Source organism: Hyaena hyaena, unplaced genomic scaffold (assembly GCF_003009895.1).
Source record: "Hyaena hyaena isolate Hyena2069 unplaced genomic scaffold, ASM300989v1 scaffold_117, whole genome shotgun sequence".
Lineage (NCBI taxonomy): Eukaryota > Metazoa > Chordata > Mammalia > Carnivora > Hyaenidae > Hyaena > Hyaena hyaena.
This window is the reverse complement of record NW_024080749.1, coordinates 654,236-798,414: the sequence shown is the minus strand read 5'-3', so window position 1 is coordinate 798,414 and position 144,179 is coordinate 654,236. Positions and strand designations below refer to the sequence as shown.

General features: G+C 43.4%; 1 protein-coding gene across 1 annotated transcript; it reads right to left on the bottom strand.

Moving 5' to 3' along the window:
* Positions 1 to 58,711: 58,711 nt before the first annotated feature.
* ACSL3 (acyl-CoA synthetase long chain family member 3) lies at positions 58,712 to 130,679 on the bottom strand. The gene is made up of 16 exons (XM_039236841.1): positions 130,449 to 130,679; positions 107,487 to 107,545; positions 91,934 to 92,351; positions 82,220 to 82,397; positions 80,708 to 80,817; positions 79,296 to 79,430; positions 76,891 to 77,045; positions 75,437 to 75,560; positions 74,907 to 74,978; positions 73,063 to 73,202; positions 69,827 to 69,999; positions 68,170 to 68,244; positions 66,909 to 67,100; positions 65,270 to 65,384; positions 63,528 to 63,685; positions 58,712 to 61,786 (listed from the first exon to the last, which is right to left on the bottom strand). Exons 3-16 carry the CDS (start codon positions 92,309 to 92,311, stop codon positions 61,629 to 61,631), a joined length of 2,163 nt encoding a protein of 720 aa, XP_039092772.1. The 5' UTR covers positions 92,312 to 92,351; positions 107,487 to 107,545; positions 130,449 to 130,679; the 3' UTR covers positions 58,712 to 61,628.
* Positions 130,680 to 144,179: the final 13,500 nt, after the last annotated feature.

The following is a 144,179-nucleotide window of genomic DNA, read 5'->3' as shown; positions in this document are numbered from 1 at the left end:
TTCCTCTGTCTTCTACACGATAACCAACAAATAATTGAAGTCAGCATTCATCTCTTGCCCACCCCCACCAATGCTCTTCTTTCTCTTCTTAAACATACTCATAGTCTGATTGGGCCATAATGTAACTAGACACTAGAGAGAGAACAGGAAAAATGAAGTTCAAAGACAGAGATTGACTTGTTTTGGTTTGAGGTTTGGATGAGATCCAGCTTCCCAGTTCCATGATTCATTCTCAGGGAAGAAAGACACATGTCCTTGGAATGCTCAGGGAAAACAGTGGAATTCTGTCACTGCCTCAAAGGGCACTCAAGGAAGGACAGGTTGTAACTGTAGTCAGGTGATGCCTTTAGCTTCCCAGCACCTGACTGTAGTTTTTCTGCAGACCAATGCTACCTTCTTGGAGCCATGGAGACCTAATAGAAGCCTGTGTTTTACTCAAGAGACTAAGGGAACATAGAGATCATCAAATCCATCTCATTCTATTTGCAGACAAGAAAACTAAGGCCCAAAGAGAGGAAATGAATTAAACAGCTACCTAAAGGTATCTTCTCAGAGCTAGGTTTCCAATGTCATGGACTGGGTTCACTTCCATTCTCTGCAGTTACAATTTCAGGTGAAAATAGAATGGCTTCCCCTTCACCTGTTCCATGATACTTCACATCCTCGCCAAAGAACAGGTGCTCAAAACTAGAGCTAACAAATGCTTTAAGCGAGGTCTTCAACTCCAGGATATCATGTAGAGCCTATAGATAACGCAAGTTGTCATTATGTTCAAGGTCTCAGGTTGATATGTGGTTTCATGAATGTTGATTATGTTAATTTATAACATATTAAAATATGTATCAGTGCACCTGGGTGGCTCAGTGGGTTAAGGGTCCAACTCTTGATTTCAGTTCAGGTCATGATCTCGCAGTTCATGAGTTCAAGCCCCTCATAGGGCTCTGTGCTGACAGTACGTAACCTGCTTGGGATTCTCTACCCCCCCCGCCCCTCCCCCCTCATTAAATAAATAAATAAATATTTAAAAAATAAAAATAAGAAACCATCTATTAAATATGATATTTCTAAAAGATCATAAAGGAAACAACATGTGATTGACTTCCCTACATTCTTTCCTTCAAGCAAAGAAGAAAGAGAGAGACAAAAAAAACACCCTGAGAACTTTTAGAAGGCTCGATCTTGAGAAGGCTGTTCAAACATTGTTTTCTATTGCCTCACAATGTGAGCAATAGATATTTAGGACCCCTGCTCAGGATATCTTTTGCATAAGCTATTTAGTAAAATGTTTTGATGCCTGACAGGTAAATGATGTGTTTTTAAACTACATCCATATACAAGGCATCCATCACAGAGCTCAGAGCAAACAGTATTCTCATGGGTCAGCAATGAACCAAGGATAGTTTCTCCTGTCCTTTCACCCATGAAGCATCCATCGCTGGGGTGGGTGAGTGTGAGGGGGAAAATTTTAAAAAAGAACAAATGGAGCAAAGCAGGGCAGGAAGAGGGAACGCAGGAGAAAGGAACTCCACCAGGATTAAAAAAAAAAAAAAAGGAAACACATGAAAGAGTAATTAAAATGAACACACTGGAGATATGTGTATCAACATATATGTCTTTTTTTAATGTTTATTTATTATTGAGATACAAAGAGAGAGAGAGAATGAGCAGGGGAGGGGCAGAGAGAGGGGGAGACACAGAATCTGAAGCAGACTTCAGGCTCTGAGCTGTCAGCACAGAGCCCGACGCAGGGCTTAGACTCACAAACCGTGAGCCTGTGACCTGAGCCAAAGTCTGAGGCTTAACCTACTGAACCACACAGGCGCCCCTCAACATATATATGTCAAACATACAATATTGGGAAGTGAATAAATAAAGACATTTTTTAAATAGAAAGATATGTTAGACATTAAAAGCAAATTGCAGAAAGATACATAGAGTATATTATTTCACTAAAGTATAAAAGTATGCAAAACAAGTTGTTTGGGATGGATTCAAACATAATCGAGAAAGTGTAAAAAGTTGCGCAAGAGTGGTGATAATCCAGTCAAGCTGGTGGTTACTACCGGGAAGGAGAAAAGAGGAGAAAGACAGAAAAAGAGACTAGAAAAGAGCATGAGGGTAGCTTCTGTTGACTCTACGTGGTTCTGCTTTTTTTTTTTTTTAAAGTTTATTTATTTATTTTGAGAAAGACAGAGAGAGCATGAGCGGGGGAGGATCAGAGAGAGGATCCCAAGCAGACTCTGAGCTATCAGGTCGGAGCCCAAACCCACATAAATGGTTCTGCTTCTTAAGCTACATGGTGAATTTACATGTATTTGCCATATTTTTTTTAAATTTTGTATACCTAAAGTATTTCATAACCAAAAGAACTAATCCAAAGCATTGGATTACCTCTCCCACCATCACTTTCTTTCCTCTCCATCTCTCCTCTCTCTTTCTTACTATCTATTCAATACATAGCTTACATACATATATAATAGAGAAAGGAGAGAGAATAAGTAGGTAGAGAAGACAGGTGGTAGATGATAGACAGTTAAATAGACAAATGATAGATCAATAGATAGATAGATATGGATGGATAGGCTCATTATTCTATGCCAAGTACTCTTCATGAACTATATTTTATTTAATCCTTACAATGACGCATCTCACAGATGAGATAACTGAGGCACGGAGGCCCATCAGGCAGCAGACCCCCTTATCAAGCCCACAGGAATCGGTCCTAACACCTGCTGAGATCCTGCACTGTGATGCCACTTGAACTAATGGGGTCGGGGACATTCGAGGGTTCCAGTCCTTCCTCTAGAAATCCATAGAGAACAAAGATGGAGAAATTAAACAAGTAAATAAAAATCAATAGTAATAAAATAAAAAAGTAAATAGTAACGGGACAAAACAAGCTGTTCTTAGGGCAGACAGGGAAGCCGTCCCCCAGGACCCATCCTCCGTCCTCCTGATTTCTGGCCTCTGCTGAACGAGGTCCAGCCTTCTCCTTCATTGTCCCAAGGAAGAGACATGTTAAGGAAGAGACCATGTCTCTCCCAATGCACAAGTAACTGCAGAAGCGTCTCATTTGTCAACAGTTGTGTGCCACCAATCCTCTCTCCTGGTTAACTCACATCAGTTTACACTTCAGCTCCAAAATAGCAACGCTTTTTTGCATTTGCAAACCCAGAGTCTTGTGCACACTGATGAGGCAAGCTGAAGAGGTTTTCCTTGGGGACAAGCTGCTTTCTCAGTGCCAGAACAATTAATTTACTGCATTGGCCCAAGGCTCCGGATCAAACCCCATCATGGGCAGTGGGTCAGTAGGAAATCCCACCATCCTGGTACCTTTGCAACTATTTGTCTTTTTAAAAACCAGCAGTGACATATTAATACGAAATAAAATACACACTTGGAAAAAAACTTGATCTGAAACTGACATTCAAACAATACAGTAAAACCTGGTTTGCGAGCATAATTCGTTCCGGAAGCATGCTTGTAATCCAAAGTGTTTGTATACCAATGTGAATTTTCCCCATAAGAAATAATGGACACTCGGATGATTCGTTCCACAACACAAAAATATTCATGTAAAAATTATTACAATACTGTCATGTAACACAAAATAATAATGAAAATACAAAAATATAAAGAAAAAGAAACAAATTAATGTGCACTTACCTTTGAACACCTTCATGGCTGGTGTGAGGGAGACAAGAGAGAGGAGGGTTATTGTGTAGGACAACTTTCCCTATCACTAACAGAATCACTACTATCTATTGGCTTAATGGAATCTTTTTCTGCATGGGGGCCATTGTATACACTCACACAGATACTGACTACAGAACAGTATTAATAAACTCTTGTCATATACTATATTGAATGTAACTGGCAATAAGGAGCAGAGGAAAGGGTCTATATCAGCAAGCAGCCTGACCTCTGAAGTAAAGCATTCCTGAACTTAATTCTTGTCTGGAAAATCAAAGGACTGTCCACAGGTGCCTTGAAGTGACAAAAAAATACACTAGTGCCTGTTGTGGGCACCTTCTAATGTTCTGAAAAATCACTGATTTCTGCCAAACACCGTGGTCTGAGACCGAGCAGCCAAGCATGGGAGACAATGACCCACAATTCCACAGAGAGAGAGAGAGAGAGAGAAGAACCACGAATGATCAGCTCAGCGCTGTGATCATGTGATGTTCGGCGTCACATATTACTCATATTGCAAGATATCACTCATTCATCCAGTTAAAATTTATTAGAAATGTTTACTTGTCTTGTGGAACACTTGCAGAACAAGTTACTCTCAATGTAAGATTTTACTGTACTTAAAATTCATATTTGTGGAGACTTAACAGGCTTATTCTTATTTGAAAACGGCATGTGTAGGTTGTTTGGGATTAATACTTCAAAATACATGCCATTTAACCATCTGCTTTGTGTTTGCTTTTAGCATTGAAGTTGTGGTTAAATGATACATATTTTACATTTAAATATTTGGAAACATGGCCAAGATTCATTAAGAAAAGCAAACATTTAGCTCCCCATTTCCTCTGACTAATTTTTTAGAACACTTTTGTCTATGCCTTTCCTGGAGAACAACCATTTATCACACCAAAGACAGACGTGTTCATTTCAATGATTTCGATAACATAAGAAATGAAACTCATAGTGCCAGAATATAGGTGTCACAGGTGATCTCTGGGACACAGAAAAAGGAAGTCGCTCCCTGGCCCTGTATGGAAACGGCTGAGTTTGCTCATGCACATTTATTCCCCTGCAGGACTCTCAGAACGAGCTTTGCCTGTACTGCCAGGTTGGATGGATGGGACATTTCTATAAGCATCAAAATGTGTCTTTTCCTTGGGCATTTTTCTCCTCTTGCTTTGACTAAAGTCACAAATGCCATCAACTTGACTATTTGGGATTTAAGCAGTCCAATCTGCATGCTTAGTTGATGATTATCTGGCAAGTAAGGGCTTGTTGGTGCTCGCTGTGGCAAAGATAACTAGCTGTCCACCCAGGACTTCTGCTTCCCCTGCATTATACAAAGATTCTGTGGGGGAAATGGCTATCAACCCAGAATGATGTTCCCAGTCCCTTTAGATTAGGTGGTGTCAGGTCTCATCAACGGAACATGCGCAAAAAGATGAGTATAGATCTCCAATAACAGTGAGTAAGAAGCTGGTGTTGTCATCCACAAGGTGGAACGGAGCTGAATTCCTGAATCACTACATGGAAGGCAGGTGCCTAAAGCCACTTTGGACTTTATATGAGTGGGCAGTGACTTCTTTTGTGTTAAGCCACTGAAGTTTGGGAGTTTAGCTTTAAAACAACTCATATTTTTCCGGCGGCACCTGGGTGGCTCAGTCAGTTTGGCATCCAACTTCAGTTCAGGTCATGATCTGGTGGATCATGAGTTTGAGCCCTGTGTCTGGCTCTGTGCTAACAGCTTGGAGCCTGGAGCCTGCTTCACATTCTGTGTCTCTCTGCCCCTCCCTCACTCACATTGTCCCCCTCTTTCTCTCTCTCTCTCACTCTCTCTCTCTCTCTCAAAACTGGATGAATATTTAAAAAAAAAACTTTTTGTAAACAACTCGTATTATCACTAACAAGTGGATCAAGTGAGAAGCATCTCAAAACATAAAAATATATCCCAAGCCAGTAAATTTCCTAGACACTCAGTCTATGCTCTGCTCGTTCATTAAATGATGAGATCACAGATCCCAAGACTATGATGTCAGTGCCTCCTCGCCTAAGAAATAGCAAGGATCCAGCTCAGGTCACCCCTGGAGAACCCTGCAGAAGCCACTTTGGACAGCTCTTCTGAGTGGCCCAAGACCAAGTACCCAGAGAGTGTCAGAAGAACAGCCCCAAAATGATTTCTTCCTTTTCTTAAGTAAAATGAAGAATGTAAAGAATGTTAAGATACACAGATCATTCTGTTTTAAATTTCCAGAGGTCCTTTAAGCCTTCTGTTTCACAGAGGCTTAAATAATGAAAGGCTTAGATAAAAATGCCCTTTATAAAAAGGTTCCCCAGCTTTTTTACATCTGTGCTTTTCAATCTGTTCCATCAACTTAGTCAAACAGGTCACAATTAAGATCAGAAGGAAAAAAGTCAAAAAGCCATTGAATTCATTTGGCACATAACCCACTGAGGAAATGGCTACGTAAATACAGCCCTAGCTTAAAGCCTTCTGTTTGCTCAGCTGTGTTTATTTAAATTAAATATTAGCCCTAACTAGGTCCAATATTTACCATGGAACCTCCATTCTGCTCACCTGAATTTGGGGTTCTTCGTTACAGGGAAGTAGGACCAAGAAATGAAACGCTTATGATGTGCTTATTTTCACCTGAATTCAGGTCAGTTGCCACACATTTGTGCCATGAGTCCCAGAAACACTAGCCTTGGTGACTTGAAGCCTCAGCGTGCCTTGAAGCAAAGCCCAGTGCTTTCAAACTTTTGTTTTGTTAGTGCTGGAGCCCGTATTTCTCAAGAGAGCTTACATAGAACCCAAATAAACCAAGTAAGCAAATTGTGAGTTGCTGTAATTAAAGCTCCTCCACTCACGCACCCCCCTTTCTCTCTGACATCCCTGGGATTCCTCTGCCAAACGCTTGGGTTCCAAAAGTGCAATTCAACCCCTTCCTGTTACCAAGAAAGAAACTGAGGCACTGTCACATGGCCATGTCCACTTGGCAAGTTAATGGCTGGGTGAGGACTAGACACCGTCTTGACTCCCAGCTCAGTGCTCTTTCCATACCACGGGCAGCCGGTAACAGTGCTTCTTCTTTAAATATGGTCACACAATCTCTGTGTCTATGAATCTCCTGCCTAAATTGGGAGCATTTCCATAGACCCTCATCTTCTGGTTCTGAGGTTAAGTCATGCGAGCGCATCTGCCATAAACACCACTCACTCACGGGGGTGTCCACCAGGCCCTTGGAGGGAGAGCTCTCCACGTGAGGTGGCCCTAGTTTGCACACTCCACCACCCACTCCTCCCTTACCGTCTTCCTGTGACAGCGGCTCATGTGTGTCCCCCGGGAGCTTTCATCTGGTCCTACAAGCAAAGGACCTGTTTTTGGAGATGGAAGGGCCCCTGGGGATCACCCAGATTCTGCACCAGCTGCCTCACTTTGCAAATGAGAAAATGTACATCCTGGCACTTTAGGAACTGGAGAGTACGGCTGAAAGCTAAATAGCCATGTCTGTTCAGCTACTTGGACTAGAAAGGGGCTTCTGAATGTGAGGGTGATACATGCACCACTTCTGCTGGAATCACTTGGGGTGTTCAGTGACAATGTAGATTCCTGGACAGGGCATGAATCTGTGTTTTTACCAGTCATCCAGAGGAAGCTTCCACATATGCCACTGGTAGTGGAAAGAGGCTAATCGTTAATGACAAGTGGACTTGTGTTCACAGTCCAGCTCCTCAGTCTTCCAAGGGGTATGTTGGATGGAACCACTCAAGCCCCCTTGTCTCCCGCGGGAGTAGTGGGGGTAGTGGTGGGCAGACATCTATTGAAATACTGAGCTAGAAGAAGCTTCCATGCCTGCTAGGGGGTTTTCTGGCCCCTTCCCAAATACACTGACTCAGTCAGTTCAGACCTCTGGGACAAGTCCTTGCTGTAGCATGACGGGGACTCCCTCCTCCATCAACCCCACAGGGGGTGCCACCTTCATGACCTAAGAGTCACCTCCCAAAGGCCCCACTCCCTTTGGGGAGGTAGGATTTCAACATGTGAATTTGGGAGAGACACAAACATTCAATCTATTACAGAACCAAAGTCAGTGAAGGGGCCCCACTTGAAAGTGACCAACAGCTGGGGCTCCTGGATGGCTCATTCGGTTAAGTGACCACCTCTTGATTTTGACTCAGGTCATGATCTCATGGTTTGTGAGTTCAAGCCCTGCATCAGGCTCTGCACTATCAGCACAGAGCCTGCTTGGGATTCTCTCTCTCCCTCTCTCTCTGTTCCTCCCCTGCTTGTACTCTTTCTAAAAATCAATAAATAAAAGAAATAAATAGAATAAATAAAAGGAAGGAAGGAAGGAAGGGTGCATATCTGGGGAGTGGGGATGTGAAGCATGTTTGGTGGAGTGGGTGGGTCAAGATCATGGAGGTAGAGAGGCACTCTGAGGGGTGAGCAGGCACCCAGCCCCAGCAAGCCTCTGCTTCCTTATGTATAAAACAGAAAAAGCCATGGTGCTGTCAGGCGGAGTGATGGGGACAGAACACCTGGCGAACATCCCCATCAGTAGGTATTTCAACCTACAGGCAATGGAGGATCCATCGGAAGTTGAACTCCATGATGTCTTCTTGAAAACAAAACCATGGGAGCAAAAGTTTGAGTCAGTTGGTTGGAGAGTTGGGTCGTTTTTTGGTAATCTATTCATTTTATCTCTGGGGTTCTCCAAGTGTTGGTGCTGGTTGGGAATGGCAGTGGGGACCCTTTCTCCTCTTCCTCTGACAATATATAAGCCCAGAATTCCAATGGAATATAGCAACTCAAGGGCTCCACTGTCAGCTCACAGAGAGGGCGATGATTGAAGTGGCCCATGATGCAGGATATTCACACGGCAGTTCTGTGGACAAACTACCTCCTATCTGCAGGAGGCAAGCCAGTAGATCCCACACACCAATGGTTCACAAACTTTGTGTATCTAAACACAGTCAGGGGGAGGGGAACAATATTTTAAAAGGGAGACTCTCTGCCTATATCCCTGGATGCTCTGTTTTTCTTCCATCATTAAACAATTTAACATTTAACAATTGTTAAAAGCGCCCATGTGTTAAAATACAAAGAAGCTCAAACTTTAAGAAACACTGCCATATGCCGGGGACCTAGCAGAGTAACCAACACGTACAACATTGCATGTACAACAGAGCTAAAAGTCTGCCGGTGCAGTCACATGAATGAATTGGCTGAGAAAAATGAAACAATATTCTGGAGGGTCTTCTAAAAAACACATTCCCTTAAAGCAGTGGTTCTCACCCTGGGATGTATCTATGGAGCACTGGGGAGTTTATAGATGGACTTCAGAGGACCCAAGACTTCCCTGAAACTGAATGTAATTTTTTGTGCAGATGTATAGATCTTTCCAGGAAGGTTTCTCATTTTTCTCAGGTATATGACTGGTGGAGAGTAAGGACTGACCGACCCCCTAGAGGCTGAAGGTATCTAACTGTAAACCACTGTACATCTCCACCTGCGAAACCTCCCAGGAAACCTTTCCCTTGCTCTCTTGTACAATGAAAGAAGATATTCAAGGAGTTAAATCATTCGTGGGATCCTAGGTGTCTTTTATTTGTTGTTTGCGGGACCAAAGCTGAAGGGGGTTGAGAGACCATCGGAGTCCAGTTATCTCTTTTAACAGCTGAGAAACGGAAACCTCGCCCAAGGTCTCCCCACCTAGTAACTGGTAGAGCCTGGAGGGGCACCTGCGAGGTGTCACCACACCACCCACCCTTGTACTGCCCCTCCCCCACCGTCCACTCCCCCTTGCCCCTCCCTAACCGTTGAGATCATCCCTGTCAAAGCAAGTTTATCTCTGTTAAGATAATTTAGGTAGTATGAACACACCACCCAGCTGAATGAGATGTTTTCATTTATATGTAATTATTTTTTAATTTATTTTATTTAAACTGATTATCAAAATATTATCATCTTAACATGCAATCAGTATTCAAATTATTGAGGTATTTTATACATTTGTACTAAAAGGTTTGAATTCCTGTGTGTATTTGACACTTAAAACACATCCTCAATTTGGATGACCCACATTTCCAGGGTCAATAGCCATTGTGGCTATTGAGCCAATGTACTGAACAACATATGCCTAAAAAAAAGAGTGGGTGGGGGGAAAAAAGAAAGATACACACACACACACACACACACACACACACACACACACACACACACAAATGATATAAAACATATCTACACAGATACATTAAATATTTGAGGTAAGGGAACATAATTGGTAAAGAAACAAATGTAGGCATTAAATGGTCTCAAGCATTGTCTCAAGCATAGGCTAGTTCTTCAATTTGAATAATGCTCTTCCTCAGAATATTGCCTTTAAGCACTTAAAAATAGATACTGGTATCTCTTGTACTAAGTTATTATCTATAAGCTGTATCTAAATCTCCTCTTTTGTAGAGATTTTTAAAAATTTTATTTAAATCCAAATTAGTTAACATACAGTGTAATATTGGTTTCAGGAGTAGATTCAGTGATTCATCACTTCCACATAACACTCAGTGCTCATCCCAAGTGCCCTCCTTAATGCCCATCACCCGTTTAGTCCATCCCCCCACCCACTTCTCTTCCAACAACCCCCAGTCTGTTCTCTGTATTTAAGAATCTCTTATGATTTGCCTCCCTCTCTGTTTTTATCTTATTTTTCCTTCCCTTCCACTATATTCATCTGTTGCTTCTTAAATTCCACATATGAGTGAAATTATATGTAATCTGTCTTTTTCTGACTGACTTATTATTTTTCCTTTTTTTAATGTTTATTTATTTTTGAGAGAGAGAGAATCCAAAGCAGAGAGAGAATGAGCAGGGGAGGAGCAGAGAGAGAGGGAGACGGAATCCAAAGCAGGCTCCAGGCTCTAAGCTGTCAGCACAGAGCCGGATGCGGGGCTCAAACTTACTAATCGTGAGATCATGATTGGAGCTGAAGTAGGACACTTAACCGAATGAGCACCCAGGCACCCCTCTCTGACTGACTTATTTAACTTAGCACAATACATTCTAGTTCCATCCACGTTGTTGCAAATGGGAAAATTTCATTCTTTTTTTGGCTGAGTAATTATTAACAACAAAACTTCATTTTCCAAAGTGTCCCAATTTATTATTTTATTTTATTTTTTTATTTGAGAGAGAAAGAGAGAGAGAGAGCACCAGCAGGAGAGAGGGGCAGAGATGGGGGAACGGGAGAGAGAGAGAGAGAGAGGGAGGGAGAATCTTGAGCAGGCTCCATGCTCAGCAGAGTCCGACATGGGGCTTGATCTCACAACCCTGGAATCATGACATGAGCCCAAATCAAGAGTTGGACCCTCATGTGACTAAGCCTCCCAATGTAAACATTACATTCCTTGGTCTCCCAAAGCTTGAGGATCTGTTTACAATTCTCCCCATTCTCCCTCAGTGGGAAAAATTCACTTGTTTCTGATCCTTAACAATTCCTTTCAAGAAATTTAACAACTTCTTTGCACAGGGCTTGCAAACTGGCTATCCGCAGGCCAGACACTGCTCAGAAAGTATTCAGGGAAACTGGCACTTTTTAAAAATTATCATAAGTGGTTATTTGGCATTTTCAATTTCAGAAATTTCACCTGAAAACCTGGATTGGCAGGCTTCCCCTGAAAAGTTCCGCATCACTCAGACTCTATTTCCCCCTGACAGCAATTGCCTGGCCCAGGCTTTCGGCTTCGACACAACCCTGCCGTGTAGGCTTTTGAGTCTGCTCTCTCCACATTTATGTAAATTTATGTAATGTGCTATGTGTTGAATTGTGTCCCTCTGAAATCCATGTTTTGAAGGCCTGACCCCAGTACCTTAGAATATAAGCTTATTTGGAAATAGGACCATTATAAATATGATTAGTTAAGATACGGTCATTAGGGTGGGCCTCTAATCCAGCAAGACCGGTGTCCTCGTATAAAGGGGAATTTGGGGAACCCCTGGGTGGCTCAGTCGGTGATCATCTGACTTTAGCCCAGGTCATGATCTCACAGTTCGTGGGTTCGAGCCCTGCACCAGCCTCTGTGCTGACAGCTCGGGGCCTGGATTCTGTGTCTCCCTCTCTCTCTGTCCCCACTCACGCTCTCTTTCTGTCTCTCAAAAATAAATAAACATAAAAAAATTTTAACATTAAAAAAATAAAGTGGAATTGAGATAAAAATTTGGACATAGAGCCACACATAGGTGACTGCCATGTGGATACGAAGGCAGAGATTGGGGTGACGTGTCTACAGGCCCAGGAACAGCAGAATTCTCAGCGAAGCATCAGAAGCTGGGAAGAAACATGGAACAGCTTGTCCCTCGGAGCCTCCGAAGGAACCAGCCCCACTGACACCTGGTTCTGGCCTCCAGAGCTGGGCGACAACAAATGATCTGTCACGTCACTCAGTTTGTGATACTCAGTTTGGTGGCCCTAGTAAACTAATATATTCATGTAAATGTGCATAATCTATGATTCTCGGTTGGGGATAATTTTGACCCTGGAAGGGGAGACAGTTTGGGGGTGTCACAACCTGGGGGCAGGGACTCTACTCTCATCTAGTGGGAAGAATCCAGGGTGCTGGTAAATATCCAACAATGGGCCAGATCGTCCCCCACGACAGAATTATCTAGGCCCAAACATCAGCAGAGCCCAGGCTGAGAAACCCTGATAGTTAAATACCACAAAATAGCTTCCTGTGTGTGGGGCACTTGGTGTTTGCCTCCACTCGCTTCATCTTCCCCACATCCTGCAGGATATGACGCCATTATCCCCACTTTGCAGATGAGAAAACTGAGGCTGGCATAGAGATTCATGAACTTGCCTTCATTTGGACCCTAGACTTTTGGCTCTGAGCCCCCGTTTTCACCCTTACATGCAGATCAGCGAGGTGAAGCCCAGAACTAACGTTCCCTCTTTCCAGCCCATCATTTTATCCCCGGAAGCCTCTCTGAAAGTTCTCTCTTCGGTCTAGACACCCTGAAAATGCTCATTATAACCTCCTTTGTCATGCTGAGCCCAGCGTGTTCTGTCTGGCAAAAAAGGACTCGGGCTAAATGCAATCAAGATCCTCTCCTTCTGTGAAATTACCAGGCTATTCATGCAGCTCATCATGACGCTGGAAACAGCAGAAATGATTCCCAGGCTTTCAGCCTGATGCATCCCTTTTTTATTCAAATTCGTGTTCTAAATATTTGAGAAATGGCACAGTCAGCTGTCCGTGAATGTGGCCTTCAGCCCCCGGCTTCCCTCAGTAACCTAGGGCATCATGTCCTGGGTCACATTTATACATAAATAACAGCTGCGATGCAGGGTTCCCAAGGGCAGTCAGCAGAGACAACCTCTCAGAACGAGGAGGGGATCCCTTATTCCACTACCAGGCCCTCAAATCGGGGCTCTCCCACACTTCTCTCAGTGCTGCCAACCCCGCTCCATCAAGCAGGCAATAATAACACGAACACAAGTAAACTGTTTGCAGCCGTGCCTGGCACATAAGTTTTCAGGGTGACCTCGATCAGTTTTCTGATCTGTAAAATGGGAACAAATGTAATACCCGTTCTTCCAGCATCGGTATATTTTTATGAGGCGGAGGGGGAAACATGGATTCAAATTGGCAGCGTAGGGGTGCCTGGGTGGCTCCGTCAGTTGAGAGTCTGACTTCAGCCCAGCTCGTGACCTCATGGTTTGTGAGTTTGAGCCCTGTATCAGGCTGTGTGCTGTCAACATAGAGCTGGCTTCAGATCCTCTGTCCCTCTCTCTCTCTCAAAAATAAATAAACATTTTTTTTAAAATAGAAGCAAAATCGCTGTGTAACTTGCAAGTACTAAACAAATGTGAAAATGTCCCTGTCCTGGTTTTCTGCTGGGGATGGGAAGAAGCTCCCCATATAGGCATGAGCAGAAAATGCACTACCCAGCCCTCTCTCTCACCTCCCGGGTAAGTCCTGGGATTCACCAGACACACTTGCTTGCTCTCTCGCATCAACCCTTCTACCACCTGATTGGCCATGTCTTTTTCTACCTCTAACAGGATTTTGTCCGAGGGTCCTACTCTGTGACTGGGTACTGCTCAGAGCCATGTCTCACTACTCTGATGGATTTTTGTAACTGCATCTCAGTCAAATGTCACTGGCGCCCAGTTCTTTTTTTTTTTTTTTCCCTCTCCAAAAGCTCCATGCAAATGTACTTATTCTCCTCTGAACTTTCCATCCTCCATAAATCATTAGTTTCCTTCACCTGTAAATAATGTATTAACTCCCCAGTTACCCTGCTTCACACTCAGACCAGAGAAAGCCATTTCGGTCCCTTACAAAGATGGTTACTTCCCTCCAGCACTTTCTAAAAATGCCCCCCAGGGGCACCTGGGTGGCTTAGTTGGTTGAGCGCCAACCTCGGCTCAGGTCATGATTTCACAGTTCATGGGTTCGAGCCCCAAATCGGGCTCTGTGCAGACAACTCAGAGCCTGGAGCCTGCTTTGGATTGTGTGTTTCCCTCTCACTCTGCCCCTCCCCTGCTCATGCTCTGTTTCTCTCTCTGTCTCTCAAAAATAAATAAACATTTGAAATGCCCACCCCACCCCCCAGCAGACTGGCAACCTTAGATAGCCAGGCAGTCTCTTGACCCTACTTGATTTCAACACCTAAGTTTCCTGAAGATTAACTTCTGTGAGAAAACACTCCTGGGCGGTGGTTTGTGTGAGGCCCCAGACACCCCAGAAATGATGTACTATGAACCTGAATCCTGGACTTCCAAGGATTAAATAAAAAGACTCCACATGTTTTAGAAAACCACAGCTCTCCAAGTCCATGACCACCTGACCCCCTACTCATCTTGGTTCTAACTCAACTCCTGGTGAGGAGGAGATCGCTTCACAAGGCCCCCATTTGGAAAGGAAAACCATAGAACCTGGGACAGGAAAGTGCTTTCACAAAATACAAGGTGTGTTATTATTAACTTGAGTTGTTCATTCTGCCTTCTGGTTTGACCGCTCATGAGAAAGCCACACAAAGTATTTCCGATGCTTGGTGTATTGCCCGGCTTCTTCTGACAGGATTGGTCCAGGGCCCTGAGAGCCTCCTTGTGAGCTAGGACCATACATGGGACTGTACTGTGACCTTTTGCTTGTGCCAGAGCTGGGAACTCTGCAACAAGATGGCTGGAGGAGAGATGGAATTCCAGTCCATATCGGCCTACAGCTGGACTGGTTGGCATTCATCCAAATGTGCCGAAAATTTGTGGGAGGATCATTTTTTTAAAACACGTCTTGGAAATGCAGTCTATGTTATGGACTAATTGGGCAGCAAAGCAAAAACAAGTGTCTCTATTCCTGTGTCATTTCAACCAATGTACGGCGTGGCCTTTCCACTGGGGTTGGCTAGAATTTTTCTGTATAGGACTATTGGCTCTTCTTGCCCCCATTAACAAGAGAAACAATTGAAGCCTGAGAAACAGAACCGGGGAGCCCAGTGGACACATGTAGTCTTATCGGAGCGAAGAGATGTGTCCCCTCCTAGTGTGATCTGGAGAGGAAGGTGTCGGCACAGAACAACTCTTTAGTTCCATCAGAGAAAAGGTTATGCGAACACCAGCAAAGCTTGTTCCTGTTACCTGTTGCTGTGTAACAAACCATCCCAAACAGCAGCCTGTATGATAACCAGAACACACTGCTGTCTCTCAGGGTTGCATGGGCCCCACCGGGCAGTCCTGCGCTGCTCAAGGCTGGCATGGATGGGTTGTGCTGGGGACTCTTATGCAGTGAGCAGCTGGAATGTCATTGCCGTGATTTCTCCAAAAATGAAGCAACGCTACGAGTTTGCTCAGGCTTCCATGATAAAACACCACATGCTAGATGACTTAAACAACAGAAATTTACTTTCTCACAGTTCTGGAGAAAATAGAAGTCTGAGATCAAAGTGTGGACAGGTTCGGTCTCTTCTGAGGCCCCTCCCCTTGGCTTAGAGATGACCCTCTTCACCCTGTCTTTCCTCTGTGTATCTGTGGCTTAATCTCCTCAATCTAATCTCCTGTGGCCTAATGCCAATATGAGGATACCATATTGGGCCTACCTTATTGACCCCATTTTAACTTAATTACCTCGTTATAGGCCCTGTGTGTACATGATCACATTCTGAGGTAGTGGGGGCTGGGGATTCAGTGTATGAATTGGCGGGGGGTGGAGCGGAGGGGGACACAATTCAGTCCATAATAGTAACCAACTCTTGGTAAGGTTCTAAACAAAACAAACTAATATAATCTTCCTTCAATTTTCAAAGTAATTGTGAGCCCACAAAATGTATTGTATATTACTAAAACCGTGCCACCACCAACAAAAGCAACATTAAGTTTATGTGTAAAATTTGGGGCAACTTGGTGGTTCAGTGGGTTAAGCGTTGGACTCTTGATCTCAGCTCAGGTCATGATCTCATGATTTGTGAGACTGAGCCCTGTATCAGGCTCCGTGCTGATAGTGTAATGCCTGCTTGGGATTCTCTCTCTCTCTCCCTCTGTCTCTGCCCCTCCCCCAGTCTCAAAACAAACAAACAAACAAGCAAACAAGCATTTTTTTTTTTTTAGTTTAAATGTGAAATAGAGTTAAATTCTAGGCTCGGTTCATTAAAAATAAGTTTTACACCTGTATGGATATCCCATTGGGCATTTGGCAATTACAAAGGCTGAAAGACAGTTCATTTGTGCAGGACTCTTGGGTTTTGACACACTCAGGCACCACCAGGTCCCCTCTACGAAATGCCAGTAACACTGCTTCAATTATTGTGATGCTCAGGATGTCCCCTAGAGGCCAGAACTGGTTCCACTGAGGATGTTTGACTTAAAGGAATCCATGGATAGATCATAATCTAAACATTTCTCTTGTCAGTGAAAAATACCACCTCCAACATTTTATTTGCTTAGCAAGGTTTGTTACTAGCATTTCTAAAATTGAGGACAAACTATTATGGTGTTCGATACTTGAGCTTAACCGCAAGGCTCTGTGACATTACCCAGTGGAAATTACCCAAGTCAAAGGAAATCCCAAACAAAAGTTGTTTTGGTTTTAGGCTATTCCTCACTAGCCACAGCAATGATGCCATCAGTTGGTCTAATAAACAGTCCAAAGTTAATAACATGCAATAACAAAGTGGGAGTTTTCCCCTCCCCACTTTTATATTCTTGTTTAAAAAAAAAAGGACTAAATTTGCCACTGATCAAATGTTCTAGAAACGTTTCAAGGTTTGAAGGTTTATTTTGAATTTGAGGTGGTATGTGTACATACCATTGAAAAAGAATAAAGAACAATATAAAGAAAAAGTATCATTGTTTAATGAGTGGGAAGAGTGTGCCCAGAATCCCAGAGTCAGTGGGTGGTGAGGCCAGAGATGCAGCCCAGGTCTGTCTGATGCCAGAGCCCTGTTCCCCATCACCACTCAGTACGACTTGGATGGAACGTTTGGGAGAAGGACAAAAACAACTGTGGAATGTGCAGCATTTCTCCAACAAAGCAAGAGACTTTTGCTGACAGGTCAAGCATGTGGGACACTCCCTGAAAACCCTTCATAATCCATCACCTTTAGATTTTTATTTATCTTTGGACAAGACCCAAATGTCATGCAGACATTCGGTGTCTAAGTCGAGGGTAAAAAAGACATTCTAAAACATACATGCTTCAAGTAATTGGGCTGAACCTGAATTTTAGAAACTGTCTTAATGCTGAAATACATTATTGCTTTAATGGGTAGATTCTCAATGGCCTGAAAACTTGACATTATTATTCCAGGTGTGGCTATCCCCTTCTCCAACACATGTAAGAGTTTCTCTTTTGGGTCCTTTGAGACATGCCAAGGTAATTATACTTTTGCACAGCTGGAGACAAGACATGAGTAGGTATTGTCCATGGAGACCCAGCATGTTCCTGTTATCAGCATTCAGGAGCCTCTTCCACAGAGAGAAGAGAGATGGGAGCCAAAGCCTTAACGTCATTGTCTCTTTTTAATAGACTTTCCTTTGATTATAGCCACTGATTCTTTTTTTTTAATTTACACATATATATATATATTTTACAAATAGTTTATTGTCAAGTTGGTTTCCATATAACACCCAGTGCTCATCCCCACAAGTGCCCTCCTCCATGCCCATCACCCCCTTCCCTTCCCCCCACCCCCATCAGCCCTCAGTTTTTTCTCAGCACACTGATTCTTTTATAGCACAAGAGAAATTGTTTGTGGTCATGTCTATAGGTTGAAAAATAACAGACACCTTCTAAAATATGAGCTAGAATAATTTTGATATTTTCCATGGCCAGTGTGAATCATAGTGCATGTGATGACAATAATAGATCGATGCATATTTTTTTAATTAACGAATGGACGGTATGATGGATTAAAGCATGGAAAAACACTGAAAAAGTCAAAATGACCTGGAAGGGTGAATATGGTAACAGACATGATAAGAGTCCCATGGGGATGTCCTCTTCTGGGGGACAGACACAGGATTTTACTTTACCTAAGAAGACATTTAAAACCATGTGTTTTGAATAATCTTCTTAGACACAATCATTAAGTTAAGTCCTTGAATGATTCTCAAGGACTTCGTTCTGGCAAGAAGAGACATCGTTTATAATACGTTAGACACGTGTCACAGTGTTTTGTATTCTGTAATTTTGTCCTGAAATCCTAACAGTCCCCACTACAGACCCTGTCCCTGTAGGCTTGAGAAGGTTAGAACCATGTAGGATTAAGGAACAGACTCTTCCAATGGTGTGTAACCACCGCTATCAGAGACCCCACAGGTTTTCCTTGTGACTTGTGCCTATCCATAGGGCCACCACATACACATGTTACTCCATGTGGGTGACAAATCCATAGGAGTTCAGAAGAAATGGTTATCAAATAGCGTTGGATTTAACTAAGCCCTTTTTTTCTTCCACTTTCATCTTCTTTGAACACGTTCAGGGATGCCTTCCATGACTGCTGAGATCACGTGTGCATGGCTGATTCATCTAGGTCAACTACATGAGAAAAATACCCAAAAGGTACACAATTACAATGTAATCATTGTAGTCATAATGTATTCAAACTATTATGTTAATTTTACAACAGCTAAATGGAATTAGAACAGCGCAACTAATCTTCCTTTCAGGTCATTCCTATTATGCACCACCCCACTGACCATCTGGCAATTCATTTCAGGGAATTATTAAACATCATTTTATAGTCTGCCCTGAGACCAGCATGGGAATTTGGCAAAAATGGAAATATAATGATTCATTTGTGGGCCTAACATCCATACATTTCTAAGGCTTTTTTTTTTCTTTTTTGAGAGAGAGAGAGAGAGAAGAGAGACAGAGCACAAGCAAGGAAGTAGGGCAGAGCAAGGGAAGGAGAGAGAGAGTCTTATGCATGAGAGTCTTAAGCAGTCCATGCCGAGCATGGAGCCTGATGCGGGGATCAATCTCATGACCCTGGGATCATGACCTGAGACATTCAACCAACTGAGCCACCCAGGTGCCCCAGATTTCTAAGACTTCTAAAAATTATTCTTCCACTCAGCACACATTTACTCAGCTGCTATGATCCCTGCATGGGACAATAAATCAGACCTCAAAAGATGAATAATCCTTCATCTTTTCTTGAGGCATACACCTCAAGAAATACATCACTGAACCAAAGGAGAGAAAGTGTACAGTGACCTATAAAAGAATGCTGACTGTTCATTATGAGAGCCCCAGCAAATGTCACTATGAGCACTTACTTACAATGTACTTAGTCTAAACTGAGGTGTGCTACAAGACACCAGATTTCAAAGAACTTGATATATCTCCCTTATACGTTTTGTACTGTTACATGATACAATGATATTTTTTAGATAGGTTAAAGAAAATGTATTATTAAATTAACTCCACAGTTTTTCACCTTTTTTAACTAAGGCTACTGGGAAACTTTAATGATATATCTGGCTCAGGTTATATTTCCATTGGACTTCGCTGATATAATAGATGTGCTACAGGTGTGGGATGTATTGAAAGACAGTTGTGCACAGAGGAAAAGGCAACAGATTCTGCCGGGAAGAGATTTTGGAGTTTAATGTTGGTCTTTAAAGGATTACTTTAAAAAAGGTTTGAAGAGAAAACCAAAATGGAAGGAGTTTGGACAAAGTCACAGAGGCCTTAATGTATTTGGTGACTTTATGGAACAGTAAGTAGACCCCGGTGGGAGAAGAAGGGAAGCTGGTAACCAAAGACAAGGCTGGGAAGCATATGGAGGCCCACATAGGTAGGGTTTTGCTTGTCCTAACACAGAGTCCCGCTTGATCCATTGAACTAAGGAGCATTGGCAATGGTCTTTAGCAGGTAATCGACATAAAGAGGGCTTGCTTATTCTAGAAGCAGAGAGAAGAGGGTGAAGAGGGGAGAAACCAGGAGAAGAGAGAAAACCATACCAAGAACGATGAGACCTTGAGTAAGAGCATTGATGGTAAGAGCAGACATGAGTGAGACATGGTAGATAATCCTCAAAGCACCAAAGGATACAGGCACTTACCTTGAAGTCAGAAGGACAGACTTTACCCTCCAAGCTTCTTTTTATTTTCTATCTGCTAAATGCACTTATTCTCACTGTCGACCAATGAGATAGGATAAAATTTGTTGAGAATCATATTGCTTTTCAGACAGATTCTCTTGAATTTGTACCATCTCTACGTTCTTTAGAAGTTTCTTCTCATTCATCCTGAGTCCACAGAGGACTGAAACAGCAACTTCCTGCTCAGCCATTCCACATGGGGCACTTCCTCTTGAGACAGGCCCTCCTTTTTTCTCATGCCGTGCTACTGTTGCAAAAGACTAGTCTGCGTGGCCAGCCCTGGACTTGAATTGCTCTCCTTCCACTTTCCTTTTGCACAAAAGCCACTGAAATCTGTTCTATCATTCCTCTCTTGTTTACATAACAGCCACTTCAGTCTTCTGTCATGTTTCCCTTTTCCCTTGGGGAGAAAAATGTGACTCTCCCCAGGATTCATGAGAAAAGATGAGGAGTATAGTTCAATTAGCACTCATCAGACGCAAACATTGGAGTGTTCCAAATAAGTAGCGAGACATGAAGCTAGCAGAAAAGTTAGTAGAGGCTGAGATAGAAAGATGAAGGGCAATTACACAGCCATAGTTTAGCCTACTAAAGAGAGCTAGAAAGAGAAAGTGAAATACTTAATTTTACTGGGAAAGAAATGTCATTAAAAAGCACACACATGCGCACACAACCACACCCACACGACAGCCACTGGATATAGTTGTAAAAAGAAGAATCTTCATTTTTTTAATCAATATATGTCTTCGTTCTCAAGACTAAGGAATGATTGGTATTATTTTCAAATCTTCACAGCAGCTTTCTGAATGGAACTTATTAGAGAGTCACGTGTAACAAAACGTGAAACTGACTCATAAAGTGAAACATCGGATTTCCAGACATCCCAGTCTATGACTCAAGTAGCAAGACCACATGATCCACTCGCAAGAAAGTGTAGGGGATTCCATTCTGGAAAGTAAACACTCAAAAGTATTCTGTACTCAGCCAGGATATCCTGACCAGTCAGGATATCCCAAAATACTGGTGGGGGCTGGCAAGACGGAAGCTGTCTAAATCAATCAGTGTTCGTTGGTTGCAAGCAACAGAAACTAACTCTGGCTACATTAAGTAAAAAAAGACAAATACTGAAAGTCTACTGGATAACTCACAGAAATTAAGGAAAAGCAGAGAGATCTAGTTTCAGAAAAGCCAGGAATTGGGGAAGCTCCAGAGGACTAGGCAGCAGGAACCAAGGGACCATCTGTTCAGGGTGCTGACATCAGGATTCATCAGTTCAACCCATAATCCTCTGCATTACTCTATGTGATATCCACACGCTAGGGAAAGAGCTTTGTATCAGTGTAGCTTGAATCGCCCATTCACTTCTTGTCTGGGGAAGACAAGGTTCCTTGATTGGCAGTCATCCAAGCCTGAAGGCAAGAGAGAAAGTGTAGTTGAGTCCTCTGGAAGTCAGAAAAAGGGGTGCTGGGCACGCAAAAGCAGCAGGTGTCCTCTGCAGGGCCCATGGCCTTTACGCATGTTATCCACTATTCTTACCCACCCGCCCACACAGTCCACCTTCAACCCACTTCCTCCAGGAAGCCTTTTCTGGATTTACAATCCCTACTGACTTCTGAACATAAACAATACAACTCGTCATTCACATGATCATTCATTCAATGAGTATCTGAGCCTTTACTATGTGCCAGGTACCCCACTAATGAGTACCCTTTCTTCTTCTGACAGTCCTGTTTGTCTCCATGGTGGTTCAGGTACAATTGTTCATATTTGGGAACGCAGTTAAAATTGCAGAACATTTATTGGTCATTCATCAATCTTTGTTACTATGATAGGTATCAATCTTGGGCCAAATGCTACAATCTGGATACAAGCTCTAAAATTGTTTTAATAACCTATATACCCAAGTACTGATAAAACCAAAGAGCTTAGATATAATTACAAGATAGGTCAATTCTAAATGATACAATAGGAATCCTGAATTTATGCTTAATTTGTTGTTATTCATCCAGTCAATAAACAAATATCATGGAGTGTCTTTTTTGTATAGCACACTTTACTCAGCAGAGCTGATATCCAGCAGTACACACTGGTATACTTGTATCAGTTGTGAAAATAGTGAAAATCCCCATGCCAGCTGGTAAATAGCCACTGTTCTGAGCTTCTCAGTACCTATTTACCACGCCAGCCATCCCCTTGTTATGATCCCTCCTCCTGGACCTCATCTTACCACAGACCAGCAACCAAGGGTTAATCTTTGGCACCAGACCCTGCTCCAACCCTCAGGCCAGTGTCTGTTTTGATAGGTGCTCACGCCATCCCTGTTGATAAAATATTTCTAATATCACCTTGGTTCTAAGTACAATAGAAAGATGGGCAGCCCTTGTCTTTAAAGAATTTGCAGAGAGAGTACTACTAGCAATAAAAAGGAACACAGTAAATGAATCTTAAAAACGCTATGTTGAGGGACACCTGGGTGGTTCAGTTGGTTGATCGTCTGGCTCTTGGTTTAGGCTCAGGTCATGATCTTACAGTTCGTGGGATCAAGATTTGCGTTGGGGTCCATGCTGGGGGTGAAGCCAGCTTGGGATTCTCTCCCTTGCTCTCTGCCCCTCCCCTGTGCTCTCTCTTTCTCTCTCAAAATAAGTAGATAAACATTTTTTAAAAAATTGTGTTGAGCAAAGGAAGCCAGACAAAAAAGAATAAATATTGTATGATTCCGTTTATACAAAGCTCTAGGTCAGAAAAAAAATTAAGTATGATGATGTAAGTCAGAAGAGAAGTTCTCTGGGTGGAATGGAGGAGGAGGGTATGGTTAATGGCTTAAAATCTGTTTACTTTGTTTTATGTGAATTCTGCATCAAAAAGAGCTTAAAGTCCACTAAGAAAGATAACATTTCCAAAATTTCATTAAATACTTGTTAGAAATCTTAAGTCCCACAAGAAGCAAAGCTAGAACCTACACAGATGAGCATTACAACCATTTTCTCTTGGGTTGCACATTGCTGTCTAGATTTAAATCTTGTTCCGTGTGACCTGTTGGCAAGTTACTTAGGTCCCTCAGTTTTCTCAGCTGCAAAATGGGGGCAATAATAGTAACCATCTAGCGGTTGTTGTGAGAGTCAGAGGAGTTACCCCCTGAAAGCATTTAGGACGTTCGGCACATGGTGGGTACACAGTAAATGTTCACGATTGATAAGGTAATTCTTGGACTCCAGAGGAAGAGGTTGCATCCAGCTGGGAGAGGACTGAGGAAGAAGGGGCGCTGGGCTGAGATGTGAAGAATTGTTGATAACATGTAGCCACGGGGAGAAAAGAGGACATTGTGTGTGTGTGTGTGTGTGTGTGTGTGTGTGTGTACATGCGTGAGCGCCTAGGCTCATCCTTCCCCTCCAATCCAAGCATCCTCTGCAGTGTCACTTCCTGGCTTGAGGAACATCCCTTTGGCCATGTTACCACCCTTGCTACATGCTCTCTTGTACAGTACTTACTACACTTAATCAAAAAAGTAATCAACCAGTATTAGTACTTATTTCATACTTATCAATCTTCTCCAGTAGACTAGAAGCTACAGGTGGCCAAGAGGCTCACTTCTATATCCCGAGGCCCTAGCACAGAAACTTGCAGAAATTATTATTAGTAAATGAATAAATAATAAATACATCCTTTATTCTCTGTAAGTCAAGTTATAATTTTACTCCATTTCAGTCAATTCAGAGTATGTGCGTGGGAGGAACTGGTGGGCCAGGGATCCTCGGTGAGCTTCAGCTTTCTCCAGCTGAACCTTGCGCAAGTTAGTTACGTTCTTTGTACGCCAGTTTCCTCACACGTAGGCCAGAGTAGTAAGAGTTCATCTACGTAGATTTCTTGTCATTAACAAGGGAATGTTTGTAAAGCATTTTTTACTGTGCCTACTGCACAGTAAAGGCAGAAAAGGGTAGCGTCATTATCATTCCCTTTGCCCAACCTGGAGAGCTACATCACTCCACCCAAGATGCCGTTACGCCAAAAATATCAAAATGTATTCAAAAACTCCCAACTATACGCATCCTTCTGTCCTTCTTCTTAAATTCCTCCCCCAAACGCTGACTGGCAGAACGTGGAATAAGGTCTGATACACTTTGTCTTCATTGCACGCAGCTTGCCCAAGAATGTGTTGCAAAGAAATTTACTCCAATACCAACCATTTGGCCTCTTTCTCTTTTTCCAGCCCTAAGATCGTATTTTCTAATGTTTCCCAACAGTGAATTTGTTTTACAAAAGTACTTTAGAATGTATAGAAATCTCACACCGACTCTATCTCCTTTTATACTTACATCAACCTTATTATAGCATTTTTCAATATGAACTTAGAAAATGATCAATTGATGATATAATCTGTCCCAAGCCACACAGAGAGAGGCCAGGATTCCAAATACAAGCTTTCAGGCTCCGAACCTAACACTCACTAGCTTCCGGTCTAGAGATAGGTTTCTGGAAATTTCTACAGTAGGAGACTAATGATCTTTCTGAGTGTCTTTTGGTCTGAGTATGATGAGTCTCAGTGCCTCATTCTGTCAGACCCCCAGGTCTAAGCTCCAGGGAAATCAGATCATATTTGATAAGCACAGGATGAGGCTTCAAGATTTTAATTAGCCACTGGCCTAGTATGAATTTCCTGGAGTAACAGCTCAGCTGAATAAAGTCCATTCGCCAGGAAACAAACATCACTGGAGAAACTCCCACCTTAGAGAGGTGTGAAATAGTCCGTCACATTAGCAGAGAAAAATACAAGTCCTAAATGTGACAGACTCAGGGTGGACCAGCTTGGATGATTCGACCATCTGCTGGACTCTGCTTCCTTTGCTTTTTTCTGCATCAAATTATATTTGGCTTTAATGTGGTGACATCATTTTCTTTTTTTATCCTTTGTTAATTATCTCCTTGGGTCGAAAAAAGTATAAGAGCATGTTTTACAAAAATACATATTCAAGTGTAATGGTAAGAATTCTTTTTACTTTGGGGCACCTGGGTGGCTCAGTCAGTGAGGCATCTGACACTTCAGCTCAGGTCATGATATCACATGGGTTCGAGCCCCACATCAGGCTCTGTGCTGACAGTTCAGAGCCTCAAGCCTGCTTCGGATTCTGTGTCTTCGTCTCTCTGCCCTTCCCCTGCTCGACTCTCTCTCTCTCAAAAATAAATAAGCAGTAAACAAAAATTTTTAAGAGTTCTTTTTTCCTTTAAATAAAGATACTAAATTCTTCTGTGAGGAAATAAATGTGAAACCTAGCATTCTTCAAGGCGCGTATGACCACTCAATAAATGCCTAACTAACCTGGAATCTGCTGAAATTTCTTTCCAGCTGCTTTTTAGGGGTCTCACAACATGGTGCCATGTCTCCTGACCCCACCGTGGTACTACATATACCCACAATGCCGAGCTCTTTTGAAGCCCTAGTCCCTTGCCTATGGATTTCTTACACATCAAAATACCATCAAGTCGATTTCAAAGTCAAAACAACCAGACTACTTTTTACCACAAAGCCTGGAGAAATAAAACTGCAAACAACTCATTAGAAAGGTTGAGAAAAAGCCATCTTCAGGGCCATCCAAAATACTATATCACTATTTAACCTTTTCTCTGGAATACTTTCTCTCTAAATAATGCAAGAAAAAAATTAGTGGTCCTACGTATGATTACGTGTAAGGCCATCGGCTCAAATTTCACACAGGGCAACACTGAAAAGGTCCCTCTTGGAAAAGAAGGTGGGCCAGACTGATGCCTCCTCATTTGCATTTTCCCTCCCTGATCTGCCTGAGCAAATGCCATGATTTTCAAATGAAGTCTGTTTTTCTCCCCATATCTAAAATGTCTTTCTCTGCACCCTGGAAATGCTGACGTCAATTGCCTTACAAATCCAGGGGAAAAGAATGCCAGCTAATTGAAGTTGACAAGTCGGTAGCACTTCTAATAATGGTCTGCACAGAGCTTGTCAGCAGGGTGTCCGTTGCCATAGTTACGCATAAGGTAAGACAACAACTGGAGATCCAGAAATTAAAGTGTCACAGAATGGAGAGTGACTGCATATCACTTAGCTAAATGATCCCACATGGCACCTTAGCTGATTATTGGAGAGGGATCTATATTCCTTCAGGTGAAGCCAATGATCGAGTGAAACGGCCTCTGTGAGACTGAGTTTTCTCAGGGCTTTTTCTTCTCGATCCCAACAGACCAGTAAAATGATCCCCCAGTAATTCTTAAGAGCAAGCTTTCAACCTTTGCTTTTTGACCAGTTTAGAGAAGGAACGTCCCGATAATTGACCATGTGAATCACGTACTGTGTGATACCAGCTGCAGAGATGGTCAGAGAAAGAAGAGCAGAGTTAATAAGCGACTTGTCTTATCTGAGTGATGGCAGCGACCAAATTAATCTTCTCCCTTCAATGGTTGAATTCCAAAACAGTTGTGGAGGGAATCAAAGTGTATGTTTTCTTACCTAAGTATATTTTTTTACCAATTTAAACAAATCAAATTGATGGATTTGTTTAAACCATTTATACACGTAAATGTGTCCACAATTTAAAGATTCTTTAAACACAGTAGTGTTTACTGAGCCCCAATGCTGCCTTCCACTGAAGGAGAAAATGGAGTCACGAACAATTTACAGATTGGTCCAGCTCATTTGAGATGGCTCACAGAGTCATTGTCTGCTCCCTGGGGGCTTTTGTAAAGTAAATAGGCACAAGAATCAAATCTCTTTAGAGAAATGATGTTAATTCTTATACAGCAAGGAGAGAAGGAGTGAAAATCTTTTTAAACAAAAGGTTTATTTATGGGGTGCCTGGGTGGCTCAGTCTTTCAAGCATCCAACTCTTGGTTTTGGCTCAGGTCATGATCTTGAAGCTTGTGAGTTCAAGTCCTGCATCAGGCTCTGCGCTGACGGTGTGGAGCCTGCTTGGGATTCTCTCTCTGCCCCTCCCATGCTCTCGCTCTCTCTCTCAAAATAAACAAATAAACTTAAAAAATAAAAATTAGGGGCTCCTGGGTGGCTCAGTCGGTGAAGCGTCCCACTTCGGCTCAGGTCATGATCTCACAGTTCGTGGGTTCAAGGCCCGCGTCGGGCTCTGTGCTGACAGCTAGCTCAGAGCCTGGAGCCTGTTTCAGATTCTATATCTCCCTCTCTCTCTGACCCTCCCCTGCTCATGCTGTCTCTCTCTCAGAAATAAATAAAACATTAAAAAAAATTTTAATTAATAAAAATAAATAAATAAAAGTTAAAATTAAAAATAAAAAGACATATTGATTTAAGTAATCTCCATACCCAATGTGGGGCTCAAACTCACAACCCCAAGATCAAGAGTTGTATGTTCGGGGCGCCTGGGTGGCTTAGTCGGTTAAGCGTCCGACTTTCGCTTAGGTCATGATCTCGCGGTTTGTGGGTTCGAGCCCCGCATCGGGCTCTGTGCTGACTGCCAGCTCAGAGCCTGGAGCCTGTTTCAGTCTGTGACTCCCTCTCTCTCTGACCCTCCCCTGCTCACGTTGTCTCTCTCTCTCTCCTAGAAATAAATAAAAAACATTTAAAAAAAAAAAAAAGAGTTGTATGCTCTTCCAACTGAGCCAGCCAGGCACCCCAAAGTCTTAATGATAGATATAATGCTCTCCCTACATAAAACTAGACTGTGTCATTAAAAAGAAACACACACTTTCTGTGGTAGAATATTCTAGAAGGCAATGAAACACACTAGAAAGTTGGAGTATAGCGCTCGAATCAACATGTACAGTGCTACCCTAATCCCACTACAGTCTCCAACAGAAAGGGTCCCCACAAAAATTGCAATTTAGGAATATAAAAAAGATGGAAGGCCCACATTCCCCACAAAACCCTGCCCCAAAAATGTTTGGCAGAAAAAAAATCCCCTGGATTTGTCATTCTTTCCTATGTGATACCACCTTTTGGGGAGAAAAATGCACATTCACAAGCACACACATATCGAAACATGCACGATCTATTCAGAAGCATTCGTATACCACTGTGATTTGGGCCCCAGGATTTAGTGACTCCAATATTTTTGTTTCTGTGAATATTTCTCAGTTGCCTGGATAACCTGAAAGTTCCTAGCCTCCTTTCCCTAGTGGTTCGGTGTCAGAGAAAATAACGGAAAAGGAAATCAAAAGCTCTAATTGCATCAGCTGACACTGGAGGGGACAGCAGAGGATCACAGGCTAAGGCTGGCAGCCAGCCCCTTATCTCTCAGAGGAAAATTACCAGAACTCTCTGCAGAGGGCTAAGAGCGGCCGGTGGCCCGCCTGGCATTCTCTCCACCTGAGACCGAGCTGACAGAGCTTTATAAACAAGACAGTGGAGAGAAGCCAGGATTCTGCCCCACTCTCATCCCGGAAGCAGAGCACAACACATCTGACCAGGTGGTCTCCCCGAGGACATTGGACAGATGGGCTGACAGACTACCGGGCAAGGGCCCAGCAGATGCTTCCTAGAACAGCTGTCACACTGGAGGTCAACAGAAAGGCCTCGTGGCGTGGGTGGGCATTGGCTTGTTCATAACAGGGTTGTGGAAATGATCGTCCCTGGGAAACCTGGTGGCTTAGCCAGTTGCCCGACGACAGGAGACAGTGTTGAGGTGTTGTAATCCCTGGCCCACCTGCTCTAGAATCACAGACCTGCTGGGTGCCACAGGACTCCCATGATGAGAATCGAGGAAAAATAAAACTCAGCTGAAATAGTATACTCCGGGGACGCCTGCGGGGCTCAGTCGGTTGAGCGTCTGACTTCGGCTCAGATCATGATCTCACAGTTCCTGAGTTCGAGTCCCATGACCAGCTCTGTGTTGACAGTGCAGAGCCTGGAGCCTGCTTCAGAATCTGTGTCTCCCTCTCTCTCTGCCGCACCCTTCCCCCCGCCCCAGCTCGTTCTTTCTCTTTCTCACTCTCTCCTCTCGAAAACAAATAAATAAACTTAGAAGTAGTGTATTCCAGAGATCATAGAGATTTCAATTTATTGTCTGATGTTACATTAGTTATTAGCCTTACGCTAGTAAGGACCCTCAGACCCTACTATATTCTAGCTCTGAGCAGAGAAACTGGCTCATAAATGTGCTCAAAACATACTATTGAATAAATGAATAAATGAATGAATGAATGAATGAGACATTGTCTACTTTTCCACCATGACGAAATGAATCCTAATCATAAAAAAGCTGAATGGGTGTGTGTGTGTGTGTGTGTGTGTGTGTGTGTGTGTTAAGGCCTAGAGGAAAAAATATGATCTTTGTCTATCTTTGTCTACCTGTCACTAGTTAGGCCATGAACTTAGAAACTTATAACACGCCCTGATGAAAATGTTCTATTAATTGGAAATTTCTGAGTCTATCAACTCCATGAATAGGTCTTACGTTTGAATATTTTACTGTTTAATTCTTACCTTCCTTTTGTGGGTAGGACCCCGAGCCACCACTAGGAAAGGGCAAATATGACAAATGACACCAAGATCCACACTTTGGGGGGATAGAATCTTAAGGCACAGTGGAACGAGGGAAGCAGGCAATGATCAGCTACTAGTTGAAATAGAACCCATTTTTGTCCATATTCCAATTGCAGGAATTTTAAGTGCTTTGGGTCTATGGCCCTCAAAGGAGGGCAATTAGTGTGGTTATTCTAGAACTGAGAAGGGGAACCACTATCCGTCTTTAGTCCCTTCCTGAGCAGAATCTACTGCTCAGTACTACACTCAGTACTCAGAATCTACTCCCAGTACTACACTCAGTACTACTGGGAGTGGGGTACCTTCTACTCTCTCTCAGAGCTAAACCTAGTGGCACAGCTCCCTGGGAAGACCTTTGTCAATCCATGGGCAGCCCCACCCCATGCACTCTTGCCTCCATTGCGACTTTCTCTTCTTTATAACAATGTTCCAAAAATACCTTGTCCAGACTATATCCACACATAAAAGGCAAAGGGACACAGAGCGAAAGATTCACCAGCTAAACCTGCTTCCCGGTTGAGGCAGATGGTCCCCTTTCACCCACAAGGGTGGTCACTTGGTCCTCCCACTAGAGAAGCCAGCACATTTCCATATGGCTACTGAGCTCAGCCAAGGCACAGGACGCTTAGTTCTCAGGCAAAATGAGTCGTCAGTGGAAGACAATTAAACCCTAGCTCTTGGATTGGGAGCAATGGAAGGCTGAAGGGCCCCAAAGGCCCTTTGTGTTGCTAAGGTTATGTATTCCCGCAGTCTTCATCGGAACAGGCTGAAAGGGGAGGTTCCTAAGTGCTGGGAGGGAGTATGGAAAAAAATAATAAACAGAATGGAGAGACAGCTGGAGTGTGGATGCCGGAGCTCCTTCTGAACTTTGTACAGGGAGACCTCACATGTTCTTCTCTCTTCTCTCAGAAGCGGGGACAGATGGACGTTGCCCTTCCGCACAGCCAGACTGGGACTCCAGCTTGCTTCTTGGAAATCCATGGAGATTTTTCTCTCTGGTCCTGAACCTGATACACTAATAAAGAGAGAGAGCCTTGTTTTCCCTTCCCTTCTGTCTCAATTATCACTCTCTACACTTGAAGTTCGTCTAATTCCCTCCCTCCCTGTTTTTCATAGCTTTGCTTAGCCCTCCATCCCATTAGCAGCAAAGATGAGGAAAGAATTTTCAGGAGGGAATAAAGTATAACTTTCTCATCACAAAAATAAGCCTTTGGTGTTTATCCTTAGGTCTTATCTTAAATAACATACATGTTTTTACTCACTCAATAAGTATTAAATACCGACTTTGTACCCAGCCCTGTGTGGCAGATATCAAGGTGGACAGAGCACCGATCCTCCTATCTTTGAGATCCCAGTGTTATAATAATTTGTTTATGTGCCTTTATGTTTTCATACAGATAGGAGCAAGGCATTGTGGGATTAAGTGGAATCAACTTCTAATTGTCCCTAGACTGTCGAGGAAATTTTCCTTGAAGGGGTGACTTTTGCCTTGGCTCTTTAGGGATGAATAGTAATTCTCTATGAAGTCACAAAAAGAAAGAGCTTATGAGGCTAAAGTAAAATCATCTTAAAACAAGAGATGAAAAATAATTTGTGTATTCCAGAGACTGCTTTCAGTGGTGGTACAAGAAATGAGACCTCTATTCAGAGGTTTGGACATTATCTCATGGAAATTAGGGAAATTAGTTTTTAGGTTACAAGGCAGCTTGATCAAATTTGCATCTTAAGAAAAGATCCCTCTTGGGGGCCCAGGTAAGCATCTGAATTCGGCTCAGGTCATGATCTAGTGGGTTTCTGAGTTCGAGCCCACATCAGGCTCTCTGCTGTCAGTGCTCTGCTTCAGATCATCTGTTCCCATCTTTCTCTGCCCTACCCAATCTCAAAAGTAAATAAACATTAAAAATAGGTTTGTTTGTTTTTTTAAAAAAAGATCCCTCTCTTAGGGCACCTGGGTGGCTCAGTCGGTTAAGCATCTGACTCCAGCTCAGGTCATGATCTCACAGTTTGTGAGTTCGAGCCCCATGTGGGGCTCTGGGCTGACAGTTCAGAGCCTGGAGCCTATTTTGATTCTGTGTCTCCCTCTCTCTCTCTGCCCTTCCATACTCTCTCTTTCTCTCTGTCTCAAAAATAAACATTAAGAAAAAATTTTTAAAGCACTTTGCTGAGAGAGGGAAAACCAAAGCTCCTCAAATGAGGCTCTCAGAGCTAAAGGAAATCCCAAAAGAGTCACGACTGAGATAAGTATTTCTCCACCTCTGTTCTTTCCCCTTAAAAGGACGTGGGGCAAGGTCAAGTTATTAAGGGAGCAGGTAGAAAGAGAAGCAAACAGTGGGGACAATGACTGACAAGAGAGCAGTATAAAAGGTCAGCCAGGAAGATTGTAAGGAGCAGGAGACGGGGGGCAGGCACCCAGAGGAAGTGGTTTTGTGAGGCTCGCTAAGAGTAACAAAAGCTTCTGGGAAAACTGAGGACTCCATGGGAAGGTGAGTGACCCAGAACTCATCATATGTGCTTCTTGAGATCGGAAGATGTCTACGGACTATAAGTTTTTAAATCGGAGCCCTTGAAGATAAACAAGGCTACAAACTCTTGAAATCTTCACTTTAGTCAAAATACAGCCTGATTCTTTTGAGGGCCACCTCGTCATGGCTTCAAGTCTCCTTTGCTCTCCCAGACTTCAAAGCGCGGATGTCAGGTCTCCAAACAGGCCAGTCTACTTTCGAAGATCTGAAGAAAAAGCAAGAGCAGGAAGAGATGGAACACACGGGCGGTGTGTTGCCGTGGGAGTTATTTGTGGAAGACATGGGGCTGTGCAGTTCTCCTGGATCACCTGTGAAAGCCAAAATGATCACACCCAGTGCAAGAGGCTGACGTGCCCTCCACCGGCCAAACAGGTGGCCCTTGAGCTTGCTGCAGGAACAGGATTGAAAAGAAAAGAGTTTTCCAAAGTCATTCCATCTCAGACCCTGGGGTCGATGTCATAGCCAATGGGAGAAAGCTAGTTGGCAATGACGCTTTCTTTACTCTGAGTTTTCTATTTTATTTTATATGGGAAATGCTCTTTAATCTTACAACAAAGAGATTTCTTTTTAATCTTTTGAAAATCCTTTAAATTAATATTTGAGCCAAAGGGCCAGAAATAGAAACATGCCATGTTCGAGAAATGATCACGGATTTGTCTTGTATTATCTTGTCTTGTTTTCTTTTGTTGGTTTTGGTTTTGTGTTCCCCTCCCCCCTTTTCAGGAGAAAAGAATCTCTTTTCAGGCGACTTTGATTTGCAATCTGTTTAGTAAAAGATGAAAGCAGCCCACTTCTATACAGATGAAGCTGAGAGAAGCTTCCTTTCCTCCAGGAAGAGTGTGTCGTCGCTCTGTGAACACAGGCTTAGCAGACCCAAATATCAAAGGGAGGGGGTAATTGATGTCATAATTTACACCTCTTCATATTGTCTGCTATGAACCAATTTCGAAATTAGAGATATTCTTAATTCATTGTCTTTCAACCTTTACACTAAAATCAACACATGACCATTACACTAGTACAGTGTTCTGCATCTGTCATTATATTTCTTTTATAAAGTGGGTTTTACACTTCTGTACACTATGTCCAATCTCATCAAACTGAATCCATGTAATTTTTTGTTTATCAAGAAAGCTATTAGAAAATAATAGTTACTATGAAAAAGAAAAGAAAAGAGTGGGGTATGGGTCTCAGGCCACCTCACCACACCCTTAGACACCCAAGGAGGAAGGGGACAGAAAGGTCTTGGCACAGGAGAATGAATGGGCACCCTCACCACTCCACGGGGGCCCTAGCATGCTCTTCAGGGCCCGTTAGGCAGGTTGAGCTGCCTGTGCACAAATAAACCTCCAAATGTCTCAAATCAAATCACTAAAAAGCAATCACACCATTCTATTGAAACCACAGCATTTGCTCCTAAATTCTAACTTCTGCACTACGACAAAATGGCGTCATCTTGTTTTCAATGTAAAGGCTACAATCTTCAGTGGCTTATTGGAGACGTTGGTGTCCAAGGGAGAAAGCTGAATGACAAAGACCCAGACATATAATGGGGTAGGGGTTCTTCCCCAGGAACCACTCTCCACACAGAACCTTCAAAGTAACATCTAAAGCTTCCCGGGAGTCTCGGGAAGTCTTTCCACCAGCTGCAACCAGACTTTAGTCCAGTCCGTGCCTGTCCTGAGAGCACCAGCTCCTCATCTGTCCAACATCCAAAGGAACATCTGGAACCTTCACCATTTTCCAGGTTCAACAAGCTGAGAAGGCTTCCAACCTTTTCAGGTATTAAAAGATCATATCTTAACATTTTCAAAATGCTTCTATATGAATGTCATTGTACATTTCCTAGTTTCATTTTTAAAGCTAAATGGTAGAAAGCAATGGGCTCAAAGGTACTCTTCAGAGGTATATTTACTGGAGCACCTGGGTGGCTCAGTTGGTTAAGTATCTGACTTTAGCTCAGGTCATAATCTTGCAGTTCACCAGTTTGAGCCCCATGTCAGGCTCTGTGTTGACAGCGTGGAGCCTGAAGCCTGCTTCAGATTCTGTGTCTCCCTCTCTCTCTGCCCCTCCCCCCACTCATTTCTCTCTCTCTCTCTCTCTCTGTCTCTCAAAAATAAATTAAAACATTTTTTTTAAAAAGATACATATTTACTAACTAGAAGAACATCTACGTAGATCAAGAAAGCAAACATATCTGTAAGATGCAGTATTCATGAGTCTGGTGCCTGGTACACAGACTGATCTACTGTTTCCTCACAGGGATTAGAAGTTCCCAGGACCATAAGTTCCAATCTCTGCTCAAAACATGCTATGCCGGTCTGGGCATCCAGCAGCTCAATCACATTACACCGAAGCCCTGGGGAGCCTGACACTGTGATGGGCACATTGTCCCTCCTCCAGGAAACACTCACCCCCAATTTCAAAACACCACTGGACTCAAATGGCCATCTGGCTGGAAACAGTCCTGGGCTCTATTTTAAACCCCCAAGGCTCATCACTACCTAAGATAGTCTTAAAATCTTTAAAATATCTTGGAATTCCCAAGCCGTAACCGTCAGCAAGCTTGGTGTTATTTATATTTCTATCGGAGTGTAACACCATTCTCTAATTTCCCTCTTCCCCTCTGTCGCGGACATGGCACCCAGGAGACACTGCCGTTGGTGGGTGGTATCTGCAGTGGCTTCTGCAATTTTCTGTCTATAATGTTCTCCCCGCCCTCTCTCTTTCACCTCTCCCTGACACCTCTCCTTTCCACCTGCCCTCCGAGTCTTTGGAACCACAGTGCCTTCTCTGTGTTCTCGTTTCCCCCACTTTGCCATTCTTCCAGGCCCTGGGTCTGCTGATAGCACCATAACCACGGCGCACAGGATCTTGCATTCAGGATCAAAGGATTCTGACCCATACATAATTCTAGAGATTTTTCTCCCTGTGTAATTTCCAACAACAGTGCAAGCTTCTTAGTAATAAGAGATAAATAACCCAAACTGTAGAACCAGACAGAGCTGAGCTCAATACATTGCTTTCTCCGTGTTATCACACTTGCTTATTTTCAAAAGTATTTGTGGAGCAATCTCTACACATCATACCTTGTTTTAAGCAGTGAAGGGGCAATGCAGATTCACTCGGAATCTTCTGGAAGTTTCTAGTGGAATTGAGGAGGCAGATCTACCAAAGAATCTTACAAATAATTATTGAAAGTTGCAATAAATAGCGGTTCAGGTCATGATCTCACGGTTGGTGGGTTCAAGCCCCACATCAGGCTTTGTGCTGACAGCTCAGAGCCTGGAGCCTACTTCGGAGTCTGTCTCCCTCTCTCTCTCTCTCTCTCTCTCTCTGCCCTTCCCCCACTTGCACTCTGCCTCCATCTCAAAAATTAACTAAATGTTAAAAAAATTTTAAAAAGCAACATTCATGTCCAAAATCCATATTAAAAAAAATACAACCCAAAAAGAAAATAAGAGGCAACTGGAATTCTCTTACGCTGCAGGTGGGTGTGTAGATTTGCACAATCACTTTGGAAAAACGTGTGGCAATCCTTCAAAAGGCTAAACCGCATATATCCTGTGACCTACTGCTGAGCACACACCCAAGGATGCTGGTGTCCACCAAAGGAATGTTGGAGGCAGCTCCGGGCAGAATGGGCCCAAACAGAGGACCTCCTAAATGCCCACCCACCATAGAGTGGATAAATAAATTCTGGAATATTGTTAGAATAGAACACTAGGACTTAAGAAAAAGAACAGGCTGATGATACACACAACATGGGTAAATCTCGCAGATGTAATGTTGAGTCAAATAAATTAAACAGAAAAGAGAATATACTGTGTGATCTCATGCACATGAGGTTGAAAAACAAGGAAAGCTAATCGGTGGTGACAGAGGTCAGAACAGAGGCTCCCAGGCGGCGCTGGGACTGAGAGCCTCACCCAGGAGCTTTGCTGGGGGCCACACGCACACAGGGGTAACAACTCTTCACACTGCACAGCAAAGATGTGTGCAATTCCATGCAAGTAAAGGGCCCCTCAGCCCTTCGAAGTGAGGAGCATGAATCTGGTGGCCGAAAGGGACAGGTGGGATCAGAGACAGAGCAGGGAGTCTAGGACCGAGAACTGTGACCCCAACACTTAGGGCTGGGGGCGCGGGGTGGATGGGGGGACCCAGGAAGGAGAGCGAGTGGGAAACACAACAGGTAGCAGAGCAAGCAATATGGGGGGCGGGGGGGAGAGTGCGGAGACCAGATGAAGGTAGTTCCTAATGACTTTCACTAAAGAGGGATGACCACAGGGCGAGAGGGGAGAACCCTCCAGCCCCGCAAGTGGGTGTAACCTTCGCAGCAAAGTCAGGTCTCCTGGGGTTAGAGGTTATGCGGGAGATCTAAAACCGGCTGGAGAAGCACCTAGTCTCCACTGAGCGCGCTCAGTAGCCAGGGCGAGCTGGGGCCTCTTCCCAGGCCATTCAGAAATAGCCACCCAAGGCCCAGTTTCCGCCTGGCCTGGTTGCGCCCGTGACCCAGACAAGGGGGCGGGGAGGGGGGTATCCTCAGGGGCACCGGGAAAACACAGGCAAGAAAGGAGCTGAGTGGAGCGAAAGGAATACTGAAAATGCCTACGGTTAAATGAAATGACGGAGTTTTCAACGTACCATCCCCATAGCAAAGAATTGCAGGGGCGCCTGGGTGGCTCAGTCAGTTAAACATCCGACTTTGGCTCAGGTCATGATCTCACACTTCGTGGGTTCGAGCTCCGTGTCAGACTCGGTGCTGACAGCTCAGAGCCTGGAGCCTGCTTCAGGTTTTGTGTGTGTCTCTCTGTCCCTCCTGTGCTCATGCTCGCTCTCGCTCTCTCTCTCTCTCATTAAAAAAAAAACATTAAAATAAACATTAAAAAAAAAAAGCAGGTTTTCAGGGCCAATGGCATACTTGGCACTGTGTTGCAGAGGAGTTAGCTGAGGCGCAGGTTTCAGTAATGAATGCATCCGAGGGACAGGGCTTCTGTGCAAGATTTCCTACTCTTGACGTCTCCAGTGAAAATTACAGGTTTATTATTATTTTTTTTAATCTATGGGGGGGGGGTCCTGGGGGACTCAGTTGGCTGAGCCTCTAACTTCGGCTCGGGTCATGATCTCACAGTTCGTGGGTTTGAGCCCCGCGTGGGGGTCTGTGCTGACAGCTCAGAGCCTGGAGCCTGCTTCACATTCTGTGTCTCCCTCTCTCTCTCTGCCTTCCCCCACTCTTGCTGTCTCTCAAAAATGAATAAATGTTCAAGAAAAATTTTAATAAAAAATCTATTTAAGTTTATTTTCGGACCATTCCTCCTCGTTTGGTGTTTATTGGCACACCTTCCTCTTCCTCCATGTTGCACTGTAAGCTCGCTGCGGACAGAAACCAGGCCCGTTCCTCTTGTCTGTGCTCCCCCCGCCCCCCCCCCCCCCCCCCCCCGCTAAGGCCACCTGGACAGTCACCAGCACGGAGGCAGCCAGCCACGCGGGCCCCAGCAGCGCCTCTGTGGCGGGACGCCCCCTGGCGGGGACACCGNCGCTGCGGACAGAAACCAGGCCCGTTCCTCTTGTCTGTGCCCCCCCCCCCCCCCCCCCCCCGGGCCCGGTGGCTAAGGCCACCTGGACAGTCACCAGCACGGAGGCAGCCAGCCACGCGGGCCCCAGCAGCGCCTCTGTGGCGGGACGCCCCCTGGCGGGGACACCGCCTTGCAGACATCCGGGCACACCGTCTGGAGCCTGAGGCATGGCTGCCCCTCCCAGAGAAGTAAAAATAAAGTGTTTAAAATTCAAGGAGACCTCTCAGCAAAGCAGAGACTGGGTGAAGACAGCCCTCGAGGCGATATAAATTGCAGACAGCGAAGGATGGAGACGGAGCGCCGAAGGAGAGAGAGACAAGGTCGCCTTGCCCTTGGGTCTCATTAGTGGAAATAAAACTTACAGGAAAGTAACATCTTTGAAAGACGCTTGGACGTTTCCTGGGTGATCGTGAAAGGGCTGATGGCAGTGTGAGGTTTTCAGTATACACAGAGCCCTCCCACAGAGCAACTGGAATGGCAATTAGGACGATGTGGGGTCATGGGGCTTTCTTCCCTTCTTTAGCTGCTAATTAAGAAATCTGCTACATGTCAGGGGCGTGATGCTATTGATGGTGATGACTATTGACACTGGTGTAGGCTCTGGGCTGAATCTTTAACTGGGTTTCCTGAGGTGATTAAACTAGACGTGAGCTGAGAGAATGGTCACGTGTTTCATGACAGGGCCTTTATGTGGGTGCACTGAAGACATCGTTGAGCAAGAGAAATAAAGGCTTTTACCCCCTTGCATTTCTCGCTCCTTCCCCGCCAAACAGTCACCATTTGAGGTCAGCAGTCTTCACGTACAGATGGGTATTCTTGGTAAGGCGGGCAGGAGTCACAGAGCCAGGCTACCGGTGGACCCACCGCCTTGACTGTCACGATCGTGTCAGAAGTTCCTAAAGCGCAGTGTAGCAAAGATGTTTTGAGAATACAAATTCAGAGTCCAGCAGTTTTGGCTTGATGCCTCACTTTGCCCTGACCAGCCTCACTTGAGCTTCTTAACCCCCTCTGAGCCTCAGTTTTACTCATCTGTACAATGGCAATAATGACTATACCTACCTCGTGGTTGTTTTAAGAATTAAAAGAGATAAGGCACGGGAAAGGCTTAGTATGGGTCTAGTTCCTGATAAGTGCGAACGGAAATAATATGCTTTTTACTATTCTCTGAGAAGCCCCTATAATTTCACCCGTTTCTTTACAGAGTATAAACCACTTTGCAGTCATTACACCATCCGTGGAGGAAAAAAGGGGGGATCTCTGCTTATGGAGGAAACCACAGATGAGATGGCCATATGTTCAGATTTCTACCTTCAAGGTTAGAAGACAGCTCTTTGATGGAGGTTAGTTAGGATTTCACAGGGTCCCTTTCAGGCCCTACACAGAACACACTCTCTAAATATTGCACACCATCGTATGTTTGTAGTTCCAAAGTAAACCAAGATCTTTGAAGAGTGGTCCTCCATCAGCCTTGTTCTTTCTACTGCTAATGGAGAAGAATTCTTTGGCTCGGTGCTGGTGTGTTGCCATAAATATAGACACAGCAGACACAGGACGATTAAGGAACACCCTCCATGCTGAGTGGCATTTCCAAAGCTCGCATAATGATTAATGAAAATGGGATGGAGCTGCGGTGACCATTCATGGGGAAACTCTTGGCTCTTCCCATCCCTGATGAATGGAGTTATCCAGCTGTGCTTACTGGGGACACTCTGAAGGGTACGATAGGAGAGATGGACATTTCTTTGACGCAGATAGTTAGACTTCAAAAGAGAGAAGGCTTGAAGTCACATCGCTTCAGGTGAATGACAGATGCACAACATATATAAACACTTCGGTAAGCAGAGTCCCAATGACTGGTTCTGACCTAGGCACTGGCGTCATTTCACAGAGAATCATGGACCAAAGCACAAGTACTGCTGGATGCCTGGTGTTCATGGCCAAGTGGAAGAATAAAAAAGAGGAAGGCAAAAGGTTGCCACATGCTCAACAGAAGTCACCTTAAAACAAAAGGCCCAGGGGTGCCAGGGTGGCTCAGTCAGTTCAGCTTCCAACTTCGGCTCAGGTCATGATCTCGAGGTTCACAAGTTCAAGTCCCACGTCAGGCTCTGTGCTGACAGCTCAGAGCGTGGAGCCTACTTCATATTCTGTGTCTCCCTCTCTCTCTGCCCCTCCTCTGCTTGCACTCTGTCTCTGTCTGTCTCTCTCTCAAAACTAAATATTAAAAAAAATTAAAAACAAAAAGCCCAAAATTCATTTTTTTCCAGTATATAACTGCTCTCATGTTATCATCTTCATTTAGAAACCAATTCATTGATTTAAAAAAAAAAAAAAGGAGAAGTCCTGATCACTAAGTATTAGAACCTCTTCCCTGGCTGAGACCTACAGCCCCTTCATTTCTATTAATATTGAGCAAATAATTCCCAAAGGGCAATGTGGAATCCAGGGCTGGTCAGAATCACCTGAGGAACATTTACAAATCACAGATGCTATGCGATTACACCATATGGACTGGTCTAGAAGTCTAGGGCTGGGCCCATTGATTTAAGCACCTGTGGTGATTGTGATGAGTGACTAACTTTGAGAACCCCTGGAATAGGCCATTTCCATGCCCAGCTTTACAGAATCTGCATCTGAACACCATCTCCTCATGAATGACCCTCCTCATTATCCACCATATTGGGAAGCTCGCCCAGCACGCTCCAAGAAGAAAATGTAACACCAACAGCCAGTCGCTTCTACTTATCCAGGGTGCTTCCTGCCCCTCTGCTGCAAAAAGTCCCTTCCAACAATCAACAAAACTAAAAGTCAACATACAGAATGGGAAGATGACATATCTGATAGTTAGTATCCAAAACATATAAAGAACTTAGAAACTCAACACCCAAAACCAAAGAATCCAACGAAAAAATAGGTAGAAGGCATGAATAGACATTTTTCCAAAGAAGACATTCAGATGGCCAACAGACACATGAAAAGATGCTGATCACTCATCACCAGGGAAATGCAAATCAAACCTACAGTGAGACATCATCTCACACCTGTCAGACTGGCTAAAATCAACAACACAAGAAACAACAGGTGTTGTTGAGGATGAAAGGCACTGTTGGTGGGAATGCAAACTGGTGCAGTCACTCTGGAACACAGTATGGAGGTTCCTTAAAAAGTTAAAAATAGAACCACCCTACCCCCCAGCAATTGCAGTACTAGGTATTTACCCAAAAAATACAAAAATACTAACTCAAAGGGACACAAGAACCCTAACGTTTATAGCAGCATTAACTACAACAGGCAAAGTATGGAAACAGTCCAAGTGTCCATGAATGGATAGAGAAGATGTGAAGATGTGGTACACACACACACACACACAAACACACACACACACACAGAAGATTACTGAGCCATAAAAAAGAATAAAATCTTGTCATTTGCAATGATGTGGATAGAGCTAACAGTATTATGCTAAGTGAAATAAGTCAGTCAGAGAAAGACAAATGCCAAATGATTTCACTCATATGTGGAATTTAAGAAATGAGCAAAGAGACAAAAAAAGAGAGAGAAACCAAGAAATAGACTCTTAAGTATAGAGAACAAAGTGGTGGTTACCAGAAGGGAAGTGGAGGAGTGGGATGGGCTTAAATAGGTGATGGGGCAGGGCACCTGGGTGGCTCAGTTGGTTAAGCAGCTGACTCTTGACTTCGAATCAGGTAATGATCACATGGTTCATGAGACTGAGCCCCATGTTAGGTTCTGTGCTCACAGCAAAGAGCCTGCTTGGGACTCTCTCTCTCTCCCTCTCTCTCTGCCCCTCCCCCCTTTCTCTCAAAATAAACATTTTTAAAAATAAAAAAATAGATGATGGAGATTAAGGAGTGCTCTTGTTGTGATGAGCACCGGGAAACGGGCGGAAGTGTTGAATCACTATATTGTACACATGAAACTAACATTACACTGTATGTTAACTAACTAGAATTTAAATAAAAACTTTTTTAAAAAAGTCCTTTCCAAAGTCCTATCACCTGCCGCTCAAACTGTCTTTTACCGTAAGCTGTATCTGAACATCCCCCCTCTCAAAGTGGAATCCAATTATCCTTTCTCACGCTAAACATTTTTCCTGTTGAGAGTCCTATAAGTGCGACGTGATTTGTCCTCTGAACATAGTGGCTAAATGTCCAGAAAAAGAATCACTCCCATAGGTGTTCAGTAAAATTCCTAATGAGCCCATGATGTCCTGCTTTAAAAGAAAAAAACAAAAAGCAAAAACAAATAGAGAGTGCTATGTTTCAACTCTGTGTGTGTGTACGTGCGTGCGTACATGTGTGTGTGTGTGCGTGTGTGTTTGTGTGTGTTGTAGGAGAGGAGAGATTTTGAGTTCAATTTAAGCAAAGCAATAAATTAATCTTTTATTCCAACAGGGGAAAAACAATCTGACCTTGTATCATCTGGAAGCTGGGGGAAAAGACAAGCTTCTCTTTTATCGTTTTGGAAAGATGCCAGGGGTGGGGAGAGAGGAGGCAGAGAGGTGAGGAGGGTGGAGGGGCAGTTTTTCTTTTTTAATCGCAGTTTTTAAAAGGGTATACCATGCATTGTCATGCCTAAACCTCCAGAAATCATCTTTTTTTTTTTTTGTGGAAGAGGGGGGAATCCTGTAATCTCCAGTCTGTCTGTGGGGAAGACAGATGTCATAGAAACAATGACCATGTGCCTAAAACAAGACGCGGTGAAAATGATATATAACTGTTGCCATGACTCCAAAAGGAGATGTTGGTCTCTATACGGAGGCTTTTCTCAAACATCAGGAACTTTCCGCTAGCTGACATGCCCGTGCCCACTCTGCCCCAGTTACTCTCTGTTATTCTACCCGAGCTTTAAAGTCAAATTCTCCAGAAGCTTTTTATCCCCTCTGTTGGGAGCCATCTTTCTTCTCGTCAGTGTTAGCTCTTCAGACCTTGAGCCACGGCTCTCGACACAGCGGTGGGACTGGAGGCATTTTGGGGACAAGTGAGAGGGAGGTACTGCTGGCATCTAGCAGGTAGAGGCCAGGGGTGCTGCTCAACATCTTGCGGCATACAGGGTGACCCCCACAAAAACAGGATTACCCAGCCGCACACATCTGTAGCGCTAAGGTTGAGAAACCACGTTTGGCAGTGATTTGCACGCTGGCTCAGCAGCAGCGGTCGACACAATTGATGTCCCTCCTCCTTGCCTTCCAGGACACTATACTCCCCAAGGTTCCTCCAACCTCAGGTCTGTTCTCTCGTTCCTGCTCATCTCCCCAACTTCTAGATGTAGTGTGTGCCCAGGCAAGGTCCAATCCCTGCCCTTCAATATCTATAGATCCACAGGCGCCCTCTCCTGAATTTATATCTCTGCCTGAACCCCTTCCCTGAATGCCATTGGACACCTCCACTTGGACATCACGATGGGCATCCCAAACTCAGCAAATCCAGAACTGAGTTCCTCATCTTTCCCCAAAACACCTGCTCTCCCAGCTCATCTCTGTTAAAGCCCAGTTGCTCAAGGAAGTAACCGTGCCGTCCTCCTTGACACCTCTGTCTCTGAACACTCATCCAACCGACCATCAAATCCCGTTGACTCAAAATATATCCGCATGTGACCACTTCTCTCCACGTCCACTGCTGTCACGCTGATGGCCTAAGCTACCATCATCTCTCGCCTGGAACATCACACACCAGTTTCATCATTGGTCTCCCTGCTACCCCTTCTAGTCTCTTCTCCATAGAGGAGCCAGAGTGATCGTTTCACAATGTAAGTCAAAGCATGTAACCTCTGGACTTGGAATTCCCCAATGGCTCCTACCCATCCCAGGGTGGAAGTCAAAGCTCTTATACTATCTTACAAGGTTTTATAAAACCCATCTGCCTCCAAAGCCTCTCTTCTACCCCAACAGTGTGTCTGTAGTTCACATTCTACCACTCTCCCCCCTTCCCTCTGCATCCACACTGGCTTCTTGCTCTTCCTTGAGTCTGCCAGACGCATCCCCCACTCCGGCCCTTCCCCTTTGCTGTGCCCTCTGCCTACAACGACCTTCCCCCAAGATCCCCATAACTTGCCCCATCAACCGTTCGGGTCTTACTGAAATGTCACCTTCTCAGAGAAGACTTTCATGCCCACACAGTTTTACATCGCAGACCACCCCTCCCCCCGCATCTCCATGTATTGGTTTTAATATTTTTTTCCACAGTGTGCAGTGTGTATCACCGTCTGGCATGCTGTTTATTTTTCTTAGCTAATTTGTTATCTGATCCTCCCAACAGGATGCAAGCTGGCTGGCTAAGGGCTGGCATTTTTTTTTCATCGCGGTCTCCACGCGTGCAGGTTAAGTGCGATCCCAAGTAAATGCCCAAAGGGATGAACAAGCGAATCCCTGGCTCATCATAGAGATTCTCTAGCAAAGAGGGTGCCTTGCACCCCCCATCCCCCGCACAATGTCGGGCTCTCGCCTCCTTTTTCTTCCCCCTGACACCCTTGTATAGACCAGGCACCGGACGAGGAGCTTTTGTACAAATTAAATGAAATTGCTAATTTCATTTATTAGCAACTCAAGCTATTTTTAATCAAATTTTCAGTCTGAACGCTTAAAATGTCAAAAGGCATCTTCGCCACGATGAAGGCTCCCCTCCCGCCTTCCTAACCGGGTTTCCAATCCACCCAGAGTCTGGCAGAGGCTGCAAATGGCGAAGGACAGGCTGCGGGCAGGCTTTCTGCACCATCTTGTGGACAGTCTGGGAACTGCACCTACTGAAAGCTCCCTGTGTCGCCGGTGTGGGAACCGCTTGTGTTTACCTGTCTCCTCCCAGCCCAAAGAGAGACTGTTTCTCCATTCCTCCCCAGTCCTGGACTTGCCAAACTCTTTTTGGCTGGAAGGGCCTCAGGTTGGTGATTCTCACTCTTTTTTCAGGAAAAAAAAAAAAAAAAGAATTTCCTTGTGGCCCAAAAAGGAGAGAATTGAAGGCTGCTTGGAGTTTTGACGCCTCCCAAATTGTTGCTTAGTTAACAGCTTCATCTGAATCAAGTCCCTCTGTCTGGAAACACTGTGGGTAATATCAGTCACTACTGCCCAAAGTGACTGTCCTACGAGGCCGGGATCTCAGTGGCATTTTGGGAGTCTGTCTCACCTTTGGCTCCCAAAATTCAACTGTTGTGAGTTCTAACATGTGCTTGTTATTCAGGTTTTAGATATAAATAGTCCTGAGTGAGGTAACAGCTTGATTTCTAATCATACCAACCTAAATTAATGGTAGCCAACCTACAAACAGGTGTTGAAAGGTTGGGGCAGAAAAGAAAGGCTATTTGCCTCCCAGAAGTAAAGTCTAAAGACAGACAGCAAGGAGCAAAGTTTGTGACAAAGAAAAGCAACATGGCCTCTAAATTCAACTTCACACGCTTTCCATTTGCCTCCCGTTCAGCCTGCCTACGCACCCCATGATCTCACTACTTCCACTCTGTGTATTTGGGGTTAGAGAGAGGCAAGGGACAGACCAATCTTCACTGGTGAAGATTCTACATTAAAATAATCTATAAAGCAATTCAATTACTCTCAAAAAATTTTTTAATTTATTTTTAATTTTTTAAATTTATTTATTTATTTTGAGAGAGCGAGAGAGAGTATGAGAGCCTGAGCAGGGGAGGGACAAAGAGAATCCCAAGCAGGCTTCACACTGGCAGCACAGAGAGTGCTGGGGGGCTCGATCTCACAAACCCTGAGATCATGACCTGAGCTGAGATCAAAGGTAGGATGCTTAACCCAATGAGCCACCCAGGTGCCCCAGAACCCTGAACAATATTAACAACAGCCATCCATCGAGTCTGTCTGGGAAAAGAGAGCAGACAGAAGACAATGGTTTGAATGAAATCAGCACATGAATTGTTTGAAAGGAGCTCGCACTTCTGAGGTCTATAAAGGTTCTTGAATCACTTTGCCCAAGATTAGGATTGTTTTGTTTTTCTGACATCAATAAGGAAATGAAAGAAAGAGTGTAGGATTTTAAGTACATTTAGACTATAGGCCAGCATACCTGAATTACCATCAAAAGGAGAAAGGAAGAGATTAGACATTATTAAGAGCCTATTTATGGAAAGCACTATCGAGGCCATTACAGACACATTCATCTAAGTTAATAACTCCCTTCAGCAGCCAGCTCTTTGACCTTGAGCTAGTCACTTAACCTCTCTGAACCTAAGTCTTCTCATCTGTAAAATGACGCTGACGCTGTGAAAAACAGTTTGATGGTTCCTCAAAAAGTTAAATATAAAATCATCATAGGAACCAGCAATTCCAGCTCTGGGAATGCACACAAAAGTGGTGAAAGCAAGAACTCGAACAGATATTTGTACACCAATGTGCAAAGCGGCATTATTCACCGTAACAGACACGGGGAAACGACCTTAATACGTATCAAGAGACAACTGAATAAACAAAACGGGGTATAAACATACAATGGATTAGTATTCAGCCTTAAAAGGGAGTGGAATTCTGATACAAGCTACAACATGGTAAACCTTGAAAGCGTGATGCTAAGTGAAATAAAGCAGACACAGAAGGGCAAATATATATGATCCCATTTAAATGAGGAACTTAGAGCAGGCAAATTCAATGCATTGAGACAAAACATGGAAGAGAGGTTGCTAGGAGCTGGGGGAGGGGAAATGGGAAGTTCATGTTCAACAGGGACAGAGTTTAGTTTGGGAAGATGCAAGACTTCCCGAAAACGGGTGGTGGTGATGGTGGCTCATTGTGAACGCGCTTAGGGCCATGAACTGCACGCTTAAACACGGTTAACATGGTAAGTTTGATGTTATGTGTATTTTACCACAATAACAGACAGAAAAGGCGCCGAGCTACTATTCAAAGCTGAGACTTTCTTAGCCCCCAAATCGATGTCTTTTCTCCCGTGCTGTCTCATTCTAAATGTGCTGAATGGTGGTTAAGTTTTGCTTTATGCAAAAGGTGGGAATAGATGTTGTAAATCAACTGGGTCGTTTCATCGGTCCCTGAAGCACAAAGAGGAAACATATTGCAGTGACTTTTCCCAAGTTTGAAATATTAGGTCCAGCTTTCCTCCTGAGCCGAATCCATCCTGGACCAGCTGTCTCCCCCTAGGGGTGGGAGGTGGGAGGACAGGGCAGGCAGTTTCTCTTCCTCTATAGTATTGAGAAAGTCTCCATGATGTACTTTAAAACTATTTACGATGGAGAAGAATGACTTTTTTCCTCCAATTTTAATTAAGAATGGAACATTCCAAGACCAAGAAAACGTCATGCATTAGATGATGAGTAAGCCGGACACCGTGGGAATGACAGTTGCAGGACACAGCTCTTTGCCAAAAACATGACCTATGGGATTTAAGGACCGTGTCACGCTGCTCCGCTTGATGCTCTTTCTTTGGATGAGGTTAAACCACCAATTTAGTTTTCTTTTTTTTGCAGAAAATTGTCCCAAGTAAGACAGGGTATGTAGAGGGGCTACACTTGCCCACAGCCATGTGGAAGGAGGGAAAGGTGCCCCCTCACTCGGAAAACCCTGGAACTTACGGAGGAAATAATGTAGTCTCCTCAGTGAACCAAAAAAAAAGCAAGAGATAAAGAGATAATTTAGATGCTTTTACCTAGAAGGAAAATAAGCCAAGAGGACTATGACTTTGAAGACACGTTACAGAATATGAATCTCTGGGGCGCCTGGGTGGCTCAGTTGGTTGAGCGTCTGACTTCAGCTCAGGTCATGATCTCTCAGCTGTCAGCACAAGCCCCACACTGGGCTCTGTGCTGACAGCTGGGAACCTGGAGCCTGCTACGGATTCTGTGTCTCCCTCTCTCTCTGCCCCTCCCCTGCTCACGCTCTCTCTCTAAATAAAGATTTAAAATTTTTTTTTAAAAGAATATGAATCTTTCCACATAGGGCACTGACTATATTTTCTTATCACTTTCAGATCCTGCAAGAGAGCAGAGTCAAGACTACAAATATGAAAGGCCATAATCTGTAAGAAATTAGACTAGTAAGAACAGATAGAAATGTGAAACAGGAAGAAAAGTGGTGGGCTTCCATGTTAATGCCAACTTGATTGATACACATGTATTGAGCACATACCACACAAAAGATACTAGGTTAGTCTCCAGGAAATAAAGAATCAGAACTGGTCCCTTCCCCCATTCTTTGTTTGTTTGTTTGTTTGTTTATTTATTTTGAGACAGGGAGAGAGAGAGAGAGAGATGCAGAGAGTGGGGGAGAGAGAGACAATTCTCTCCAGCAGGCTCCATACTGTCAGCACAGAGCTCCATGTGGAGCCTGAACTCATGAACTATGAGATCATGATCTGAGCCAAAACTAAGAGCCAGATGCCTAACCAACTGAGCCACCCAGGCAATCCTCCCCATTCTAGATGATAATCCAGTTTTACATTTTTAGAAATGTAGTCCTATAAGTAGAAAACTATCCTGATTTGAATAGTTAATTAAATAATGAGTAGAGAAAGTAGAAATTCCCATCTCAATGGAGGATTGAATATGTGTGTTTAATGCCTCTCTCTCCTGAGTTCTCATTAAAATGGTAGAATTTTAGGGGCACCTGGGCGGCTCAGTAGGCTGAACATCCAGCTTTAGCTCAGGTCATGATCTCACGGCTTGGGAGTTTGAGCCCTGCATCGGACTCTGTGCTGACAGCTCAGAGCCTGGAGCCTGCTTTGGATTCTGTGTCTCATTCTCTCTCTGGCCCTCCCCTGTGCGTGCTCTCTCTCTCTCTCTCTCTCTCTCTCTCTCTGTCTCTCTCTGTGTCTCAAAAATAAGTAAACATTTTTTTTTAATTTAGAAAAAAGAGAAATTTAAAGAATATAAGCCCACAACAGTAAAGAAAATAAAAGAAAGGTTATTGTTGAGATGAAGTCAACCAATGTCTGGAAGACAGAAGCTGGATGGAGGGCTGTTAAAATGAAAATCAAAGGAAATCCCAACCGAGAGTCTGTGTGGAGTACGTTCCAGGAAAAAAGCCAAACCCTCTGATGAGGTTTAGAAATCAGACACAACAGGGATGACAAGGTGGTGAAACGAAGGTGTGTACAAGAAGCAGCTGGCCTGCCCACTGCACTCACTCACAGCATTGCCCCCACCTTCCTCATACCCCAACCTGATTAGAGGGGACTCCTCAAATCAAATCAAATGGCGCCACTGGAAACATCTGCATCCTGGCATTTAGGATGCCCTCAATCCTGAAGAGGCACACCCCTCCAGTTGATGGGTCCTACCCACATATAGGTCCTTGTTATTGCCTCACACTCCAATCTGAATGGACACAAGATGACATTTCAGGATAAAGACAACCTTTTAAAAGCTTTTTGTAAATTTTTAAGTAATCTCTACACCTAATGTGGGGCTCAAACCCATATCCCAAAATCAAGAGTCACATGCTCCACCAACTATGCCGGCCAGGTCCCCCTGGAGACCATTTTTTAAATGACTCCAACCAATATAAAGAAAAATTGGGATATAGACAAGAACTCAAAAAAAACAACTCTAATTAGCAACTGTACCCATAAAACAAAAATAGGATGCTATATAAAGAAAGAAGGAAATCATAGACCAAAACAAGAGCCTTTGAAACCTTGTAAATTCTTAACAAACAGAAATTTCATGACAAGGGTTTGGGAAATAAAAATCTATATAACTTCCCAAAAGTCAGGTCCCAAACTCAAGAGATTGAAAAAAAAAGAGAGAAAGAGAAGTGATAGAAAAGATAAGAGACCTAGAAGACAAATCCATGGATCTAGTATCAGCTAATAGGACTTTTAGAAAAAGAGAAATGGGAAGGGAAGAAATTGTCAAAGAAGGAAGACAAGCCAGTGAGAAGTCAGAGGTGGGAACGAGGGTTCAGGTAGAGAGGAGAGAAGTCACAATGGAGGAGGGTTTTCAAGTCAACTTTGGAAGATGTGTAGGATTCTGACCAATGGGGAGAAGCAAGCCTCTCAGTACAGAGTCCAGACCAGAAGAGGGCCATGGAAACTGCATAGATTCAGGTCCAACGACCGTTTCTCTACCATGGACATCTTCCAGACACAGATCTAAGTCCCTCTAGGTGGTACATGATGGAACCCCCACAAGTAGCACTCCCCTCTTACGTATGACCAGGAAACTAAGCCCGGAAGAGAGAAGCCATATATCATACAGCTGATGGTGCTGGGGCAGAATTCATTCACAGTGTCCTTGGTGCCCAAATCCATCACTAATTCATCCCACTGGGGCTGAAGGTCCTCACAAAGAGAGGGAGGAACCTGGCAAGCCATCACTAGACCATCCCCATAAGATGAGGTACATGTGCCCTGACACCTCACCAGCACCCCCTCAATAGCAGACGTGGCAAACCACTCCAGTGCCAATGAAACCTGAAAAAGGACAATTCTCTTGAGTCAGGAGAAGCCATGGAAGCAACCCCACCCACCACCATTGCCCCGAAGGGGAGATGGTCAGGGTGGGGAGGTCTGGGTTAACTGTGGGTCCAGGGAAGGTGCCAGGAGTAGCTCAGGGCATGCCAGCTCTCTTTTCCTCCCCCAGAATCTCCCCCATCGAGATGAAAAGGCCTCATAGAGAGGCCAGGGAGAGTGGACGGTAATCCCGCTGGGGCTATGGCTGAGGTCCGTGTTCCCATAGAAGCCCCCATATTGGAGGCTGTGGGTGAAGCTGTCAGGGGAGTGGAATGTCTGAGGGTCCCCTGGAGGAGCCAACCTGAGAAGCCACCTGCTTACAAGAACCAACATCCAAGCCCTGAGCACATGTCAGACACCCCAGCTGGAGCTAACAGAGGAAGAAGGCCCAGAGGGTGTCCACAATGAAAATTCTACTCCCTCCCCAGGAAATTGCTTAAAAGTCCAGAACAGAGGGCAGGAGGGGTCAAGAGAAGCCCCAAGAGTGATTTTAAATGGACACGAGTCACCTTTGGGGGTGTAAAAGAAATGTTCTAGAACTGGTTGCTGGTGATGGTTGCCCAATTCTATGAATTTACTGAAAATCATTGAATTACACACCTAAAATCAGTGAACTGCCTGGTATATAAATGATAACTCCATACAGCCGCTTTACAAAAAGAAAAAGGAAGTGTTGGGTGGAAAATGTGGTCTTAATTTTCAGACAAAAAGGGGAATAGAAATGAATGGAATGACTTACATGTCAGGAACAGGACACCTTGGTTGCCTACTCTAAGCCAAAGTTAACTCTGGTCAAGGAACATAGCAATCTTCCTGTTTGCACATATCCAGTGTGCTCATCATATAAAGCACCTGGTACAGAGCCAGGCACACAGGAAGCCATCAGTTGACTGTCCAGAGCAGAGGGTCAGTGCTATGCTTGGACTCCTGGCCAATCTCAGAGAGGCAAGGATGGGAGACCCAGTGAGCGTCAGGGGTCAGTAAGGTACTGGGGCAGGGATAGTTATAGCCAGGCAGGTTGGGTAGTTATAGACAGTCAACAAGTCAGGACCCACAGAACAGCTCATAAAGACCCTGCAGCCACAAATCAGGAGAGTCTGGAGTCTAGGATTCCGATCGGAATCCACAAACCAGTTTGCAATGTGCCTCAGACGCGTTCCTAACGCACGTCTATCACTCATGTAACCAGTGTAAGCCTCAGCCTCCTCATCTTAGAGCAGGGTGACTAAGGACACCCATTTTTGTGGCGCTGTCATGGGGATTAGTGGAGGTAACGTGTGCACCCTGCTTGGCAAATTCTCAGTGTTAACTGTTATAATAGGTATTTTTTCAGAACTCACAAGCATGAGAATCGTGTCTTACAGAACATGAATTCTCAAGAGGCGTTTCTAATAAAAATTGATGTCATGTTTCTGTACCTTTAAAGCAAAAAAAATTAAAGAGGAAGGACTTGGAGGGTAAGAGGAGACCCATCAGAAAATTCAAAAAAGTGATTTGGGGCACCTGGGTGGCTCGGTCGGTTGGGTGTCCGACTTTGGCTCAGGTCATGGTCTTGTGGTTTGTGAGTTTGAGCCCCACGTCAGGCTCTGTGCTGACAGCTCAGAGCCTGGAGCCTGCTTCAGACTCTCTCTCTCTCTCTCTCTCTCTCTCTCTCTCTGCTCTTCCCCTGCTCATGCTCTGTCTCTCTCTCCTTCAAAAATAAACATTAAAAAAATTTTTTAAAGCAATTCCTGTTCTCAATATTGCAATCCCAAAACCATCTTTTTCTTCCCATATCCATAGTCAATTTTGACATCCAAGGCGCATTAGTGACCAGTGATCGTGGGTGTCTTGCTGCGGTGAGTCTGTGTCCATCGCCTCCTCTACCCGTGAACGTAGCATGTCCTGATTCGCCAGATTCCCAGGGTTCGTTAGGAGAAAGGCTCTACTGTTGTGCCACTTTGGGAAGACAGGAAGCCGCGGGGCTGGGGAATGTCAGCATACGCGGTGCACGGCATCACAGGGCTGGTGATTCACAGAAGGGGAATGGGTGGCAGATCATTGTCACAGACAAGCATCAATTATCCCCACACAGCTTCCTGTAAATGCCGCGGAGGAGGGAGGTAAGATTCACAAAGGCAAGGCTGCCTTTAGGCTCCCCACCGAACGCCTGCATGTCTGTTTGATTAATAGAACTGTATTCATTTTCACTCATTATTAGCATGTCCCTGGGAAAGGATGGAGCAAAATAATTTCACAAGTGACTCAAAAGGCATATGAAATTATTATTTATAAACAGGGAGAAAAGGGAGGGATCGAGGGAGGGAATGTGTGACCAAAAACCCAACAGGCCATATTGCACACCGTCTTTCTCCCTGTTCCCCGCATTCTAACCTGGATTAAAGGCTAATTAATGGAAATGATACTATAGCAAGCACTTACTCAGACTCTCTTAGAAGAAAGAATATTATGTTAGACTTGTGGAATATAAGATTTGCTGAAGCCCCTGTGACCTTGGGGATTTGAATCTACCCCAGGAGTCCAGGTAGATACATTCAAAACAAAAGAACAATTGGATAGCTTGCAGAACTTCTAAGGTTTGCTCCAGCCGGTCCACTATTCTGGAGCGGTCCTATACATGAGTTTTCACTTACGCCCAAAATTGTTACTAAGGGCTCTTTGTGGTCATACTGATTCTATTGGTAAACATTGGAGTAACCTAGATGCCCAGTAATGAAAGAATGATTAAATACTGTGATTAATACAACCATGCTATGGAAAACTACATAGCCATTAAAGAGATTGATTTATTAGTTTGGTCAATTTCTGCATACTGACATAGGAAGATACCCAATGTGTACTCTCAATGAAAAAAGGCGAGTTACAGAATAGATACCATGGTCCAATTATGTCGTGTGTTGGTTTGCTAGGGCCGTTACAACACGTATCACACGCTGGGAAGCTTACACAACAAAAATCAGTTTTGTCCCGATTCTGGAGGCTGGAGGGCTGAGATTAATACATTGGCGGCAGCGTTTTCTCCTTCTGCTTGTCTTGTCATGGTCTTCCTTGTGTGTCTCTGTCCCAATCCCCTTCTTACAAGGGCGACTAATCTGTATGGGGTTAGTGCCCACTTTAAGGACCTTGCTTTCATTGAATTACATCTTTAAAAGCCCTTTCTCCAAATACCAGTCTCTAAGGTACTGAGGACAGTTTGGGGCTTCTGTGCATGAATTGTGGCAGGTGTAACTCAGCCTATAACAAGCTCTCTAAAAACTGTGTATAAGAAGGATTTTCATTTTTAGTCTGTATTTCTGAATTGCTAGAAATTTTATAACGAGCATCCATTCACTAATTATGTTAACTAAACAATTCTTTAAAACCTATGATATCAGGGGCGCCTGGGTGGCTCAGTCGGGTAAACGTCTGACTTCAGCTCAGGTCATGATCTCACAGTCTGTGCGTTTGAGCCCCTGTCTGTGCTGACAGCTCAGAGCCTGAAGCCTGCTTCAGATTTTGTGTCTCCCTCTCTCTCTGGCCCTCCCCGCCTCACGCTCTGTCTCTTTCTATCTCTGAAAAATGAATAAACGTTAAAAAAAAAACTTATGATATCAATCTTTAGGAGTGAAATTACTTCCACGTACAAGTTTTGTTTTGTTTTTTAAGGTGTATTCCCAATAGGGAAAGAGCCGCAGGCTACATCTACATTGGTGCAACCCTCTCATAGGGGCTGGTCACTGGCCTTGAAGCAGAGAAGGGGGATGGCAGTCGCAACACCCAATGGCAAGAACCAGAATCAAAATCATCCAAAAACAAAACAAAAAGGCAAAGATAAACTAAACAACTTTCAGGAAAAAAGAAATCAGAGAGAAGGGCGGGTCTGGGTGGCTTAGTGGGTCATGGTTCATGAGTTCAAGCCCCACGTCAGGCTCTGTGCTGACAGTGTGGAGCCTGCTTCGGATTCTCTCTCCCTCCTTTTCACTGCTTCTCCCCTGCTTGCTCTGTCTCTCTCAAATTAAATAAAAATAACTTTAAAAAAAGATGAGAGGAAAGCACCTCTCCGAATTTTCCATTTCTCAAGAAAGCTGTTTTAAAAGATTAGTCAATTATCTACACTTTCTTTTAAATGAGTGGTCTGAAAAAATATATGCCATCTGATCAGATACTGATTAAGTTCTACCTTAAAAAGAAGAAACATCTATTATATATACATAAAATGTTTGAAAAGAGCTGTATGGAGGCAAAAGTTCCACATAAAAAGGAAAATTCCAATTGAGTATTGAAGCAGTCACCAAGAGGATTGAAAACATGGAAATAAAGATGTACAAAACAGGGAAGGAAACACTTTTAATGCAAGAAGACAGGGAGGTGTTCAAATATCGCCTTATAAACAGAACAAAATTAATAAGCAAGAGTATAATTTGAAGAATGCTTCCCAAAAAATTGGTTATGAGAATTGGGTCCCCCTCAACCTCCCCAACAAAACCATATTTTGAAGCCTTAACTCCTCGTACGTCAGGATGGGACTTTACTTGAAGGGAGGGTTTTTGCAGATGATCAGGTTAAGATAAGGTCACTAAGGTGGGTCCGAATCTGACCGTGTCCTTATGGACAGGGGACATTTGGACCCACAGATGCACACAGAAGGAGAACAGTGTGAAGACATGGGGAAAATGGCATGTGCAGGACTGGAAAGATGAATCTATTCACCACGGAAGGCCAAACATTGTGGCAAGCCCCCGGTGGTGGGAGAGAGGCAAGGAAGAATTCTCTGACAGGTTTCAGAAGGAACATGGCCAAGCCAACACACCTTGTCTTCAGATCTCTGGCCTCGAGACCTGGGAAGGAACAGATTTCTCTTGTGGTAAGTCACCTACTTTGTGGAATTCTGTGACAGCTGCCCTAGGAAACAGATACGCTGATATAAATACAAGAATTAAAAAAAAGTTTCTGGTTTTTACCAAAACATGAGACAATTTCAAGACATGTTTTCCTTAAAATTATTAATTTGGAGGGCTCCCAGGTGGCTCAGTTGGTTGAGTATCCAACTTTTTGATTTTGGCTCAGGTCATGTAATCCCAGGGTCATGGGATGGAGCCCTGAGTCAGGCTTCGTGCTGAGCGTGGAGCCTGCTTGGGGTCTCTCTCTCTCTTTCCCTCTGCCCCTCTCCCCAACTCTCTCTCTCTCTCTCAAATTAAAAAAAAAAAATATATATATATATATATACACACACACACACACATATATGGGCACCTCAGTGGCTCAGTTGGTTAAGCATCTGACTCTCGATTTCACCTCAGGTCATGATCTCACAATCATGGGATCGAGCCCCACGTCAGGCTCAGTGCTGACAGTGCAGAGACTGCTTGGGATTTTCTCTCTCTCTCTCAAAATAAACTTAAAAATAATTACGATAAAAAGCTTTAAACATTATTGACTTTTCAGGGATAAGAAAAATAAAGGTTTAAGCTATCCTCACAAATTTGGATTTTTACGAGAGTAGTAATGCCATTGTAAAACAAATTAGTAAAGAAAAGCATAAGGAGAAAAATAGGTCAACTGCAATTGCACAACCACATTTCTTTCCAGACTTTTCTTTATGCAGTAGACATACCACACAAATGCATGCACGTGCACAGGCACGCACACACACACACACACACAATTTTCACCTGAAAAGCCTCTCAATTTTGATTCCAACTTTCTTCCCCCAAATAATTCATAATATGAATCAATCCTCATGATATAAGAAGTTGCCCATATGATCAATCAAATGGGTGTTCTATGATATTTAGAGCTATTTAGACATCAGGGCATTTGGGTGTTTCCAATTGATGGTTACTATGACCAACTTCACAGTAAAGGTCTTTGTCCAACCCAGTCTGGGTGCCGCTCCCTAGATGCCCACCAGACCGCCTGTTAAAGCCTCTGCTGATCTCCTCAGTCCTCCAGTCTTCGTTTCAGACACTGAGTCCTTCTGAGGGCTGACAACTTTCGGAATATGGCCATGAAAGTAAACACAGTGTAAGGGCATTGAAACTCTAGGCTTTTATAAATAAAATTTGGAAGCTGGTGCATCAAATGATTTGGGCAACACAGTGGCAGGTTTTTCATTCCTGTGTTGATGAAGACGATGGAACTTTGCAGTATCACAGAGCAAATATTTCACAGCGGTGTTCTTCTAATGGTTCTAAACAGTTCTTCTACCATGTTTTTTCCCCGGTGGGAAGTTGGGGTCAGGGATGGGAGAAGGTACCTATACACACCCCTCCCTATAAGCCCCTACTCTTGGCTCGCACTTAAAAATTCTTATCTTAACAGGACTCTGGTCATTCAGAAAAACTAAAGCGAATGATTTTAAAACTCATGCTTCATAGGAAAGCACAAACACTTTTGAAAGAAAAAGTCTGTGATTTTAAAATATCGAGATGTAAGCCACCTAAGTCAAAGTTGTCTAGGGTCCTCAATAATTTAGTCAGTAATTTCTTCCAGATTGGAAAGAACTGCTGGCTTAACATGTGGAAAGCCATACAGGTACAAAATCCTCTGGCTGTAAAACACAGATAGTCCTTGGGGACTGCCCCTCCCTTACCCAACATGGGAGTATTCATACAAGTTAAAAAAAAATGTGATTAAGTGGGAAAATATTTAGCTATAATGCATCTTTTAGTCAACATGAAAGCATTTATGCTGGAGAAACTCCACAAATGTAGGAAATCGTAGGACAATCTTCACTTGTGGCTTGCCTTTGAGTAAACTGGAAAGCTCACACTGAGATTTCTCTGAAGAAACCCTGCGAGGGCAGACAGTGTGGTAAACTTGCAATTCCTCCCTCTCTTACCAGAGGACACAGTCTAGAGAGAAAATCTTAAAAAGCACTCACTGCAGAAAACCTTTTAGTATCAAAAGACTCCTGGACAGAAACCCTATTTCTATAATCCACTCAGAAAAAGCTTCAATCGGGGGCCCCATATTATTGCGTAACCTAGAACTCACGCAGGAGGGTAACTTTTCTCCACAAAGAACTGAGGATTAATGTAACAAGGCATCACCGAATGTAAAGTTGCTTCTGAATGAACCCCATCAAGTCAACAGTATTCAAAGGTATCCGTAAACAAGGATGCTCATGGGGGGGTTGCTGGATTGTGTTTTGAGAAGGCTGAACTAACGAAATGCATGCATCATTAGATGCACATATTCACATTGTGGTTATAATCTTGTTAACATTTTAATTCACTCAAGAGAAGTTACTGAGTGCCCACTGGGGACCACGGACCCTTATTAAGACCTTGTGGCTAGAGGGGATTTCCAAACACATGTGCCCTTGGAGTGTACATGCTTGTAAGTAGGTGGCTTAGAACCAGAGACAAGTTCTGGTTTTGGTTTTGTTTGGGGGTTGGGTGGGGGGCAGCCAGGCTGATAACCCATTACTTAAGTCAGGCTGTATATATGTACATAATCTGCTTTTATATGGTATATCAGAAGAATCTTTCCATGACAATATGGACCTGCCTTATCCTAAAATTATAGGTGTTAGTGTGGTAGAAGTGTTAAGGTACTAATGTTTAAAATAACAATCTGAGTTAATGACAGAGTAATGAAGCACAATTGTATCTAAGTTGATGCAAAAACCCACTGGAGCTGCTAGATCGTTTTTGTTACAGTTGTAGGATTCTATACAACCACCTGCTTTTACAGAAGTGCTAAATTAGTGCAAAGGTCCACATACCCAGTTGTCAGAAACAAAACATCAAGTGGCTGCTGAAGACAGGGAGAAGTTGGTCTTGGAAACATCATGGCAGGATGGAATTCTTCCACAATTACAGGATTAAAGGTTGGCATAAAACCTCGATTTATGGCTGCCATGTTGCTTTTAATCCCCACCCCAACCCGCCAATTTGATCATCTCTAATTCAACACATTATGCTACGTGAATATTCTAAGTGTAGAAAACATTTTTATCAGCACAGCATCTGCGTAGTCAAAACCAATATGGAAAGGAGGCATCCGGAAGGGTGAGAGAAGGGGAGAACAGAACACTACAGGAAATAAAGGGGATTAAGAGAATTTATAAAACTAAAAAATTCCTGGGGCGTCTGAGGGGCTCGGTCGGCTAAGCGTCTGACTTCGGCTCAGGTCATGATCTCGCAGTTTGTGGGTTCGAGCCCCACGTTGGGCTCTGTGGTGACAGCTCAGAGCCTGGAGCCTGCTTCGGACTCTGTGTCTCCCCCTCTCGCTCCCCCTCTTCCACTCACACGCTCTCAGAAGTAAACATTAAAAAAATTTGTTTTTAATTCCCTTCAAATGGATTGGCTAGGCCAAGAAAGAAAATTCCCCAAACTCCTTTTTCAACAAGTATGTCACGAATGTCAATTAACGTTTGACTTTATTATAGGTTTTTCAAATAAAACAAAATATTGAGTTTTCAGATCAGAAACTTTTTACATTATCTTTATTCTCCAAACTTGGTATCAAGTTACAAATGAATAGTCTGTACCATGAGGCCATGTTGCTTCTTTATGATGTACACTTCCCCAGGCGGCAAACAGTAATAACCAAGAATACAGAGAAAATGAACTCGCAGTGAATAACCAACTGTTAAGTATAAAGGACGCATTACATTTCAGTGTCCAGTATGTACACACTTAAAGTGGATCCCCTTTAAAACGTCACAGATGTACCTAATTCTCTTACAAAAGAAACAATTCACACAGATTTTTAAGTTTTAAAGTTGTATCACAGGGAATAACTGCTTAAAAACTGTAAAATTTATGATTTTACCAGCAAAAAAGTCATTCCAGGATAATCTATTTTTAAACATGGCTGAAAAAGCTTTAGAGAACACCATGGGTATCAGAGCCATTATTTAAAAACAAAGCAGTTCTTATAAAGTAGAGGCCACTTTATTTTGTTGTCAGTAAAAAAATTTTTAATAAAGTTGAGGCTAAAAAAATCTCAACAAGGGAGGTGGAGGAGGAGCGCAGTTAGCCACTAATCTGCCCTCTATTACCCACTCGACTTACTGTAACAGGAAAGGCTGAAGAATTCTGACGTAACTTCTTTCCAGAAAACAAGTTCTTTGGAATCATTCTTTTAGGACCTATAGTCCATTTTCAGATGTATTGGAGTTAGTAGCTTATTTTGCAATTCTTCAAAGTTTTTCTTCCCAGGCATCTCTTGACTCAGCCGGCATTTTTTTATAATAAAATTACCGTTTTTTGGTTTCTAAACCAATCGTTTTTTTGAAACGGTAATATCAAAATATATCATTTTAAAAATATATCAAAGAGTATTTTGTTTCAAAGTGGATTAAGCTCAATTTCACACTGTGCTGTGGCATTTGACATCTGGCATTTGAGATTTTAGGACAAAGGAATTATAAAAAATAAGAAAAATGGAAGTACATGCAAATTAAACCAGCCTTCATCAATGCTTCTGAAAAGAAGCGACTTTTATTCAGAATCAGTGGTAAGCTGCATACTCCTCAGAAGCTGTTTCAAGTCACAATTATATCGCTCTCTCCATTGAAGCACTGAACCTTTTTTTCCAAATACAACTTCTCAAAAGCCATTTGAGAGCAGTTATACTAAAGATCAAGCATCAGAAACAGATTCTCCACCCGCCCAGACTTAATTTTTAGATTGCAACATCCTGATATGTTCCGTTTCATTTCTTTCATAGTTTAACGTCTTGGCAATTTCCCCAGATTTTATGAAAATTTAAACCATGACAAGGAGAAACGCACTCCAAACATAAAATAGACACAAATACAAGAAAAGTTCAAAACAGAACGCCGTATTGCAGTATCTCTGAATATGACGCATATGTGACGTGAAAGCGAGCTACAGGGCCCTGGGTCTCAACACTCCCCCTCCCCTACAGAGGTCTACATTGTTAACTTTCCCTTTTTTTTTTCTTTTTTGTCTTTTGATGCCTAAAGTAACTGAGAAACAAGAAAATAACCAATATGATGTAAAAAACACAGTACCTTTATTTTTAAGTCTTGACTTGAACACCTCTTCCTTCGTTGGTGCAATATTACTCTTGATAACGCTCAAGCAACAACAAGCAAGCAACACACACAAAGACTATGTATTCACACAAGCAGTGTTTCTGGAATCATAAATAACTCCTATGGCAACATAAAAACCTACAAATTAAATTGTAAGTCACCTCGGTATAAATTAAATTCTCATGTATCTTAGTAAGAATGCCAGTATCAGAAGCATTCTACATGTTTTCATTTTCTGTTTCACAGAAAGGGTAAGGTGCTTTTTTGATAAGCTGCCAACAGACACTGAGACACACACACACAACCAGTGCAAACAATTAAGAGGGAAAAAGTCTTCATTTTGAATTGAGACAGGATTACACATCTTGACTAAAAGTACAGGAGTGGCTAGAATAATTCTCCAAGATTGATGTGTTATAAATATAGACAACTCAGTGTACGTATGGTCGATGAAATAGATTTCTATGCTTTGTGTTTTAAATTCCACTCCAACTTTTACCATTGCTTCCAACTCTTAAAAAAAAAAAAAAGCTTAGATATTTTCCTATCTTCCAAGCCACCTAGAAGATCCTGAACATTCTGAAGGTGAGCAACTGGGGACTAATTATCCATTGGGCTACACCTGCCGTGTGTTTGTCTTCACTACCGAGCCTAACATCCTAGCGCTAGTTTGTGTCATGCAGCACCAACCAAACTTCTTTGTTTCCCTAATAAAAAATAAATATATAAAGAAGACGCTGTCAGGCATATATTCACAATGTCTCAATTTCTTAAAACATAAGTGTGGGTATATTTATTTCTCTCAAATGCATACAAGACAATAATTACACAGCAACAGATCTTTTGTTCAACAATGATTTGATTCAATAAGCGTCTGAATTTACATAATTTCACATCCATACCCTTGCATTTTTTAAATACTGTAAGTAAAAAAAGCCCCCCAAATAGCCAATTCTTATATTTCCTATTTATCCCTCTATACATCCAAACTTTAAAAAGTTACAAACTCAAACATTATACAGAACATATAAATCATGTTTAAAAACTTGAGGTTTTAAAATCACCGTTCCCCAAAATGATTCCAAAAGTCCTCATGCTGACAAGGGCAGTCCCAGGTGGGAAGGTAAGCTGGAAAAAGGGGGAAGAAAGAAGAGACAGACACCAGTTTGCTGTCTTAATGTTTTACTAATCCTGTCAGTAAAAATGGCGACGTCATGAGAAGTAACAGTTTAGGTTTTAATATGAAGAACGGGGTTTGCCTCACAGCTGGAGACATGCACTTCAAGTATTTTCCTGTTTGATCCGAGCTCCCTGGAGCAGCCCAGGCTCAAAGAGAAGAGCTACTTTCTTCCATACATTCGCTCAATGTCCGCCTGGTAATGTGTTTTAAGCTCTTTGCGTTTCAGCTTGAAGGCATCTGTCACCAGACCAGTTTCGGGGGTCCACGGTTCAGGGCTCAAACGAATTTTTACTGGAATTTCAAATTTTTCTAGACTCGCTGAGTGGGGGAAAAAGAAAAGAACAAAACAAAACATAAATGCAAAGGGATGAAAAATGTACAATTATAATTCTTAGCTAACAGTTGAACTTCCCCAGTCTTTGGGCATCCGGCAACATACACAAAACCAACATCTCCGAATCTCACCTACAATAATCCATCCCTCCCTCAAAAACGCTAGAAGTAAAAACAAACAGACAAAACATAGGTATGTATGAGAATTATAATAGAAAAAGTTATTTTAAAAAATCCATCTGACCACCAACAGAATGAGTTAGATTCGGTTAAGATATCGGCATATAGGGCGCCTGGGTGGCTCAGCGAGTTACCATCAGATTTCAGCTCAGGTCATGAGCTCACAACTCACAATCAGGAGATGGAGCCCTACATCAAAAAGAGGGAAAAAAAAATTGTTATCTTTTCAAAATTAAAACTCTTGTACTTCAAAGGATCCCATCAAAAAAAGGAAAACACAGGGACGTGTGGGTAGCTCAGCCCTTTAAGCGTCCTACTCTTGATTTCAGCTCAGGTCACGATTTCAGAGTTCACAGGATCGAGCCCCACGTTGGGATTCTGTCTCCCTCTCTGCCCCTCCTCCACCTGTTCTCTTTCTCACACACACAAAATAATGTTCAAAAAGTAGAAACAACCCACAGAATAGGAAAAAAATATTTACAAACTGCTGACTGGATAAAGGCCTTGTGTCTGGAGTATATAAAGAACCTGTACAACTCCATGATAAAAAGGCAATCCCACTTAAAAAGTGGGCAAAGGCTCTGAACAGACATTTCTCTAGAGAAGAGATACAATAGCTAATAAATACAAGAAAGGATTCTCAACATCACTAGCCACCAGGAAAATATAAAGCAAACCCACAAGACACCATACTTCACACCCACTCGGATGGCTAGAATCCAAGGGATGAACAGTGGCCAACAAGTACTGCGAGGCCGCGGGGAAACGGGAACCCAGCGCTGGCGGGAATGCTGAGGATGTCACCATTTTAGAAAATGGTTTGGGAAATCTCTGGGAAGAAATATTCGGTAAACAGTCTGGCACTTCCTCCAAAGGTTCAACACAAAGTCAACACGGGCCCAGCAACCGCACTCCTAAGTACCTTCCCAAGGGAAGGGTGCGTGTCACACAAAACCTGTATCTGAATGTTCAGAGCAGCATTATTCACCAACCCAAAGCAGAACCACCCAGACGTCCCAGGCTCAGTGGAGCCTGCCACCCCCCCCCCCCGCCCCGCCCCGCCACACAGAGACTACAGGGCCCGTTCAAACACACACACAGAGTACAGGGCCCATACACACACACACACACACACACACACAGTACAGGGCCCATACACACACACAGTACAGGGCGCGCGCGTGCTCTCTCTCGCGCTCTCTCTCTCTACTGGGCCCATCCGCATAAGCAATTCCCAGGACAGTAACAGCGCAGAAAACGCAAGAGAGTCTTGGGACAGTTCAGGGTGGCCAAGAAACAGCTGAGGGAAGTAGGGCAAGAAGCTGCAGAGACCAGGACCTTCCGATTCGCGCACGTCAGCCGCGGGAGCAGGTGACAGGGGCGTCCCGTGGACACGCCGGGATGCGGGCCTCACCAGCGTGGGCCTCCATCCAACAGCAGGGCAACACCAGGAAATGGCGTCACACGAGCCGTGGGATTCAACAGCGTAAGGAAATTCAAGCGCTCTCGCCTCTGAGTCCTTAGAGTCGGTCTAACACTCACTCACCTGAAACAGCAGCTTCGGAAAGCACCTTGAGCACCTCGTTCTCCATCTCACAGCTGTTGCACAGCTCCTCCCACGTCCCCTGGAGCCCCTTCTTCCGGGCGAGTTCCGTCAGTTCCTTCTGATTTGGCACGACAAATCCGATGACGTAGGAATGGTAACTGCGATACAGGAAGGACAACGCGGCTAAGGAACCGAGCTTACCAAGGTCACGGACGCTGCTGTAATCAACCCGGGACCGCGTGAAAGGACACATGCTAAGCGTACTTGGTACTTGCACAATTATTCTACGCGACGGCCACCGCTAGTGCCTGACCCATCTTGGGCTCCAGTGCTCGGGCAGAGCTCGCTGTTAACACGCCCTAATCTGAGGCTTCATGACAAATTTCAGACATGTGCGACTAGTTATCAATAGTTCCACACATACATCTTTTTCAAAAAATTACAAATATTAGAAAATTCTTTTAAAAAATTAACAATTCACATCAACTGGCTAAACAAAAACAAAAGCTAATGTAAATTAGAAGATACATCTAAAGATGGGGCTGGGGGGTGCTCAGTCAGGTAAGTGTCCGACTTCAGCTCAGGTCATGACCTCACAGTCTGTGAGTTCGAGCCCCACGTTGGGCTCTGTGCCGTCAGCTCAGAGCCTGGAGCTGCTTCAGATTCTGTGTCTCCCTCTCTGCCCCTCTCCCACTCGTGCTTGCTCACTCTCTCTCTCTTTCAAAAATAAACATTTAAAAAAAAAAGTGTCTAAGAAAATTTGGCAGCAAATGAAAGTAATGTGGTTATATTTTTTTATTTTGTTGCCATGAGAATTTGGTGACTGAGCCTGAGGTGGCCCACCCACGGCGGTACGCAAGGGCAGGCAGCGCCAGGGGAGGGTGGTCTGGTTACTAGCACACGTGTGAAACCCAGAACTGCAGTATCTAAAGAAAACACCCTTTAACAGCTAATTAAAGGGCAGAGTCATTTATAGTTCGGTGCAGTGCATCTTCAAAGTCCCTAAAGTTTCTAAGTTGGCTTTGACAGATTCTATTTTTTCATACTCTCTATTTTATCAACTGCAGTGGTGAGGTTCCTAGGCCGCCCGCAAAGCAGCTGACCGTGAACACCGGAGAATAAGCATCCCACAGAACACCGCGGTGCCAGGCTCGGATTCCTGCACATTTCGCAAAATTACATTTCCTGGGGGTTTTTTACTTTAAACTCTCCTCCCCAGCTGCCTCTATTATCATTACAGACTAGAAATGCTATGTGTGAGGCCACAACCTAACGTCGCTTAAGGCGGAGCCCTGGGCCCGGCCCGGGCGCCAAGCAGGCCCGAGGCTGGAGCAGGAGAGCCGGCGCTGAGCCGAGTCCGGCTTGCTGACTCGGCCTCCCCAGCCCCCGTCTCCCCTGCGCTCCGCCCTGGCCTGGCTCTGGGCAGGCTCCCGGTGCCGGGCACAGGCAGCTGGGGCGCCGGGGCAGCGGGAAGGAGGGCGCGGTTCTCTTCAGCTCCCTCCCACCCAGGACACCGCAGGGCCACGTACAGCAGGAAAGAGGGACACAGAGGCAGGCAGCGGGAGAGCACAAGGGAGGGCTGAGGGTCTAGATTAGGCCAGAAGAGGCCTTTCCCAGAGACGACAGAGAAGGAGGAAGAGTTCTTAGTATAATTTGACCAAGAAGATTCGTCTAGGAAGGAAATGCCAAAAGCGCACAAAACATTTTAAGTGAAAGCAGCGGCAGGAGTCCCACCTTCTTACCTGTTCGCATACGCACAGATATTATCTATGAGTGACAGGTTCTTCAGAGCTGCCTCTACTTTCCCAAGAGAAACATACTCTCCTGCCTGGAGTTTCACAAGGTCCTTTTTACGATCTGGGGAGGGGGCACAGGGCAGACAGGAACACCGTTCATACAGACGAACGCCGGCCCTTCCCAGTCATCTGCTATTTGTTCAGGTCATTACAATAGTTACGCTAAAAGTGAAAGTACACAGTAAAACGAGACCCTAATTTCTGTACTATTAAATAAATTCTTTAGGGGCGCCTGGGTGGCTTAGTTGGTTGAGCGTCCGACTTTCGCATAGGTCATGATCTCGCGGTTCGTGGGTTCAAGCCCCGCATCGGGCTCTGTGCTGACTGCCAGCTTGGAGCCTGGAGCCTGTTTCAGTCTGTGACTCCCTCTCTCTCTGACCCTCCCCTGCTCACGCTGTCTCTCTCCCCCTCTCTCTCCTAGAAATAAATAAAATATTAAAAAAAAGAAATTAAATTCTTTCAAAAAAGAAAATTAGCTTCTGAATAAGGGACCCCTGTCATCAGGGCTTCTGGTTTGTTCTGCCAAACAGCTATGCGCCCGGGACACATTAGCAGCAGGAAGGTAAAGAACGCTCAGCGCCAGCTGCAAGCCCACATGCTACCCGCAGGGCAGCATGAGGCGGGACCACATCACATCAGGACGTATGGCCTCTCCTCTCTGCTGATTTGCAAAGGTTCCTACAAGTGAGGCCTGAGCGCAGTCCTGAGGGAAGTCCGCGGAGTCACCAATGGAAGGGCACTGGTGATGAACAGACACGTGTCCGCTGGAATCACTGCGGCACAGAGGGGAGGTCACCGGGGGTGGAGGGCGACCTGCGGCCCCGCTAACGGAGGCACACTCAACTCAGCGCCCAGGGGGCGACACGGCCCGGCGAGGTCAGTGCTGGAATCACAGTACGTGAGAGGCTGCGCTGAAGGAGGGACTTCAACGTCAACAGAGAGGAATTTCTTGCAACAGGGCGACAGAAGGTGCAGGCCTCGCCACGGGAAGAGGGCGGGGAACGAGAGAAGGGCCCTGAAGCACGTCGCACAGGGCACGCCAGCGGGACATGGGGAAGGCACGGGGACCGGACTCAAGAGTTTCGTCTCCTCCCAGGGTTCTGGGTGGCATGACCAGGACAGAAAGGCGATGAACTGAGGAGAAGAATGTAAGAGGGATGGGGAGGAGCTGTGTTTTGCCCCGTGGGTCAATCCTCGATCTGCCAGGCCTTCCTTATTCTCACACCACGACCCGGGTCCAACAGGAGAGAGCCCAGTGCAATAACCTCTCGACAGCAAACAATGCACGAAGCTAAATACTTCCTGCTAAGAATTTGATTCTTTGACGGTTATCTAACAATTAAAAACACCACTGCTACTGAACAGATTTTGAGACCTTCTAAAATGTCAAGCCTTAAACCTTCTACACAGTCCCTGTTAAAAAATTTTATTCCAGGAATGAGACAACAGACCACAGCAACACTGAAGAAAGATACATTCTCATATTACTGAACAGCTTCCCCAAATATGCAGTTATCTCTTTTGTGAAACTATTTCGGAAACATCTACTATCGGGGAAAAAAAAACAAACCATTAGACGGCTCACCAATAATCTTTAAACAGCCATCAGGGTCAAACTCCCCAACATCCCCGGTACAGAGCCACCTCTGTCCATTTTCATCTTCAAAAAAATCAGCTTTTGTTTTTGCTTCATTTTTGTAGTATCCCATTGTCACATTTTGGCCACCAATAAGAATTTCACCCCTGGGGTGTGGTTTATCGGTATTAAAGTATCCACCTAAAAAACACAAATTATTTAGAATTAATTCAACATTTTTATCCGTATATACATCATGTGAAAATCTGAAACTATTAGTTTCTATGTAGCAACATCTGATTTTAATCCAATGAGAGCTTCCCAAAGGAAGTAAGGCAGACAGTAGAAATGAGCAAAACCCATTAACATAAAATGAGGTACAAATTTTCAATTGCTGAACCATAAGCACTTAGACATTTAAAACTGATATTCTGAGGAAAATAATTATACTCAAAAATCCAACACTTGCGGCATTAAATAACTACCTAGACTACACGGGTAAACTCCTTTAGGGATTCTGTAGAGCATCTCATATATCTGATGAAAGTACTAAATCATGTATTTAATAAAACACAGCTCTGTATATAAAATCAAATTACACTATATTTGAAAGATTTATGCCTAACAGATGATTTCAGAATGATTCCAAGTTTAAATTTATTGAACATTTTCATAATTCTGCTAAAAAAATAAGTGGAATATGACATTAAACCCTCAGAATCTTTATGTCAAAAAAGAAAAGTGCACCTAACCCAATCAGTGATAATGTATACACACTGACTGGAACAAATAAAATTTTTAAAAAGTGATTAGTACTTAAATGGCATGAACAACAGGTTTTTATGAAATTACAGTAAAAATTTCCTTCTGATGATTCTAGATTGACATCCTCGGGGAAAAGAAAAGAAAAAAAATGTAAAAATCTTCCATTTCCCAGATTACATTTCATGGTTTTGCTTCTACACAATAAATTTATGATCATTCTAATCTATTGACATTATTCATTTAGCAGATTTCAAGTTTTTGCCATGCTTATTTGCATTTATGTAGTAAGACAATATCCAAAATGAAAACAATTCTATTTCTTCAGAATCATCCCTGAAACAAGCAAAATAAATGCATTTACATGGTTCCAGATAAAGCAGTTCTATCACAAAGACACAAGCACTCGTGGATAATTTTGTATTCTAATATAAGGAAGAAAATGAAGCACGACTCTCATTTTAAGGTCTGACTTTACACCAGTTGATGCTCTGTGGGGAGTATTTACCTTCCTCCCAGTTCTTCAGTTTGATTTCACAGCAAACTAATGGTGCTCCCACCCGGCCGGTGTTGTAGTCCCACACTAAGATGCAAACGAAAACAAGTATTTGATTATAGTGGCTAATAAACGGTCTCACTTTTCTAAATTACCAAAAGCGATGATTTATCCCAAAGCTCTGACATCCCCAGAGAATTTTTAAAAGCAGGAGTCCCAAACTGGTAAAGCACAAGCCATGTGGCCCACACAGAGTTCTGTGGTTTGACTCTGAATTGGTCACTGACATCTGAAAACCAAGACACTACACAGAAGCGTGGAATCTCCAGGAGAAACAGGGTCCACATTCCCGGCAGCAACAAGTGGGGTCTGTGAGACGGCCACGCCTGCTCTGGGTCCCCCAGACCCCTCCCTTACACCCACCGTGTATCTTCTCACCTCGGGGCTCACTCCGCTCACGGCAGTGGCTGACAGCTTCTTGAGTCTAGGGCCCCGATCTTACAAGGATGATGGCTCACAATGGTTTAAACCTATTCTTTCTTATTAGACCTGACGGCTTTGTAGCACAAATAACCTCTCCTACCTTCTCCCTCCCATCCACCACTATTTCACAGAGAGCCTCTCTGACACCAGCGTATGCTATCACCTGTTTAAATTCATGCAGGGAGAGTCCAGAGACCAGGCTGGAGATTAAGGGTAACTCACAAGGATCTGGGAAAAGCATACACTACTACTGTGAATTACTGCTGTGTTATGTTTCCTCTTCAGGGACATTCAAATATCACACATAAAAGGCTTATCATTAATACTTTATAGGTTGTTTTATTTATAACAAATTGTAACTGATTAATCACATTCAATGTGAATCTTAAAAACAGAAGATGTAAGGATGCTCAGAAGAAAGGAAGCAGAAGTACAAGTATTTAAGTTGCCTGTTTATTTCCTGCAAAACAAGACTGAGAAGTAGCTTCCAGAATACAGAAAAGATCACTGAAAACAGAAAACTACAGAAGTAATGCAAGATAAACCTGACATAGGAATGGACCACTGAAACACCTCAGCCAAATAAGGGGAAATGATCAGTAAAGAGCTTGAGTATCTATCAGTACCTAGAAAATACAAAGCATCTTTTCCTAGCAGTGACAAGCAAAATAATGATCCTCCATAAAAGGGACAGAGGCACCTGGGAGCCACCTGGATAGTGGACTGCCTCCTCGACCATGTCACCGTTACATGGAAATTACCCTGGAATTGATCTTCTCATATCCTGGAAATTATATCTTCCTGAACTGAATCTAGTTTCTCACAGACCACTCCCATAAACCACTTCTGAGTTCAAGCTTTTATAATATACACACCTAAACAACTACACAAAACATGCTTATTTTCCTACACAGAAGAATTTATTCGCTGATGTAAGAAAATAAATGTCTCCAAACAGCCAATGCTTGGTACTACAACTTCTTTTCCAGAACACTAAGTAGCTTCTAAACGACACATCGTAGTCTAACAGGAAAAACTCCTTTAATTACTGACTATTGGATGTACCTGATACAGCCTAAATACGGTATCCATAGTCGCCATTATCCTGCACACGAATAACTTAACCGCTCTCCTACCCACCGCAGGAAACGACACCACCACACGGTGCGGTGTGGACGCCACCAACCTTCCGTGATCGTCCCGGCCCCGGAGGACTCCGTGAGCCCGTAGCCCTGCCCGACGGGACAGCAGAAACATATGTTCATGAACCGCTGTGTGGCTGCAGAAAGTGGGGCACCTCCACACAGCAGAAGCCGGATGTTCCCGCCCAGCAGGCCGCGTACTTTTCGGAAAATAAACCTTCAAAAAAAGAAAAAAAAAATTAGAAAATCACAAGATTTCAAAGCTGAATGGGATTTTCCAAAGTAGTCTCCCAATTTTGATATGTGAGATTTTGAGAGTCAGGCTCACCTAAGGCCAAAAAGCCTGTTCGAGAGATTCTCTGGCCCACTATTTAATTGTTGTAAGTTCAACCAAGTAAAGAACATAATGGTTTTTTTTTTTCTCTTAAGAACTTTTCAAGTAATATGTGAATTCAAAATTGTCAGGTGTATAGTGACGGCAAATCCTTGCTTACGGCCAGAGCAATTTAGTTTTATATTATGTAATACACATTAATACTGAATAATCCTGTTGTATCTTAACACAATGCTTTTAATTTAGCATTAATGTTTATTTTTGACAGACAGAGACAGCATGAGTGGGGGAGGGGCAGAAACAGGGAGACACAGAATCTGAAGCAGGCTCCATGTTCTGAGTTGTCAGCACAGAGCCTGACACAGGGCTTGAACACATGAACTGTGAGCCGAGGTTGGTTGCTTAACCGACTGAGCCACCAAGATGCCCCTTAATCCAGCATTAAAAGCAAATTATTTTGGGGGCACCTCGGAGGCTCAATCAGTTAAGTGTCTGACTTCAGTTCAGGTCATGATGTTGTAGTTCATGAGTTCGAGCCCCACTTCAAGCTCTGTGTGCCTCAGCTTAGAGCCTAAAGAAGCCTCCTTTGGATTTTGTGTCTTCCTTTCTCTGCCCCTCCCCTACTTGCACTCTCTCTCAAAAACAAATAAACATTAAAAACAAATTTTTTTAAGCAAATTATTTTTTTTACCTTACTTTTTCAGAAATGTGTTCATATTTGTATAACCTAACTCTTTTTAAAAATTTCGCTGGATTCTAGAGTGTCTATTGTTGTAAAATGTCTGCTAAATTAATGGGGCACCTGGGAGGCTCAGTCAGTTGAGTGTCCAACTCCTGATCTCGGTTCAGGTCACGATGGCTAAAGCCACAGGTAGGGTTCCAGGCTCCATGCTGAGCATGGAGTCGGCCTAACATTCTTTCTCGCTCCCCCTCTCTGACCTTCTCCTCCAATTGCATATTCTCTCTCAAATGAATGAATGAATGAAAAATAAAATGTCTGCTAAATTAAAAAGAAAATAATTCAAATATCTAATTAAAATATTTCTGAAAATACACTAATAAAAAGATTACTTGCTAACCTTTATCAAAAAGATAATAAGGGTTGTTTTTCCTTCTCCCCAATATAACTCTGGAAAAGGTGAAAACCAAGCAGCAGTTATTTTAAAAATTATTAACAGGGGCACCTGGGTAGCTCAGTTGGTTAAGCGTCCGACTTCAGATCAGGTCATGATCTCACAGTTGGTGGGTTCAAGCCCCGCATCAGGCTCTGTGCTGACAGCTCAGAGCCTGGAGCCTGCTTGGATTCTGTGTCTCATTCTCTCTCTCCCCCACCCCTGCTCACACTCTGACTCTTAAAAATAAACATTAAGGGGCGCCTGGGTGGCTCAGTCGGTTAAGCGTACAACTTTGGCTCAGGTCACGATCTCACGGTTCGTGGATTTGAGCCCTGCATCGGACTCTGTGCTGACAGCTCAGAGCCTGGAGCCTGCTTCAGATTCTGTGTCTCTGTCTCTCTCTGACCCTCTTCTTCTAATGCGGTCTCTCTCTCAAAGAAATAAAAAACATTAAAAAAATTTTTTAAAAACATTAAAAAATATATAATGTTATTTTAATATTAACATTAACATTATTAACATCATTATATTACATTAATATATGTTAACAGACTTTGGACGCCTGGGTGACTCAGTCAGTTGAGCGTCTGACTTTGGCTCAGGTCATGATCTCACAGTTTGTGGGTTCAAGCCCCACATTGGGCTCTGTGCTGACATGACAGCTGGTAGCCCGGAGCCTGCTTCGGATTCTGTGTCTCCCTCTCTCTCTGCCCCTCCCTGGCTCATGCTCTGCCTCTCCCTCTCCTTCAAATACAAACAAACATTTTAAATGAATGAATGAATGAATGAATGAATGAATGAAAAAAATTGCCAGGTATTTAAAAAATATATTAACAGGTTTTACAAAGTAGGTTATATATCTCACTAAGAAGAAAACTAAAATAAGGCAGAAAAAAACCCAAATTTTTAAATAACATGGAGCATCTGAAAACTCTATTAATATTCTCATAAAAAAATAAATTAAATGTTGGGGGGCACCTGGGTGGCTCAGTTAGTTAAACATCTGACTCAACTGCAGCTCAGGTCATAATCCTGGGCTGTGGTATCAAGCCCCACATCAGACTCCACTCTGAGTGTGGGGCCTGCTTAAGGACTCTCCGTTTAAACTCTCCCTGTCTGCACTCTCTCCCCAAAATATAAAACTAAGAAATAAATTTTAAAAAATTAAATGTCACCCTTTGTTTTCTAATTTCTAAATTATTTTACAATTAAATCTACTAACTCTATTAGCACTACAAAAGCAAATAATAACAGGTTGGTGATAAAACCTGTCATTTCACACTTTAAACACAAAACATTTACTCATATTTACTCATGTTATTTATTATTTTATATTTATATTGAAATAAATTTAAAAGCAAAGAGAAACAATCAACTAAAATCACATAACACGTCAACAGAAAATAAAAGCACATATTTTTTGAGAGCGAGAGAGAATGGAGAAGAGGACGAGAGAGATGGACAGAGACAGAGGGGAGAAGCAGAGCGAGACTCCCAAGCAGGCTCCACACCCAGTGCAGAGCTGGACACAGGGTTCGATCTCCTGAACCAAGAGAGATTATGACCTGAGCTGAATTCAAGAGTCAGATGTGAAACTGACTGAGCCTCCCAGGTGCCTCAGAAGCACAGCATTAAATACAGTAAAACTGTACATGAAACATTTTTTCAAATAATATTGCAATCTTTTTTAATTGCTTTATATTCTTATGCAGGATGGATTTTTAGAGTCCCTTTGACGTTTTAAAACAAATTTCTTATAACTATCTCAATGAACTGGGCTCATAATTTGAACAAAAATGGCAAGTTATCAAACAGAGGGAGTGTCACTTACCTGTCACACAGAGGGGTGCCATGCCCTTTTGAAATCTGCTCCATTTTGTAATTATAGGCCAGAATAAACAGATTGCGCTGGAAACTACTCATTTCATTCACTTTATTCATGACATTTTTGTAGATCCGATCCATGATTTCCTAGATAGATAAAAATGAGCTAATACAATCAATAATGCTATCAGCTTACATATTATATCTTAACAACAGATAAATATTTCTATCAGTGCTGAGGCATTTAAAAAATATATTCTAAGAGGAACAAACTGTTAAAATACAGCCACAACTAGTTTAAAACTGAGGTTTCTGTAAAAATAATTTTTCATAGCACAAATATATCTAGATACTCACAGGAGTAGTTGAAAGAAAGAAAAGTCTTAGGGTAGTAATGTTATCAATTTTTTTTATATTGCTTCACTCACAAGATAAGCAACTATCTTATTTATTTTGTCTTATTTATTTTGGAAAAAGCTCACTAAATAAATGAACAATTATATTAAATAGCTTTTAAAATTCTCATACCTTATCTTATAAAAATACAGCCACACTTTGCTCACAAAAGGACCATAGGGTTGGGGCACCTGGGTGGCTCAGTTGGTTAAGTGTCCGACTTCAAGTCATAATCTCACAGTCCCTGAGTCTGAGCCCCACATCGGGCTCTGTGCTGACAGCTCAGAGGCTGGGGCCTCCTTCAGATTCTGTGTCTCCCCCTCTATGCCCCTCCCTCACTTGCACTTTCTCTTTGTATCTCAAAAATAAGTAAACGTTAAAAAAGGTTTAAATAAATAAATAAAGGACCATAGGGTTATTTGGTTTGCTGATGATGGTTTTTTGTTTTTTTTTTTTTAAGTTTATTTATTAGAGAGAGCACGAGGGAGAGGCAGAAAAGAGGGAGAGAGAATCCCAAGCAGGCTCTGTACTGTCATTGCAGAGCCTGACACAGGGCTCAATCCCACAAACTGTGAGATCATGACCTGAGCCAAAACCAAGAGTCGGGCGCTTACTTGACTGAGCCCGCACCCAGGCGCCCTGGTTGATAGTCTTTTCATGCTGCACACAGGAAATTTTCCTTCTCTGCACTGCATTTTGCTCACCAGGCCTGTTACTAGGCAGTATACTGTAATGACTGGAAATGGTTTTTCCTCTACAATTTTAAATTATATTTAATTTTATATGAACTAACACATGAACTGAAAATAAAATACTACACCAAGGAAACTCCTCACCTACAGAAACTATCAAACTTCTGGTCATGTATACTTGTGGTAACCACGTTAACTATGCTTGCTGGGAGCACTCAGGTATCTGGAACAATTCCCAACACTTTGAAACAAAATCAGAAGCCACATCAAGCTTACACTGAGGAGACAGAAAATCCATTGCTAGCCCATTTCTACTCCTCTAACGCCCAGGCCCCTCCCCAGGACACAAAGCACTTCCCAGGTAATTCAAAGTTGCACCAACTTCTCTGTCACTTCTTCTAGTGACTAGTCCTGACTTCCTGGGGGTTCAGGAGGCAATGACACAGGAGGGAGGGGTGTCAAACCGTCCCCCCCCCCCAAATCTCCCCCTGGGCTTCCGGTTTCTACTCATAGCAAACATTATCGTAAAAATGACCCGAGTAGGAAGCTTATTTAGGGAAAGGAGCTGATAATATCATAGGGAAGCTGAAACTAAGTTGAGTGTTTAGTAAATTTAAAAAATAAATGCTAAAGGAAGAGTGAATAAATCCTGTAGTGCATACGGCAATAAATAATCAAGAAGTAAAAACCCCACGTAACTACCCCGCCAACCGGATCTCTCCCACTTGTTCAGGGCTCACACTGATACGTGGTACATTCTTACCGGAACAGCTGCCATGAGCGTTGGTTTCAACATGGTTGTATCCCCTTTGCTTCCTTTCTTTATTTTCGAAGACTACGGAAAGAAAAAATGATCTATATAAAGTGATCCTTACAGTGGAATTCTCAGACCAAAAAGAAGATTATAAATTCACCATTTTAATTCACTTACTATAAAAAGAACTTAAAAGGCAAGTGATCAAATGATTAACTGTCACCTTTGTGACATACCGTCACACGGACGGGGGAAAATGTGTTTAAAAAACTTTTTCAGGGGCGCCTGGGTGGCTTAGTCGGTTAAGCGTCCGACTTTTGCTTAGGTCATGATCTCGCGGTTCGTGGGTTCGAGCCCCGCGTCGGGCTCTGTGCTGACTGCCAGCTCAGACTCTGGAGCCTGTTTCAGTCTGTGACTCCCTCTCTCTCTGACCCCCCTGTTCGCTCTCTCTCTCTCTCTCCTAGAAATAAATAAAACATTTAAAAAAAAAAAAAAAAAAAAAACTTTTTCATATCTGAAGTCCCGGACATTTCATTTACCTGATCTGCTAAAGTCTGTGGTGAAGAGTAGCCAATGCGGCATCCGTGAGAAAGACACACGAGCTCGGCACTTAATTCTAACACATGGGCCAGCGGCAGATACCCAATGTAAACATCTTCTTCTCTAAAAGCAAAGGGGATATAAAAGCAACTGTCAAGTGCTGTCTCTGCTAGAAGTAACTGCAAAAGGGAGCCCACGTGGGGAGAAAAGGTGAGAGAAGGAGAGAAGGAGAGAGGGAGAGGGAGGGAGAGAGACAGAGAGAGAGAGAGAGAAAGAGGGTGTGTATGTACACGTGTGGGGGAGGAGCTGCAGACACACACTGGGGGTGTGCGGGGTGTGCAGGAAGGGAGAACCACAGCTCAGACTAAAACCCAGGAGGCAGACAGTGAGGAAGTGGCCCCGTCTCTGGTCCCACTCAAAGGCACTCACTAAGGATTTCTACTGCAGGAGCAACATGCTAAGAGAGAAGAAATGGAGGCTGGGGGCCAAAAGAAGAGTTCTCTTAAAGGGCAGAGGAAATCATCCACAAAGGAAATGGTGTTTAAAATGGTGGGCTCCCCAACAGAAGAGTTCAAACAGAATCCACCACTCTTGGCCAGGAGTTTTACAAAAGAAATTCCTGTTTTGAGAGTTATTTAAGAAGTAATAAATTGTACCATACATAAGAAAATGTATACTATGTGTATCTATTTCATGAACTACGGCCACCCCCAAAAATATGAAGAACAAACGTCTAAGACTAACCCAGGAAACTTGCTCTTAATTCTTTCTGAAAGTTATCCATTCATAAGAGAAATCTCTCTGTCCATCCCTAAATTCAATCCCGCAGTAACCGGCATGTGTGAGGGTAATTTCTGTGCATAAGGGCATCAAAAATATCCAGCCACCACCAGCACACCAGATCGGTCATTTTCATACCCACTCCATTACAGGCCCTCACGGTCCCATCTGGTCTCCTCGCCGGTCCCTTCCCACGGCACGCCCACCCCGCCTGCCACTGCTGGAATTGTTCTTACAGAGAAAAATCAGAGACTGAATAGAGCTCCATAAATATTTAGTGGAACCTATGAAGTGGTCTGTTCACCTGAATCATACATGTTTAGGTATAAAAATGACACTAGTGGCAATACTATCAACTGATTAAAGTAATTTAAAGTAAGGGATTTAAGTTAGTTAAAATTTACACTTTTAAAGTGAAAAGTAAATATTAGCAATGATATTGTACATAAAACTGTATTTGAAACCTCACAACTGTAACTATTTTGTGACTAACTTAAATGTGCTGCCTTTTGTTTTTGCTTGTTTGTTGTTGTTGTTACTGTTGTTGGTTTTTGAAGGAAATGCCAACTGTGAAAAGGCCCTGGGAGACTGACCTGGCCATATACTACTAAATGACACAGTTAACAATGGATACAAATAACAGACCACTTCGTATGCATTTACCAGGACTCACCCCAGCCTTGGGATCCTTTCCGCCATCCCAGTTATCCCAGCAATAATATTACTGTGGGAGATCATGACTCCCTTCGGCAATCCTGTGGATCCACTCGTGTACATGATTACTGCGATATCTGAGGGCGCTGGTTTGCTATGAGGTTTGTTTTCTGCATTGGGGGAAAAAAAAACACAAACACATCTGAGAAATTTAGCCACATTACCAATTTCTTCCATCATCAGGTTTTTGAACTCAATTCAACAACTACTGTATTCATTCAGGTCAGCAATACAGATCGAGTCCCTGCACATAAAGGAAACATAGAATATACGGAGATAAATAAACCATAAATCTATAATGTAATAAGAGTTATGAAGAAAAATAAAGCAAGACTAGGTATGGTGATAGTAGAAGCAATTTAGATGGAGGAGTCAAGAAACACTTTCCTGTCAAGTTGGTATTTTAGTAAAGACTTGAATACAGTGAGAAGGCGGCCGTGGCAACCCTGGGACCGGGAGAAGAATGCTTCAAGTGGAAAATAAGCAAGAGCACAGGCCCTGAGGCAGCAATGTGATTGGCAGATGTAAAGACAGAGCAAAAGGAAAAAGAGCAGGAAAGAAAGGCGAAGTTGCAGCTGGAACCATATCATGCAAAGCCTTGAAGGCCACACTTAAGACTCTGGATTTCACTGCGGGGTAGAAAGCAATGTTGTTTTGAACAAGGGTTTGTCATCACCTGTGACAAGGGTCGCTTTGGCTGCTACCCGGCTACCTAACTTAAGAAAGGGAAGAAAGGTGGCAGGGACACAAATGCCAGAAATTCAAGTAAGAAATAAGGGTGGCTGCTAAAAATGTCCTCTGCTCTACATGGTGAGGCTGCCTTGGCTACAGTCCGAGTCCTGGATTAAAAGGCTGTGTCCTCCTTGGGCAGAAGCCTAAGGTCAGCAGCCACCATCCCACAGGTGACACAGCAGAAAGGCAAAGTAAGTGGGTCATGGGTGGCACTGCCCGAATTAATCCTGGCACTCCTCCACATGGGGATCCCTTGGGTCAGCAAGGGAAAAGGATTTTAAACGTGTTACCCAGTGAACCCCGTCTCTCCGACACGCACAGATGTATCCCATGACAATCGTCTTCACCCCGGTCCTTCCTCCCTAGCCCGTCACTCAGCCCTTCATCCCAGGGACCCTCCGCCGCCACGTCCTACGAACTGCTCTGAGGGGGCCCTCCTGCAACCCCGGTGTCGCCGGACTCCTGCAGACGACTCCACCTCACTGGCGCGCTCCTTTCACTTGGCTCCCGGGAACCACACAGTACGTTTCCTTCCCTCCTCTCTGACTAACCTCAGTCGCTTTCAGAGGCACCATTCTCCGTGGGCGACCTCACCTGCTTCCACAGCCATAATGAAAACCTAAGTGCGCATCTAGCTTTTGAATCTCTTAACTCCAAACTTTACTCAGGAGTATATGCCCACCCCCCCACCCCCCCAGATCTACAGCGAGGGATGCCTGGATGGCTCAGTCAGTTAAGCATCCAACTTTGGCTCAAGTCATAATCTCGTGGTTGGTGAGTTTGAGCCCCGCATCAGACTCTGTGCTGACAGCCCAGAGCCTGGAACTTGCTTCAGATTCTGTGTCTCCCTCTTTCTCTGCTCCTCCCCTGCTCTCTCTCTCTCTTCTCTGCTCCTCCCTTGCTCTCTCTCTCTCCCAAAAATTAATAAGCATTTAAAAAAAGATCTACACTGATGTCCCACTAGCACTGAGAGTTCCATATGCCCAACACTAATGTCAGCACAGCCCTGTTCCCGTCCCAGAGCTTGAGTGCTCCCAGCTCAAGAAGTACCGTGTTTCCAACTGTAAAGCAAATCCAGTCCCTGCACCCTAGCCGCTTCTGTGGAATTCCTAAATCCCCACACTCTTTCTAGCACTTTATCTGAGTGGAACTTCCAGTGTCACCATGCCCATGTGGTCCAGCTGGGGGGTAAAAAGACGTTCCCTCTGGAAGAGGCAGAGTCAGAGCTGGGGCGGGGGGGGGGGGATCGGGGAGGTCCAGCCATCTGCTCATACTTACACACATAATTTGTACACACATATGACTAGCTTGATGGCACTACTTACAAAACTAACTTCAAACCACTCAAAACTACCAGAAAAAACCAACAGGAAACTTGTATAACATAGAAGTATTTTCAAGTAATTTCACATAAAAACTACTTTCAGAATACTAACAAATTAATCTGTGTGTTCTTCCTGAAACCTTTCTTTAAAGGGCAGATGAAAGTAGATCCAGAGTGGCCGTACTCCCCGAAGTGATGGTCTAGGAAGTGGGTTTGTCCCCAACCTAACCTCAGCGTCGGGACAACTCTGGGGAACACGGTCCCTGCAGAATCACAGGAAGGACCCGGAAGTGAGCCGTACCTGCTGCGCTCGCCTTGGCCCCCAGGGCCTGCACTGCGGCCATGGTGTGCACGATGACACCCTTGGGGAACTCGGACCAGGTGGGAGGCTTCCCGTCCACGGTGATGATGTGCCGCAGGCGTGGGACTAAGGAGACGATATCCTGGAAAAACAAGCGTGCCTCACGGTGTTCACTGTGCATCAGCAAATGGCTTACAGCCAGTCCGGGACACAAGAAAAGCAGTTTACTGCAATCCCAGAATTATTCGTTTCTTGTCTCCAAAACAGGGTGAGGGGGTGCACTGGTATGAATACGTATTCACTTCCTTCAGATGGAGAAGTACCGGTCTGAAATTTAAATTGCTAATTTATAGCATTAGATTTCCTGTGTGTACTGGTTCCTGATCAACAAAGTCACTTCCTTACAAAACAGGCGTGTAAACACAGGCCGCCCAAAAACAGAGCGGCCACAGCCCCGTAGGTTTTCAAGAGACAAACAAAGATGGGGGGGATTCACTTAAAAACTTGCAGATAAAAAATGGGGGGTGGGGGGACGCCTGGGTGGCTCAGTCGGTGGAGCATCTGACTTTGGCACAGGTCATGATCTCACGGTTCATGAGTTTGGGCCCCGCATCAGATCCTCTGTCCCCTTCTCTCTCTGCCCCTTCCCTACTGGTTCTCATTCTCGTTCTCTCTCTCTCTCAAAATAAATAAATTTTTTTTTTTTTTAACTGCACAGGGGCGCCTGGGTGGCTCAGTTGGTTAAGTTTCTGATTCTTGATACCGGCTCAGGTCATGATCCTGGGGTCAGAAGACCGAGCCCCACACTGGACTCTACGCTGACAGAGTGGAGGCTGCTTGGCATCCTCCCTCCCCTCTCTTTCTGCCCCTATCCTTCTCCTGTCCTGGGGAGTGCGCTCTCTGTCTCTCTCTCAAAATAAATAAATACACCTTTAAAAAAAAAAAAAAAGGCAGATATTACGTTTCACAGGAAGTCATCTAGGGACTTAAACCCCTTCTCCTATAGTTTCATTAAGTCTCCTTTTTCCTTGAAAAAATTCTAAAACCTCATAATGACCCAATGCTTCCAAAAAATAAATAAATGAGTTGCCAGTTTAGAAACAACCCTTCAAAATTATGAATTTATTGAAAATAGACTAGAACACAAGTGAACACAATAAAAGTTATGATCCCTTCCCCCTTAGACAAGGACGTATGTATTATATTACCAATCAAGCTATTACCTCTCTGCACTACTTATACATAAATACAGGCAAAACCTACTTTTTCTTCTCCAAAAGGAAAGGAATAAAGTATGATAGTCCTAAAAGTTTACAAAGATACTCAGGATTTTAATGATCATAAAAGCATCAGTATTAGTGCCCAAGACAGTGAAAATTCTCAAATATTGGACAGTTATAAAATAACCACAGAACTCACCTTCAACTTTGTTTGCAAGAGTTCTTTACTGGTAATGATGTTGGTCACCTCTGTTTCATTTAAACCATGAACAATAGCCGGCCCGCCTAGAGTAGCATACAATGTAACAACTATAGGGAGAAGAAGGGCAAGTCAAGTGTTTGAATGTTTCAAGAACTAAATATAAAGTCTCTAAAGTAGTCAAATCACAATGGTATACTGAACCTAAATTTAAGAATCTATGACTTTTTGTTACATGGATAAATGCTATCCATGTAACATGCTATACTTTCCCAAATTATTTCAACATACTAATAAATATTATGACCACTCATCCTTTCCTACCTAATGGCCCCCCAATATTTCCAATGTTTTATAACAAAAGAATATGGGGGGCACCTGGATGCCTCAGTTGGTTGAGCGTCAGACTTCAGCTTAGGTCATGATCTCAAGGTTCACGAGTTCAAACCCTGTGTCGGGCGCTGTGCTGACAGCTCAGAGCCTGGAGCCTGCTTTGGATTCTGTGTCTCCCTCTCTCTCACTGCCCTTCCCCTGCTCACTCACTCTAAAAAAATAAACACTAAAAAAATTTTTAATTTTTTTAAGTTTTGTTTCACCTACGGATGCTGCTCTGGGATGCCACAATGGAAGGAATTCTATCTGACTCCTAAAATGTCAAAGCCTTAGTTAACTACCTGGTACAGAAAATAAGAAAAAAGAAAATATACCAGTAAGATGACGCACTGAGCACCAGGCTGAAGGTGTGATGTGTTAACATGAACAACTGGCAGGAAGGACTGCTTACTCTAAAGTAGAAAACTAAAGAAGAACATTCTAGAAATGGTGACGTTTCCTAACGACCCTGTGGACTTTTATTTGCTTTCTGCCTAACTGACAGAAGCTAGACTTAAAGTGACTTGAAGAGATAATTATTGTAAAGCTTCTCAAAAGAAGCATACTGTGAACCCACACCTATGAAAGCAAAGGGATAGGTCAGTTTTTACAGTAACAGTGGAAGCATTTACAGCAGGAAGCCTGGTAATAGCGTCTTCTCTGTTTCATCTGAAAGGTAAGACAATGTCCAGACTCAACGTCACATTTTGGCACCAAGGCCTGTGAGCTAAGCTTCCAGGACCACATCACAGGCTGGGGCCTCAGGGCTGCCACTTAAATTACAATATAAAAAACTCCTTATCAATGAACTTGGCACCTGGGATCAAATATTGACGTCAACAGTCACCGCTGACAGAAGTGGCATGACAAAGTGACACCCGCTTCACAAGAGAGCTCCTGAGAGGACCGGCCGAGCCTTCTGGTCCCCTTACCACGCTGGCCCCACAACTGTTCCACACTTCCTTTTCCAAAAGTAGACCCACAACTCTAAGTTGTAACAGAATTCTCCCTGATGAGACCAAGGTGAAAACTAACCTCAGAATTTTACTTTCTTAACAATGAAACATTAGTAATAAACACTATCCTCTCTCCCACAGTAACTCAAGTCTGCTCTTCCAGAAGATCAGAAAGCCTACGTACGCTGAAAATTATACATAAAGCACGCCTGCGCGGCAATCATCCATTCGGCCCTGGTTTCGCAGAAGATGGCGATGTTGGTCTTTGGCTTCTGACCCAGTATCTGTAAGCCATTTCCAAAATTAAGAGCTCTAAGGAAGACGTCTTCATAGGAGAGCCAGTTATAGTGTCCGAGAATAACCTGATAAACAAAAAACATACAAATACCTTTTAATATAACCAAAATAATGTGTTCTAGAAAGAAGCCAAGATTTGTTCTAAGTTTTATGACAAACCAGAGTTATATCTGCATGTAACTTAACTGTTTTTTTTTTTAAATAAAAGAGAGTTTCGAGTGAAAAAAACCTATTTTGAAAATTAGCTATGTTGTGACATTTTCTTTGACAAACTGCACGCCAAATCTTTTAACGTAATGGGGGGGGAGGGTATTTTTAAAAATCCTCCGAGGTAGATAGGATTTTAAAGATCAACTTTTTGACCAAAGGATCCGACTTAAACAATGTAGGTGTTAGCTTAAAATTTAGCCTAGTCTCAAGTACCAAGGATACCAACATTTTACTTTCCGTCTATTTATGAATTCCCAGATTTGAATATCAAATCGTACAATATGATTCACAAACTGAAACTAGACAGGCCCAAGATAACAGACATATTTATGGCTGTTCAATTAACTGCTCTATCCCGTATCTAACTCAGCGTAAGAAAAGTAAACAAGTCTCTATTTAAACAACCAGGATTAATTACATTATTCATTTAAGCCTTAAGTACCAACTGATATCACTGGGCTTTCAACGTTTTATGTGTGCTCCCCATAAGTGCAGGTAACATTAAGTCGACATTAGCAATAATCCTCTTTCAGAACTGGCTAACATTTTTCTTTAGGAATTTTCTCCAACTTTTATCAGACCACAAATCCCCAATTACATATCAACTGGATAAAAAGTTCCTCACACTACAAATATATACATATAGTTCCCAAACACAGCTGTCTCACTAATATATCTTTCACACACCTTAAAACCATCTAACCACATTCATTTTTAAAAATGCATGCATTTAAGAGAGTTTCAGAAATAAGAGGTTGGGCGAAGATATAAAAATGGGGGGAAGGTAAATACTGCCCTCTAGTGTCCTCTTCCATAATGGATTAAGAAATAAATTTTTATTTTTATGGTTAAGGCAACTGCATTTAAAATATTTAACGTGAGCGGTCCCAAACTCTCACCTTGCTCTGCACCCCCATGAAATGCTCAGCACAGGGAGCTCCATGACTTCAAAAGGAGCTCTGTGGGGGTGAGAAGACAGATGAGAACTCGGCCAAAATGTGCACAAACTGGCTTACAATTATTAAGAATTTTACACTCCAAAGATAAGCATGAGCTACCTCTTAGATTCTAGAAGCTAAATGATGAGCTTTGTAAGTTTCAGAGAATGTGTATGTTCTGAAAGGTTATGATCTGTATAATCCAAATACTTAAATCCATGTAATGGGGCCACCATGTGGCAAAGAAATCAAATCACGAATCTCACTGAAGCGTAACCAAACTGAATTCCACTAAATTCTTTAAACTGCTGAATCTTCTACCTTTCCCATAAAGATTACATTTAAAGGTCGCTACCCACCCTGCAATTTTGCCTTTTACTGGAAAAAAATTCCAATTCTAACTCTGTCCCTATAGTTAGCTCAAACCTGAGATTAAACTCGTTTATTCCCTGCCCATCCTGAAGAACGGCCAACCTCCCTCTATGCGGGACCACAGACCGCACCACCCAGCAATCCTATCTGCTTCCCGGCTGTGCTCACCCCCAAGCCCTCCGAAACGGCTGCCTGAAACCTTCTTCCGCCCAAGTGTCCTCCGCACCCCCCTCCCACCCGCCTCCACTTGCAGGTGATGACACATCTCACGGTCACGGAGAAATCAGGCATGCGCAGGAACACCCTCGCCCTGCTGCCAGCGAGCTGAACAGCCCACATACATCTGTGTCCTCGATCTCTGCAGTCTTGTGGTATTACAGTGATTGAAGCGTCCCTAACAAACCCAAACTTACAAAGACTTTTACTCTGAGGCGCTTCCCAAATTTCTGTCTCCAATCTTAACCACCTCTACTTGCATCTCCAAGTCCGAAAACCTTACCCTGGCCTACACAGCCCTACGGGACCTAGCCATTGCCAGTGTCTCTGTGCTCACAGCAAACCCTCTTCCCCTAACTCACTACTTCCTGTAAATGCTTGGTCCTTTCTGTCCTTCAAACAGGCCGGCCCCAGGCAGGAGCTAAGATAAAGCAAGATGGGTGCCGCAAGCACAAGATTCAGAGAGGCCGTCGTTCTCAGGGTTTGAATACCTTCTTCAATTTTGCACCCCAACTGCCACAGCCAACAGACGTCACTCCAGTGTTAGAGCCAGCGAGTGCGCTGCCCCATCCCTCGCTGCAGAGCTGGCTCTTCTGTGGGTCAGGCCTCCCCTAGGAGAGGCCATCCCTGATCTCCAATCAGCTTTATGTCTCCATACTAGATATTCAACCTTTAACTTATCACTTGCAGTCTCTCTTCCTCCAGTACAAATACAAGACCCGCGAGAAGAGTAACCTTTGTGTCCTGTTCGTTATCGGCTCCCTAATGGCGTACAGCTCGTCTCAGCGACCATTTCTTATTTGCATGGAATAAGCAGTATAATTAAACACAATTTCAATTCACTTTGGGCCTTCAGAGAGTCTTCGGACCCCTCTCCCCTCTAGAAGCCTCCTGTTGTAAAAGAGTGTTTTAAGAAAAAAAAAATCCACATCCATCTGATCACTTAATCCCTAGGGCTACTTCTGTTCTGGCCACCCTTCCATTTATGCACACATCCTAGCCTGCCACCTCTTAAATATTTTTATCCACACGGCGGCCAGCGGGCACTGCGTGGCTCGGTCCATTAAGCATCTGACTCTGAATTTAGGCTCAGGTCATGATCTCAGCGTTCATGACATCGAGCCCCACGTGAGGCTCTGTGCTGACAGCTTGGAGCCTGCTTGGGATCCTCTGTCTCCCTCTCTGCCCCTTCCCCACCTGTGCACACACACTATCCATTCTTATCCGTGACCCATGAGACACAAATGTGCTCATTTTCCAGACTCTGAGTCAGGAAAAGGAATGACTAGTCTGGCTAGGTCTACCGTGGAGTCTCTGAGCAGTTTCCTAACTTGTAAACTTAGGGGCAGAGTTAAGACAGGCCCTATGGTCACTTTCCTCACTCACGTTTAATTGCCTATATTTTTATTCTGTGACAGGTATGACATACACATGTGTAAATATCAGTGTTATCACTCAGACTACCACTACCCCAAACAGAGGAACTTAGTAATTTTCTTTGTTCAGAAACACATTGATGATGCTAAGGATGAGGGTCTCTTATCTCAAAAGACAAACTATAAAAATAAAATGGAGTAACATACAGAACATTCTGTAAAATAAAAGCATACAAATACTGAACTCTTCAGGACCCTGACGAATGATACAATCAAATAAAGATCAAGTTTCCAGGTAGCTAAGGGTTTAACCAGTACAAGTAGCAACTTTCCGTTTAGCTTTTTAGAATAGAAAGACTTTAAAATTAACACTTTCCTGCTTTCTTCGACAAAGTACACCTGGTTCCATTCACCCTTCTCTCTGTGAATGAAAATTACGACAATTTACTGTGAGGGAGCCAGAGGGCGAAAATATTCAGCAGGTGTGGATGGTGGGTAATGATCATGAGGAGAAAAAGAGGAGGAAGAGGAGGAGGAAGAGGAGGAGGAGGAGGGGGAGGACAAGGGGGAAAGATGAGGAGGGGGAGTGGGGAAGGGGGGGAGGATGGGAAGGGGGGGCCGAGGGGGGGACGGGGGGGGACGAGGAGGGCTAACCCTTGCCAGTGTTCACCGCGTGCTAAGCAGGCTGCAGTAGCAGCTTATTAAGACTCTCACACTAACTCTTAGGACAGTTACTACTATTATCCCTATTTCACCAATGACAATACTGAGGCAGAGAGAGAGTATGCATAACTTGCTCAAATATCACACAGCCTGAGTAGGACTAGAATGCGAATCCGAGCAGGCTCATTCCCCAATCTAAGGCCTAAATTATGGCGCCCCGACTACACTACGGAAGGAGGCGCTGTTACTGTGCTGGTGAGAACGGGGGTCTAATTGACATCCGTCGAGGATCCTTGCAACTGCTGTGCGCGTGGGTTATAGCAAGGGCAAGCGTGGAAGCAGAGACCTGTTAAAAGGAGGTTGGGGGGCCGTTAAGGGGAGCAGACTCCCGGTTCTTCGGCTCGAGCCGTTTGGTACCCGGTGGTGCCTCTCACAAACGGGCTGAGCAGGAGAGAAACAAGTACGGAAAGGAAAAGCAAGGTTCTGACTGGGGAAGGGCACTCTCACAACCGAAACACAAACCCTGGCCAAGAGAACGACCATTATTTTCTATATAAATTAGGATGTAAATGTCCTAACAAGTCAGAAAATAAACACCATAACATATGCAGATATATACGTTTGTTTTATACATATATGTATATATATATAAAAATGACTGACTCTGGAGCAAGAAATAACACAAAAGTAGGCACCGAGGAAGAAGAAAGCTAAGTCAATTTCCAAGAGCAGAAGAGAGTATTTCTATGATCTTTTTGGATCAATTTACAAAGAATAGCATAGTGAAATCTTCTCTTTCTAGGCACTATGATTATGTAATCCCTCCTAGTTTCTTCTTTCTAATGTGTGTAAAATAAAGCGTTTCTGGTGGGTAGATCATTAAATGTCTGAGCCGGCCTTGCACTCCTTTCTGTTTCGCTGTAAAAATTTTTTTCTTCTTTACAACTGTGTTCTATTTCAGGTCCACGTATTTTAAAGACTCTCTGGAAAGCAATCCTTCACGGCTCTTCATTTCCAAAGACCTTAGAAGGATGCACTGGCGGCCGGCAATGCGGACACACACCCGGTGCTCAGAGCCCGCCGTAGCTTCATAAAGCCAGAGGACACTTCTCGAAAAGCTTGCCGAGCCTCAAGAATATAGCAGCCTCTGCTTCTCCGCCTTTCGTTTTTCTCTCTGTGCCCCCGAGAGACTGGCCTTAGGGAAGTCAAAAGCCACGCTGTCATGGGCATAACGAGAGCAGGATCACCACTGACTTCTCCTCTGCTCACCCTCCCTTCGGAGCTCAACACTGACTTAGGTAGCATATGATGGACACAAAGCTTCAGAATTCATTTATCTGAAATAATGGTTCCGGTATCTTTGTTTCAACTATATCAGATACATTCCAGGGTTAATCCCCAAAGCTCAGCCCCCAAAACGAGAAGGAAGGAAACGCTGAGACACTGCTACATCAGTGGCCGGCTTTCCCAATTCAAGATGATGGTCAAATACGGAAACTACTGAATGACGGGACGCTCCGTCACAGACCTGTCTGCGCTCTGGCTGGAAGCGTTCTGAGCAGAAGCCACGGGACCTAAGCAACTCCGCTCTTACAGGCACCGGAGTCCCCGTTGTGTAATAACCGCCCCCCCACCCCCCCCCCATCAGAGCCGCTGCTGGTTCTGCTGCAACACAGTGCGTGTAAACAAGCAACCAAGAGGTGAAAAGCCCCAGTGTGTTTATAACCCCCAGTGGAGATGCCCGCAGTCCCGGGTGCAAACCACTGTTACAGTTGCAACAGAGACAGAGAGAAACCAGGGGCTTGGCTAATCAGTGGTGTGGCACTTTCTTCCTGGGTAAGGCTAACAGAAAACATCTGATTCATTTACTACACACGAAACCTAAACATTAGTTTTCTCCCCCCAGCTAGCCTCATTTCAAATACAAGATTCTCTGTATCAGAGTTTATACAGAGCCTCCCCAAAAAAGTCCGACGAATCACAAACGCCAACAGCAGGGCAGACGTCAGGGGCAGACGGACCTGACAGTGACGCGATACGGACAGAGAAGGCTGCTAACTGTAAGCTTTTTCATTTTCAACGTTCCTATCTTCAAATATTTCTTTGTTGAACAAATGAGGACAGCAAAGACCCCGTGGGCGGGCCAGAGAGTGCCCTGAATACACAAACACACAACAGGGAAAAACTTTCCTTGTGTCCGTTGTGTTATCTGGCCACATTTAAGAAGAAACTGACAGGTCTAGGATTTTATTTTATCCTAATTACACTGATGCCTGAATCAAGAAGGAACTTCACCTCTACCATCCTCATCTCCTTTTCACATTCTTGGAAACTCGTCTGCTACTATAAGGACTGAAAAATAGTGTGAGTCCCATAAAATGCCTATAATGTGCACAACTCTGGAGAAAAAACGAAATCTCCTGCTAAAGTAGGACATCTGTTACATAAGCTGAGATTAAAAACAAGAGAACCAATCTTTGAATTCAAATAGCATTAGTTCAAAAAACAAAATGTTTTCAGGGCGCCTGGGTGGCTCAGTCGGTTAGGCGTCCGACTTCAGCTCAGGCCATGATCTCACGGTTCATGGGTTCGAGCCCCACATCAGGCTCTGTGCTGACAGCCAGCTCAGAGCTGGGAGCCTGCTTAGGATTCTGTGTCTCCCTCTCTCTCTGCTCCTCCCCTGCTCACGCTGTTTCTCTCAGAAATAAATAAAACTTTAAAAAAAAAGTTTTTAAGACAAGACACAGGAGTGGAAAACTTTAGCACCTAAAAAAGTGCAGTGTTTTTGGTACCTTGTATTAACTGCCAGATCTCTCAAAGACAAAATCAAGATGGTATTGCATAAAAAGTAAAAATGGCAACTAAATATCAGACCCGGTTATGATAAAATATGTTTTAGGAGTTATAATCTATAGGCTTGAAGAGTAAACACACATGGGTAACTACACGACTTTGATTTCGAGAAATGTGTACGCTATGATCTCCAGATAGAGCTTAAGTTAGCTTAAAAGAAAAAGATTCATCTAAGTGAGGCAAAAGTCAGTCAGCAAGAGAGAGACTATGCCTTACAAGGAGAGCGAGCCTGTCATTTCCCGAAGCCACCACCCAGCCGGCCAGGGGCACTGCTGATGTGCCGGGAGCAGTGAGATGGGCGAGGAGGGCTCCAGGCGCAACAGGACAGAGGATCACTGTTGGGAGGGGATGGACACTCACAGGCTCCGTTAAGTTAACATCATGTTCCAACTGCGAAGAATTACTGCCATTAAATTGCTGGCCATCCCCTTCATGTCTAGGGAGGAAAGGCCTACAGAATCTGTAAGGATAAGGCCACTAAAGACCACCACTGCAGACCCTCTGAAGTGTCTCATCCCATGGTGTGATTATTTGAACTTCTCCCCCCTGAACCTGAGAGTTGCTTCACGACTTACAGAAGAAAAAGGAGCTGGAGTCAGGATGTAGATGGAAAAAAGGATACGAGGAAAAACTTCGCCTGCATACATCCTACACATAAAACCTGACCAAATTATCAACCGGCTACTGATCATCTTAGTGCTCCTAAAAAAATTTTTATCATGGGGCGCGTGGGTGGCTTAGTCGGTTAAGCGTCTGACTTAGGCCCTGATCCCGCGGTTCATCGGTTCGAGCCCTGCGTCGGGCTCTGTGCTGACTGCCAGCTCAGAGCCTGGAGCCTGTTTCAGAGTCTGTATCTTCCTCTCTCTCTGACCCTCCCCTGCTCACTCTCTCTCTCTCCTAGAAATTAAAAAAAAAAAAAAAAAAAAAATTTTATCGTGGGGCGCCTGGGAGGCTCAGTTGGTTACACAGGCGACTTTTGGGTCCAGCTCTCACAGTTTATGAGACCAATCTCTGCTGTTAGGCTCTGCACTGACAGTGAGGAGCCTGCGTGGGATTCTCTCTCTGCCCCTCCCCTGCTTATGCATGTGCTTTCTCTCGCACGCTCTCTCTCTCAAAATAAACTTTAAAAAATTTTTAAAATTTATCTTCAGTGTTTACCTACTGGGACTTTAAGAACTGCTTGTAATAAAGTCATGTGTCAGGGCACCTGGGTGGCTCACTGGGTTAAGCATCCGACTTCAGCTCAGATCATGATCTCACAGTTCAGACTGGGAGTTGAAGTTCTGCACTGGGTTCTGTGCTGACAGCTCAGATCCTGGAACCTGCTTCGGATTCTGTGTCTGTCTGTCTCTCTCAAATATAAACATTAAAAAAAAGTCCTGTATCCAAAACCAGCATTTTCATGCCCTTTCTGTACACCCTACCCTTCAAACTGTTGCACTGCTCTATGATATTTCCTTGCAGTCACTCATATAATTTGCCCACCAAACTCCCAAGACAACAGTACTAAGAAAAACTAGAGCATTGACACAAGGGGCCACAAGCACTTCTACACACGTGTGTGTTTGTGTGCACGCATTCAGTTTATCCTCGACAAACCTGAACTGGCATTTACGAAGCAAGGAGCAGGCTCTAACGCTCACTTTACGACTCGCTAACTGAAACATTGCTGTGTACGTTACCCACCTGTGCCTCTGTGCCATCCTCTGTAAGATAACAATGATAACACTAACTCCCATGGCTATATTTTTAATGTTTTTTAAAATGTTTTATTTATTTCTTAGAGAGAGAGGGGGGCAGCATGAGCAGGGGAGGGTCAGAGAGAGAGGGAGACAAAGAGTCCAAAACAGGCTCTAGGCTCTGAGCTAGCTGTCAGCAGAGTCCGACGCGGGGCTCGAACCCATGAATTGAGAGATCATGACCTGAGCCGAAGCTGGATGCTCAATCGACTGAGCCACCCAGGCTCTCCCTCATATGGCTATTTTAAGTCTTAAATAAGCTGATATATGTAAAGCACTTAAAACAGCCTGACTTCTATGAAATGCTAATAAATAGCAGCAATAATCATTATCTTCATATTACAAATAAAAAAACTGAGGCAAATTTCTTAAATAACTTTTCCAGAGTCACATAGCTAGTTAAGTGGCAAAGCTGAGTGAGATCCAAACCTATAGCCTGGATCTGGAATCCAGGTTCTTAACCACCATCTTATATTGCCTCTAAGGATATTTTATCCCATTTCAAATCAACGATGGCAGGCTTGTCTATATTTATGAAAATTATTTTTTTCTTTTAATTTTTTCTAATCTAATGTTTATTTTTAAAAGAGGGAGAATGTGAGCGGGGGAGGGGGCAGAGAGGGAGAGAGGAGAGAGAGAGGAGAGAGAGAGGAGAGAGAGAGGAGAGAGAGAGGAGAGAGAGAGGAGAGAGAGAGGAGAGAGAGAGGAGAGAGAGAAAATATCCAAAGCAGGCTCCAGGCTCTGAGCTGTCAGCACAGAGCCCAATGTGGGGCTTGCACTCACGGACTGTGAGATCATGAAGAAAATTCTTTAAAAAACATGGTATTGCCACTATTAAAGTACCAAGACATGAAGCCCCCAACGGACCCTACATTAGAATCAGAAACAGCAAGCCTCACATCCCCAAACCCAGAACCATCTCCAGCACACGCAGGCGCTGGGGGAACTACCCAGGAATATGGTTTCCAACCCCAACCTGCTCTGGACATTCTCTTCTATGCCGTGGAGACTTTCAGGCTCCATGGGCAGTCTCAGTGGTTTGTGAAAATTCAGACCCATCTGTGCAGGGGAGTACAGAAGGGGATCATGACACAGTGTAGGATCCTTCCTGCCCTGTCTCTCCCGCCACATCAGCGACGTCCAGTAGCTGCAGAAGGCTCCTGTCCCTGGCCGCCACTTCCGAAAGCACCATTTTACTCAGAGGAAACACAAAGGCAATGAAAGATCTCCTTACCTTTTTAAAAATTTTTCCATTTGGTTGTACTTCATCTTCCTCATTTAAAATTTCACGTGTCCCCAAGAGTCTTTTGCCCTTAAATTTCTTTTTGGCATACATGAAAACTTTATCCAGCGTGTCACATCCAGGGTATAGTACGGAGGCCAAGCCGTCCAAACTGTTAACGGATCTGTATGCAGATTCAGGTTTTGAATTCACAGGCTTTGCTTTAATTCGGTTTGATTTTTCTTGTCTTGTCTCAAACAGAAAATAATACGGAATATATGTTATAACAGTATAAAGTGATATCATAAAATGTATGAAATACAAAAGAATGGGGTTGATGGTCTGTTTTAGCTTCATGGTAGCTGGTTTTGAAGATGCGTGGTTATTCATAAGTGCTCAAAAAGTAGAATTAACAGATTTCCGTGAGAATCTAGAAGGAAGAGAAAGAAAGATATTAGTCCAACATCATTTTAAAATAGCCTTACAGAATAATCCTTCACTTTAGGTGGCAAATGAAAATATTTGTTTCCAGTCAAGCAGCGGCTAGTATTGGCCTCTGGCAATGTCCTGTCCACCCCTGATGTGGTACATGTGACCCTCTTACAAGCATCTTGTATCTCTTTCCACATCATTCTATAAACAGGTGGTTTTTCCAACCTAACCCCAAGTGGTGAAGAAGGAGCAAGCCAGACACCTACATAAGAATCCAGACCAAAAACGTACCGATTTCCTCTCCCTGGCAGTCTCTGTGTATACACCATTTCCTCTCTCGCGGCCCAGCAGCCATTAATAATCACTGCATTCTTTCCCAGTGGGCTGCAGTCTCTCTCTCTAGGCAGTAACAAGCAACTAGAGTTGGCAAACAGAGAATCTACTTCCTGAAGGGATATTTTCCAATTCAGGCAGGTTAGATGGTGAAGCAAGGAGGCTGTAAACCTTGGTCTTTGTACTTTGCATTCATCAGATTTGCTGACAATCTACTATGTGTTGCATACTGTCCTAAGTACAGGAAATTCAACAGTGAACAAGACAGTCCACCTCCCTCCTCTCATGGAGTCTGCGCATTCACTGGGAGCGGCAGACGAAACGTGCGTACGCGTGTCAAGGGACGGTAAATGCTTGGAGGGAAAACGAACTGAGGGCAGGGAAACACGAAGTGAACAGGCAAGGCTGGAGAGACACTCGAGTGTATGGGAGGCGCACACGGGCCTCTCGGGCTGTGGAGGAGCCCCTCTCCCAGGAACATGGTGGAGGCCGTCTCAGGACAAAGGAGGGCAACGTGCACCATGGCCCAGTCAATTCTTCTACACGTACGCAGAGCTCTGACACGACTCTGTGACTTGGACTGTGTCCAATCAGACTATATGTGTCACCAGGTATGGGAGACAAAGTAGAAACTGTATAAAAGGCTACACCCCGCGGCGCTCAGGGCGGTTTTTTGGGTACGAACCCACTGAGCCCGTGCCGCCGCCACAAGCAAAGCTGCTTCGGAGACAAAGAAAGCCTCGCTGTCCGTTTCTCTGTGGGAGAACCGTGCTCTACGGCCGGTGACAGTGAGCGGAAACTTACAAGGAAAAGAGAGTGGGTCACGGGCCTGTCTGAGGAAAGCTGAGAACCCCAGGGGATATACTCCTCTGTGTGCTGGGTCGGTAATATCATTTCTGAAGAAACAAAACTGAAGCAAACTAGGAATCACGCCATCCAGCTTCAAGCCCAGCGGTTATGACGTCTAGCATGCTCATCTCCTATCCCCAAGTCCATGCTGTAGAAATTCTATTCCAGGCAAAACTGTGAGAAAGCTCTACCGCAGGCTCAGCAGGCCAAGAATGCGGGGCGCCTTGCCTCAGCCTCTGCATAACGTCCACGCAGAGACCGGAGCTCCAGGGAGGACCCGCGGCGACAGCCACAGCCCGGCACCGCCCTCACAGAACAGAGGACAGGCTGCGGGCCCTGCCCCTGTGGCTCCGGAGCAATGCTACACAGGCCAAAGCAGGCTGTAGGGACAGCGAGCTCCTGAGCAACCCCGAAGTGGACTGACTCGTGTCGGAACAGAGAACAGGGAGACCCACGCCTGGTGGCACTGTGGGAGACAGTGGAGACGTACTTGCTGAGGAGCGACTCACTTGGGGCTGGTAGTTCCAGGAGATCAAGGAAAGAGCAGAGCAAACAGAAGTTTAATGGAATCGGGGGAAAGAGAACCTAAGAGTCCTTCTACAGTCAGGGCAGCTCACAGACTGGCCTCAAACGCAGCCCCTACAAAGGCCTTATAATTTGCCTGGATGTCACAGTGAGGCAATCGATGGCCCAGGGCTCTGTCCAATACAATGAAGCCATCAGCTAGCTGTCGGGCCGAGGGTAACTGCTGGGTGTGAACTTGGCGCAAGTTTAACAAGGAGATCAGAGAAAGACAGTTAAAGAGCGTCCTACTAAAATCCAGCTGTCATCCCCTTGAGAGGGCACTCCAAGGGCACTCCGGGCGTTCAAGGCTGTGCCCACCAAGAAGCAACATCAAAGGATGCACACCGCAGGGGGTAAAAATAAACTGCACTGAAATAAGCCAGCAAGTCACTAAACAAATAGACAAGCAAGCAACACAAGCAGCAGCAGCCAGGGAAATCAGGAGGGGGAATCAGCATTCAGAAATGCTATCAAAGATCTTAAATGTGCGGTTTACAGCAAAAAACTATGGGGCACGCAAACGAACAGTAAAGGAAGACCCAAACACAGGGGGAGAGAGCAGGCAACACAAAGTGTCCCTGAGAGGGCCCAAATGTCAGACTCCGACAAGACATCAAAGCAGCTATTATAAACATGTTCAAAGAATGAAAGGAAAAAAATTTAAAGTCAGGGGCACCTAGCTGGCTCAGTCAGTAGAGCAAACGACTCTTGCTCCCAGGGTTGTGGGTTCAAGTCCCACACTGGGTACAGAGATTACTTAAAAAACAAAATCTTAAAAAAAAAAGTAAAAGTCCAGCTCTGCGATTTTACAGGATCAGGAATACCTCCAAATTTGCCCATGCAGAGCTTGTGAGAAACCAAGACTCCCAAATAATCCCCAGACTGTTTCACCATTCCACACTGTTTTCTTTGATAAGTCATCTGGAGGAAGAGTCCACAGAATCTAAATTTGTGCCATTAATGGGGACTTCTCGGAAGTTTTCTATTTAGGAAAATGGCACAATAAAAATAAATGGTCCTGGGGCGCCTGGGCAGCTCAGTCCATTAAGCCCCATGTCACATCGGGCTCTGTGCTGACAGCATGAGGCCTGCTTGGGATTCTCTCTCCCTCTCTCTTTCTCAAAATAAACAAACATTTAAAAGCAAAACAAAAAAACCACAAATGGTCCTACTATTTCCAGGACTTCAGAACCGCAAAGAACATATGTATCTCAATCATCCAGGAGAGTGAGGTTACCTAAGTCCTCTCCCTGAAATTTTATTTCTCATGTCTGTGTTTTGAATTGAAAAGTAACACTGTAATAAAAAATCTTTTATCTGCAGATGATGACTGTATGATGACTGTATAGAAAATCCTAAAGAATCCATTAAAAAACTAATAGAACTAATAAGTAGTTCGGCAAGAGTTGCAAAATGGAATTTGAATATACAAAGATCAACTGCATTTCCATATACTAGCAATGAATAATCAGAAAATTAGGTTAAAGCAATTATGTTTACAATACTATCAGAAATAATACTTAGGATAAGATATAACAAGAAGTGTGAAATTTGTACTATGAAAACCATGAAACACTGTTTAAAGATATTAAAGGCCTAAATAAATAGAAAAACATTGGCTGTTTATGGACTGTAAGACTTACTACTGTTAAAAAGACAAAATTCTCCAAACTGATGCACAGATTCAACACAATCCTTATCAAAATCTCTACTGGCTTTGATATAGAATTTTTCAAGGTAAAATTTACATGGAAATTCAAAGTAGCTTCAAAACAGTCTTGAAAAAGAACAAAGTTGGAAGGTTCATACATCTCAATTCCAAAACTGGGTACAAAGCAACAGTGATCAAGACAGTGTAGTACTAGCAAAGGGACTGGAGTGGGGACGGGAGGGGGTGGAGATGTTAATGGGAGACACCACATGATGTGAAGACGCCCCAGAAGCAGCAGGAGTGCCAGTGGAGCAGGGTGGGGGTGAGAAGACAAGGGCAGGGCATTAAAGTCAAATCATTAGGGTCCTTTAATGCTGGGAAGAAACGTCATATGTGTTCCATTGTACACTGCATTCCAGTGTTTTAGAAAATTAGCTAACCGTGGGGGGCACCTATGTGGCTGGATTGGTTCAGCGTCAGACTTCAGCTCCGGTCATGATCTCACAGTTCGTGGGTTCGAGCCCCTGTCAGGCTCTGTGCTGACAGCTACAACTTGGAGCCTGGAGCCCGCTTCGGATTCTGTCTCTCTCTCTCTCTACCCCTCCCCCATTCGTGCTTGCGTTCTCTCTCAAAAATGAATATGAATAAATGGTAAAAAAAAATTAAAGAAAAAAAAGGAAAGAAAATTAGCTAACTGTATGCTCAAGGCAGTTATGAGGCGAGGCAATGGGAAAAGGTGGCTGAGGTGTGTGACAGGAAGCCGGCATAGGATTCCCAGCTCCCGACTGTCCAAGTGCCCAGCGGGTGACCGCAGGCGCTGTTCCTCCAGGCCTTCCCGACAACTGAAATCTTTCCCAGTTTCTGTGCTGGTGTTTCTGTAGCAGAATCCTAGAGAATAAAGTCCCGAATGAGAAGAGCTGCAGTGAAAGAAGGGAAAAGGGTTTGGGTGCCTTCAACGGAGACAGAAACACAAGAAGTGGCTGGTTAGCAGGTGGATGGCTGGTGGAGAGGAGATGAATGCAAGTCTTGAGAATAAGGAGTTGAAGATGCCTGTGAGTCATCCCAGTGTATAAACCGTGGTGGTTAAGAGGGATCAGAGCTGGAAGCACACATTTTGGAGCCATAATCAGATGGAAGATGAGAATGTAGGAAATCTCCGAGATCATGTTCAAGAACAGAAAACTTTGGAGGGAAACCAAAGCCAAGACTGAAGAGCAAAATCCTACTGGCAAGACCATGAAAGCAGAGCCTGGACTGGGCAGTACCATGAAAGCCCAAGGTCAGGAGAGCCATGAAGTGTTCAGGAGCGTCACACGCAGCCTATGTGCACCAGCCACATGCAATGGACACACTTAATTTCTCTAAAATGGTTTAGACAAACAAGGGAAAGTAACAAACCTTTGGCCAATTGCATCCTATTTGCTGAAGGGGCTGTGGAAAATCCAGAGAACTAGGAAAGCAGTCACGGGTACCCTCTCATGCTGCCTCATCTTAGAATGAGTATCACCTTTCAGAAAGCAAACCTGAACAATTAAATCTGTTCATTTCCTTCACAGCTTCTAGATTTCCAATCCACTTAGAGAAGGCCTCATCCATACCAGGGTTAAACTACCGGCCTCCTAGATTTTTTCCAGTATTTACCTAACTCTTGCATGTAGATCTTTTCATCATTATGGAGCTTATTTTTCCGTATTGTATAAGGGAGAAAACCAACTTCTTTCAGGCGAATTACCCGAACTGCTTATTAAATAAACCACACTTTCCTCGATGACAAAGTCATCTTTAACAATTAAGTTCTGCTCACGACTGGATCTGTTTCTAAACATTATTCTGCTCCTTGGATCGGTCTACTGCTTTGCCATACTTCCAAGTACAGTGATTTATACTAGTGATTCTCAACGGTGATACGTGGACCGATCGTAGCAGACTTGCTTAGAGTGTATTTAAATAGAAAACAGGTCTTCCCCATTCTTTCTTCCCTACCTATAAACTGAAAACTCTACTAGCAGACTCATTTTTAAACAACAACCATGTAAATTTTATGTGCGTTGATTGAGAACTACTATTTTAAATATCTATTAAGACTCATACTATGCATGTGTTTCAAAATTTTCTTATTGATTCTTACAGATTTAATCTTCTACACAAATTTTAAAGATTTAACATTTGTCTGGTGAAACAATTTGAAAATCAAAAGGAAAAATAACACATGAAAAAATATAAGAGAGCTCTTATGAGTTAAAAAAAAAAAAGTCAAGCAACACAGAGGAAAACAAAAGAAAAACTGCAAACAAAAGTGTAAAGGTAACTGCTGACCTTGAAAATAGCTGTGTTAAGGATCAAAGCCCAACTGGAGAGAGTTTAGGGAAGAACAGGAGGAGCCCTCTACAGAGGAATGGGGACCAGGACAGGGCAAGGCCAGCTCTTTTGTTTTAAAGATAAGAGACAGTTGTAACTTGTCTGCTTACTGATGGCTCTGACCCAGCAGAGGAAGAAAAAGCTCATGCAGACACGAGGGTGAGACACAGCACACGAGTGGAAGAGGCTGGCCTGACGGAGGAACAGGGACACAGATGCTTGCGGGTGGTACAGGAGCCAGTAGAAGATTCTTTTCTGAGTGTTTCTATTCTCTCAGAGTAATAGGAAGCAAAATTACTGGCTGAGAGGGACGAAGAAAGGAAGGTATTAGAAAATTAAGGAGAAAAGGACACTTGGTGGCTCAGTCAGTTAAGCATCTGATCTTGATTTCGGCTCAGGTCATGATCTCAAGGTCCGTGGGTTCGAGCCCCGTGTTAGGCTCTGCACTGACAGCACGGAGTCTGCTTGGGATTCTCTCTCTCTCTGTCCCTCTCCTCTCTCTCAAAATAAATAAACTTAAAAGAAAATTAAGCAGAAAGCAGTATCAAATAGTCATCTAGGAGAATAGGAAAATACACGGAGCAGCCAGCAGGCTCACCTGACAGTCCTAAGGCCCAGCTGAGATCTGAGCCCTGTCATAAAGGGAGACCCACCCAGCCAGCTGTGTGCCTCCCAGCCAAGTTCAGCTGGGGAAGCACAAACATGAATCAGGCAGAGAGCTGAACTAACCAAGGAAAAGGTTTTACCAGGAAGTACCAGAACAAAAGGTGGAGAAGGGGAGGAAGATAAGGGAATGAAGGCTATTTCCAAGGCAGTGTGGCTATAACGATTAATCAGACAGTTTTAAGTTGAGCAAAGAAAGATGGCCCATAAAGAGGGGAAGGGTTTGTGAAAAGGAGACGGGATGAGTGCAGTCAGGTCCTGGGTCAGGGGACAGAACTGCTGGAGTTGAGGACTAAGAGAGGGAGAAGATGGAGCCACAGGAGGTGATGGTCTGAGCTGACTTCTTGAAACTGATAGTGTAGAAGGCATACCATTACTGTTCATGGAGAAGACTAGGCTGTGACACTGGACAAAGGGATAGAAAAGGCAGAGTATGAGATCATTTAAGGACAGGAGGCCAAGAAATTCAACTGGAAAGATATTGAAACCAGTAGGAATCATGACAGAATAGAAGCAGAGTCATAGAAAGCTTGATGGTCAAGTATTTCAGGAGTAGGAGGCTAGATGACTGCAACAAGCGGGAACGGTGAGCAGTACAATCAAAAGACAAAGCTTGGAGGACATGCCACTATTATTTCAGAGGCAAACAACTGTGGTCAAGCAACCAGATTAGGCCCAAGATGGAGTCACTCCTGCTAAGCCCAAGCTCATAGTAAGCCTCAAGTCAGCAAACGAAAACTTAAGTTTTCGTGGAGAAAGGAAGACCTGGGTCAACCAATCAGCACTTGCCCTCTCAGTAAGTTACCTGAACTGGCTCCTAGGTGTCCCTTTGCTCCATATAAGAAAAGTAATGACAGAATAACTTCCTTATTTCTGCTCACTTTGATCTATAGAGACCTCACCTTTCACAGCTCTTTGGAGCTCCTTTCTATCTTCTAGATTGGATGCTGCCTGATGAATGAATTACTCTATCAGTAAATTGTGGAACATTTTCTCCTAACAACTGAAAACAAGATGATCTAAATCAATCACAGACGAAGCTGAAGAACATATACATCCACAGTATGGACGATGAGGCAGCCATTAAACACTAGTTATATGTACTTGGAATGGACCTGAAGGGACTTTCATGTACCTTGTTAATTCTTAAAGAAAGGCATATACAGGCCTGCGTGATAAGTTTTATGTCTGACAACAGTATGCACAAGCCAAGGTTTTAAGCAATTATTTCTAAATATTTAAATGAAGGTATGATGGGTCAAAGTATATTAATTTTCCACCATCAAGAATATAAAATTTTCTGGGGCGCCTGGGTGGCTCGGTCAGTTAAGCGTCCAACTTTGGCTCAGATCATGATCTCACGGTTCGTGGGTTCGAGCCCCGCGTCGGGCTCTGTGCTGACTGCCAGCTCAGAGCCTGGAGCCTGTTTCAGTCTGTGACTCCCTCTCTCTCTGATCCTCCCCTGTTCATGCTGTTTCTCTCTCTCTCTCTCTCTCTCTCACTCATTCTCTCTCAGAAATAAATAAAAAACATTAAAAAATTTTTTAAAGAATATAAAATTTTCCATCTTTATTATACTCCCAGAACTAATTAAAATAACAAGTTGACTCAAGTTTAACATTAAAATAAAATGACCCATCAAATATAATCTTTGTTTTTAGCAAATACAATCTTAAAATGCAAAATTGTATGATTAAAGCACCTGAAATATGGTTTTAAAACAGTCTATGTAAATGGTCCGTTGTGTTGTATCAAAAGAAGTTATTTACATCGTGCATCATTTTAGGAGTTAGTTATTTAAATCATCATAATGAACAAGTTTAAGCAAAATCCTTCCCTGTGTGGCTTCTACTACTTGAGAGGAAGAACACAGGACACTTGGAGAGGGTGGTGGTGGTGAAGGGGGTGGGGGGGAGGAGGAGGAGGAGGAGAGGAACAAGGGCAGATGGGACTTTGAGTAACTGTCAAAGCTGAGGACAGAAACTGGGGTTCTGAAAATAACTGCATCAAATAACGGAGATTAACACCCACCTACAAAATCACCCTCAAATAATACACTTAGGGGATGTATGAAATTCTGATGCTAAGATAAAATTCTGGGGCACCTGGGTGGCTCTGTCAGTTAAGCGTCCAACTCTTGATCTGGATTCAGGTCATGATCTCAGCACTAGTGTGATCAAGTCCTGCATCAGGCTCTGTACACACAGCACAGAGCCTGTGTGGGATTCTCTCTCTTCCTCTCTCTCTCTCTCTCTCTCTCTCTCTCAAAATAAATAATACGATAAAATAAACTTTTTAAAATATAAACTTTTTAAAGCTTTTTTTTTAATTGTTATTAAGGAATATTACCATAGTCATACAACCTCTATTAACTCCCCACTTTTCTTTAAATGCAAAAAAAAAAAAAAAAAAGCCACAAGTCATATGAAAACCTTCCACAGACAACACATGTTTTAGTAATAGGAACAAACCTGTAAATGCCTGTATTGTGGGGGCGGGGAAAACCAGGAAGTAGGCTGCCACAGGGATCTTGTTCCTACTAATATATTAAACGGTCCTGCCTGCTTGGATCCGGTTGCCTCCACCTACAGAGACTTCAAGAACCACAGGAGAGATCTAGCATGGTAGTATCTCAAACCATTAATCTCCACGAGCTGCAGGACTGAACAACGGAAATGGGAGTCTGACTCAGAATCCGAGACTTCTACAGTGTTCACAGGAGGGAAGCGTCCACTAACGCCTTTACGTGCCTCTGCTAATACAGCAGGTCTTTCTGCCCACTACCACCTCCCTCCACAATACCAGCTGAAAGCTTCAACTTCCAGAGCAGGGGCAGAAGCCCAACACTTAGAAATTCTCCTACCGGGGCGCCTGGGTGGCTCAGTCGGTTAAGCGTCTGACTTTGGCTCAGGTCATGATCTCGCGGTTCGTGGGTTCTAGCCCCATGTTGGGCTCTGTGCTGACAGCTAGCTCGGAGCCTGGAGCCTGTTTCAGATTCTGTAACTCCCTCTCTCTCTGACCCTCCCCTGCTCATGGTGTCTGTGTCTCTCTCAGAAAGAAATAAAACATAAAAAAAAATTTAAAAAAAAAAAAGAAAAAGAAATTCTCCTACCAATTCACTGGGAGCAGAGAGAACACCTCCAAGAAAGAGGAGAGGATGTGAGAAAATGCTCCAGGGGGGTATCTTGATTCTCCACAATTTACTTCTTGATTAATCTTCTTATTAATCTTGTCCAATACAATCTTATTTCCTCCTCTATTTTCTTTACAGCCTAGAACACCAAACATGCATCGACACTACAGAACTATCCTATGTGGGGAAAAAAAACAGCTTAGCATGTTATCGCTAATGTAGTATATAAATAAGCAGATTGTACACCAATGGATATCAAGGAATCTATATTTGCTAGCGTGAAATATGTCTAGAACTTCTCACCAAACTTCAAATAAATGGGAAGCAATCCGGAGTACCAATAACGCAAGCACTGTGCAGGGGGCCTCATCTCACGGAATCGTTACAAAAATCCAATTTCAAACAGACCATGCCCAAAGGCACTTACAACTAACAGAGGAAGTACAATTTTAACCTACACATTTGACACCTACCCAAGCTCTTGCATCTCTTGATTTCTGCTCAGGTCATGATAGAGGTTCCTGAGATCAAGCCCTAAGTGGGGCTCTGTGTGCTGTCTGCTTGGGATTCTCTCCATCCCAATCTCCCTCCTCCTCCTCCCCCTCCTTCTTCTTCTCCTTCTCTCTCTCTCTCTCTCAAAATAAACTTAAACAAATAATAATAATAAAAGGGGAGGGGGGAAAGAGTCCTTCACTACTTTAGAGACCCTCCTTTCCACAGAAGTCACATGTTCCATAAACCAAAAGAGTCCCTGAAAAAATTATCTAAATTACTTGTTTTGAAATAAGAAACTGGCGTAGAAAGAAAGGCAGTAAGAAAGAAGAAGGGCAGAAAGAAAGATTTCCTTCTCAGAACTAGGCTCTAATGAGTTGTAATAAGAAATGCAACCACCAACTAGGATTTGCTCTCAGGAAAAACCTTCTTTAGAGGCGGGACCCTGGCTCTGATGAGCATGCTCTGCTTCCCCACGCTAAAACTATAATAGAAATGATATGAAAAAATACATCTCTAGCTCAGGAGGATTTTTTTAGCAATTTTTTCTTGTCTATTTATTTAATATTTTATTGATTTTTGAGAGAGATAAAACACGTGCAGGGAAATGGCAGAGAGAAAGGAAGACACAGAATCCTAAGCAGGCTCCAGGCCCTGAGTTGTCAGTGCAGGCCCTGACACAGGGCTCGAACCCACGAACTGTGAGATCATGACCTGAGCCAAAGTTGGACACACTCAGACGCCCCTTAGGAGAATGGTTTTAAAACATTCACTGAATATATATGCTCTGCTGCCACAAAAAAAAAAAAAAAAAGGGAAAAAAAATTTAAAATTTTTTAAAAAGGTAGGCTAGCACTATAGGAATTTTTCCTAATTCTTAAAAGTATCAACATAACACTAAATTTCGGTAGGTTGCCTTTGTGCTGCATAATAGGTGGTTCTTGCTCTTCCTTTTACTGAAAGAAACACAAAGTATTTCTCCTAAAACCCCGAATATTAACACCATGCTTAACAACTTAGAAAATTTCAACTCTGGTCCCAGTTGTTACTGCTCTACAAAGAAGACTGTATGGCTGAAAACTCGAGGCCATTAATCCATGTGCTTCCTGAATACAACAAGTAAAAAAGTGAAGAAATTCCGTACCAGGAAATCTACTAAAAGCATTCTTAGAAGCTCAAGTCATATTATCATCTAAATTAGATTAACTTCCAAATTCACAGCTAGGAAATTTTATGAGGAAATAAGAGTTATGTCCTTTTCTTTTGAAGAAAACTGCTAAGCTTGTGTTTACTCTAACCACAGGAAATAAAATTCTGGCCCTGAAGACACTGGAAGGGAGGGGGGAGGGAGAAAGGAATGGGAGGAAAGGGGAAAAGGGAAGAAAGGGGGAGAGAGGCAGGAAAATTCAGCAAGTCTTCGCCATAAACACGCTTACATTAAAAATTAAGAAGCAGCTAAACAGAGCCAACTAACTTTATGTACTCTTCAGTTATTCACTGTAATTTTTTAAGGTTTTTAAATCCTTTTATTATAATAGTTGAAATAACAGTAGGGCTCAAATATTCTCTCTGAACCACAGGGAGAGTCCCCTGACTTCCATAACTCTGGCTCAGACACGTTTTTTTTTTAATCTACTTTTATCCGATCTTCCTTTTCTAATGTCCGAGCCAGATGTTTTTTAAAAAAAGAGAAGTGTTGAATCTTGAATGACTCAAATAAGAAACAGAAATTGGACACAGGAATTGATAATACCTTCTCAGGTCAATATAAAACAGGGGTTTTAAACACCCACATACACACAACACCCACGCAGACGGCAGCACCCGTGTACACAGCCGCACACACATACACAAGTGTACTAGACTCTGCCACCACTTACTGTGACACCCTGTCCAAGTCAGTAAGTTGTAATTTTCTCACCATTAATGTTGATGGGATCCAGATAAATCTATTTTAAGACTAAACTGTCCTGATGCCAAGGGCTCCCAAATCAATCCTGGAGTACTGACAACCATCAAACACTAAAGATGTAGGAGGTGCTCAATTCTATTTTTGTCTTCCATATAAGGTATGCTTCCCCCCTAGTGAAGGGGTGGGGGGTGTAGAGCAAGAGTTCCCCTGCTTTAAAAAAACAAAAAAACAAAAAAAAAGCAAAAGCACTCAACAAGCAGATCTCTAAGGTCCACTTGCAAAATTCTAATTTTTTCCGGTAAGATCAGACTGTTTCCATGGTGCACAAACGAATAGGTCCAAGAAGCGAGTAAGGAAAGCCTTAACTTCCTTCTCATCTTGAATCATGTGAACACACTATCTAAACAAGAGCAAAACTACTTTTTAACATTGTCTAAAGACAATATGCACAGTCTGTGAGAACGTGCCCGTGTCTGACAGGCTGGTCCAGCAAAGACGGACAGGCTCAATCCATCCTGGCTAAATTTCCTGCCAAGTAAAGAACTGCTTCAAACCAACCACCAACCAACACATACACATACACATACACATACACACACACACACATACACACACACACGAGCAAAATATGGTTTCATATATTCATCCTGACCTCTGGCATCTCTACCCATATAGCTAAAAGAACAAGAGTCAAATATTACCAGATGATACATTTATTTAAGCAGATAAACGTATAGAGCCTAAGGTCTACACAAAAAAACAGCTAAGTGATCTTTTTTACACATTAGAACATCCCTTTCCTCCTACTTAGGGTTGTCAGATTTAACAAATAAAAACAGAAGATAGCCAGTTAAATTTGAATTTCAGATAAACAATGAGCAAATTTCAGTGCAGACCCGTCCCATGCAGGATCTGGAACATACAGTAAAAATGTATTCGGGGGCACCTGGGTGGCTCAGTTGGCTGAGCGGCCGACTCCTGATTTCAGCTCAAGTCATGAGCTCACAGTTCATGGGTTCAAGCCCTGTTAGTACAGAGCTTGGAATTCCCTCTCCCTCCCTCACTTATGCTCACTCTCGCACTCTCTCTCTCATGAATAAAAAAATCTTTTTAAATTTTAATTATTCAATTTTTATCTGAAATTCAGGTTTAACTGGGTGCCTTCTGTTTCGTATGACAACCATACTCCCATCCCCAGTCGACCGCCAAGTATGACAATTAATTAGGATGACCAGCCACTCGGAGCTGCCCAGATTTTGGGGTTTCCTGGGACACAGGACTGTCAGTACTAAAACCAGTAACGTTCTGGGGCACGTGGCAGCTCAGTAAGTTAAGCATCCAACTCTTGATGTTGGGTCAGGTCGTCATCTCTGATCTTGAGGTTCATGAGATCAAGCCCCACATCAGGCTCTGTGCTGGCAGCTTGGGATTCTCTCTCTCCCTCTCACTCTGCTCCTCCCCAACTTGCATACAAGTGCACACTCTTTCAAAAATACATAAATTTTAGAAAACAAATAAAAAATATGGGGCCCCTGGGTGGCTGAGTAGGTTAAGGTCATGAGCTCATGGTTCATGATTTCAAGCCCTACACTGGGCTCTATGCTGGCATCTCACAGCCTGAAGCCTACTTCAGATTCTGTGTCTCCCTCTTCTCTGCCCCTCTCCTCTCTCTCAGAAATAAACATAAATAAATAAATAAATAAATAAATAAATAAATAAATAAAACCAGGAAAGTTTTAGGCAAACCTGGACAAGCTGGTCTCCCTACAATTAACCATCTCATGGAATGAGCAAATTATAGCTTGGATTCTACCACTAGTTAAGTTTGATCTTTTGTTTATAAAACAACTTTACTACACTTAATTTTCCCATGTGTGTCATCATTTACCTAGTTCACAGAATTTAAAGTGAGGATAAAATGGAATGCAGCAAGTAATAAATGACTCTGGAAAATGCAAAGGGATTATAAATGCTACTTATTAGTATAGGTGATTTGGGCACACAGCTCTGTTACTTCCGAGTTTCAGAGCAGGCCACTACTTGGTTGTACTTACATGCTTTATATGACCTACTGAAAGTACTATTACTTGCAAAACTGGTTTGTTGACATACAAAAAAATGTTCAGTAGACTTGCTCCTTTAAGAACGATGGCCGTAAGCTCTTGGTTTGAGGCCGATTCCTCCATTTATTCATTGTGTAATATGGAACAAGACCCTGAACATTCCAGAGCCTCAGCTTCAGTGTAAAACTGGGGTGACATTAAGAAATACCTCACAAAACTCCCTTCAGGAATAAGGAAAGCAGGTGAAAGCCTTCTCCCATAAACTACAAAATACAATGCATGTTTGAGTAGCACTTTAAATTCATTTATACCAAACTGTATACCAACATTTTTCTTTTAGCTAATTTCTTATACTCCCGCTGATTCTGATACTGAAGCCAATGGCAAGTATCCACGTACTGAGAGCCTAGGCCATGAAGCCAAACAGATGGAGTTTGACTTAGTTCTCCTATTTATTAAACATCACCCTAAGTAAATTACTTTCCTAAGGCTCAGTTTCCTCACCCGCAAAATGTAAAGAACAGTATCTATATCAAAAGACTGCAATGAGGACTACCCAGTTAACATAGTAAAGGATGAGGTGCTTGCCTCATGATAAACACTCAGACCTCAGCTTTGGGGAATCATTATCGATTCATGTTTCATGCATTTAAAATTCTAAAGGTTAGAAGTAGCTGAAATCCTATGTCTATTCATAAAATTCCTTATAAAATAATAAGTAAAAAGAATAATGATACTTAACACACATTAAAAATTTTTAAATAATAATAGCAAAAAATAATAAAATGACGGTCACATGTTGAAATGGTAATATCACTCTAATTAGTGCTAAACTTCATAAAATACAGAGGCTCCTGAGTTCAAACTCCCACAGAAACTTAAATGAAATTCAAACTGAGAAAAGGAAAATCAGTAATATTGGTGAATAACATGGCTTCATATTCCAATGGGTTTGTACTGAATTAAAATTAGCAGGAAAGCTACCTTCTCCTAACTTTCATTATTTTACAATCACAAAATGGGAAGAATTAAATTTTTTTTCTCCTGGACAGTTTATACATACTTAATACATTTTATGCCTAAGAGAAATATTTTATAATTAAAAAACCTTTTACCAGTTGCCAGTGGTAGGAGGTGCTACTGCCTTCAAGGTATGCGCCTTTGTTTCAATTACCTGTCAAAACATACAGAGACAAAAGTTATACTTGTGGTCTGGTTAATCGGGGCCAAATATCAGCCTTTTCCTAGAGACAGTTTTACTTCCAAAAACTCACAGAAAATTTTGTGGGTTTTTCCTGAAAACACCATCTCTCACACTAGCAAATGACATTTTATCACACAATCTTTCACCAGAAAAAGCATATGATTTATTACTCCACACATAGAATCGCCAAAATCCAAAACACTAACATCACCAAACATTGGCAATACAGTGCAAGAGGAACTCACTCAATGGTGGCAGGAATGCAAACCGTACAGCCAGTCTGGAAGACAAGTATGGCAGCTTTTTACAAATCTAAACATATTCTTTACAATGTGATCCAGCAACTGAGCCTCCCTGATCTTTATCCAAATGAGTTGAAAGCTTAGGTCTCAAGGGGGGAAGGAGGGAAACTAAATACAAATACTTATAGCAGCTTTATTCATAATTGCCACAACTTGTAAGTGACCACGACTTCCTTCAGTAGGTGAATGTATAAACTGTGGTACATCCAGACAATGGAATATTACTTGGCACTAAAAAGAAATAAGCTATCAAACATGGAGGAAATTTAAATGCATATTACTGAGTGAATGAAGTCAATCTCAACAAGCCACATACTATATAATTCAAAATCTATGACATTCTGGGAAAGGAAGAGCTACTGGGACAGGAAAAGGTTGCCAGGAGTCAAGGAGGAAGGTGGCATGAAGGGGCAGAGCGCAGAGATTTTAGGGTGGCAGAACCACCCTGTATGCTCTAATGATGCACACAGGTCATTACATATTTGTCAGAACACCGTGAAATGTGTAACACCAAGCATGAGCCCTCATGTAAAATAAAGTCTTTTGAGTGTTAATGATTTATCAGTCTAGGATCACGGAGTATAATAAATGTACTACTCTGGTGTAGGGTTACTGATCATGGGGAAGGCTGTGTATATGTGAGGGCTGGGGGCTTAGAGGAAAATCTCTGAACCCTTTGATCAATTTTGCAGTAAATCTGAAACTGCTCTAAAAAATAGTCTATTTTTTTTTAACAACTACAACAACAAAAAACATACATCCAAAAAAATTTTTTTTTTTTTTTATGTTTTATTTATTTCTAGGAGAGAGAGAGAGACAGCGTGAGCAGGGGAGGGTCAGAGAGAGAGGGAGTCACAGACTGAAACAGGCTCCAGGCTCTGAGCTGGCAGTCAGCACAGAGCCCGACGCGGGGCTCGAACCCACGAACCGCGAGATCATGACCTAAGCGAAAGTCGGACGCTTAACCGACTAAGCCACCCAGGCGCCCCACATCCAAAAATTTTAAGATGCATATTGTTTATGCTCTCATGATGATAATGGTGAAGAAAAATAATTACTAAGATTTATAAACAGTATTTCACTGTGTATATAACACTTTCATCCATTATCTCAGTGATTTGTTCAATTGCGTGAAGCAGATAGGTTTGCAATCATTATAGTCACTAAAGAAATATTTTAGGGGCACCTGGGTGGCTCAGTCAGTTAAGCGTCTGATTTCAAGTAAGGTCATGGTCTCATGGTTCATGAGTTCAAGCCCCCATCAGGCTCTATGCTGACAGCTCAGAGCCTGGAGACTGCTTTGGATTCTGTGTCTCCCTCTCTCTCTGCCCTCCCCTGCTTGCACTCTCTGTCTATGAAAAATGAATAAATGTAAAAAAAATTTTTTTTAGAAAAAGTAAATATTTTAACATCAGCCCAAACTAAGAGCCTGTAAGAAGAGCTGTTTATTAATTTCTTCATTCTCTATAAGGCAGTCAGATATACTAAAAAAAAAAGTAACAAGCCTTAAAACCAGATATTCCTGGGTCCAAAATCCCCACTCTGTTCCTCATTAACTATGACTCCAGAGAAATTCATGTTTATTCTTCCATCTATCCATCCAAGGCTGGGGGTGGGGGGTGGGGGGAGGGTATCCTATAAATTTCCCCCGCTATTTTTTGTGCCAGTTTCTTCATATGTGAAGATGAAGAAACTGTAAATATGTAAATAATTCATAATATTTGGGTTTCTATAAATAAAAGACAACTCAGCAGAAAAAATAGGCTATATATATCCATGAAAAAAAACCTAAACGCCATTAAGTATGGAATAGTCAGCCTCACTAGTTATCAAAGAAACACAAATAAAAACATTATCACTTCCTCCACTGAATTTTTTTAATTAAAAAAAAAACCAACATCACAAGCCTTGGCAAGGATGCAGGAAACGAGACTGCCCTTGGCTCTGCTGGGGGAGGTGCAGCCACCGTGGAGAGCAGCCTGACAGCACCCAGCAAAAGCTGAAAAAGTAAATTGCTACAACCGAGCAAATCCCTTCTAAAAAAATTTGCCCTGGAGAAATTCTGGCACATGTGCATACTTACTTTACCCTGTTTTGTTGTGTTAATTAAATAGTCTACCATGACAGGTCGCAGTATTTAACTGGCCCTTAAGAAATGCTGAATCTCCTCAACAAATATTTAGTGAATGCCTACTTGGCCCATACCTAATGCTTCCCATTCTGGAAATGTGCCCACGGTACTCAGAGAAGTGCCACTCCTGTGGCAGAGACAGGAACGACAAATAGTACAGACATGGCAAACACTCCCGGTAAGTCCACAGGCTGTATTAAAAATACAGACAAATGCAGTCCTCTGTCCAGGAGGGGGAAAGGTCAAGGAAGGCTGGCTAAGAACTGAGCTGATCCACATATCGTTGGCAAAGGAGACGAGAGAGGAAACCACAAGCAGTAAGAACAGCATCTGCGGAGGTATTCACGGGCTCCTAAGTACCTGTAAGCAGGCTGATTAATGACCCCACAGCTATCAGGCCCTAAGCTCTGGCACCTGTCAGTGTTACCTTATTTAGGAAAAGCGGCTTTGCAGGTGTGATTAAATTAAGGGTCTGGCGAAGAGGGGGCAGCCTGGGATTACCAGCCGAGCCCTAAAGTGCCATCACAAGTGTCCTCAGCAGAGAGGCAGTAGGAGGTCGGACAGAGAAGGCAATGTGAAGACGAGCAGAGATGGAAAGGGCTGGCCTGGAAGGCAGGGAGATGCCACTGAGTGCACATGCACAGAGGAGCCAAGGGCAGATCTTCTCAGGAGAGGACTCCCGCCGTGCTGCCCCCTCCGTTTCAGCCCAGTAAACTTCTGGCCTCTTAACTGTAGGAGAATAAACCTGTGATCTAGGAAACAAAGGCCGCATCTCAGGGGCACCGCCCTGTGCGCCATGCTAAGTGGTTTAGATAGTATCCAAATCTCTGAAGAGCCGTCCAGATTTTTACCCAGAACAGCATGTCAGATTGCTTTCGTAATGTTAAAGCTGGTGCCACTGTGGAGAATTTACTGAAGAGGGGGTGGAGGGGAGGAAACAACTAGAAACAGAAAGATCAGAATCAAAAATCTGGAGAGAATATGAAGTTCTGGGTCACCAGATATTTGACCAAAAAACCCATCGCGACGAAAGACAGATGAAAACTGAAGGGGTGGGGGGAGGGAAGAACAGGACTCAAAACAGACGATGTAGGAAACAGGAAATACTTTAAAGATGTGCAACTAATCTTTCAAAAAGGTATGAAAGACTATTCCATTGATGAAACAAGAACAGGGCAGCATATAGGATGAAAAATAAGAAAAAGCGCTTATGAAGAACAGCACCTGAAATTAATTTAAAAGTCAACAGAGGGGCACCTGGGTGGCTTAGTCAGTTGAGGGTTGAGCGTTCAGTTATTTCGGCTCAGGCCATAATCTCATGTTTCATGAGTTCGGCCCCGCGCGGGGCTCTGTGCTGACGGCACAGGGCCTGCTTCAGATTCTCTCTCTCTCCCCTCCTCGGCCCCTCACTTGTTCATATTCTTTCTCAAGATAAATAAACTTAAAAAAAAAAAAAAAGTCAGCAGATATATTAGAAAAAAGGTTGAGAAAATTTTCAAAGAAAGGAAAACAAAACCAAAGTAGAAAACGGGTGTCAAAAAAGATTTTTAAAAATAAAGGTGAAGTCAGGGCACAAAGGTACAAGAGCACCTGGCTCTGGGGCTCCCGAACAGTCCAGGCCTGGCCCCTCGCCACCGACAAGATCCAAAGGCCGAGGGACAGGGACAGGTGAAATAAAAAAGGAATCTATTGCAGCGAGGCCAACACTGCGAAGGCAGTGAACCAATGCTTCAGAGATGGTCTCCAAAGGGCTAAAAACCCTCTAGGTTTACACAAGGGAAACGCGGGACAGAGGTCGGGGGTACGCGCAGTAACGGCAGGTGGACTGCGGTCTTGGGATCACCATGCAGGCTCTGGCGGCTCCGGACAGTGCTTATCGCTTGAGGGGGCAGTTGTGGTTCCCGTTACCAGAGGCCCTGTGCAGGGTCTTTCACTTGGATTACGAGATAAGCTGCAAAGAAAAACTTAATGAGAAACTTTGAGGTCAAAATGGAGGTAAAGTCCTCTGTCAAGGTGTCAAATTAATCCAAAAGACCAATTCCACTAAAAGGACTTCTAGAACAAAAGAGCAGAGAATGAAGAGGCAGCAATTACTGAAGCGCCGTGCAGTATGATACCGCAGAGTTGATGGCCACTAGGCTTCAGGTCGACAGGGCCTGCTCAGTGTTGAGCAGATGAATGGAGGGGGGGGGGGGGGGACAAGGGGGAGACAGAAAAAAATACCTGACCTCTAGACACAGTCTTGTGAATTCTCAAAGCACCAGGTTTAAGACTATCCTAGGGGTGTCTGGGTGGCTCAGTTAAGTCTCCAGCTCCTGACTTCGGCTGGGGCCATGATTTCCCAGTGGTGGGACTGAGCCCCACAGTCAGGCTCTGCACCAGATGTTCGGCCTCCTCTCCCTCTCTCTCTCTGACCCTTCCCTGCTCATGCACACACACTCTCTCAAAATAAATAAACTTAATATATACGTATCCTAAAATCTTCCAAAATCCCAAAAACCAGGTCACCTACAAACAAGGTTAATTGTAGAACTGACCAACTAATAAGGCTACTTTAGAGAGCAAAAGCAGGTGCTAGAAGATGAGACCATTTGAAAGTGTTCCTGACAAACCAGGAAGTACAGTCACCCTTCCTATAAGGGAATGAGAATCATACTGGCATCAGAGGTCTTCCCAACACTGGAAGCTATAAGGCTGTCAACAATGCCTTCAAAGTTCTGAGGGAAATGAATTTTAATCTGGAATTGTACTCCTAGCTAAATTCCTGATCAACTGCATTTAGAATAATGAAATTTTCAAACAGGCAAGGACTTTAGAAACTTACCGTCTGCAAACATACTCTGCTAAGAAATTACTTTAAAAAGTCCTCTATCATGTGCATATACTATATCGATGGTAGTTTTTTTAATGTGTTATCCATTTTCTTGAGAAAAAGAGAGAAAGCGCTAGTTGGGGAGAGGCAGAGAGAGAGGGAGACACAGAAATAGAAAAAGGCTCCAGGCTCTGAGCTGTCAGCACAGAGCCTTATGTGGGGCTTGAACCGACAAACCGTGAGATCATGACCTGAGCTGAAGTTGGACACTTAACTGACTGAGCCACACAGATGCCTATTGATAGTAGTTTTAAAGACAATTTTATTAAAGCTAGAATTGACCTACAGTTTTGCACTGTTTTACAAGGGCTACATCCCACAGGTTAAGGGCTAGTCTCACAAGAGTATTACCCACTTGCTCATCATGAGTCACCAGCTGGTTATAAATCAGTGATCCACAATCCCCTCCTTAGGTTCAATAAGAACGGCTCACAGAACTCAGGAACACCTATTACTTAAGTTTAGTGGATTATTATAAGGAATACAGTTCAAGAGCAGCCAAAAGGAAGAGATGCATATAGTAGAGTATTGGGGGGGGAGGGGTGGAAGAGACACAGGAAACTTCCAAACCCTCTCTAGATGCGCCACCTTCCCAGCACCCATCCAACATGGAAGCGTGATGATTTCATTGTTCAAAAGGGTTTGGCTCTCCAGCCCCCTCACTCCTCCTCAGAGGTCAGTGGGTGGGTCTACAGGTTTAAACCCTCCAATCACTGGGTATTTGAGGGGACCAGCTCCATCCTGAGGCTACCTAGAGACCTCCACGCCCTAAGTCATTTTGTTAGCATAAAACCAGGTGTGATCAAAGGGAGTGTTTATGAATAACAAAAGATTCCTATCATTCAGAAATTTTCAGGAGTCTCAGGAGCAGAGTGCCAGTAGTGGGGAGGAAGACGGAACATAGTTTTTTATATTTATTACATGGCAGCATTCTGTTAATCATTCTCTAGACTAGCAGCTTGTTTTTATTTTTTCTTAAGTTTACTTATTTTTCAACACAGAGAGAGGGAGAGAGAGAATCCCAAGGAGGCTCTGCACTTTTAGCATGGAGCCCAATGTAAGGCTCGATCTCACAAACCGTGAGACCATGACCTAAGCTGAAATCAAGAGTCGGACACTAAGGGACTGAGCCACCCAGCGCCCCTGTATTAGCAGTTTAAGTGGGATGTAAAGGTTCAATAGTGTCAGTACACGTTACCGAAAAAAAAAAAAAAATCTTCCATTAGGTACAACTCCTTGGAGCTCCCCCTACTTGCTAGATGGGGTGCTGCCTGATTTGGGAACCATTTAATAAAACAAATTAGATCTTCGACTCATTGGTTGAACTTTCTTCTTTAACAACAATAACAAATAAAATGGAACAACTGCAACAACATACTATAATAAAAGTTATGTTAACTCTACTGTAATTAAAATTAAAAACTTAATTGTCAAAAGCTATGTGAACGTCATCTTTCTCAAAACATCTCACTATACTGCACTCCCCCTTCTTGGGAGGCTGCAAGAGGACAGAATGCCTAAGGGATGAGATGAAGAGGGGGGTGGAAGAGATGCAGCCTCGGGCTCCGCTGCCCTTCTGAGGACAGGTCGGGTGGGGGGGGCATCCCATGGTTGACTGAGGGTAACAACAACTGTGGGCAGCAAAACTGCAGATAAGGGGGCACGACTATACATTGCATTAAATAAAACACACGTATTAAAGTTACTTGCTTCTTGGGGCACTTGGGTGGCTCAGTCGGTTAAGCGTCCGACTTCAGCTCAGGTCATGATCTCACGGGTTCATGGTTCATGGGTTCAAGCCCCACGTCGGGCTCTGTGCTGACAGCTGGCTCAGAGCCTGGAAACTGTCTTCGGATTCTGTGTCTCCCTCTCTCTCTGATCCTTCCCTCCTCACACTGTCTCGGTCTCTCTCAAAAATAAATAAAAAACATTAAAGTTACTTGCTTCTTTTTACTTTATTTAATATGCCCACTAGAAAGTCAAAGTTATGTGTACAGCTCATATTTGTGGCTCTCATTGCGTTTCTTTTACCCAGCACTGTAGCTTAGCTGGTGCAACGATGAAAAAAAGAAATGAGGAGCACGAATACTGGAAAAGGAGAACAGAATCTTCACTGTTTGTAGATAACTGCCTGTCTGACAAGAAAATCCAAAAGAATCATCTGAAAACTATGCAGACAGAATGCACTCAGATATCTAGGTAATGGGTAAATAATAAAAATCTGTAGTTTTTCCATATACTTGTAGTAACGAGGTAGAAAATAAAAAGGGTGGAAGTACCCACTAGCTCAGTCGGTACGGCATCCAACTCTTGACCTTGGAGTCATGAGCTTGAGCCCCATGTTGGGGATAGAGTTTACTTAAAAAAAGATCATGAAAAGAGAAAAGATCTTAGTCACAATAATAGAACAATTTTAAAATACTTTGGGTCGCCTGAGTGGCTCAGTCAGTTGAGCATCCAACTTCAGCTCAGGTCATGATCTCGCAGTTCATGGGTTCGAGCCCCGCGTCAGGCTCTGTGCTGACAGCTCAGAGCCTGCAGCCTGCTTCTAATTCTGTCTCCCTCTCTCTCTGACCCTCCCTTGCTCACGCTGTCTCTATTCTCTCTCAAAAATAAATAAAACATTAAAATTTTTTTAAATAAAATACTTCATGCACACATCTTATTTAAACATATGTGTGTATGCATGTGCACATGTATAAAATGCTACTGACAGACACTAAATTCAAAACCAGACCAGTGAGTTCCTGGGTAGAAAAGATCATTATGATTCGGCCAAAATTAACCTACCCACCAAATGCGATCCCATTCAAAATCCTGGTGGGAACTTTGTTACCTGTTTGTTTTGTATGTATGATTACTTGGTATTAGTTCCAAAGTCTATCCAGAAGAAAAACACTTTAAGATTTGCTAATAAAACTTGAGAACAAGAATACTTAGTGCATACTTGCCCTGTTAGATGTCAAAATGAACAATAACTCTTCTGGTACAGAATTTTAAAACCATAAACAGTCATTGAATTTTGATATTTGACAATGGTAGCATTTCAGATCAGTGATTAGAAGATGATTCAATAGTTCATAGCAGCACTCTCCACAATAGCTAAAACATGGAAAGAGCCTAAGTGTCCATCAACAGATGAATGGATCAAGAAGATGTGGTTTAATCTATACCATGGAATACTACATGGCAATGAGAAAGAATGAAATCTGGCCATGTGTAGCAACGTGGATGGACCTTGAGGGTGTTATGCTGAGCGAAATAAGTCAGGCAGAGAAGGACAGATACCATATGTTTGCACGTATAGGAGGATTAGGAGGAACTTGACGGAGGACCAAGGGGGAGAAGAAGGGCGGAAATGGTGGGGGAAAGGGAGAGAGGCAAACCATGAGAGACTCTTGAATGCTGACAAAAACTGAGGACTGATGGATGTGGGGGGCAGGGGGTGATGGGCATGGAGGAGGGCACTTGTGGGGATGAGCACTGAGTGTTATGTGGAAACTAATTTGACAATAAACTATTTGTAAAAAAAAAAAGAAGATGATTCAATAAATTAAGTAGCATTAAAGAAAACTCAGAACTGAGCCATTGGCCAGATTTAAGGCCTAGAAAGATGAGGAACAGATCCATGAAGCCAACAATCAGCCTGGCAATCCCTCTCCTCCACGGCTCCCAGACCCCAAAAAGGAGTTGTTCCTAAGTCTTTTTTCTGAGTACGGAATCATCTCCAGCGCTATCATGGCAGCCTGCACAGCGCACAGCTCCTGGCCTGCGACTTCTGGGGAGAGAAGCACTCGTTCTGTCTGCACTACATGATGCCACTCCGCGCCCACCTCCACGCCAGCGAGCCATGGCAAACGTGACATCCACAGCCTATGACCTAGGAGGCCTGTATCGAACATACGGACATGGTGATCCAATAATATTCTCTCCAGAACGGAGTAGAATTAAAAGAATTTGCGAGAATTCAGAGGCACTGAAAGGACTGCTAAAGTAAACTCGTCCTTCACGATCCGCGAAGCCTCTCTCTGAGGTCCTCCTCGGTCTCGCAGACAGAGCTACAGCGACCTCTCTGGGCTGACTCGTCCCTCCATTCCTGTCTGACGCACAGAAGCACGAACAAGTACAGATGAGTCATCTCAAGCAGCCTGACAGACACAACACAGAAAATATGAGGGAAGTTAGAAGCGAAAATGAAATATAGAAACATGTAGCAGATAGAATGAGATGGGCTTTTAAGCAAAGCAGTTAGTTGATCAAATTTGTTTTTTCAGAACGATTACTTGGGTTTCCAAGGAAAAGAAACCAGAAAGGATTCAAGGTATGTAGTTACTGGAATAACCCAAGTGAGGGACAAAGAGGTCTAGAGTTTAGGGCAATAGTTACAGAAGAAGCAGGGTCACCTGTAGAGCCTTTTCTCAGGTAAAACCAATTGGATGGGGGGGTGGCGGGGGGGGGGGGGGGGGGGGGGGGGGGGGGGGGGGGGGGGGAGGTGAAGATTAATCCTTTGAAGATTAGTATCCACGCTTCCAGGATGTTGGGTGACTTGCAATAGATAGGAGGAAATGAGAAGAAAAGCAGATACAAGGGAGACTGAATGGGGACAGGGCTGGATATTAAGTGTGTGGGAATGACCAGGAGAGATACTCAGGATATTGTCAGAAATACAGGACTGGGGCTCCCAACAGAGCTGTAGGTGTACACATGGATCTTATCACTGCCCCTATCCACATCAGAGTCAAAACCATGGAATCCCTCAAAAATAGTATATTCACCTACAAGAAGAGATGCTACAAAAGTCAGTTAGAAAGCTAAAAAAAGCAATCCCTATCAAACAAATAACACCAGCATTCTTTACAGAGCTAGAACCAAAGAATCCTAACATTTGTATGGAACCAGAAAAAAAAAATCACGAATAGCCAGAGCAATCTTGAAAAAGACAACTGAAGCAGGAGGATGTCAAGCTGTATTACAAAGCTGTAGTCATCAAGACAGTATGGTTCTGGCACAAAACAGACACTCGGATCCATGGAACAGAATAACAGAGAACCCAGAAGCGGACCCACAAACGTATGGCCAACTGATATTTGACAAAGCAGGAAAGAATATCCGATAGAATAAAGACCATCTCTTCAGCAAATGGTGCTGGGAGAACTGGACCGCAACATGCAGAAAAATGAACCTGGACCACTTTCCTACACCATACACAAAAATAAACTCAAAATGGATGAAAGACCTAAATGTAAGACAGGAAGCCACCAAAATCCTAGAGGAGAAAGCAGGCAAAAACCTCTTTGACCTTGGCCACACCAACTTCTTACTCCAGATGTTTCCGGAGGCAAGGGAAACAAAAGCAAAAATGAACTATCAGGACTTCATCAAAATAAGAAGCTCTTGCACAAGTGAAGGAAACAAACAACAAAACTAAAAGGCAACCAATGGAATGGGAGAAGATATCTGCAGATGACCTATCAGATAAAAAGGGTTAGTATCCAAAATCTATAAAGAACTTATCAAACTCAACGCCCAAAAAACAAATAATCCAGTGAAGAAATAGGCAAAAGACATGAGTAGACATCCAGATGGCCAACAGACACATGAAAAGATAGATGCTCAATATCACTCATCATCAAGGAAATACAAATCAAAACCACAATGAAATACCACCTCACACCTGTCAGAATGGCTAACATTAACAACTCAGGCAACGACAGATGTGGAGAAAGGATCTCTCTCTTTTTTTTTTTTACATTTATTTATTACTGAGAGACAGAGCATGAGTGGAAGAGGTGCAGAGAGAGGGAGGCACAGAATCTGAAGCAGGCCCCAGGCTCTGAGCTGTCAGCACAGAGCCCGACGCGGGGCTCTAACTCACAAACCGTGAGATCATGACCTAAGTCTAAGTAACCGACTGAGCCAGCCAGGCGCCCCAGGAACTCTCTTGCACGGCTGGTGGGAATGGAAACTGGGGCAGCCACTCTGGAAAACAATATGGAGCTTCCTCAAAAAATTAAAAATAGAACTACCCTACGACCCAGCAATTGCACTATTTACCCAAGGGATACAGCTGTGCTGTTTCAAAGGGGCATATGCACCCCAATGTTTATAGCAGTGCTATTAACAATAGCCAAAGTATGGAAGAGCCCAAATGTCCATCAACGGATGAATGGATAAAGAAGATGTGGTTTATATATACAATGGAGTATTTCTAAGCAATCAAAAAGAATGAAATCTTGTCATTTCCAACTATGTGGATGAAACTGAGAGGTATTATGCTAAGCGAAATTAGAGAGAAACAAGTATCATATGACTTCACTCATACAAAGAATCTATGATACTAAACAGATGAACATAAGGGAAGGGAAGCAAAAATAATATAAAAACAGGGAGGGGGACAAAATAATGGTGACTCTTAAATACAGAAAACAGACGGAGGGTTGCTGGAGGGGTTATTGGGCGGGGGGGACAGGCTAAACGGGTAAGGAGCCTTAAGGAATCCACTCCTGAAATCATTGTTGCACTATATGCTAACTAACTTGATGTAAATTAAACAAATTATTTTTTTTTTAAAAAAAGGGCTAATAAGGACAGTGTCCTAGAAACCAAGGGCAGACAATGAAAGTCAACAAGGACATTGTCAGGAGTGTCAAAAGCCACAGAGAAAGTAACAAGTAGTTATAACATTAATGTTCAAGTACTTGGCTTGGCCTGGCCTGAAACAGTTTCTCACACTTTCTTATTGTCTTTATCAGGAAATTTCTAAATTATAATTAGTACATATTACTCAACCAGCTAGCTATTCAAATGCATATTTTATCAATAGTAAGTCTGCTCTTCCAGAATTTCTGAGGTCACACTCATAAGCATATACTGGCCATTTTGGGTCAGGTTGTTGGCCTTCCAAAATCTTTCTGGTGTTATGTTCAAATCTCTGAATTCAATTTAATAAGACCTATCTCATGTCCTTTATTGTGCTGGGACACAAAGACTGATTCGTTCAACAAACCATGAGTTTGATCTATATGCTGGGCACTGGGTGCGCATCAGTAGATAAAACACAAAAATACACCTGTCCTCACAGAGCTTTCTTTCTGGTGCAGGGACACATTAAACACAGCTACTGTCCCTTAAAGAGTCCCAAAGAAACACATCATGTTTTAGATAACAAACAGGTTTATTATTTCACGAAACCAATTTGAAATTAATGACAAGAAACACAAAGCTCTAATTAATCACCTACAGTAAACATGCCTGTCCACTGAAATCAGACAATAGAAACAAACACTACTATCTTAAACATACATACAGTCAGCTCTCAGTTATCTGGGTAAATATCAATGCATCGAGAGCAACTCCCTAACACTGACTCATGCTTCTGGGCTATATCCCATCCAATTTTCTACCATGTAATCTTCTAACACATGATATAGTGTAAAAATATACAGTTGAAGACTTCACAAACCAGCTCAAACCGTTACACATGCCAGTTTTACTATGTGCACCACTTTCCAAATGAACTTGCAGAGACATGCTCCCTAAATCCAATACCCTTCAATTCATTTCCCAGAGCCAATTAACCCAAGCTCCTGAAACTCTTCCCAAACTCAATTCATCTCTAAAGCCACCTCAAATGATTAAGCCTCCAAGCACGGACCTACCTTTTCTAAGAGCTCAGTCCCTAAATGTTAAGGATCACAACAGGCCCCTTTTGGTAAAAACTACTGGTATTCCAACCACGTGTACCTTTAATACTGTGTATATGTACTACTGTCCTAGCATATACTGTAAATACTACAAATCATACATAAAAAAAGAAAACCCCAGAAACTCTTAAGAAATAAAGTTTCTAACATGTTCTCCCTGCACCTGAGAGATGGGGTACATACACAGCTGGAACGCGAGGACCCTGCAGGAAAGACTTCATCCTTATTCTGAAGAAACTGAAGCTCAGGGGTTAAGGAATTTGCTGTGCTCAGGAAACTAAAATGAAACAGAACTAGATTTGGGGATTCAAATAAACAGTGTGGTCACAAAGCTCAAGCCCTTCGTCACTCCTCTCTCCCATGCCAAACTCCTTCCTGACACCTGCGGTCCCATGGGCTCCCTCCCTGACCTCACACTGCAAGCCCAGCCAGCTGCTGCCCCTCACAACGCTCCCACCTCTAGTAGCCTAGATAGGACAGGAGTTCCTTTTATTCCTCAGTAAAATAATATACAAGCCAAACAATTTTCATTTCTAAAGAGAGTGCTATCCTGTCTAAAAAAGCATCAGTCTACAAAGGCAGGCTTAGTTTCAGGGTAAATGATGAATACAAAATCTTAAATTCGAGCACATCAGCAACATGAAGAGTTACAATTCGATAGGAAAATGACTTAGGAGAATATCCACTATTGGGGCGCCTGGGTGGCTCAGTCGGTTAAGTGTCCGACTTCAGCTCAGGTCATGATCTCATGGTTCATGGGTTGGAGCCCCACGTCCAGCTCTGTGCTGATGGCTCAGAGCCTGGAGCCTGCTTCCGATTCTCTCTGTCTCTCACTCACTCGCACTCTATCTCACTCTGTCTCTCAAAATAAATAAACAAATGTAAAAAAAAAAGGAAAATATCCACTATGGATACGTAAAAATAATGACCCATGTATTATGGTCCAGGTGGTGTAATTTCAATTAGTGTTAATTCATTTTACATTAAAATTAAGTCAAATACAGTTCTAAGATTAATTAATTCTAGTTCATTCTAGTCATCTATGAACTAAAATAAACTCCATGCTTCATCTTAGAAAGAACTCAACAGGAGGCTTGAAGTCCAGAGATCAGGTCAGTCCCAAATGGGAACAGAGGAATTTCTGGTTGTTTCAGTGTTACAGTGAAAAAAAAAAAAAAAACAAAGTCAAGGTCCAGAATGAGGATTACTGCAATCCTGATGAAAAGTAAAATAAGTAAAAATAAAAAGCCTGTGTGGTTGAACAACTGCTTAGAATGTTGGCCAAAATGATACTGAATATTTTACAACCCAGAAACATCAATGAAGAAAAATGAACTATTACAATTCCACAAAATCAATTTAGAACTGAAATAATATGAAAGATTAAGAAGTATTTCTTTCAGCAGTCAGTGTAGTTAGTATCTAATGAAACCCATGCAAATACCCCAGTGAATTCCAAGTGATTCCAAAATGAACACAGAGAAATGCACAGAGCAAACGAATAAAATTTCAAAGAAACTGGAAGAAACACGGCAGAGATAACAAAAATCCAGAGGCAAGTAAAAGGAAGAGGAAAGGAAGGCAAAAGGAAAAGAACCCTGATGGAGAAGCAGATCAGAACACTCCTGGGTAAGAAAGGATTACAGACACGGATACGGAACTCCAGAAAGGCCGACTCCGCCCGCCATGACATGGGCAGTGCACATCAACAGCCATGGTGACAGGGTTAGAACCATCTTGGGCCAGACCCCCGAGTGCTCTTCCTGTAACAGCCCAGAGCCCCCATGGTCTCTTCGCTTGCTGGTTGCTCAGTCTCCCCTCTTACTCCTAAAACCTTCCATTCATTCAACACTTTCTCAATTGAAAGAATCAATCAATCAGTAAGTTTACACAAGTCATTACTCGTTTTGTTCTCCATCCCTCTGCTTCATGCTTCCCTCTGGGCTGTGATTTATCCGCACAGCTCCCCGAGTCCCCCTCAAACAGCGGATGCCTCAATACTATCGGCCAGTGCTGTTCTTCCCCAACTGCCTTGGACATCCCATTTGAGCACCTTCCTCAAACTCAACTCTTTCTTCAAATCAAACTTATGTCCCCTTTGGCTCGGCTGACCTTCCCCTGCCTGCCCTGACCATATACAGCCATGCTGTCCTCTGTACTGCTCACTCATATTAACCCGCTTTGTATGTATCCTCCTACAGCCTGAACATTCTTGTCTTTAAGAAAAATTTCCTACACCCCCTTAGATGATGTACACTTTATTATATGACAGATTCTCTCACACACTGGTTTCAGAATACCCTGTTACCGCTTACCAAAAAACTACTTCTGAAGGAGAAAAACAAAACAAAAAAGAGGTACAAGGCAACTTTTGGAAGTGATAAATACGTCAATTACCTTAATTGTGGTGACAGTTACACAGGTGTATGTATGTACAAACTCCAACTGTATACATTAAATATGTGCAGATTTTTGTATATCAATTAAAGAGCACAGAAAGGAAGGAGGAAGAAAGAACAAAGAAAAACTGGAAAAGAAAGAGAAGACAGAAGAAGGCAGCTAACACAGGAGGGCAACTGTGTGCCCTGAACTACCAGCCGTTGTCTCCCTTACTGCTCACAATAACTCCGTGAGGGGAGCATTAAAATATTTATGTTAGTTAAAATATTTATGTTAAAGAAACAGAAATGAAAGGCTTAGAAAGGTTAAGGAACCAGCTCAAATTCACACAGCAAGTTTTATACACATGGTTGGCAAGGATTCCTTCTCCACTCAAGGGCAGAGTTGATGATCCAGGATAATTAATGTCTTTAGGAACACCATCTGAGTCATTATCAAGGTCATATTACAAAAAGGTATTTAAAACAAGAGGAGACTCTTAAGTTACTTGAATGAGAAATACACTAGGTCAACCTACTTCAGTGTGCTTTATATACTTTTCCAGAAAATTAAAGCCCAATTCAAATCCTAAATTACTGATGTTAAAATAGGTAATGTCCCTCAATTTTCTACGACTTACAATATCTCTTCTCAATCTCCATTAACTAAAGGTTACAATACATAAGACATTTCTTTGAAGTACATTTGTGTATGCAAAAATAATAATGCTGCTTCAGGAGAGAAGGCAATAATAAAAAATGGGTAACTTAGAATATATTGCATACTCTAAGTTAAAATAGTTAATATTCATTAAGCGCTGACTGTGTGCAGACACTCACTTCCTACAAATCCTTTTAACAATCTACGGGTAGATTCTATTTTGATCCCTATTTTACAGAAGAAACTGAGTCATAGAGAGGTTAAACAAGCTGCCCAAGGTCACACAGCTAATAAGTAGAGCGAGCCAGGACTCAAATCCAAGCAACCTTAACTCCAAGTCCATATTCCGACTTAGAAAATTACAACGGAAGCGGGCACATTTTAGAGAAAAATCATTAAACAAGCACTAAACTACAGAACTGGCCAAATCAAAAGTAGATGGACAAGAATTTCCCAAGAGGAAGGACATAGGAGTTATCCCTACACACATTTATGAAACTTAAAATATTAGGTATCTATGTGCAAAACTGCCTAAGAACAAAAAAAAGAAAAACGAAGGTTAAGAGAAAAGTTACTAAAAAGATTTTAAAGGAAAAGCATCCAATGTGGTCTTGCACTACAACTGTGACAAACAGGAGAACTTTAAGTCAAACAATAACGAGGAGGGAAGTGGAGCTTGGAAAAATGTACAGATCAAGGGAGAGTGAGGATGACTATAGCTTTCAACAGTGGAAGGACACAGGGATGATGGTCAGGATGATGGTCAGGAATACGTACGCTATTATTTGTAGTAACAAATAAAGGGGGGAAAAAGGAAACAACCTAAAGGTCTAGCAACAGAGCAAAGGGGAAATCAAATGTGGTCTGGCCCTGAAATGTCAGGGCACATCGTCACCGTGAAAAGAAATGAACTACACAGACATGTACATACCTACTCTGATGAAATGAGGCAGAGGAAACCACAATGATTAAGTGATAAGGAGTGAAAAATGCATTGCACAATACATACAATACTACCTATGTGATGTTTAAAAACACTTAGTACTATACACTGTTGGGGGACAGTAAAACTGTACAGAAATGCACACAAATAATAAAATTCAGATCACCAAGCTCATGTCTGTGGTTAACTGGAGGATTTGGGGAAGGAAAATGGGTTTCTTTCACTAGATTAAATATTATGAAATACTTTTCAGACATACAGAAAGCAGTTCTATTTTTTTAACAGAAAGAAAAAAAAAAGAACACGGTATTAACAGATTATGGCATTCTAAACTGCATTATATTCCTGATCCAAAAAATTCCAAAAGGGCAATGATAACGATTCCGGAAGAAGAGGATGTATCCGTTAAGTATTCACATTCAAAAAGAAAATTCTAGTTAAATTCTCTCAATTTAGTTTGTTACTCTTTATTTATGTTCTCCTTGTAAAAACAGGGCTGCGGGCAGGGGGGAGGGGAGGGGAGGCAGTAAACTATGTGTAATTAAAATATTGTCCCTAAATGTCATCACAGCTCCTTTCCCGATGTAGTCGTGTCTTCAGAGGGAAGAACCCAGAGAGGAGGCGCAGTGCCTGGACTAACTGCCTGACAGGAGATCCACAGACACTTAAGCAAGTCACTTTAGATCCACTGAGCCTCAATTTCCTCATCTGTGAAATAAGATGAGTTTTAAAAAATCATTAATGGGGCGCCTGGGTGGCTCAGTCAGTTAAGCGTCCGACTTCGGCTCAGGTCATGATCTCACGGTTCGTGGGTTCGAGCCCCGCGTCGGGCTCTGTGCTGACTGCCATCTCAGAGCCTGGAGGCTGTTTCGGATTCTGTGTCTCCCTCTCTCTCTGACCCTCCGCTGCTCATGCTGTCTCTCCTCTCTCAGAAATAAATAAAACATTTAAAAAAAAATTTTTTTTTAATAAAAATAAAAAAGTAAAAAAATCACTGAAATTGAGAAGAAAACAGGAACAGCATCTGACCAGAGGAAGTACTGTAAAGGTCTTGGCTATTAGCCATATTCCAAAGACCATTAGTTTAGAAGAAAAACCAGGCTTTGTACCAGAAAACTATCATAGTAGGTACTTTCTTTTTTTTATATTTTTTTAATGTTTTACCTATTTTTGAGAGACAGAGTGTGAGAGGGGGAGGGGCAAAGAGAGAGGGAGACACAGGACCTGAAGCAGGCTCCAGGCTTTGCGCTGTCAGCACAGAGCCTGATGCGGGGCTCGAACCCACAAACCGTGAGATTATGACCTGAGCTGAAGTCAGCCACTTAACTGACTGAGCCACTCAGATGGCCCTAACTGTGGTTACTTTCTAAGTCAGGTAGGGGGTAGCAACGCTGACCGTCACAGGACAGAAAATTGGACAGCTTTTCACCTCCCACACAGCCAACGTTAGGGGAGCAGGATAAGCATTTCAGTTTTCTCATAGTCTTTGGCATTATTACAGTATCTCCAACGTGTACATGACCGTAGACACGTACCCCTGGACCAAATTCAAGTTAAAACACTCTATTCCCTGGCTCCCTTGTACTCCTGTCAGCCCAACTCATCTTGGAAAACCAGGCTATCCCTCCACGGTGAAGACTCCCCCTTGCCCTCCCCTGCTCCGTCTACACAGTGCAGATTATACCATCCTGCAATACGTCTGCTCTTACACCTTCTTCGCTACGCCACGATGTCCATACGCCTCATTCTCCTCGTGAACCATGAGCACCTCTTTGAGAACAGAGACTAGCAAACATTTTCAAATTCCCAGTGTCTTGCAAGTTAGGCACTAAATACATACATGAATGAATAAATCAATATCCCTATGTATCTTATAACAAATACCTTCACAAACAAGTAGAAACCTGTATTTGGAGGTGGTTTGTCCAAAAGGTTATTTAGGTATCTTCAGTTCTATTCAAGAATTAGCAGATCAGTTGAACCCACTGAACCATCCAGCAATTCTTTATGCCTCAAAGTGGGAAACATTAGAAGTATGTTAAGTAAACATACTCCAGTAAAAACAGAATCTAAACTTTGAAATTAAAGAACTAAGGCATTTAAAATGTCAGGGAAACACTGGGTGGCTCACTTCAGCTCAGGTCATGATCTCACGGTTTGTGGGTTCGAGCCCTGCATCGGGCTGTGTGCTGACAGCTAGCTCAGAGCCTGGAGCCTGCTTTGGATTCTGTATCTCTCTCTCTCTCTCTCTCTCTCTCTCTCTCTGACCCTCCCCTGATCACGCTCGCTCGCTCTCTCTCTCTCTCTCTCTCTCAGAAATAAATAAAACATTTTAAAAAAATAAAATGTCAGGGAAACAAAAGCAGTCTGAAAATTTTCTTATGAAACTAAAAATAGCATGTAGAAAAGATATCACAAGATTTAATGTTTGTATCTCCTTTTTTAGGAGAGAAACTAATCACAAGTCAGATGATAGTACTTTCCTATTAAGATGGATGAAATCAAAACCAAATCACATATTAAATCAATTTCACATGATGCTTCCATAGGAAGGTTTTGTAAAGACCATATCAGTCAGCTAAAAATGGGCTGATTTTTAACTTAACAGTTCTTGGCAATTTTTTGGAAATTGCCAGGGCTCCGCGATAAGATACTGATTCACATCAAATCAGTTCCAGGTCTGCCTTGGGCTACTATAAAAGGGGTGTCCCTCCTCCCAGCGAAAGGGCAGGCCTCACCTGGATCCCATTCCCCTCCCATCTTCTCAGGAACTTGGCACAAATAAGCTAAAACTTTTCTTGCACAAACGAGGTAATACTTTTCTCATCTGCATTCAACCTCTCCCTTCCAAGGAACACCTTCTCATCAGCGTTTAAACTTAAATACTCAATGCCCTCATAGGAGTCCTCACCCCTGCAGGCACAGCTTCGGGCTCTGCCCCCACTTCCCTGGCCACTGCTCCCAGCTCTAACCCAGGGCCCCCGCAGTTCTTACTCTAGTCTCTTCACAGGCAATCTCACCCAGGCTGGTGGGTTCGCCCACCACCTCTACGCTGATGGCCCCGAAACACTACACTAGTAATCACTGGGCATCTCCTCCTCCTCTCAACCTGTAAACTATTAATCACCATGTCTGGCAATTCTACCTCCAAATTTCCTTTTACTCAATATTTCTGCTCATGGTATGAGGGCTCTTAAGAGGATCAAACAGGCTAACGTGATAGTACTCTGAAGGCAGACAGGGGGACTTAAGTCTGAGTGTTAGTATTCATTAAATTTAAATCTCCTTGAAAACCGGGACTTTATCAAATTCATCTTTTTATTTATTCCACATGGCACGCCAAGCAGTGCTGGGCATGCAGATGGCATTCAGTAAACGTACTGCAATGATTTATCTGCACTGGCTTTATACACATTCAACTGAAATATGCATATACTTAACAGCTTGTGTGTCCCAAACCACATAACCATTTTGTCTCCTAAGAGGTGAGAATTTCAAGTGTAACCTACTCTGGTTACCTTTGATAATTAAGATGCTGGCTTTTCTCAAGTGAGGAAACCCTGTCACCTTCGGCCTGGCTTTCCTGAAAACATCCAAATCCTATCAAGTCCAAAGCTCACATAAGATTCTTGGTTCCCAAAGGTTCACTGTGCAAGGGGATAAAGGAAGTGTTACAGGAACATTTAGGCTGTGAGGCAGAGTGCTTCAGAAAGTGCCCCATCTCATTTTCTATCTTGCAGTGTGAGCTAGAGTGATATTCTGGGTGGGAACCAACACCGTGAAATAAAAAAGAACGTTACTGTTCAAAAGTTCTCAAACTCTCGCATTACGTACATTTAATTGCAGACCTAGAACATGACTGTCAAATCTTACCAGATCAATTCAAAAAACTCCCTAATTTCCATCTAAATCACAATCCTCATTATAATCTTCATTCACATGCTACTTTTCCTTCATTGCACTTCTCATAACTTGTAATTATATATTCATCTGTATGATGGTTTGCTTCGTATCTGTTTCCTCCAATGCAGGCAAGGATCATGGCAATTCTGTTCATGGCTATATTCCCAGGACCTTACATGGTGCCTAAAATATAACAGGACTTAAAAGGCTCTTGCTGAGCAATTAATTGAATGAGGAATGGAAGTAGTCATTCAAGCAGAATCAGACAGGGAAAGCACATAAGCAAAGAGAAAGATCCTGAGGCCCTAAAAATCTGACCCCCTGCCCCCCCCACACACACACCAGAGTGGGTATGATTTTCCACTCCTAATTTATCCATCCTTCGTTTCTCCATTCCTGTTTCCTTCCTTCCTTCAGAGGTCATTTTAGACTCAAAAAATATTTCAGCTTTAAATCCCATCCAAACATCTTAATAAATCCAATAACTGAGTCCCAAAGACACCAGGTGACTTGTCCCTTGACCCTTCTCATAAGAGACATTATGAAAAGCCTAAAGAACGAGCCACAGTGACTACAGAAGTCTTAGTCATCCCCAAGGGTAACAACTGCACAGGAAGATGCCAGAAAACAAAAAGATAAAAGTCTGTGCAACTGGCTACCACGTCACAACACCTCTTCCCTGTGATAACCTTCTAATAGGCTCCAGGAGCAATTCTGCTGACAACCTTCAGCTCCCAGGACCAATCTGGGGACACAAACAGGGTTGTGATCGCCACGAGAGGTCTTCAAACTACAGCTCTCGGGCCCGCCTCCCAAAAAAATCCACCGTGGCAAACAGTTCAACCAGCCACCAAGGAGAGGCAGCATAATATAGTGGTTAGATGCAAGAGCTCTGAGTTTTAGACATCCTGGTCTGAGTGCCAGTTTCTCTTACTTGCTGTGATCTGGGGCAAGTTAATGTGTCCACACTGCGGTTTCTCTAGCCGTAAAATGGGAATAGGCACCACCCCAGAGGGCTGTTAACTAGGCGAAGATAACCACGCATCAAGCACTTTGTACAGTGCCCGGCATGTAATAAAGTCTCAATAAATGTCAACTATTTATCATCGTATTCAGCTGTAATCGCTTTCGCAAGGCCTATTCCCCCCGTAGCTTCCATATAATTTTAAAGACGTTGCTCTACCTTTCCCATTTTGGAGGAGCCATACATAATAGCTTTAGAGCACATTTTCTACATCCAGACCATGGGAACCGGTTACGTGTCTCTGCGTCTCAGGTGGCTCACCTACGAAGCGGGCCCGAGAACTCCTCCCCCGCCGGACTGCTGATCGCGAGGGAGTACCACCTCCGCGTTACACATTCTATTACTGGCGTGTAATTAAGACGCACTTACGGAAAAGTAAACCTGCAGCTCTCGACCCCCACCAGCCAGGCGGCCAGAACAAACGCCAAGGTCGACCCCGCTCACCCACCCAATTTCTGCCCGCCGCCTGCAGCGACAGCCACCCCCGCCCGTCCCTCCAGCAGGGTTTCCCGGAATCGCAGGGCTCCGTCCTCGCAGGGACCGCGTCAAGGCCCACCCAAAGGAAGATGCCAGCCTCCCACCCCCACGGAGCCGGTAGGGACCCGGGGCATCGCTCCTCCCCCGGACTGCGCGGCCGCCCGGGTTGCGGTTCCCCCCGCTCACGTGAGCCCTTCGGCCCAGGCCCCGCGTCACCCGCTTCCCGGACCCCACGGCGGCGCCTCCCACCCTGCCCGCCTGCTTCCCCCCCTACGCCGCGGGCCGCCACGCGACCCCGCATCCGCCCGCGCGCACACCCCCGGGGCACACGCTCCGCGGCCTCGGCGGGCACCCGGGACACCCCCGGGCCCTCGCGTCCCGCCCCCAAGCCCGGGCGGCCCTCAGGCCCAGCCCGGCCGCACGCCGAGGCCGCGCCGCCGACCGGCCCCCGCCGCTCCCGCCACTGGCGCCGCACTCACCGCGACGCAGGAGCCCCGGTTCTTCCAGCCTCGGGCCCGCGCAGGCCTGGCTGCGCCCCCAGAGCATTCACGCCCCGTGCCGCCTCCTGGGGATCCCGGCGCGGCCGCCGCGCCCGCTCTGCGAGGGGACGACCGCCTGCTACCGCGGCCGCCGCCGCCGCCGCCTCCTCGTCCCAGCCCCGGCCGCGGCGACAGACGCAGCGTGGCTCGCCGGCGCCGGCAGACCAGCGTCTGTTGAGCCGAACCGTCCGGGACGCGCACCCCCGGCCGGCGCTCGTTGCATATGCAGAGAAGCCGCCGCCCATTGGCCCGCGGGCGGTGGCGCGTGCGGGGCTGGGCCTATCGAATTCCGGCCGGGGAGCGCGGCGCGGTCGGCCCGGGGCGGGACGAGGTTACTACGGGTCATTCGGCGGAGCCGCGGCGGACCGGACCCGGCCGCCACCGGCTCGGGGCGGGGACCCGGTCGGCGGGAGGGATCGGACCGCGGCGGCGGGGGGAGGGGAGGCGGGCCGAGAGGTGGGCGGAGGACAGGCGGATCCAGCGGGGTCTGCAGCAGGGCCGTCCCCCCAGGGGGGAAAGGACCGCCCCCCCCAAAACAGAACTGAAAATGCACTGTTGCTGCTGTAGTGTTTAAATCGTAACACAGATCATGCAGTAATATCCGTACTATTTTCGTTCTTAAGGGCATCACTTACCCTTCTTGCACACGTTTTTATCAAATTTTGTAAAATAGAATGATTTCCGGAAATCCCTGAAGCGACAAGGGGCTCAAAACTGCAAAGCAAGTTCCTTTATTATTTCTCGTGTCTTGTCTTCACTTAACTCAGTAAATAGCCCATCTTCTCTAAACGCACTTCGCTATTCATCCAAGATTTGATTGTTCTCAAAGGATAAAGTTTATTGCACACTTGTTTTTAGGCATTCTTCTGCATCTAGCAGTGTTTCTGTATGTTAAAGAGTTTGTCATTAGATCTCATTTTAAACAGCAAAAGGTAAAAAGACACGAGTGCAGGTACACTGCCTCCCCACAAGCAAACAAATGCAAACCAAAACACAAATGACTAACACAAATCTACAGGGTTCTGACAAAAAGATGCCTTTCATTACCTAGTAGTAGGCGGGTTGGGCTTTTTTTTTTTTTTTTTTCCGTAACCCAACAAAATATTGAGTTGGTCTCTGATCACAGTTATGACATGAAGTCAGATTTCATACCACAGGAAATAAAACTGATTTGGAGGGTTTACATATTTTTTTTCTTCAGTAGTGAAGGAGCTAGAAATGAATAGCAAATCTCCCCACTATGCAAAACTTTTCTTTAAGTAGGTGAAAGGTGACGTTTCTGAGCCAGCCTGAGGCTAAAAGCAAGGGCGAACTTCCCAAGAGAATCTCTAAAATCAGGAAGCCGTCTGAACTTGAACTTGGTGGAGTGATGCTGCACACAGCAAAGAAAGCTCTCTCACTTTGGGCCCCAGGCAATTTAGCTGCCTAAAGGAATGGCTACCTGACTCAGGCAACCTGTTCCTCCACTGGGAAATATATTCAGTTGCTGCTCGTCTATAGAAATGGTATCAAAGGATAGACTCTGAAGACTAATGGAATGCACGATTCTGCATGCAGAGGGAAATACAGAAGTGGTAGTTCCAAAGCCAGGAAAAAGCTCTAGGAAAATAATTTCCAAGTGAGGAAAACCGATAGATAGATAGATAGATAGATACATACATACATACATACATACTTTTAGGAAAACCAATATTAAATCTTTTTTCCATCAATAAGCATAAAGCAGACTAATAGAATTCCAGCAAGATCTTAATATCTTTCTTCATTATCTTTCTATATTGTAAAATATATGTGTGTGATACATACGTATATATGACATATTTTTAAAAGAAAATATTCCTTGGAATGAAAATTCTAAATTCTCATCTTGTTAGCTTACGCGAAATAGAAATATGATTTTTCTAGTCCCTAGATGTTTTGCTTTAAAAAAAAAAATAATACATCCACAGCTGCTTTTCTTTTAGAAGAGGCTTCAGGGGAGCCTGGGTGGGTCAAGTGGTTGAGTGCCTTACTCTTGATTTCCGCTCAGATCATGATCTCACGGTGTCATGGGTTCAAGCCCCACCTCAGGCTCTATGCTGACCCTATGGAGTTTGCCTGGGAGTCTCTCTCTCTCTCTCTCCTGCTCTGTCTCTGTCGCTCTCAAAATACATAAACTTAAAAATAATTATTTTTAAAAAGATTTCAGTATTTTTTCCCCAGAGCTTTTGAGAGTTATTGAATTTGCCTTCACTTTCCTTCTAGAAACTATAACGGCCAACTAAATGAAAACATCCAACAGTACCTTTTATAGCTTTGTTATTTCTCCAAATTACAGAGGAATTCAGGGAGATGTCTTTGTAATTCTCAAAAACACTTAACGACCTGTTTTATTTGAAGGGTCGTAGAAATAGCCTGTGACCGCATGGCAAACTACTGCTAACATTTTCCGTAATCATTATAATGTAAAACCAGGGCCAGCTGATGTTCAAAAGTGTAACAGAAGCCTTTTTGTTCTTCATTTCTGGGGATGGAGAAGGGGTGGGGGACGCGGAGGTAGCACAGGATGCTATATGTTTGAGTTAAGATCGTTCTGGCTCCAAAGAGCAGAACAATCAACAAAAAACGATGACCTTTATTTGTATCACATCAAGATTACTCAAGAGGCAGGGCAGGTCCAAGATGAATCCAGAGACTCTGCCCCGTCACTGAGGATCAGAGCTTTCACCACCTTTCACTCTGTCAGTCTCAGCACATTGGCTTCATCCTTTAAGCCATCTTACTCACAGTAAGGGAGCCACAGTTTCAGGTGTCACATGAAAACACAGCAGCAACCGGCCAGAAAACAGAGGCATGTTTCCTAACGCCATTTCTTACTAAGGAGGAAACCCTCCGTCAGAAGGCTCGCCACAGACGGCTCCTCAAATCCCATTGGCTGGAATTGGGTCACGTGTTCGTATCCTAGCCGCAAGGGAGTCTGGGAAGTGTTGGCCGCCTTCGCTTCTTTAACGGAAGGCAGGCGCCGTCAACACAGAAGCAGCCGCGGGAAAGAATCGAGGCAGGAAGGCCTGCTCAGCAGTGTCGGCCACGGATATCACCTGAAAGTACTCATGCCTGACAAAAAGTGCTTACGCGATAAAACCATCCGTTGTCTCACTTGTAATGTCCAGAGGAAGGCAATTCCAGGGTTGCTCCAAAGGCTCAGTTGGTGTTATCTCCAGCCTAACTCCTTCTTTCTCTTCATTCTGCCAACTTCAGTGTTTATGTTCTCTCCCTTCATGGCTTAAATTGCCCTGATAAACAGCCCCCTCATTGACCACCTACTAGGGCCGGATAAGGACAGTCGAGCAACTGGACAGAGCATCATTTGACCTCTGGTTCAAGCTATATGAAGGGCATTGTGAAGGACAGGGCCCCATCCCAAAAGAGGGTCACCCTCTGGCTGGCTCCTTAGCACTGACCTTTAAGAGTTTTATCAGGGGAGGGGTGCCCAGTTGGCTCAGTCAGTAGAGCATGCAACACTTGATCTCAGGGCCATGAGTTTAAGCCCCACATTCTGCTTACTTTTTTTTAAGGAGGTTTTTTTTTCTTAAATTTTATGTTTTTAACATTTTTTTAGAGACACACAGAACATGAGCAGGAGAGGGGCAGAGAGAGAGGGAGACACAGATTCCTAAGAAGACTCCAGGCTCTGAGCGGTCCGAACAGAGCCCAATGCAGGGCTCAAACTCACGAACGACGAGATCGTAACCTGAGACAAAAACAGGTGCTTAACCCACTGAGCTACCCAGGCGCCCCTCTGCTTACTTTTTTAAAAAAGAGTTTCAGGGGTGCCTGGGTGGCTCAGTCGGTTAAGCGTCCAACTTCGGCTTAGGTCATGATCTCACAGTTTGTGAGTTCGAGCCTCGCATCAGGCTCTGTGCTGACAGCTAGCTCAGAGCCTGGGACCTGTTTCGGATTCTGTGTCTCCCTCTCTCTCTGACCCTCCCCTGCTCATGCTGTCTCTCCTTCTCACTCAGAAATAAATAAAACATTAAAAAAAAAGTTTCATCAGGCAGTACTTACTGGGGATGAAGTATTATGATAGGACCCATGGACCCTATAGTCACATGCCCATAGTTGCTAGTCTGCCATATAATGGGTCCCTTAGTAGCAGACAAATGTTATGCAAGATCCCATGATGACAAATCAGACACTCTGTGAACCAAGACTCAGTGGGCAGGTTTGGCAAATCCATGCAAAGATTTTGTGTGAACCCCAGTAAGGACTACTTGCCTTACACACTGGTGAGTAGAAAGCCCTTAGGTGGAAATTCACAGGTGCCATCAGCCTACGCTGGACACACAAATGATACGATATGGCACCAACGCATTTGCTACAAGTAGGCAATCAACTGTGTCTACCATTTATCCTTTTTTGGGGGGAAACAAAACCTGGAATGTATTTCAAGGAATTTTCCAGTTACTGAATTTCAAGGAAAGAATCAGGAGAATTCTTAGAGGTCCTGTGTGTCCAAATCTTGTGCTCTGTCTTCCTAGGAAGCTCTTTGTAACACAGGCATCAGATTCAGGAGGAAAGTGCAACAGGTTCATGGGGTAAGATATCACAGTGGGATACCTTCATACCCATTCTAGACTATAAAGACCTCTAAGGATTTGAGATTCTTAATGTCAATGTCCTCAATGACACTGGATTGCATAAAAATAAATCAGTATGAATCTATTCCCATCCCTACCCACCAGAGTTCCATGAAAATAGGCTAATGTTAATTAGTTTTTTTAATATATGTTTTTTAAAGTTTATTTATTTTGAGAGATAGAGAGAAAGTACGAGCAGGGGAGAGGCAGAGAGAAAGAGAGAGAGAGAATCCCAAGCAGACACTGCACTATTAGTCACGAATCATTAGATCATGACCTGAGCCAAAAGCAAAAGTCAGACGCTTAACCAACTGAGCCACCCAGACATCCCTAATTAGCTTTTTAAAGTAACAACACATACTTCCTCATCAAGTTCATTTTGATTAATGATAATTTCCAGGGGCATCTGGGTAGCTCAGTCTGTTGAACGCCAACTTCGGCTCAGGTCATGATCTCACAGTTTGAGCCCTGGCATCAGGCTCTGTGCTGACAGCTTGGAGCCTGGAGCCTGCTTGGGATTCTGTGTCTCCCTCTCTCTCTGCTCCTCCCCCACTCATGCTGTCTCTCTCTCTCTCTCTCTCAAAAATAAATAAACATTTAAAAAATGATAATTTCCAGTTAAGGCAGTGAACCTTTTTTAAAAATGTTTATTCGTTTTTGAGAGAGTGCGAGTGGGGTGGGGGAGAGAGAAGGGGAAAGAAGATCCCAAGTGGGCTCTGTGCTGACAAGCTGATAGCAACAAGCCCAATGTGGGGCTGGAACTTCCTAACCGCAAGATGGTGACCTGAGCTGAAGTGACACTTAACCCAACTGAGCCACCCAGGTGCCCCTAAGGTGGTGAACATTTATTAGCTACACATTTGTCTATGTCTTAAAGTCTCTTTACATCCACTGTTGGGCTTGTTTGATTGCTGCTCTATGTGGGAGTCTCTGCATATATAGAGTTTTATAATATCTTTATTAAACTTTCTCTATAATTTTTCAATTCATTTGAATACAGATGTGAAGAACTCTGAATTCAGGAAGTTATAGTAAACTCTCCAGAAGTTGGTTTTCTATGATTTTTTTAAAAGATATTCTGGAATAGAGACTTGATATGTTTGATTAAAAAGAGATATATCTAAGAAATAGCAGTTAGAATTAAGTTTGGCTGCATGTAACTGAGAATGAAAAATAATAGTGGCTGAAGCATACAGGGACTTTAATTCCACATAAAAGAAGTATGTAAAATGTGTGTAATCATCAGAGACCCAAGATGATTCTCTCTTTCTGCTATTATTCCTCATGTGTGGCTTTTTCATGTGTGACTTCCATACTCAAGGTCATAAAATGGCTGCCGGAGCTCCAGCCATCACGTCTACCTTCCAGGCATCAGGCACAAAGAAAAGAATGTAAAAAGCAGGCAGCTCCCAGTAAATCTCTTTAATCAATTAAAAGCATTATATGAAACTGTTTTTCCCACACATCTCACCCTAATCCCATTGACCAGAATAGACTGGGGTGTGAAATTTCCTAGAAGCACACATTACCGTCTGAAATGAAATCATGATTCTGTTACTAACCATGAAGGCAAGAATAGTTATTGGATAACAACCTACAGCCTGCCCCCCTTGATAAAGTTGGAGCAGTTGATGGAAACCACAATATGTTGAGCACCGAAATGCATGCCTTTATTTTAGTTTAGTTTAGTTATTTATTTTGAGAGAGAGAGAGAGAGAGAGAGAACAAGCAGGTGAGGGGCAGAGAGGAGGAGAGATAGAATCTCAAACAGGTTCCAACAGTGCAGAATCCAACATGGGCCTTGAACTCAATGAACTGTGAGATCATGACCCGAGCCAAGATCAAGGGTGGGACAGTTAACTGACTGAGACACTCAGGTTCCCCTGAAATACATGCCTTCAACTTGATGCTGCTCACATTGTCCTCGGACAAACGAACGTGTTCCTGTTTGTTTCTCCCTTTGATTTAGAAGTTTTTGACAATAGAGAGCAACTGTTCTGCATTTTCCTGATAAAGAGCTTTCATATAATTGTGAAATTATATGTCCTTTCTCGTCTCGGGAACATCTGTCAGTTTTTTTCACAGTTCCTTACTGAATTTACTTCTCATCTCTTTCATCCTTTTTGCTTCTTTTTTTCTGGACCTTCTGTAGTTTCTTTATATCACGATAAAATATTTGGAAGCCAAGCTGGGATTCAACGCTCTAACTGAACATGAGTTCAAGATGTTTATGTGACACCAGATGACAGGTACTATACCAGAAGCTACAAATATGGCACTTATCAAGACAGAAAAGATCCTGACCCTTAAGGAGTTCATATTCTAAGATAGGATCATTATAATAAATAAATAAATAAAAATAGTAAAACAAGATAATTACAGAGTCAAAGACACTCTTTGGGTCTTTGCAGGATAATGGAAGAAAGGAAGAACAGAGACACTTTTGGAGAGGTCAGCAATGACAACTCTGAGGTGACACTCAAGCCCTAATGAGGAACTGCATGATAGTTTTGGCAGGAAAATCATCTTCTCGCTCTAGAGAGCTTCTCCCAGAGACGAGGGACATATACTTGTATCATGTGGACGTGACCTGGCGTTTTTAGGAATCCCGCCCAGTTTGCAGAATCAATAAATATAATGAGGAACACAGTCCTATCATCTAAAGCTTCATTAGATCTTGCTTTGTCATTTAAGGCATTTAATTTAAACATCAAGTGCTCTGTGCAGCTCCCAAGCAAAATTACTCATCCTATTTTCTTTTCTTTATGTTTATTTTATTTATTTCTGAGACAGAGAGAGAGAGACAGCATGAGCAGGGGAGGGTCAGAGAGAGAGGGAGACACAGAATCCGAAACAGGTTCCAGGCTCTGAGCTAACTGTCAGCACAGAGCCCGACGCGGGGCTCGAACCCACAAACCGTGAGATCATGACCTGAGCCGAAGTCGGATGCTCAGCTGACTGAATCACCCAGGAACCCCAACTCATCCCATTTTCTGTGCTTTGTTTGTGCCATTGGTTTAGTGGTTAGGCTTCTGTAGGTTCCAAAGACTAGGAAATGGAAATTAAACTCACTTAAGCAAATGTCATTTACTGGCTTCCAAAACTGAAGGGAGTTTTTCTACCCTTAGGGACGGCCTGATAAGGGGCTCAAAAGAAATCAGAAAGAGCTGTGCTGACAGCCCAGAGCCTGTTGGAGATTCTCTCTCCCCTTCTCTCTGCCCTTCTTGCTCACACTGTCTCTGTTTCTCTCAAATAAATAAATAAACTTAAAAAAAAAATCTCTCAAGACATCAAACTGTTTCTTACAGTTTGAAAGACTGTCCCTCACGCTGCATCTACCTCCGTTAAGTCATCTGTGACAGCTTTAGTTCATCTTACTATTCATTCTTCCTGTGAATTCTAATGAATTCATACTTAGTACATTTCAATCCATGTTTAACTGACCATTTCATAAGCCATCTAATCCTTTCCAGTCTGCTCAGAGTGTGATGCGTGGAATAGCAGCATCACCTGGAAGCTCGTAAGCCACGCAGATTCTCAAGCCCAGAACTATTAGAACGAGCTGTTTATTTTAACAAGATTTTTCAGGTGATTCATAGAGACGTTAAAAACAGAATCACTGGTCTCCAGGTCTAACTAGCGCCATCCACTGGAAATCTAATGGAAGCCACATATGTGATTTTATATTTTCTGGTAACCACACTTAAAAAGTTCAAAGAGGGGCGCCTGGGTGGCTTAGTCGGTTAAGCGTCCGACTTTCGCTTAGGTCATGATCTCGCGGTTCGTGGGTTCGAGCCCCGCGTCGGGCTCTGTGCTGACTGCCAGCTCAGAGCCTGGAGCCTGTTTCAGTCTGTGACTCCCTCTCTCTCTGACCCTCCCCTGCTCATGCTGTCTCTCTCTCTCTCTCCTAGAAATAAATAAAACATTAAAAAATTTTAAAAAAAGTTCAAAGAAAACAGCCAAATTAATTTCAGTGGTATATTTCATATAACTCAAAATATCCCAAATATCATCATTTGAACGTATAATCAATAGAAAAAATTAATGTAAAACTTTTAGGGGGTACTCTTATAAACTGGGTATTTATTTTTATATATTTATATTTCTATTTTATACATACAGTATACCTCAGTTGGGATTAGCCCCCTTCGAGTGCTCAACAGCCAAATATGGTTAGTGGCTACCGGATTGATCACCCCAGCTCCAGACTGTAAGAGGCATGAAAACAACAGATCATGTGTGTTTCACTCTCCACTGTACCCCAGCGCCTAGCACAGTGTCTGACAGGTAGGAAGCACTCAGTTAATGCCTGCTGAATTAATAAATTGACAGGAGAGATATTTAAAATATTTAACCAGCACAGCAAAAGCACTAGCTGAACAGTATAGGTCCCTGTACCAATTAAAATTGACATAGGACATCAACAATCAGTACTGCCTCATTGGTGAGAAAAAACATAACACCAGCCAAGAGTACATGACCTGGTCCAATCCCTTCATATCTCAAGTGAGATCACAGAGTCCAAACAGGTAAGTGATTTGTGCATAGTCACCCATTCTTTATTACAAAAACGAGGATTAGACAATCGGGTCTCAACTTCCAACCCAGAAAGCCTTCCACTGAATTCATTCATCAGCGAGCACCTACTGTGTGCAAAATACACTGGGCTGGGGGTGGGGGGCAGTGAGAGAAGAAATAAAGAGGAATGATATTCGTGTGCTTCCAAGGACACCCCAGCAAACTAAGATCATTTTCTTTTTCAGTGGACCAGAAAGCTCAACGCAAGCTGATGTAAATTAAAAAAAGACGTCTATTCAGCCGTGTAATTGAAGCCCTGGAGGTAGAGTTTCCTTCTGGCACAGCACCATCTACACTCTTGTCAGCAGACTCCTCAGTATTTCTGCCCTTCTGGGCCTGTCTTTCTTCACGGGTTGACTTCATCCAACATGGTTCCCCTAGTTCTGAACTACCCTTCCTCAAATCGCCAAGTTAAGCCCAAGGGAAAAAATAGCGATCTTTTCCAGAAATCCTGGGAAACATCTTCTTGGATTGTATTGACTATGATAAAACTCATCTGCTACCATTACCCCAAAAACAGCTCTGTGTGCAGGGAGAGAAAATATTCTTGCTCAAGTTAGTCAAGGCCCATCTCCAGAGCTGACAGCGGGGCCACCAGTGGTAGGCGGCACGTAGGCTTGAAGCAAGGAAGAAGTTGGAGTAAAAACTTACCTTACACGGGGTAGAGAATGCTGGTGTGCAAGACACAGCAATGTCTGCCTCAGGACCTGTGTTGTTGTATTTTTTTGATGTTTATTTATTTTTGAGAGGGGGGGAGAGGGGCAGAGAGAGAGGGAGAACAGAATCCAAAGCAGGCTCCAGGCTCTGAGCTGTCAGCATGGAGCCCGACTTGGGGCTGGAGCTCATGAACAATGAGCTCATGTCCTGAGCTGCCGTCATCCGTTCAACTGACGGAGCCGCCCAGGTGCCCCAAGAACCTGTGTTTCTTAATTAAATTACCCTACCTTCAAAAAGGTACAGGTCAATCTGAAATATCTTTTTCTCCTCTCTCATCTTTCTCTCGCCTCCATTTTTCATTCCTTTCTTCTTCTCTTTCCATTCTCTTAAGGGAGGAAACATCAGGCAGACAGAATTGAGAGCTACGGGCAAAATCAAAACAGAGAAGTCATTTCAGTGTTTCTTTTATGTTCCTTCAGATCTCGAATTGAAGGTCGAGTATTTGTCTTACTTGAAAGTAGTTGTCTTACTATTATAAAGACGGTTTTAGTATAGAAATATGTCATGAAGACCATGTACCTGACTTAAAAAAAAAAAGCTACACGTGAAAATTGTTTATTTACATCTTGCTAGTTTATTCCTGTTTATACTAAATCTCTAATGACTTTGTAAACATTCCTAGGCCCCATAGACAAATACGAAAACATTTTATATGTTTTATATTTTATCTGTTTTACATGCTTTCTATGTAATTTCTAAACCACCACACTCTGGTATTGATTACAACCTCACAGCTTGTTTCAGAGCATATTTCTTAAACGATTATAAATTGGTGAAAATATCAAAGATTAACTAAAAGTATAGTGAGGGTACCTAATTTATTTAGGAAAGCTTTCCCATGACTTTAATACCTTGGTTGCTCAAAATGTGTTTCTGCAGTCAGGCAACAGGAACTTCACCCAGGCATTTAGTTGAAATTCGGGCTATCCAGCCCCTCCCCAGATCTACTGAATTAGAATCTGCATTTTTAACAAGATCCCTAGGGGATTCCTGTGAGTCTGAGAAACCTCGATTCACCATTGGTGTCAGCTAGTCTACCACCAGCTGTAGAAATGCTGGCCACTGAGACAAGCCAGGCACTGAGAGAAGAAAACCACTGGCCCAGAGAACCCATAGAACATCTCCGATTTCCAGTGCCCGGGTTTACCAGACAGGGGCATAATGGAGCTTTCCACAGATGGAGGAAAAGCTGGGGTAAAGGTAATGGAAAGACAGACCTCGAGTTTACGACGGTTGTTTTCTACTTATCCAAAAAGCAGAAGCTCCCAAACTCCCTGAACTGTGCTAAGTAAAGGGAGAGGGAGGAATGTGTGTAGGGGCACCTGGGCAGCTCAGCCGGTTAAGCATCTGACTTCGGCTCAGGTCATGATCTCGCGTTTCGTGAGGCTGAGCCTCATGTGGGGCTCTGTGCTGACAGCTCAGAGCCCGGAGCCTGCTTCGGATTCTGTGTCTCCCTCTTTCTGACCCTACCTTGCTCATGCTCTCTCTCTCTTTCAAAACTAAATAAACAGTAAAAAAAAAAAAAATTTTTTTAATGTGTGTAAATGTTTTAGAGAACCAAGATTCTCCAAAAGAGACCTACCACCTTCTTAGAGGCAATCTTCTTGGTCTCCGTCCCCTCACGGGCCTGAGCGATACCAGCAAATATCCACAATGTCAGAACAGGTTTCCCAGCCTCACTGTACACCAGTGGTATTAATTCAAGAAACTCAGAGTATCCACACAGGAGTTTTAACCCCCAAAATCTGTCATTTACCCACTTTTCAGTCAGCTAATTCCAACAAGGAGTAAACCACCACGTGGACAATTAGTGAGAATTTGTCGCTTTGGGTGATTTATCCCAATATAGCCCCCACCTTTTTTTTTTTTTTTTTTTTAAGTAATCTCTGTGCCAAATGTGGGGCTTGAACTCATGACTGCAAGATCAGCGGTCACATGCTCTACTGATTTGAGGCAGCCAGGTGCCCCATCCAACATATCTCTACTTATTGCCACTGTCAAAGCAGCTCTGAAAATAATAGTTTCCCTTAGTACTTGAGGATATGTTTACCAAAGGTAATGAGGTGGCAAACAGACTCTCACAAAGCTTGATACACAAAGACCTTAATACACAAAATTTCAAAGCTCTATTTTAATCCACTGGATCACGGTAAAATTCTAGACAGATCACTTATAACAAATCACCTCTAACATAAACATGTGTTGTATTGTCTTCCCAGCAACTCTTCCTTTCTATTAAAAGCCACCACTTCCCTTTGAGAAAGGGCTCCTCCCCATCCTGTGTGTTTCTGGTGGCCAAGCCTTCCCCACACTGGGCGCAGAGGTAAGTAAAAACCCCAACTTGCCAATCAGAACATACTATCCCTCAATCCCTCCATACCTATGGTTTAAGGGCAGTCACACGATCCAAACAGGACTAGTCAAGAGTCTATCCCTAGTATTTTACATCTTTATACAGAGAAGGAGGATCAGATGGGATGACTTAAGCCTAAAGTTTACCGAGTCCAAGTCAACTCTCTCTCAGAAACCATCAGGCCAGCACAGCCCAGGGAAGAAAGGTGGGTGAGAGTCTCTAAATCTGGTGGTTCTTGAGGTCAGCACCCGCCACTATCTTGACTGGTAAGATGAGTCAGTTCATGCGCGTGCTTGCTGAAGCTGGTCATTCGCAACTCAAATGTCCCAATATACAAAAAGGAAAATGAAAGATTTTCAAACTGAATTTCACGGAAGCTGAGGAAGGTAGCTTCTTCCTATTGTGAAATTGAGAGTTATATTTTCGGTAAACAGAATCATTCAGCTTTTACCAGGAGTCTGCATACATTCTATCTTCCCATCTCTGCGAAGCAGGAATCGTATTTCCAGGGCTTCCGTTTCTTCCTGCACTAGGTCAGCCAAGCTCAGGTTTCTGAGTATACACAGTGAAAAAGAAGTTAATGCAGTGTTTGCTTTTAGACACCTTCTGTCTGAATCACTCTCTCCTCCTCTCTCCTGATTAACTGGCTCAGTGGTGTGAAATTTCCATCGATGACTCTCTACATCAAAATGTTAAGGTGGGAAAAAAGCACTCATGTTTTGAATCAGTGTTTCATATATATATTAATTATTAAAGTAAAACCCCCAATGACACTAACAGGATTTGAGAAGCAGGGATGGGAAACCTGGGAAGGCAGGGAGGTTTGCTTTTGAGCTGGCCCTGCTGAGCTCTTAGCTTGATACACACTCAGCCCGCCCGCCAGCCCCCGCCCCCAGCCCTCCGTATTCAGGCTTGTGTACAAAGATTTCCTGTCCCTCCTCGCCTTTCGAAACTTGCCTATCCTGTATCTCATTACCTAAAGGCATATTCTGGTTTTTTTTCATTACTTAATCCTTCGGTTGTATGACAGTGATGTGGAAACGTTTCTAAAATATCCTGCTGATTGGCAAGACACATAATGAAAGTGCAGAGAAAAAAAGGACAGGAAAGTACCCAGCATAATGGGGGAAAGGAGGGAATATCGAGGGGTGAGATGGTGCGGTGAGGCTGGATTCTTACCTTGTGTTCCTTATACTTCCGTATTTTCTGAATCTTTTACATTATGCACCTATTCGTATAGGACTTTCGTATAAAACTAAATGAGGGGGGAAAAAAAGAGAAAATCCATAGTTTAGCTCATTCTTCTTTTCCCGGACCCTGTTCAGTAGTGACATTTTAGAGAGGATTGCTAAATAAATGGAAGGAATTTGAAGGAAGGAGCAATTTCAGATATCCCTGGGGGTAGCT

What these genes read in the sequence shown, in the direction of transcription:
- ACSL3 (XM_039236841.1), bottom strand. Translation starts at nt 92,311, where the DNA reads ATGAATAACCACGCATCTTCAAAACCAGCTACCATGAAGCTAAAACAG. An exon ending in GAAAGGATCCCAAGGCTGGG is followed by an intron (nt 75,561 to 76,890) that starts GTGAGTCCTGGT and finishes CTTTGCTTTTAG; the next exon opens with AGAAGAAGATGTTTACATTG. An exon ending in TGGCTGTTTAAAGATTATTG is followed by an intron (nt 65,385 to 66,908) that starts GTGAGCCGTCTA and finishes CCCCCTCCCCAG; the next exon opens with ATCGTAAAAAGGACCTTGTG.